Source organism: Muscardinus avellanarius (assembly GCF_963383645.1).
Source record: "Muscardinus avellanarius genome assembly, chromosome: 2".
NCBI lineage: Eukaryota > Metazoa > Chordata > Mammalia > Rodentia > Gliridae > Muscardinus > Muscardinus avellanarius.
In genome coordinates, this window is record NC_137787.1 from 56407966 (window position 1) to 56552144 (window position 144179).

The 144179-nt window shown below is 37.1% G+C and overlaps 1 protein-coding gene across 7 annotated transcripts; it reads left to right on the plus strand.

Annotated features, from left to right (window-relative positions):
- Positions 1–68579: 68579 nt before the first annotated feature.
- On the plus strand, positions 68580–115314 carry CWC22 (CWC22 spliceosome associated protein homolog; the record flags this gene model as incomplete). 7 transcript variants are annotated; one of them, XM_080690103.1, is made up of 19 exons in its annotated part: positions 68580–68606; positions 73101–73168; positions 74248–74358; positions 75760–76008; positions 78197–78325; positions 81985–82153; positions 82869–82922; positions 88227–88362; positions 88461–88667; positions 88754–88816; positions 93480–93592; positions 94942–95018; positions 100552–100612; positions 104728–104805; positions 105679–105831; positions 107539–107666; positions 109698–109799; positions 109893–110131; positions 114746–115314. In XM_080690103.1, 19 exons carry the CDS (start codon positions 68580–68582, stop codon positions 115312–115314), a joined length of 2733 nt encoding a protein of 910 aa, XP_080546229.1. The 7 variants fall into 7 exon arrangements, with proteins under 7 accessions (XP_080546229.1, XP_080546233.1, XP_080546234.1 ...); XM_080690107.1 differs by having other exon boundaries at positions 109893–110113; XM_080690108.1 differs by having other exon boundaries at positions 93480–93584; positions 94937–95018; positions 109893–110113.
- Between the last annotated feature and the right edge of the window lie 28865 nt (positions 115315–144179).

Consider the following 144179-nt stretch of genomic DNA (forward strand, 5'->3'; position numbering starts at 1 on the left):
GATCATCTCTAGAACTAATTAAAGAGAGAGCAATGGGAGTCAGCATGCCATCAGATCCCACTTTGGGAAGGCACAGGAATTGATCTTAATTGCTATAATCATGAGCAATGTGCTGTGTTAGCCCCTCAGACCAGAATCAGCTCCCAATTGCCATTCTACCCTACTCTCTAAGCAAGCAAAACTTTCACTCATCCAAATAAAGATTCCAAAAATGTAAAAGTCACTCTCTCCTTTCTTAGGAATTAAGTTTTCACTAAAGCCTTAAACTCTTGTCTGAACCAATTTTATTTCCAGTAATGGTCATCTCCACATAGTAATAAGTAAACCCAAACAAGCACATGAAAAGCTTCCGTGAATGAATACCAAAGTATTGACTTTTTTATTGCATCGCCTAACCTCTTCATCACATCCTGTGCTCCAAGCAATATTGTTCTCTTTGCTGTCTTTTATCATAATAGACAATCTCCTGCCAGGGGGGCTCGGCACGGCTCAGTCCTCCTTAGCAACAGGTCTTTCTCCAGTTCCCCACTCGCCCCTTCATACCTCTGCTCACGTATCACCTCGTCCAAGAAGCCTTTTTTCACAAACTACTGAAAATTACCACCTACTTCTCACTGCTTCTCCACCTGGCACAGGCCATCTGCCTTACTTTGCTTTAGTTTCCCATGGTATTTACCCTGTTACGTTAAACTATAATATTGAATTATTATTGTGCAGAAAAGAGTTAACATAACTTTAGAAGTTACTACCTGAGTGTGGGGGGAGGCTGACCCTCAGCTCAGCCTGGCAACTTGAACGTTGGAATCGTCCCTACTTTACTGACTGACTAGTTTGTTTTGCCTGCCTGGAGCACTGAGCTCTGCCTGCCTAGGCTATTTGTGAAAACAAAGTGATTTATGGTGGCGAACACCTGCTTTGCTTTGAGGAATCTGGAATCTCGTAATTGCGTTTGGTTGCACAGGCTGAGTACCTCCATGACCAGCTGTTAATAAAAGATCTGCACTCCGAGTCTCCAGTGGGGTTTCTTGGGAAATAACAAAGCTATTGGGCAAGTATGGCTGCCTTTTATTGCTACAGGAAACTCAAGTTCTATGTGACACCTTATGCCTCCCACCTACACTCTACCCCTCACACCAGGCAACCCCTGGGAGAGAGAACATCAAAGTGCGTGGATGCAATGTCTTTCCTTTTTGCTAATCCTGATATGACTCCACAGCGGTGAGTACAGCCATCTCTAAGTCCTGCCATCCTTCCTGCTAATCACTGAACATAGGGATGATCATGGGACCCTCAAAACACTATCTCATTGCTTAGCATGTTTATTTCTCATTAGAATGTAAGCTCCCAGGGCAGGGATTTAAAAATCTCTTTAGTTCATTAATATGCAATATGGCAATAAAATAAATCAATATAAAAATCTCTTTAGCTCATTGATATATCTCAGGTGCCTGGAACAGTGAAGAAATATTTGTTGAATAAATGAAGGAGGAATAAAGCAAATATTCCACAAAACATATTTTTTGTACTAGGAATGAAACCAAGGATTATTTTCCCTTTGAGCTACACACAGTCCTTTTTTTAATTTTTTCTTTTGAAACAAGGTCTAGGTATTTCTCTGAGGATGATCATAAACCTATAGTCCCTATGTTCAGAGATTAGCAGGTGCAGGCTATCACACCTGACTCTATGAAATAGATTTTTAAATTTAATGTGATGTATCTATTTTTTAGTGCTTTAGCATTTTTCTTGGCACATTCTAATTACATGTAAAAGTGGGTTTTACTGTGATATGATCATACATGCGCATAACATCCAAGGAGCAGAAATTCCGTTATTTACACTACACACGGTAAGCTCACAGTAATTAATTATTGAATAAATTGAATAAAATAAGAAAAATCAGATTGGCATCAATATATCCTCATCAATTAAAAAAAGCATTGAAATATTTTAGGAGAAAAGAGAATGACACAAGAATTCAATAGCCAAGATAAAGATATGTAAGGACCACCAAGAGATATTTCCAGATATTCAGTAATGCAAAATGTATAACAATCAGGAATTCTTCAAAGAAACTATTTAAATAAGAAGTTCAAGTGGTGAAATAACCAGCATCAAAATAAAACTGTGAAATAATAAAAGCCTTTTTTTTTTTTTTTGCAGTTCTGGGGATGGGACCCAGGTATTCTAACTTTGAGCTACACCCTCAGCCCTATTTCTTATTCTTTATTTTGAAACAGTGTCTCACTGAGTTGCAAAGGACCTCACTAAGTAGCTGAGGCTGTTTGAGAAGCACGATTCTCCTGTCTCAGCCTCCCAAATGCTGGGATTACAAGTGTGTGCGACCACACCCGAATTTAATAAAAGCCTTTCTATTAAGCTAAAGATCAGGACAGAGATTTGACTATCACACTTTATTTAATTTGATTCTGTTCAAGCTTTCTTCTAACCTTTGGGGGTTCTGGGACAAGAGAGCATCATGAGACCCAAATATCATATGACTAAATAATTAAAAGTTACAAATTAAGCTTAAGAGATGGTAATTAAAATATTTTATCCCATAGCTTGACAGATAATTCCCCTCCAAGTAAGCAAAATCACTGTTTGTTAATACAGTCTTACAGGCCATCTACTAAAAGTGACTCACAGCTGCAGCCATAGTCTAGAACCTGTTTATTGATTCTACCTACTTACCAGGTCTGATGGCCAAAAAATAAAAAACTGAAAATTGATGAGTTTATGACTTAAAGGCCATCCAAATATCAAAGATGGTTAGATTTAATTATTAATGCAACTGTCATAGTATTATGTTTATGGCATTGAGATACATAAATAAGTGATAAAATAAAGATGTACACTATTATAGATTTATTTCATAAATTTATTTTAATTAATTTCAATGAAATCACTAACTAGATTGCTACAGTCAAGACGTTTGAATAATTTGTATTTTATTGATAGTAGCACCAAATTGGACAACCTTCCCTGAGCCATTGTAAATCTTAGATTTACAGTTTTTGAAAATTCCATTTGGAGAAACTTCATTGTACTAAGACAATAGGAAAAGGAAGTGTCAAAAAAATCATAAAGCAATGTTTATATTCAGAAATGTTCATCAATTCTTTGTGTTATGTTCAAAGATTGGTAGTGAATCACATGTTTCAAATCATCATTACAGAAAATACCACAAAATATTTATTTTCATATGACAACTTATGACACATTGAAATTTTTACCATCTTTAAACTATCAGCTGCAAAGAATCATGTTTGTTTTCAATTGTCATATCTAGAGCTACATATGTACAAAATTTAGAATAATATGAATTGTTTCACGCTGTAAAATATTCCTTAACTGCTATGTTCAGTTTTGGCAAACATTATGCTAATTCATAGGCTCTTTCAAAATTATGAATTAGAACATAAAAAGAAGCAAGAAAATGGAGGCTCGGCAAGAGAAGCAAAACTTCTTTCCCCAGATTCTATGTCATCTATCTTATAATGTCAAAAGAGACTTTTGTTGATTAATTGATACATCTCTTCTATGACCAAGAGCCCACACTGTTCACATCCTCTTTTCATTCCAAAGCACTGTTCATCACCAGTGTTGGCAGTGGCACAATCCCCAAATCTTCATAGTGGCACAGGCCCAAAATATTTCATTGACTTTTGCTCCAAGGACATCAGGCAGGAGTTGAAGGAAAGCATTTTCTCATTGATAAACTTTGAGGTCTGAACAACATTAGTCAAAAAATGGGCATTTAAATATACAGATCATACTACATTGAGTACAAACTATCAAGTAGCAATGGCACTCATAAGCTCTTTAATAAATTAAGTTTCGTGTTCCTAACAGAAACTGGATCCTATAAAGGATGCATCTCAAATAAAGGGCTGCTCTGGCAGTGCTAACCACTGTGTCCAAACTTGGGAAAAATCTGAGTTCTAAATTGTGGGGAAAAGCTGGGCGTGGTGGCGCACGCTTGTAATCCCAGCATTCGGGAGGCTGAGACCGGAGGATCGCGGTTCGCGGGCAGCCTCAGCTACTTAGTGAGGCCCTCTGCAATTCAGTGAGACCCGGTTTCAAAATAAAGAATAAAAAATAGGGCAGGGGGTGTAGCTCGGAGGTCGAGTGCCCCTGGGTTCCATCTCCAAAACCCACACAAAAACAAAATAAATAAATAAATAAATAAATAAATAAATAAATAAATAAATTGTGGAGAAAAGAAAGTGAAACTCTCAATGTCCGGACACAATTGTCTGCCAATATAATTATATTGATGGAAAGGATATGAGCACTATTTTAATACCTTCCCAGTTATAAATACTTGTTTTGGAAAATATTACATAATATATAACAAAGAACAAAAATAGGAAAAAAATATATCATTCACAAAAGCAATGAAAAGAGCAAAGCCACATACATATCTGTGAGTAAAATAGAGTTATGTGAACTAACTTATAAAACAACACTAAGTTATATTAATGGAAATATGAATGAATGAAGTAATAAGCCATATTCTCAAATAGTGTGCTGAACCATTCTAATTTTGGGGTGGGATATTGGGGATTGAACCCAAGAGCATTCTACCTCTGAGCTACACCCTAGCCCTATTTTATTTTTTATTTGGAAACCGGGTCTCTCTAAGTTGCTGAGAGCCTTGCTAAGTTGCTGAGACTGGCTTCAAACCTGCAATCCTTCTGTCTCAGTCTCCAAAGTACTGGGATCACAAGTATGTAACACCATGCCCAGCTTGGATCATTCTATTTTCAACTTGGTTAAACTAGAGCATTTTCCCCAGATTCCTCTTCTCTGTATGGCTATGAATTAGAATTGGCCAAAGAGGTATTTGCATAGGACTTGAGGGGATGTAGGTGAACCAGCAGCTATTGGTCTTTGAAGCGATTAATAGTCATTTGCAGTGATAGACACAGGGATTGGATGAGTTCTAGCCTATCCTCTTTCTCTTCTGCTCCAGGTCTAGCTCTTGTTCCTAGTTGTTGACCATGCTGGCCGACATTAGTCTCAGCCCATCACCAGACACTTGGATGATCTCTCTGATTATTAGCACATAAACTTTACTTCCATTTTTGGGAGGAAGACCCCTTCTTTGGAGCAAATATAAGATCTCTGTGTCCTAAGTTAAAGCTGAAAAGAACTTTGAAATCAAAGAGCAATAATTTATTTCACAGATTAAGAAACCCATGAACAAGGTGAGCGATGTCCAGCGAGTGATATAACTTATCCAGGGTCATAAACTGGGGACAGATGTCTTCCCAGCACCCCAAATCCCACTCTAGCTCAATTGATTCCTTCCCTGCCTTTCTACAACAAACTCAAGTAAGAATCTGCCTCTCTAGCTCCTGAAATTTCAGTTTTATGAGCTTACATTAACTTAATGAAGGAAGAAGGCAAAACCAGGTTCTTGTTCACATTGTCTCATAGCAACTTGCACTGTTCCTCTCCAAAGAACACATAAAAGGAGCACTGATCAGGCTGGGCACTATGGTGCACACCTGCAACCCCTGTAATTTAGGAGACTGAGACAGAAGAATCACAAGTTCGAGGCCAACCTCAGCAACTTAGTGATAATCTGTTTCAAAAGAAAAAAAATAAAACAGAGATGGGGACTGAGGAGGAGCTTGGAGGTAGAATGCTTCTGAGTTCATTCCTCAGTCCACAAAATGAAGAGAAGGAATAGGAGGAGAAAGGGCAGGAGGAAGAGGAGAAGCGTTTATTCAGGAGGCAAATATTCTATAAAACTGATGTTGGTGAATGTGTTAATCTGTTAATACACGTGTATTGATTTCTATCTGCTAATAATTGGTAATACAAGATAATATTATCTTTTCAAATTAAAGATTTGTTTTTCCACTATAAGCAGGGTTCTTTTTCCCTTCCATAATTAACATAGTGATCAAATGTGAAGAATTTCTTTTTTTCCTTTGTCATCAAGAGGCCATGGTGTTTACTTAAAATTTGATTCACATGCTCTGGGGAGGGCAGCCAGCACTCTGATTGAAGTGCTATTTTATCTGCAGGAATATTACTGTCAGGTCATGAAGGCACATTAAAACCATATGTTTCTTTATTTAAAGACACCTGTTTACGAAAGGCATGCCAACATAAAATTAAAATTTAAAAGAGATCATCATGTATGACTCACAAAAAGATACTTCAAGGTCATGATTATTTTTGCAACATCCTGGACAAAGAAAATTCTTTTTGAAGCCTTCAAACTGGTCAAAATATGCACTGTGTCATATTTTCTTTCCTAAATATGCATGCTCCTCAGTCTTTTAGGGATTGTTCTATCCTCAGTGTCATAGTGTCATTGAAGTACAGTCTCAGGCATTCCTTAACCTTCCTTGGGATTCTCAGCAGAAAGCATCTGTCAGTGTTTCTCATCAGTGGGACTTGCATCATTTCACCAGGAAAATTATAATGCAGATTGTACCATGAAAGCTATCTACTACAGATATACAGCATCTCGGGTCATAGAGGCAACCAAAAGTATCCTCATTTCTCAACTTGGTGAGTCTGCCAGGACATATACGGGGTTCCCCTCGCAGGGTACCATTTATAGCCTGGACACCCTCTCAACACGGTAAATTGGAATAACTGTAGGACTCACCTTACTTGTCTCATTATTCTTGGGGATTACTGTCTTTAATCACCCACTGTCTTAAAAATCATTCTTTTATTTATTTTGTTCATTTGTTGCTGCTGTTGTTGTTGTTGTTGTTGTTGTTGTTGTTGTTGTTGTTGTTGTTGTATTTTCAGGCAAAATAGAAATTCTAGCCTCTCTTACTTCACTTTGGCTAGAAGCAAAAGTTAGCACTTTTTTTAAACTTACTACGAATAGGATCCTGACTTTAAAAAGATACAGATTTTGATCTGCAGGAATATTACTACCAGGTCATGAAGCCTGAAGAGTGCCATGAAGCAGGAAGAGGAGACCTGAGGCTCAGGGCCCTGTGAAGGAGGAGACATGGAGACATGGCCCTCAGCTCCCACAAGAAAATAAATGTAGAGGCATCCTGTGTTCCTAATCTTGACACCCATCATCTCCTCCCACCACCCTCATCAGCCTCCCTCGGTGTGGGTCATGTAACCTGACTGATCCAGATCAATTCCTGAACGATGAGTGGCACAGTAGCCTCTACAGTTTGATACTCCATCTCCTTAAAGAATGAAGTAGGTGTGGAGATGAGTTTGAACATAGAGGTTCCAAAACGGCAGTGAGCAGAGGGGACACTTAATAAAGTTTTTAATTAGTTGAGTGCAATCTCCCAATAATAAGACACATGGAGCTGGGCCCGTTGGCCTGTGCCTGTAATCCTAGAACTTGGGAGGCTGAGACAGGAGTATAAATGTGGGAGGTCAGCCTCAGCGAGCAGTGAGACTCTCAGCCATTTAGCATGACTCTGTTTCAAAATAAAAAGGGGCTGGGGGTGTAGCTCTGAGGTAGAACACCCCTGGATTTAATCCAATCCCAAGTATCACATGAAATAAAGAAGGGAGGGAAGAAACATTATATTATTTACCAGTCCCATGATGTTTTCTATAAAAATACCGGAACCTTGACCTAAATGTATTGGTAGGCTAGTGGAAAGCATTTGGTAAAATAACAGACCCCAATTTAATTCAGTGAGGAGATGTGACTCTTCTCTACTGCCTGCCCCTGGTTAAATGAACCAGTCCTTATCTTTTTATCTAAATAAAAAGTAGATTTCTGTCTTCTTAATGTTAATCCATGCAAATCTCACAGATGTTGTTTGAATGAACAGGAAACTGTCGGCATGGTTCCATTTAAACAGCATGTTGCTTGGACTTTTGTACATTAGAGAGCAGGGCTGAAACATGGCAGATGTGCATACACCAGATGACACACTGAGTCAGTCTGATGATGCAAGCCATTAAGAGAGAGGAAAGAATACCAAATAGTAAATATGTCCTCCTTAAAGCACAGCCTCAATCATTGACTTACAAGAGAAAAATAAGCCCTGCCTAAGAACTGGGCTGATAGAGTGTGCTGGAAACAGCTTAACATAAAGAGCTATATTCTGCCCTTCCCTCAATAGCACCAGTGCATAAAATGCCATCTATGTACAAAGTGGCATCATGCATGGTCTTCTCTATAAGGAGTAAACGCTACACACATAGCTTCTATATAACTGAGTACAAGCTCCAATCTAGAAATAAAATATACAAGCACCATTAACTCTTCCTCACATATTTACTATATTCTACTACAATCCCTGAAACATTTTACCTAGTAGTTTAAACTTAGAAATTACTAAAACAATTATAACCAGAGCATGAAATACAAAAAGAATCTCCTTGGTGTTTGGAACTCTAGTCTGCTGCTAGAAGTATGGTATTTGGTAAGCATAAACCCTTAGCTACACAGGGCCCTCCAAAAGGACATAGTTTCCAAATACCTAGTGGGTTGGCCTGGGCTAGAAGATTTGCTTCAATTTCTTGCTTAGTATTCGAGTCTGCTGTTAAGGTTACCCTATTTAATAAGGAGTCTAAGCCTAGTTAAGTATTTGAACCTGTCAGTTTATGGAGAGATGCAGCCTGGTCTCCTCTGCTCTCCGCTTGAAACTGGAGTCAGCTTCAGAATAATGAGATGCTCTTGGGAATTTGCTATGACACCTGTGTGGCTATGTGTGTCAGTGCTGTCTGCATCCTCCTGCTGCTGTCTACCATTTTCCAGCCAAGACCATCATTGAGCCAAAGTATAATACTGAGCATTGGATTACTGATTACCCAGCTTGGTGGTAAATCTGTAAATTCATAGAACTTAGAATAGCTCATGGATGAGTTACACCCAATCTATGAACCCCTAATCTTAATTTTATGCTTGAATAATTTTGAGTATATGCATATTCATTTTCATCAAAGTCTCTAAAGATCCACAGCCTCAAAGAAGATCCACTGGTCAAAAAAAGAGCTCCATTTTTGCCTGCTTTGCTTCCTCCTAGTCTTACTTTCTTTCTCCTCCCTTCTAAGAAGGCCACTGAAATCCCTAAAAGTACTATATTATATAGGAGCTGTACAGAATTATAGCAACTTCAAAGCAGACTTTATAGGTCAACTACATCATTCAGACATGTCCCATTTATTCCAATTTCTTCTTCACATTTACCACTGTGGTTAAGAAAATTCAGCGACAGCTATTAATGATACAACATTCTGAAACAGCTCCTAAATGGATGTTTAATTGATCTTCACCCAATTAAAACATTTGCTTTCAAATTGCACAGGATGCCAGTGGAGGGTACCAATTTCCAAGAATATTCTCTGCCACAGGTTTTATGTTTCTTCTTTGCTTTGCTTTTCCTGCTGTTTAAAATCATCATAGTTTAAAGAAGGTGGGTAGATGTCCAAACTTAACAGCAATTGACATGAAAGAATGTAAACAACTGCTAATTAGCTTCTTTGTTTGAACAGCCACCCTCAGACTAAGCTTGTAATCTTCAGAAACGGAAGTTCTCCTAACCCAAAACACAAGACTGGTCTCAGTTATTACTGATTTCTAGTTAATATCATTCACAGGTACAACAAAATCACACCTCAAGTAATAAATTGGTTGGTTTCCCCCTAGCTTTATGGAGGTATAATTGATAAATAAAATTTTTAGGTATTTAAGGTGTTCAATGCAATGTCTTAACATATGCATACAAGTAACATGACCACCACCATAGTCAAGCAAATTAGCATGTCACTCACCTCACAGATTTACCTTTTGTGTGTGCATGTGTGGTGCTGGGTATTGAACTCAGGCAGGGGTATTCTATCTCTGAGCTATACCCCTAGCCCTTTTTAATTATTTTTTTTATCTTAAACAGGATCTACCTAAGTTGTTAATAGCCTTGCTAAATTGCTGAAGCTGTCTTCAAACCTATGAGCCTCCTGTATCAACCTCCCAAGAACTGGGATTATAGGCATGTACCACCACACCCGGTGATTTATCACTTTTTAATGTGATGAAAACACTTAAGATGCACTCTTTCAGCAAATTTCAAGTATATATACATTACTGTTAACTATAGGCTCATGCTATATATTGGTTCCAGTACTTACTTATAACTGAAAGTTTATATCCTTTGATGAAAATCCCATTCTACCACCCCCAGCCCTTAGCAACTACCATTGTACTCTTTTTCTGTATGTTCAAATTTTTATATTTCATATAAATGAGATCACAAAGCACTTTTCTGTGTATAGCTTTTTTTTAACTTAGTATAACATCCTCCAGGTTCATCCATGTTGTTGCAAATGTCAGAATTTCTTTCTTTATTAAGGATGAATAATACACCATTGTGTATAAAGAGATAATTAGGAAGCAGTAAAGAAAAATAGATTGTACTGTCAATTGCAATAAGAATGAGGTTAAGGTTTAAAATTCCTTATAGAAATACTTTTTATTATGTTAAAATTGTTGATAATATATTTTGAAAAATGGTACGTATTTAAACCTTAACTGACAAATACTATTTTTCTTTTACTAATACATGAATACAAAATTAAATTACAACTTTCAACACAATGTTTTTAGTTTTTATTTTCTTAAAGAAAAATCAGAAAGGTCAGGGATATATGAATAGTATGTCAGAATTTATAGTTTATTTTATTGCTAAATGTATATATACATAAGTATGTATATATATTCATATATATGTATATATATATATATATATATATATATATATATGTATGAATGACTGCATTCAGCCATTTCAGTACAAAATTGTTATCACAGAGCAAAATGTGGGCTTGTGTGTGAAAGGAGTTATGTAGACTATGATGGGGAATATAGTCTATGAAGTTAGCTTTAAAAGTAAAGTTTAAACAACAGCATGGTGGCACACACCTGTAATCCCCCCAGTACTTGGGAGGGTCGGCCCAGTAGTCTGAACCAGGAGGATCACAGGTCTGAGGACTGCCTCAGCAATTTAGTAAGATTCAGCAACCTAGAAAAGACCCTTTTACAAAACAAAATTTTTTATTGGCTGGGAATGTAGCCCAGAGCTAGAATGCCTCTGGGTTCAATCCTAGTACACTAAAAAAAGTAAAGTTTAAAAAACAAACACTTAGCTGGGCATGGTGGCGCACACTTGTAATCCCAGCATTTGGGAAGCTGAGGCAGGAGGATTGTGGTTTGCCGGCAGCTTCCGCTACTTAGTGAGACCCTTTGCAACTCAGTGAGACCCTTTTTCAAATTAAAGAAAAAAATAGGGTTGGGGGTATAGCTCAGCAGTAGAATACCCCTGGGTTCCACCCCCAGTACCACAGTAAAAAAAAAAAAAAAAAAAAAAAAAACCCAAAACCATTTATGGATTATCAAAGCAACTCTTTTCTCTTTCCCCCCAAGATATAGCCATAAAAGGCCGCACCTACAGAAACCTAGGGAGGAAGAACACACCTTACCATCCTTCATATCCAGCTATGGAGCTTTAATCAGGACCATAAATATCTTCAAGATTAGGCAGCCAACATAAATACTGAAACTGCTGAGTATCCCATGACAGGAGTCGGGCCAGGGATAAAGTGGAAGTGTACACTCCACACTAAAATCCTCGCTCTGTTTTGAGTACTGGGATTGAACCCACGGGCATTCCACCAACAATCTCTACTCCCAGCCCCTTTTATTTTTTATTCCTTATTTTTTATTTTAAAACAGTCTAAGTTACCTCACACTGGCCTCAAATTTGAGATTCTCCTGTCTCAGCCTCCCAAATACTGGGATTACAGGCATGCGCCACGAAGCCCAGCTTAAAATTCTTCACATTTAAAGAAAACAAGGAAACACCTTCTTGGTTGAATGAAATGCATCAGCAGAATAAACTCAGCTGTGGTTCATCAGCTTGCTCCCTACAACCTTCTCCCTCTCCCAGATCCAAGTTTACCCACAGTTCTCACAAAAGGGCTACAGCAGAATGTAGCTCAATGGAGGTGACGAGAACATGCATCAGGGACTCTTGGGAGTCATGATAAAGCCACTGGCCAATGGCCTGTCACCTCCTTTCTTATCTGAGAGTCTCAAGAATTGGCCAAGTTACTTCTACATTTAGTCCCACAACCTTTGCATCTGTCTAAAGATTATTTATTTATTTATTTACGACAAAAGAGAAACTTAATCTCTCAGTCTTTACCCTATTCCCCTGGTCTTAAACCAAGCACAGAACTAATATTGTGATTTTCCCCACAGTTTTACTTTTAGTACTTAAAGATAATATGTTATAAAAGGTTGCTTGCTATATACCTGCCCCTCCAGCTCCATGCCATTCTTCTGTTCCAGCAACAAAGATAATGATGACATGGTTGATGATGAAAGGCTTGTGTAGGAAAATCTGTCTCAATTCAGAAGAATCCCCAAGCATTTCCTTAGAACATACAAGGCCTAGTCTCTAGGCAGGAAGCTGAATAGGGGGGGAGTTATAGAGAGGTCATGGGAAATACTCCAATAATATGAGACATCACCTAGGCCAGGAGAGGACAAGGTGCAGAAAGAAAACAATTGTCTGCTGGGCGTGGTGGTGCAAGCTTGTAATCCCTGCACTTGGGAGGCTGAGACAGGAGGATCGCACAGGTTCAAAGCCAGCCTCAGCTACTTAGTGAGGCTCTGAGCAACTTAGTGAGACCCTGTTTCCAAATAAAGTATAAAATAGGTCTGGGAGTGTAGCCTGGAAGTAGAAAGCCTCTGGGTTCCACCCCCAGTACCACCAAAAAAAAAAAAAGAAAGAAAAAAAGAGAGCAGTTGTCTCGGCATTTATGGGCTTACTCTTCCCTCATATCTCTTCAACCTTTTCCCTCCTGTTTCCATAGAACCTCCATTAAAAGATGGATAGACCATTATGTGGTGGTGCAAGCCTGTTATCCCAGTACTTAGGAGGCTGAGACAAGCCAACCTCAGCAACTTAGAGAGACTCTCAACAACCTAGAGACCTCCTGTTTCAAAATAAAAAAAAAAGAAATGGAGGTGTAGCTTGAGGTAGAATGCACCTGGTTCAATCCTCAGTACTCCCCCTCCCCAAAATAAATCATGGTTGGAAGATGAGTGATTAATCAGATAATTTTGAAAAAAACAAGAGAAGAAGAATAACTCAGGGAAGAGGATACATCCCCTGGCCTGAAGTAGGTAGAAGAAAAGTGGAAGGCTGAGCCCAGGAGACTACCTCCATGTGGCTCTCTGATGAATGGGAGATCCATCAACTGTTTAGGCCAAAGTCCAGTGTTGCCAGTGTCAGCAAAAGAAGTATTTCATTGTCTCTCACCCATTCACAATGGACACAATATACATCATTGCAACAAGATTAGCTAAGTATTTTCAAAGTAACGTTCATTATTACATACCACTTTAGCAATGGTTTCTTCCTATTTTTTACCTTTAAGGCATAGATGTGTAGTCATACAATTCTAGACTCAAGCAACTAAGAACATTTGAAATTTTCATTTGCCTCCAAACACGAGGCTGTGCATGTGTGTATTTATTCTGGCTGTTTTACATTACTGAAGTGAAGCAGAAAGTGTTTTTTTTTTTTTTTTTACTCCTTTAAAAAAAATAGAAAATAATTGGAAGGCAAAAGAATTTGTTAACCACTGAAGAAATAAATCCAAGGAGTGAGAATAAAAAGAGGGCAGGGAGTGGTCCATAGCATTTGTTTCTATAAAACAAACCAGATCATATTAACAGGAACCAATGACCTTTACTATGTCAACAGGAAGGAGGAAGTCAGCATCTCAGACTGATAATTTTGCTTGGAAGCCTCTCCTAGTAATTTTTAACTTGGTTGGTACAAATGTTTTCTGCCAGTTAAAATTATGCAATATTCTTAAAATATTCTCAGCAAATACATCTTGGAAAAATAAAATTATGTTTTTAAGCATTTAAGAATATTTTAAGTAGGCTTACCTACTAAATATTCATTTTTAAAATCTCATAAACATCATCTAAATTGTTATTAAGCAACATTTAGAAAGAAGACCAAGTTTCTCCATTATCAAATAACATATAAAAAAGTTCCTAATAGTTTACTACATAATAATATTACAAGCCTGAGCATTTCTAAAAATTATTAAAGTCATTTCATGATGCTACAATACAAGTTGGTCTTTTGATCTGCCACAGGTCCAAAATAAATTGGAAACACAATAGAAAACCATTACTTTGACTTGGATAACAGGATTTCACCAAGTTGCTATAAAGAAGGAGGAAGACAAAATGGAAGCCAAAAGGACAAGATACATGAAATAAGGTGGCACAACTCATAGTTAAGAGCGTGGAGTGTCAGGCTCAGACTAGCTAAATTCAAACCCCAGCTGTCACATCCTAGCAGAACTGCACAAGTCACTGCTTTCTCTATACCTTAGTTTCATCTATAAAGTGATGATTATTAGATAGAACAAATCACAAGCTGGTATAGTGGCACATTCTTGTAATCCCAGCATTCGGGAGACTGAGACCGGAGGATTGCAATTTGTGGGCAGCCTCAGCTACTAAGTGAGGCCCTTTGCAACTGAGTGAGACCCTGTTTCAATATTAGAAAGAATAAAAAAAAATAGGACTGGGGGTGTCGCTTGGAGGCAGAATGCCCCTGGGTTTCATCCCTATCAGAGTGCAGGAGACAATCCATGAAAGAGGATTTAGCAAATAACTATTATGATATATGCATTCAGTAAATGCCATCAGTCCTTAGTATGATAAGAAAACAGGCTCGACCTCGTTATGAATTAGGAAACTTCAAATTAAAATGAGATTTTATTTTGTGAAATTAGAAAGGCAAAATTAGATAAACAGTACCAAGTGTTGGCAAGAAAGTGAAGAAACTAGTACACATATACACAATCAGTGGGAATGCGTAGAGGTTCTGCCTCTCTGACAAACAGTTCATGTTAAGTAGAGACAGCAAGTCATAGGGATAAAAAGGGAAAATATACACCTGAAGCTTTCCCAAACTCTCTTTACTAAAGAATATTTTTTTCATCACCATCATTTTTTTATACTCTACTCTTTGAAAGCCATTTACTGGAAGTTTTTCATTTAGGTAGCATATTTGCAAAACCAAGTACATTCAAAGCAAACTGACTAAGACACCCTATCTTTGTCTAAATGTTCTTTGTTAATCCAACAACAATTGCCACTTTTCTTTCAGGAAGACCCTTAGACCTTTAAATTAAATCTATATTTAATAAAACATGACATGTGGTATCTATTAAAAATAAATCCTTGATACACAACTTGTTTTTTCTTCTCTCTCTCTCTCTCTCTCTCTCTCTCTCTCTCTTCTTTTTACATTAGGAAATTTTTTCAAGACTTCATTCATACATGATGGTGTGGAAATTCTTTTGGCCACAGGCTTTTTTAAAAAATAAATAAAATACAAAAATAATAAATTGTTAAGTAGTAGTTAAGAAAACTATAGTTCAGTAAGGCATAGCAGGAAAAAAAAAAAAAAAAAGCTATAATCCAGTCTAGGAGTCTGAGCTGTGTCATCTTGAGATCTCAGGAAAACCTTTTAATTTTGTTAGAAATCAATTTTCTCATCTTTAAATCCCAGAAAAATGATTTACTGGGCAAAAATATATCACCCCCAAATTGCTGTTTTAATTTTCAAAATAACTTTCTATTCCAACAGTTTCTTTGGCAATTGTGATACTGACCTTGGCAAAACCTCCACCTATCACACTCCAAATCTAAAAAGAAAAGATTCTCAATGGATCCATGTTGGAATGCGGGTCATTCAGTGTCATCATTTAGGAGGAGGCGAAGAGGGAAGAAAGAGTTAAAAGAGAAAAAGAGGTAGAGCCGGGCGTGGTGGCGCATGTTTGTAATCCCCGCACTTGGGAGGCTGAGACAGGAGGATCACACGGGTTTGAAGCCAGCCTCAGCTACTTAGTGAGGCTCTCAGCAACTTAGTGAGACCCTGTTTCCAAATAAAATATAAGAAAAGGTCTGGGAGTATAGCCCGGAGGTAGAAAGCCTCTGGGTTCCACCCCCAGTACCACAAAAGAAAAAAAAAGAAAGAAAAAAAAGAGGTAGAATTTTTTTTTTCTTTTCTTTGGGAAGAAGATACATTTACATTTAGCTTGCCATTTTCTTTTGCTTTTACTTTTATTTTATGCACTGTGCTTTGTTTTGTCATTCTTAGTTTTAATATACTTTTTGGGTGCATTATAGTATCACATAATAATGTAGCCCAGAGTGATAGCGACATACATCCACACAGCACTTGGATTTTTAAGAGACAAAAGTTCTTCCCTCCATTTGACCTTCACAAGAAAAAAACAAGGAGATTATAAATCAGGCTAGGGGACCAGGTCTGAGCTTGTTTTTTGTTTTTTGTTTGTTTGTTTGTTTGTGTGTTTGTTTGTTTACTATACTGGAAAAAATAAAATCAAGAGGAGTAAATGAGAAAGAATGGGGTAAAAATTAGCCTGGGAGTGGGAAGCATGCTCAGGCCTAAATCTATCCCAGACCTAGATCCAGTGTATAAATGATCCTTGAGGTTCCTTTTCTTTCTTGTTCATTCATTTATTTATTTTAATTGGCACTGGAGATTAAACCCAGGGCTCATTATATCTCCGTGCTACACCCCAAGCCTTCTTTATTTTGAAACAGGATCTTGTTAAGTTGCTGAGACTGGCCTCAAACCTGCAGTCTTCCATCTCAGCCTCCCAAGTACAGGAATTACAGGCATGCACCATCCCACCCAGGTTTCCTTGAAGTTTTTGACATGGGGAACATGGATGGAGTTGCAGTGGACAGAAATTCCCTGTTCTTCTTCTTGGTACTCCAAGTATTAATGCAAGTGACTCAAAGCACATTTGATGTTTTGCAATCAAAGATTTGGCTCTGACTTGCTCTATCAAAAGGTTCAAGCACTGAAGTCAGACAAGATCTAGAATTGACCTGTCCTTCTCTTTTCTTTTCCAACACAAATGTACAATACTATATTTCCATATATACTTTCTGTGGTAACCAAAACCTCATCAATCCTGATGTAGATTAAAAGTCTGAGGGCAATACTCAGAAGACTGTTCTTCAATTCTTTGGTCCTTGAGATGTGAGACGACCAATTCTAAGAGAATATAGGACTACAGAAACAGAGGTCTGGGTATTATTTTTACTTTCTGTGACCAATATCACCCCTCCTGTGATTCTAAGTGAAATTAGAGTCACCAAATTTTACTTTCTCTTATAATTATTACTACAGTAAAGATATTAAAATTATCTCTACTGGGCCATGGTGGCACATGCCTGTGGTCCCAGTACTCGGGAGAATGAGAAAGATCACAGGTTTGAGTCTCAGCAATGTAGCAAGATTCTCAGCAACCTAGAACGGCCCTATTTCAAAATAAAAATAAAAGGGCTCTGATGTGGGGGGAAGAGATACAATGCCTCTGGGTTCGATCCCTACTACCAAAAAAGCACTCAAAGAAAGTGACTGCTCCATAGAATCCCTGTACTCCCAAGGACTTGTTCTGAGTAGCCCCGAGAGGCAGCAGGAGGATTACATGGAGTACATTTGGATCATTAAAAGTGATAAATGTCCACCATTACTTGTTTTTATGGATGATGCAATCTGAGAAAGTGTCCCAAAATAATAAATGGTGTTATTTAAAAATTAATTAGATAATAGAACATTTTGACTTTTATATGTTTTAAGATTCAGGAATTGGTAATGCCCAGTTTGATGTCACACAGGGCAGAGTTAGCTGTAGGCAAATTTATGAATAAACAAAATTTTTCTTTGGCCTCTCCAAACATTATTTACTGTATGCTTTGTTTCTCTGGAAAGACTCATCAACATTCAAATCTTTCTTAACATCTCCTGGGCTGGGGACTCCTGTGAAATGTCCTTCCAAATGGCCTGCCCTAAACAGAGCTTCATTATTTCAGTCTATACTTCACAATGACTTCAAATCAAAAGCTAAACTTGTCACATATTCTACTCTTATTAGAATTTTTAGCTTAAAATAGTTTATCATCATCATTATTATTATTATTATTATTACTATTATTATTATTATTATTATTACTTTGGTGCTGGAGATTGAACCCAGGTGCATTCTACCTATGGGATACACTCTCAGCTCTATTTTATTATTATTTTTATTTTGAAACAGGGTCTCACTAAGTTACAGAGGGTCTCACTAAGTAACTGAGTCTGGCTGTGACCTGTGATCCTCCTGTCTCAGTCCCCCAAGCACTGGAATTACAAACATGCACCACCAAACCCAGAGAAAAATGGTTGTCATTAAGTTAAAGTTTATTAAACATTATTCTTCAGTGATTTTATTGTTAAATGATAATATATTAAGAACAACTGTATAAGAGCCACAGTGTTTTTTTTTCATATTTATTTTTAATTGGTGCACTGTATTCATACATCATAGTGGGATACAAACTTTTGTAGACATACATGCACACATTGCCCAGTCAGCCCCCACCCGATCCCCACCCCGTTCTCTCCCTATCCCCCCCTCCTATGCTTGGCTTAGTAGTTGACATCTAGTATTATGGCAATTTATCCAAAATTAAAAATGATAATCTCTCATAACAGTTTCATTTGTCTGATACCAAGCTTTTCATGACTTAAAGATAACATTTCAATATTTCTTTTTGCTTTCTTTCTTACCAGAGAATCTATTTTTTTCTATTTTTTAGGTGAAACTATCATATATTTATATATTTATTTTTCAGAAAAAAAAATCTATCCTAATATGGAATATGGACTTTAGGTACCCACATCGATCTTGAAAAAGAACAAAGCTAGAAGATATATTTTTTCTGATTTCAAACCATATAAAGCTACAATAATTGAAACAGTGTAGTACTATTCTAAAGGCAGATATATAAACCATTGGAGTTAAATAAAAGCCTAGAGCTAAATTCTTCCCTATATTGTCAAGTTATTTTTGACAAGGTTTCCACGAACATTTGGTGGTGGAAATATTAATCTTTTAACTAAATATTGTTGAAACATAATAATTACATGGAAAAGAATAAAATTGGACCCTTACCTAATCCCATATACAAATATTAACTCAAAATAGATAAAAGACCTAAATATAAATCTTAAGACTATAAACTTTTAGGAGAAAATCTGGGTCATAAAACCTCACAACATTGAAATTGGCAGTGATTTCTTGGTTATGATTTCAATGGCACAGGCAACAGAAGAGTATACAAACTCCCTAAAAAATAAAAAACATATTGTATATCCAAAGACAATGTAACCAGAGTTAAGAGTTACTAATAGAATGGGATAAAATATTTCCAAATGCTATATCTGAAGGTATATTAATATTACAACTAGAAATCCTAAAAATTAACAACAATAAAGGCAAACAATACCCTTTAGAGATAGGTAACAGACTAACATAAATAATGAATCTCCACAGATAACCAATCTTAGTTGTCTGTTGGATGGAAAATCTTGTTTCTCTAGTTCTGATGTGTGTTACCTATTTCTTCTTTGTAGTTAATCTCTTTGAGTATTTTCTCTAGTGCTGGTTTTGAAGACATAAATTCCTTCAGTTTCTGTTTGTCATGGAAGCTTCTTATTTCTCCATCTAATTTGATAGAGAGTTTTGCTGGGTAGGAAATTTTTGGCTGGAAGTTGTTTTCTTTCAAAATTGGGAATATGTTACTCCAAGCCCTTCTGGCTCTCATAACTTGGTTTGGGAAGTCTGGAGTGATTCTAATTGGTTTGCCTCTGAATGTCACTTGGCCCTTTGCTTTTGTTGCCTTTAAGATTCTCTGCTTGGCTTCCACATTGGTCATTTTGACAATTATGTGGCGTGGGGATCCTCTTCTCCGATCCTGTCTAAAGGGAGTTCTATACGTTTCCTGGACCTGCGTATCGACCTCTTGCTCTATGTCTGGAAAATTTTCTGCTATTACTTCCTTGAAGAGATTGTTGATCCCTTTGGTTTCACTTTCTTTTCCCTCCTCGATTCCAATTATTCTTAGGTTAGCTCTCTTAAGATGGGCCCATATTTCTTCAATATCAGATTCCTGCTGTCGGATATTTTTTCTGAGATTAGAAACTATGCGTTCATTTTTGGAATGATCATCTTCTAAGAGCGAGATTCTGTTCTCCATGTGTTCTAATTGGTTGTTTGTGCTTTGAATTGAGGACTTTACTTCATTAATTGCATCCTTTATCTCTTTTTGGCTCTCTCTGAGTTCTTTTCGAAGCACCTCTATTATTTCTACAGTTATTTTCCTGATTTGATCTTCTAGAAATCTCTGATTTTCTGTTTTATCGGGTTCTGATGTTGTGGGGTTGTGAGCATTCATTGCTCCAGTGTTATTCCTCTTTCCCATGATTTCGGAAGTTTGTGCCTTCTCTGGGTTCTTCCCTTGGGTCACTATGACTTCACTTAAGGTGCTCTGGATCTCGAGTCAGTAGTATCTCAGACCCCACTACTCCTTTACTGGGTTTTATCACAGAGTCTCCGACCCAGAGAGTCGATAGAGGCTGCTTTAGACCGTGGGGGGTGCCAGGTTGCACGTTCTCCTATGGTGTGATATCACTGCCACCACCCCTCTCCCACTGGGTCAAGTCCCAGTGAGTACAGTACTGGGATTTCTCCGCTGTGGCCCGCAATTTGACTCACTGTTCTTGAGTACGCAGATGTAGCTGTAGTGAGTTCCGTGCTGCTGCCGCCGGTGGCAATATGGCGCCGCTGCTACGCCCTCGGCTGTTGGGCTGGCTTTTTTTTTTTTTTTTTTTTTTTCTTGGTTTTGATTTCCACTCTGAATCCCTGCAGCGTGTGCTGAGCTCAGACACTGGGAGCTTTAGATGTCCTCTGCGCCGAGAAATCCCGCCTGGCTGTTCCGCAGCGGCTCCCCTCGGCTTGCTATGGCCGTCCTGTGAATTCGCCAGCAGTATGGCGCTGCTGCCGCGTCTGCCGCGTCCTCGGGCGTTAGGATATCCTCTGTGGCTCTGTTCTCAGTCCGCTTTCTCTTTGGAGCCTGGTGATTTTTTTTTGTTTTCTCTGGTGATGTTGTTTTCTGGCTTTGAAAGGCGCTGATTTTGTGGTAATGGATATTTGTTGTTAGCGGGGCTCTTAAGCCCCGCTTTTCTCGGTCGCCATCTTCCCGGAAGTCTCCGTGTTTTTTTTTTTTTAATGAGGCTCTTTGCCATGTGGCCAAGCAGTCTTCACAGTAGCCCCACTTCAAATGTCCAAAGCAAAGATTCTGTCATTTGTTCAGGCATAATGCCATCTTAAGAGTACCAGTGACGTCACCATGGATGAATACCCTGAAATCACTCTTCTCCTAGATCCAAGCAGATGGAGTATTTCATGGGTGGGACTAGAGGATTATAGGAGGCTGATGTTACATCCTATGATTTTTTTTCTTTTTTGGTAAACTTTTGGTGATTTTGCTTTAGAGTACCTCTGACTTTGGTTAGCTCAAGAGGCCATGGTAGTAGGAGACTTACCCCTAACTCTTGAATAAATTTCAAGGGATCTTTATAAAAGAGGTATTTATGTCTAACTCATCTGCAAAGAAAAGAGAAAAAAAATATTCAGGATTTTCTGTTGAAAAATAAGAGTGCATTTGCACAGGGGTGGTGGGAGTCCTTCTTCTTCTTCTTCTTCTTCTTCTTCTTCTTCTTCTTCTTCTTCTTCTTCTTCTTCTTCTTCTTCTTCTCCTTCTTATCCTCCTTCTCCTCCTCCTCCTCCTCCTCCTCCTCCTCCTCTTCCTCCTTCTCCTTCTCCTCCTTCTCCTTCTCCTCCTTCTCCTTCTCCTTCTCCTCCTTCTCCTTCTCCTTCTCCTTCTCCTTCTCCTTCTCCTTCTCCTTCTCCTTCTCCTTCTCCTCCTTCTCCTTCTCCTTTTTAACTTTTGAGAATTCAAGTATAGATGATTAGCTAAAGGGAATATATGTTTGATAGAAAAAATAAAAAGGGTTTTTAGTGATTTACCCAGTTCTTCTCCCTAACAATAAATTAACACTGGTGTAAAATTGTTTCTTGTTCTTTTCTTATTTTGTTGCTTCAGTACACCATACCTAAGCAGTATGGCTCTTTTTTTAAACCCCTTTTTACAAATGAAATTTATTCTTGTTTTTAGCTTCTGGTAACCTAGAAGAACTTTCTCTTTCTTGTCTAGCCAAAATTCTGGACTACCTTTTTAATCATTGCAAATTAGATTGCTGGAAGTCCAGAGGTTTCAGAAATGATACACTTTACTAAATGAGTTCCCTTCCATTGTCATTCACAGACTATATCAGTGGGGACCTTGCAGCTTGTGTCATTTTCCTGTTAGACAGCACAGACACAGTGACCATGCCCCATCATATGAGAGGTTCTAAGAAAAGTGAAACTTTAAAAGAGTTTTTAACTCACAGGTAAAAGGAAACATAGACAATTCAATAATAATAGATGAAAATATATACCTTCAAGCTTTTATATTAAAAAGAAGTTTTTTGGTTTGGGGGGGCAAAGGGATTGAACTCAGGAGAATTCTACCTCTGAGCTACAAACACAATACTTTTTATTTTTTTTATTTTGAAACACAAATGGAAATTCCTTTTGTGTTTAGCTTCTGGTAGACTAAAAAGGTCTCACTACGTTGCTAAGGGTCTTGCTAAATTGCTGAGGCTGGCCTTGAATTTGTGATTCTCCTGTCTCTGTCTCTCATATATTGGGATTACATATATATACCACCACGCCCAGTGAAAAAGAAATTTTAAAAAGAAATAAGTAAGATCTCAAATAAAAACCCTATAACTTTACCTTAAGACCTTGAAAAAAGCAGTAAAAATTAAAATTGAGAAAAGCAGAGAAAGGGAATGATAATGACTAGAACAGAAATTAATAAAATAGAGAACACAGAAACAATAAAAAATTGGGCAGATTGGTACACACCTGTATTCAGAGTGCTTGGGAGGCTCAGACAGGCAGGATTGCAGATTTGAGGCCAGTTTGTGGTAATTTAGTGAGACCCTGTTCCAAAATTTTAAAAAGCGGGGGAGGATATAGCTCAATGATATAATGCTTCTGGATTTAATCCCTTATGCTAAAAGATAAACTAATTAAATTAAAATAGACTGGAGTATAGCTCAGTGATAGAACACCCCTAGTTGTGCTACACTATCTTGGCAAAACGGGGCTTGGATATGACAACATATGTTTCTGTGCATTATAAAAGGTATTAAAAAGAATATATACGAAGAGCCAAATGTAAAGATATTTAGGAAGAGGGGTTGGGTGGTGGAGGAATGTGCCGTTTTCATGGCCTCATGAGTGGTCAACCTCTTAGCACCTTCACTTACTCAGCAATCCCGATGCTTTCTAAGTCCCGTCCTTTTAGGGTTTTATGGAGGCTTCACTACATTTGGAGGACACTTAACCTTTATCCAAACCCTGGCAGCTCCCTCCCCCAGACCTAACTGCATCTACAAGACTTACATGAGGGGACTTCGGCCTTAGTTCCCCGATTTCACACAGCCTCTACTAACGTGGCTGAGATTCCACTTCCTGCTAAGTCGTTGGCGATTCTTTCTTTGCAGAAACCACGCCCACACCCTGACATCATGTCTCTGATAAAAACACTGTTTTTACTGTGATTCCCATGAGTACTAGCATTCACCTACTCTCACAAATGCTTCCACAAGAGGTTGTTGTAGACACGCTGAATATACAACCCTTTAACCCTTCTTTCTTGACAGAAATACATCTCTTAGTGAAGACATTGCATGAAAATGAGCCAAGTTCTCAGTGGCTCATCCATTCATTTTTTAAAATTTTATCTTATTTTACTTTATTTTTGGTATTGGGGATTGAACCCAGGGGATTCTACCTCTGAGCTATACCCCTGGCCTTTATAAAAACAAAAAAAAAAAAAAAAACAGGATTTCACTAGGTTGATGAGAGTTTCACTACCTGCTGAGGCTATCCTCAAGCCTGCACTCGTCCAGTCTCAGCCTCCCAAGTACTGGGATTACAAGCATGCACCACCATGCCCAACTTTCTTTATTTTTTTATATGAAAGCACAAACCTCAATGTATGACTGATTCCAGATAAAGATTTACTGATCCAAAGCTGGAGGAGAAATATGGATCTAAGAGTCCCTGGAAACCAAACTGTAAGTCAAGAGGCATGACATTGAAATCAGGAAGGCTCCTTTACTGTCAAACAGAGCATCTGAGCATGTGCTGGCGGGGAAAGGTAGAGTAAAAGTGGAGATGTTTTCAGACTTTGTTAGCCTCTAACACTTACTTTCAGAAATCTTGCATCACATTATATCAAACTCACTTAAATGTACCCACATGCCACATTAAATGCGATGTCTTTGCAGTGAACAGAATGAAAATGCTTTTTTATAGTTTTGTTTTTGAAATTGTTGAATTTATGGCTAGCTTCAATTTCTAAAGAATTATTATACTTACTACTGAATTATCTTAAAATGAGACAATCTAACCTATGAATTTCTCTTCAGGGTAATGAAATTCTTACTATTATTAAATTTAATGATCAATGAAACAAAAATGACATTCCTTTGGTAGATAATATTTTCTTTGGGGTTTAGAGCAAATAACTTTTGGTTTTTAAACAGAACAGTGTTTTTCAAAAGGCATCTTCATTAAGATATCGTTTGCATACCATACAACTCACTCATTTTAAGTGTACAATTCAATAATTTTAGTACATTTATGGATAATGTGACCATCATAACAGACAATTTTAGAAAATGTTCAACTCATAAAGAAACCCTCCAGCCTCTCCCCAGCCTTATATGACCATCAATTTATTTTATTTCACTACAGATTTTCTAATCTCAGATTTTCACATGAATACAATAGCGTGGTTTTTTTGTGACTGACTTCTTTCACTTAACATAATGTGTTCAAGATTCATTCATGTTATAGTATATATAAGTGGTTTATTACTTATTATGGTTGAGTAATGTTTCATTATATGGACATATCACATTTTATTTGTCCACTGATCAATTGACAAACACTTGGTTTATCTCTGCCTTTGGGTTATTGTGAATTGTGCTGCTCTACATGTCTGTGAATAACTATTTGAATACCTGTTTTTAATTCTTTAGTGCACATACAAAGAGTGGGACTGCTCCATCATATGATAACTCTATGTTTAAGTGTTTGAGGAAATGCTAGACTCTTTCTAAAGTAGCTGCACAATTTTACATTATTATGAGCAGCAATTGATGGTATGATTGTTCCACATCCTTGACAATTCTTGTTATATTTGGCTTTTGATTCTAATCTCCTAGTGGATGTAAACTGAGATCTCATTGTGGTTTTGTTTTATATTTCCCTGATGAATAATGTTGGTGAGCAGTTTTGCAAGTGCTTATTGACCATTTGTACATCTTCCTTGAAGAAATGTCTGCTCAGATCTTTGTCTATTTTTAAACTGGGTTATATGGGGTTTTTATTATTGAGTTGTAAAAGTTGTTTGTATATTTGGCATGCAAGTCCTCTTTAGATATATGACTTCCCATACTGTGGGCTGTCTTTTCACTTCCTCTTTGAAGCACAAAAGTTTCTAATTTTGATGAAAACCACTTTGACTTTTGTTGCTTTTGTATTTTATGTCATAGCCAAGAATATTTTGCCAAATTCTAGGTCATGAGATATACCCTTTGGTTTCTTCTAATTGTTGAATATATAGTTTTAACTTTTGTATTTAGGTCTTTGATCCATTTTGAGTTGCCTTCTGTATCTGATTTAAGAGGAAGATCTAGCTTTATTTGTTCACATGTAGCTAACCACTACATCCAGAACCATTCATTGTAAAGTCTCTATTAAATGGTCTTAAAACCCTTGTTGAAAATCATTAGAGAAAATAGAATGGGATTAGTAACCTTAGAAAGTCATTGAGGTTGAAAGGAATGCTCTTTTGCCATTTTACCTTGTGCCATGTGATACTACATCAAGAAAGTCCTTGGGCTGGGGATGTGGCTCAGTAATAGTGTTTGTGCTTAGCATACATGAAGTCTTGAGTTCCATCCTCAGCAATACACACACACACAATACACACACACATACACACACACACCTCACTAAAAATCATATGCTGGTGTCTTGATCATAGATTTCCTAGTCTTCAGAACTGTAAGAAATAGGTTTATGTCCTCTATATTTTACCTAGTCTGTGGTATTCTGTTATGATAGCACAAATGGGCTGAGGCAAAATATGTGCTATAGAGCTCTTAAATCTCTTAGAATTCCCTAGGTTATGGGAGCATTTTTTTGTTCCCCAAGTCTTCATGTGTTGAATGTTCTTACCAATTCGTAGATATGAGGATGGTAACTCTGACAATGGTGTTTATAGACGGAGCCTTTGGGAGGTAATTAGGTTTAGATATGGTCAGGAGAGTGGAGCTGCCATCATTAGAGGCTAGGAAGTGGCTTCAAAAGAAATGGAAATGAAAAGAAACCAGGTATGCTAGCACACGCCTATAATTCCAGTACTTGCAAAATAGAAGCATTGCAAGTTCAAGACCAGCTTCAGAAACTTAGTGAGCCCCCCAGAAACTTAGTGAAACCCTGTTTCAAGATAAAAAATAAAATATGGCTGGGGTATAGCTCAGAGATAAATGCCTCTGGGTTTAATTTCCAGTAACCCCCACACACAAAAAAAAAAAGTGAGAAAGAGATCAGAGAGACACATACACGCATGAATGCTCCATGTCTCTTACCATACAATGATCTCCACCATCATAGGACCATCACCAGAAGGAGGCCATCACCAGATTAAGTCCCTAGACTTTGCTCCTCCAGAACTATGAGGCATAACAAACCTTTCTTCCTTATAAAGTAGCCCTTCTTCATTTTAGTAGTAAAACCCCAACTATGGGATTAAAAATTCCAAAACTCAAAACTAAGGCTCACCTCAGACACAGCAGAACTACAGCAGAAAATTCAGATGGCAGGAGGAATGTTCAAAATATTTAATAACTAGCATATAATGAGCCTCATCCATTAAAACAGATGTGGGAATAGACACTAGCTATTGATACCCATAAGTATTCACTGAATAGTAGCCCTGCAAGGTAAAATCCCTTCAGCCCCTCCAAAACTAAAAATTCCAATTTTAAAACTAAAACTTGGAATCCATGTCTAAAAACTCAAATAATTTCTCAATGAATAGGCGTGCTATTGACATATTGGTTGGAACATTCCTTACTATTCACATTATTCCTTACATTAAAAATGCTGTCAGGCACGGTGGCACCTGCCTGTAGTCCTGGAATTTGGGAAGCTAAGACAGGAAGATCACAGATCTGAAGCCATCCTTAGCAACTTAGCAAGGCCCTCAGCAACTTAGTAGTGAGACTTTATTTTAAAATAAAATATAAAATAGGGATGGAGGTGTAGGTTAGACGTAGAATGTCCATCCCTGGGTATAATACCCAGTACCAAAAAGAAAATTATATATATTTACCATTCTTGGCCTTAGAAACTAAATGCTGCTGGCAGTAGCTCATCATTCCTCACAACCTAAGATACTACCACATGTTTTTCTCTTATTGTGAAAATACAAACCTAGCTTTAGAACTTTTTCCTCAACATTTCAACAGTATGCTTCAGGTCAGGGTTAACCTAGACATTGTAAGAAATCAACATATCCCGTCTCTTCAGTTTGTTCAACAATTTTCTCCTTCATTGACCTGTGTTCTCAAGAATGGCTGCAAGAAATTCCAGGCTTCACACTCCTAACACAGTATTCAAAAGGAAACAACATCTTTGTCTTCATGTTCCCATCCAAAGACCCAAGGTTCCTTATTACTGGACTTCCTGGGTCACATACCATGCCTGAAACAAGTATCTAGAGATATGAAATGCTTTTATTGTCCTATCCCTGATCCTCTGCTAGAATATGGCATGAAATTGGCTTATTCAGATAGAGATGCATTCTCTAAATGAAAGGGACAGGTTGGGAAATAGATACTAGGAATGGAACTAATAAATGCATACTACAAGTGCTATTCAAAATGCCAGCCCATTCATTCTTCTGAGGGTCCTCCATACTGTTTTCCAAAGTGGTTACACTAATTTGCAATCCCTCCAACAGTGTAGTAGAGTTTCTATTTTTTCACATCCAATCACTTACAATTTCTTTCTGCCTTAGAAGTCCTTCTTTTATTTTCAGCAATGATTCCTACTTACTGTAATCTTGAAAGCCAGAGGGTGAGTAACTTTGATTAGATGATCCACTCACAACCAATTTTTTTAATAGAGGCCACTTGGATCTGGGAATCTGCTGAGACATGAGGTGAAGCAGCAGCAGGTTCAAGTGCTTCCTGATGGCATGGTTGCAGGGACCTGCTGGCCCTTTGCCGTGAAGCAGCTTCAGTCCTGGCCTCGCTGTGGAGCAGGGAAGGAGGGTGGAGGAAGGGAGTGGGTTGGGAATTGGGTAAGGGCTAAATGAGTGATGTGTGCATGTATGCCTCTACTATTTTGTTCTTCATTAAGATGTATAACTATAATGCACCAATAAAAATTATAAAAAAAAACAAAAACAAAAAATGCCAGTCTATGAGCTATTTGTTATGAACCAATAAGATTAAAATGAGTTGCACTAGAATGTAAGTCAACTATGTCAGTGGCTTAGTTTAGCTGTTACTTAAGGCTACCTCAACCAAATTAACACTGTCCCTTCTGATTTGATGCACTAAGTAAAAGCACATCACATTCCTAATGTGGCATTTCTGATGAAAATGCATGTATAATCTATATCTAATAATGACAAAACATCAAACAAATTCAAAATAAAGGGCATCCTAAAAACAACTGGTCCATACTCTTCAATAATGTCAATGATGTGAAAAAAAGAAGCTGAGGAACAATTTCAAATTAAAAGAGACTAAGAGAGATATGGAAGCAATCTGTGATCTAATATTTCCTTTTGTTACAAGTAACATTACTGAGAAATTTGGGAAATTTACAAAAGGTCTGTAGATTAAATGATAGTGTTTTGCCAAAGTTAATTTCCTGATTTTGTTAACTGTATTATGGGTCTTTTGTAAGATAATATTTTGTTTTAGAAAATATAGTCTAAAATACTTATAGATATATTTCACTTTTGCATCTTCCTCTCAAATGATTCAGGAGTTTGGGGAGGTGGGAAATGGTAGAGAGGAAAAGGGAAAGGGAAAAGGAGAGGCAGAGGAAATGATAAAACAAGCGTGGCAAAATGCTAAATTTGAAAAATCTTTATTAGGGATATGCAAAAACTTGTACTAGTTTTATATCTTTTCTGTAAGCTTGAAAGTAATGCTTATTTAAAATTAAAGTAAAATAATTTTAGAATCCATAAAAAGCGGCTATGATCTATGTATGATGAGAATAAGTTCCTATTTGAATATGCACTCAATTTGCCTAAATTTCATATGCTATTTTTCAGCCATTGCCTTATGGTCTTATTTTTGGATTATATAATTTGATAAATTATAAAAGTGTGCATGCATAAAGAAAATCAACTATTTGAAATAAAAGTGCTCTTGTTGTTTTTACAGGAAGACAGAAAAACAGATACATAGGCACAGACAGTCAAGAGTATGAAAAGTGAAAAATTTGCACCCATTCATGAAATCTTGGACTTTCAAAATCTTGTCCATACTTCCAGAAAACCTGAAGTCATTTTAAAGAGTATGTTGACACCTCTAAGTAATCAATAAAAAAACACAAATTTACTAGCGCTCAAGGCCCTGCAAGTGTCCAGGCTTCCCACGCTGAGCAATATTTCCAGGGAGACCCCACTCAATCTGCAATCCACACTGATCACTGCAGAGATGCCCACTGGTACTTAATTTATGCTGACTAACACTCTGAGCTAGGCCTATAGACAAAGAAATTTTTGCAAACCTCAAAAATCCAGTGTTTGGCACTGGGGATGTACTTCACTGATAGAGCCTAGCATTAATCTGACATATTTATACCAAAATGTTTTAATTATTTATATGAAATCAAAAGTTACTGGGTGTCCTATGATTTGTGTATGTTTGTGTGGTACTGGGGATTGAACTTAGTGGTATGCTCTATCCAAGGTATATCCCAAGCCCTTTTACTTTTTATTTTGACAGGGTCTAAGTTTCTAAGGCTGGCCTTAAACCTATAATCCTCCTGTCTCAGTTTACCAAATACAGAGATTATAGGCATGCCTCACCATGCTTGGCTAGGTATCCTATGCTATTATTTGTCAAATATGGCAACACAATTCTATAGTTTCTCTTTCTCTCTCCCTTCCTTTCTCTCTCTCTCTCTCTCTCTCTCGCTCTCTCTCTCTCTCTCTCTCTCTCTCGCTCTCGCTCTCGCTCTCACTGTCTCTCTCACACTCTCTTGCTCTCTCTTGCTCTCTTGCTCTCTCTTGCTCTCTCTCTCTACTCTGTCATAGATGCTGAGCTTCCTCTTCCACCTAGCTCTTTATTATTTTTTATTGGTGCTTTGTAGTCATACATCTTAATGGGGTAAAAATAGTTGTGTAGACGTACATTCATACATCACCCAGTTAGCCCCTACCCAATCCCCACCTTATTCTCTCCCCACCCCTCCTTCCCGTGCTTAGCTTAGTGATTGACTTTGATATGTTTAAGTACATCATGTGCCTTAGAGAGTTTCCCTCTTCCCCCTCCCATCCCCTCAGTTATATCGCCTTATTTGCTCCTCTATAGGATCTCTTTCATCATCTAGAATTTCTCCTGTTACCCATTTCTCTCTAGCTTTTGCATATTAAGGAAAGCATCTGATTTCTTCTTTTTTGTGACTGATTAATCTCACTTAGCTAATGTCCTCCAGTTCCATCCATTTCCCTGTAAATGATGTAATTGTGTTTTTCTTTATGGCTGAGTTAAATTCCATTGTGTACATATCCCACAGTTTTGTAATCCATTCATCTGTTGATGGACATTTTGGCTGGTTCCATAGTTTTGCAATGGTGAATTGAGCAGCTATGAATATAGATACACATGCATTAGTTTGGTAGTTTGGTTTCCTTTCTTTTGGGTAGATACCCAGAAGTGGTATTGCTGGATTAAATGGTAAATTAGTTCCCATTCTTCTGAGGATCCTCCATACTGTTTTCCAAAGTAGTTACACTAATCTGCATTCCCACCAACAATGTTTTAGAGTTCCCACTTCTCCACATCCTCACCAGCATTTGTTGTTGTTTGTGTTTTGAACGATTGCCATTCTAGTTGGAGTTAGGTGAAATCTCAGAGACCTTGAAGCTCCTTGAAGAGGGTATAGGTCCAACATTGCAACACACAGGCACAGATAAAAACTTTCTCAACAAGACTCCAAAGGCACAAGAAACTAAAAGGTGAATCAATATGTGGGATTGCATGAAACTGAAGAGCTTCTATGCAGCAAAGAAAATGGTCAAGAACCTCAATTGAGAGTCCACAGAATGGGAGATTTTTGCCACCTACTCCTCCAATAGAAGACTATATTACTAGAATATACAGAGAACTCAATCAAGAAACTCAGCACTGAGCCGGGCGTGGTGGCGCACGCTTGTAATCCCAGCATTCGGGAGGCTGAGACCTGGAGGATCGCGGTTCGCGGACAGCCTCAGCTACTTAGTGAGGCCCTCTGCAACTCAGTGAGACCCAGTTTCAAAATAAAGAATAAAAAATAGGGCAGGGGGTGTAGCCCGGAGGTCAAATGCCCCTGGGTTCCATCCCCAGACCCACAAAAAATAAATAAATAAATAAATAAGAAACTCAGCACTAAGAAAACAAATAACCCAATAAAAAAATAGGCAAGTGAATTAAATAGACACTTCATGACTTCATGAAAGAAGAAATTCAAATCACCTTGCTCTTTAGAATAACTATTCTCATCTTATTCTTGGAAACCTGGATTTCAGAGACTTAAATGTTGCCCCCTCTCGAAGAAAGTTATAGAAGGAAGGCTGTCTCCTCCTTATGCTGAGATGCAACCATCAAACTTCTTCCACCTGGGGATGAGATTCCAATCCAGCAGACCAGAGAGGTCAGTTCAGATGCCTTTCCATTTGGACAGGGCCGCTTAGCTCAGCTCCTTTCCACTGAGCTTAACTGCACTGATGGAAGGCCTTTGGTTTAATTCATTGGTATTATGACTTTAACACAGCTGGGCACTGCACCACAATTCAATTGTCCCTAATAGAAACTCCCAAATGTAACTCATATTTCTCTAAATTGGAAGTACCATTATAACAAAATAAATGGAAACTCCAAGAAAACATTCAACCAATTATTTACTTTAGCTCAAACAATAAATTCTTAACTAACCTAGATTTCACAGGCTGGAGGAATTAAGAGTTTTTCTTAGTCTATTAAGTTTATTCAAGAAAGTGAATATGTTTAATTAGGAGCACAGGCTAGTATACAAAGCCATGGTAACTGATAAGCTTCAGATATCAGATGAGCTACACCTTAGGAAAAGAGACTTGGACGTGATATAGACTACATGTTAGTGGAATAGGAATTTTGATTAACTTTCTTCCCTACCTTCTTCTGCCTTGGAAACATTAATTCAGGAATTATGATGGAGAATTTGCAAAGCATTTTTTGGATGGGGTTTGGTATAGGAAAACTCAGAGTGAAATCTGTACCTATGTTCTAGGGGAGAAGAAGACAACTATTTAGTAAAATGCATTTTTATTTGCCATTAGGTTACCAAAGCAAAAGACAAACTAGAAATGAAGATTTTTGAGAAAGGAGAAAGGAATCTATTGTATCTCCTAGTGAACAAGTGTTATATTTGAAGAGATTATGACTTTGAGTCATTTTTGGAGATCCTGGATCCTGAGATTACAAGGTTGAGGGGGAAATGAACCAAACTCAGAGTCACAGCTGTGAAGCAGTGGAAAAGAGATTGCCTGCTGGAGAGTCTCTGCAAAAGGCTCAAGAAATGGACTCTAAGAAAATGGCACCAAATCATTTGGAAGTTTTCTTTTTCTGAATTTTGGTCTCATACATATTTATCCATGCATATACTTTCTCCTATATGCCTCAGAAAGTGCTACAAAATCCTACCACTATGCTGTGGGCAATTGAGGGTTAGAGATGATCTTTGGGGTATAAATCAAATAGGAAGAAAACAGCAATCACATGAAGGGTTTATAAGATGGCAATAAGTGACAAACATAAAAGCCTGAGCATTCATTTTTTACAGTAAAGTGAGCAACAAGTGAGTAAAAACAATGTACTCATGTTTATTGGGCTGGTCACTTTTGACCTAACACATCTTTGGAATTTTTACAAATGATCTTGTTTGATTCTCACAATAACCATATAATCCTATAACCTAAGCAATATTTTTATTTCTGCTTTATAAGTAGGAAAAGCAAGGCACAGAGTTGTTAAGGAATTTAGCTCAAGAACAAACAGTAAGTGGCAGAGCCAGAGTACAAATTCTGACAGCTGTGCCTCAGGCCAGTAACCTCAACCACTCTGATATTCTGTCTCTCAGGACTGGTTTGTGGGAAAAGTTTCTATTCCATGTGGATTTTCAGAAATCAAGAAGGAAAGCTGATAGTGTAAGACCCCCGCCGAGGGGAGACCCTCAATCAACCTCGGGATAAGCGACGTCAAGTACCACGAGAGACTTTATTTTCCTTGATGCAAAAGCAAAAGGTAAAAGTTTATTAAGGAGCCAGTGCACTGGGGCCGACTCGTAGAGGAGTTCGGCCCCGAGCAACTGAAAGTGTGGATATTTATAGGGAAAAGACCACCAGTTGGGGGGGGGGTAGGGGTTTGGGCCAGATTGCATGCGTTTACAGAAAATTACAGAATCATTTGAAAAGTACATTCTGTAGTCAAGTGTTTGATAAAATACCAGGTGTAGTCAGCAAGCTCCCAGGTCAAGGCGCTCTGACCCAGACAGTATAGATAAGATGGGGTGGGCTTATCGCATATTTTACATTCCTAAGCTGTGAGCTGCAGTAAAATATACTTTTCTTTTTAACTATTAGCTGGCTGCTAGGGGCTTATGATTTTTTCTTCTAAATGGAGCCTTTCAATAGGAAATGTTATATGTCAACTCAGGCCCTTCACATCACAAAATCTCTGAACTAGGCAGAAAATTTGCAAGGAGAGAATAATTTATTATATTTCATACTCAGTGTGGTGCCTCTGTACCCTGTGGATGGTAATAACTTGCAGGCCAAAAATATGAAAAATATTTTATCATAAAATGGCCTAATACTTGAATATATTTGACATTTTGGGATTAAAAAGGTGCTTCTAGGACAACATTTTTTCTAGAGCAGCTTTGATTTTCTAATATGCCATATTCTAATGCAGTATTACTAATTTGCTGAATATAGATACATGACTTTCAAAATACTACCAAGTGATATTAAATTTTAATTCAGTATAAATCTAAGACAGGTAGCCAAATCCCCCTTATTGCTTTTTCAGGGCACTTTCATTCTACCTTAATCTAAGGATTACCAAACACATGCTGCTGCAGGCTCAGATGAGATTGTAGAGACTTCCCCTAAGATATGGTCTGGCCATTTTCCTTCACAGCATTGCTAACTGAAGTGTCCATAATTTTCAACAACAAATTGCTCATTCAAAACAAATAGAAAAAAACTTTTTATTTCTTTCTGGGTTTTTTGTTTTTTTTTGGTATGTTATATCTAATTTGAGCAACCAAATACTCTTTCTTCCTGGGACATGCTCTTACCCTGCCATTTTCCTCTAATATTTACTTACCATCCCCAAACTTTCTGTTTCTATAGAATCTAAGATTTTATGTTTCTTTTTCATGAATCTGACTACAGAAGATAAGACCAATAGGCCTTCAGCTTCTTCTTCTGCCATTCTTTTCTGAGGAATGAGCAGAAATGACCAACTGCATGAGAGAAGGGACAAAGAAATCCCTAGGAGGAAAAATGTTAAATGTTTTTAAAATGTTCTATGTAAAGACTACACTCATCACTTTATTTATTTTTATTTTTGTGGTATTGGGGATGGAACCCAGGGACCTTCTACCTCCAGCCTACACCCCCAGACCTGTTTTATATTTTATTTGGAAACAGGGCCTCACTAGGTTGCTGAAAGCCTCACTAAGCTTCTGAGACTGGCTTCAAACCCGCAATCCTCCTGTCTCAGCCTGCCAAGTACTGGGATTACAAGTGTGTACCACCATGCCCAGGCTGCTCACCACTTTATATAATTATCTTATCTCTAATATTGTTTAATGTAAAAGCTGTAACTGCTATTATTTCAGAGTTAAAGCTTGGAAGGTTGTGTTACCTGGCTATTGTGATAAAGTAGACTCTAAGGTAACCCCCTGGTATTCATGACCTGCGATGAGTCATTCCTTCTCCATGACATGGGCAGACCCTAGTAACTCGATCCTGTCGAGACAAAATTATAACAACTTTAAGAATTTTAATTGGTTTTATTAGCAATTGTAGAGTGGTACAACACTTCATTCTATCAAATACAATGAGCTAGCCAATGAGCTAAACAGAAGAGGTGGGCTTCATTGTTGAGAAAGGCTAAAGAAAATAGAATCAAAGAACAAAAAACAGATTGGTCATTTCAAAGTTACTTTCTCTGTAAGACAAAGACAAAACAGTACAAAAATAACTTGATTGGTTACTTCAGGTTACCTTAAAACTGACCTGTTTGGGAAATTTGGGTATCTATTTCTCCTGAAGGCCAATTAACTCAGTTCTGCCTTGGTGACACAGAACCTTAGCATGCATGACTCCATTTTGATTTTTCTTTTTTCTTTCAGTGCTACAGACTGAAGCAAGGGCCTTCAGCATGCTGGCCAGATGTTTCCCCTGCCTTCCATTCTGATTCTTTCACTGGGTCTATTGAGGTCTAGTAAAGGAGCTCAGACCAAAACGATAGTATCCTTTTGTTTGTATTTAATATTGCCTCAAAGACTAACACCTGGACATGCTGAGAGGCCTGAGGAGTGGCCTTAGAATCAAGGCTCATCTACCTTTATCACATTTTTTTCCTAAAGCACAGGAAGAGTGTCTGTCTCCCTTTCTCTCCTTTCCTCCCTCCTCCTCTTCCTCTTCCTCCTGCTCTTCCTCTGAAATTCTCTTTGTGGGGAGCCATTAAGGCTTTCCCCTAAAAGAATATTTCTGACTCAGCTGACTATCTTTCACCCAGAGTCAACAAGGTTTGAGGTCATGGAAAGTTCAGAGTAAAAGGTCTGGGAGAAGATCAGATGGTGATGGCACGAGGGTACTGATTAACCTATCTGTAATATATGTGCTTTGGATTGGTCTTTATTATATTCTGGTGGTGGTAGCACGAGGATATTGATTGACCTGTAACTGTATAAATACCTCTGGAAAAACAAACCCAGCGTCGGCGCAATAGAGAATACTGACCCAGGAGTAGTAGTCGACCAGTAGAGATACTGACCCAGGAGCAGGGGTTGGCCAGTAAAGATAGTGGGCTGGCGCCCCCCCCCCATGTTAGAATAAATTAGATATTCTGAGAATCAAATTCTTAGAGTTGAATTCTTCATCCTCACGCCTCTCTTCAGAACCCGTACTTTTGCTGGTTGGCTCTGGCATCTCTTATATAATGGAGGAAAGATTTTCTTAAAAGAAAAACAACCAAAATAATAAAAATAAAAATTTTTTAAAGCAAATGAAAGGAAACTGCCTAAAACCTCCCAGGAATCTTATCAAATAAGCAGAAAAGTCTAACCACCAGAGAAAGAAGAGACTAAAAGTTTCCATGGCCAGGACCCTGTCTGGACAGACGTGGCATTCATTTTTCTCAAGGCAGTTCTCAGAGTTTCTCCAGGAGATTTAATCTATGTAATAGGACAACCTGTCCTAATCTATACTCCTGTCACTCCTCCCACGGCTTGTCAGTACCCCTCTCCAGGATACTCCAAGCCCTGCCCTAGCCAAGCTTCTATTCATTTCTATACTTTGGAAAGTTATGTGAACCCCACCCACCTGACCCTTGGATTCATAGCTTGCATCTGATTCCCATACAGTGATTTTCTCCTATGCATGGTAAAAAAAAAAAAAAAAAACTAATATACATTTTTCTCCTACTCATCTGCCTACTGTCAGTTCATTTCACTGAACCTTAAGAGGATGAAAGGAAGCCTTTTCTTTTACCCCTATGTTAATAATTCTAACAAGTAAAATATTTTTTTTAAAAAGATGGGGCACCACTTTTGAGTTTAGTATATGCCCTCTCTCATCCTTTCTTACTAGATCACTCTGATGAAAGCCAGCTGCTATGTTTTCAGCTGTCCTGGGGAGAGGGCCAAGGTCAGTAGCAAGGAGCTCATGTCTCTGGGCAACAGCCAGTAGAGACCTGCCAAAGGCCACAAGAGTGAGCAGCTTTTGGAAGTTGTCTTAGTTTGGTCTGCCAAAACAAAAATGCCATAACGTGGGTGGCTTATAAATGATAAAAAGAGTGAAAAAAACACAACTAAAAAACAACAAGTATTTGTTTCCCAGTTATGAAGACCGGGCAGTTCAACATCAAAGTGCCAGCTAATTGGATGTCTAATGAGGGCCTGTTCCTCATACATGACACCCCCTAGCTGTGTCTCCACATGATGATGTAAGACCCCCGCCGAGGGGAGACCCTCAATCAGCCTCGGGATAAGCGACGACAGCAAGAACACACGAGAAACTTTAATTTCCTTGATGCAAAAGCAAAAGGTAAAAGGTTTATTAAGGAGCCAGTGCACTGGGGCCGACTCGTATAGGAGTTCGGCCCCGAGCCACTGAAACTGAGGGTATTTATAGGGAAAAGACCATTAGTTAGGGGGTTTGGGGCTAAATTGCATGCGTTTACAGAAAATTACAGAATCATTTGAAAAGTACATTCTGTAGTCAAGTGTTAGATAAAATACCAGGTGCAGTCAGTAAGCTCCTGGGTCAAGGCGCTCTGGCCCAGACAGTATAGATAAGATGGGGTGGGCTTATCGCATATCTTACATTCCTAAGCTGTAAGCTGCAGTAAAATATACTTTTTCTTTTTAACTATTAGCTGGCTGTTTTAACTATTAGCTAGCTGCTAGGGGCTTATGATTTTTCTTCTAAATGGAGCCTTTCAATGAGAGGTGCATGCAAGCTGCCTTGGGCCTCTTGTTTCACTAACTCCATTCCTTAGGGCTCTGCCCTCATGACCTAATCACCTCCCAAAAGGCCCCACTTCCTAATACCATCATCATTTGAGGGGATAGGATTTCATCCTATGAGTTTTGGGAACACATAAGCATTCAGACCACAACAGACACAATCTTCTGCCTGTCAAGCTCCAGCTGATCCTCTCAGGCTTGCGAGGGATCCAGAGCCAGAGGACCCAGCTAAGACACACCTGCATTCCTGACCTACTGAATATGCAGGGAGGAACAATTGACTAATATAGCTGGTGAGTTTAAATTTGGATAGTCTGGCTCCGGATGTGGCCTTTTAAATACCACGCTGTACCTGGGATTGATTCTCTCCACTTCCTTCCCAGAGTCCACAGTTTAGCACACTTCTACCGGCTTCCCAATGGCCCAGGCAAATGCCGTGTCTAGCTTATAGCATACATCATTATTGGTTCTTTCTTATGGGCTAAAGAATATTCCTGTTCTCTTGCCTGTGTTGCAGGGTCATAACTGCCATTCCTATTGGATTATGACTCACAGATATCAATTCCTGGATCATTCCACCGATTTGTTTCTTTTACTTTCTCTTTTTCACTTCTTTAGGCTGGTTTTGTTTTTCTCTGCTCTTAGACTCCATTTCCCCTTTCATCTGTACTTTCTCTCTCTTGTAAGCTGTTTTCTCCTGCCTCTCCTTTCACTCACAGAAGGCAACACTGTTTACTTTCTGGAAACATTAACATTTGTCTGTAAAGAACAGCTTTTTGGAAACAGCTTCAAAAAGAAAAACACAGGATGGGGGTGGGCTTGGAGAGGCACAAGAGAAGACTCTTTAGTGGGTTTTTTGTTTTTGTTTCCACCTACCTCCCATAGAAAAACATCCCCTGTGGCAGTTAAAAGCTGTTGGCTACCCCAATTAAAGTGTTTTTGTAGAATCTGTCAGAAATAGTTCCAAGAGCACTTTTAAGTTATTACATGTGGGTTACATAAGCACTGGGGACTTGTTAAAACATTTAACACGTGCTATTAATTGAGTCACACACAGTGAGTCAACGCTTTAGCTTTTCAGTGTGACTAAGATGATCACCTGATGTTTGGGCACACAGAAAAAAAATATATAAAGAAAATCAATGAAATAATATTTAAATTTACTCCTTCCAGGAGTATGTACTCCTAGCTTTAAAAACATGGCTACAATTATTTTTGCATTTGGATTAACTGTGCTTTTAAGTATGTCTGTAATAGGATCAGTCACATTACAAATTGGATATAGAGGCAAATATAAATATTCTTTAAGCTAATGTTATCTTCCTTAACAGCTCCCACTTGCCCACTGGGTTGTATAGAGGAAAAAAAGAAAATGTATTAATACATTTCCTTAAACCCAAATGGTTGATATGATGTAAAATATACCTTCCCATTTTTTTCCAGATAATTCAAGGGCTTTCCAAGTGAGTCAGTTCTATGGCCCCCTCCTTTTTCCTACTTTATTTCCCTACAAAATGTCAGAAGCAGCCTTCTGGCATGGGGACAACCTTAACCACCCTTATACATTTTCACATGCTCATTTCTGAGTCAGTACTGCCCTCACTATTGAGCAAAAAAACCCAAGTTCTGTCCAGGCATTTAAGTAAACATTCTAGTGTGTCCAGTTTATCTTTCTACCCACTTCACACTGGTATCTGGGGTTTATAGGAAAAAGGTATTAGTGAGGACTTTGCGTCAGCTTAGTGTTTCTAGGACCTCTGGTCATTACTCAGCTAGCGGGCCTTCACAGCTAATCAACAGCTAGTGTCATTCATGAGCTGGTCTCTATATAAATACTCAGCCCTTGTTGGTAGATATTTCAATGAGAAATATTTTCAAATGTGAGACTTTACATAAAACTTTATTACCTAATTTATTTGTCCAATTACATCCTGTTAAAAAGGATAAAACATTTCTATTGATCTTTTGCACAAAATATATTGCTATGAAAGTAAGAAATAGTTATTTCTCAATTCTTAGGGTTAAATGAGAATTAGATTGCAAAGATAATCTATTAAATTAAAGATTTGAAATAACTTCAGAAGAAAAAGAAAGGAAGCTCTTATGTATCTACAAATAAAACTAGAGCATTAAGATAATATAAATTTTTAAGCAAATTATAACATTAAAATATTCCTCATTAATTTATTAAGTACAATGTAATTAATTCTTTTACTGGAAGTTGGATCGGGCAGTTGGATTTGATAAAATATATCTTCTTTTAGACAAAGAGTCCTGGAAATTCTGACTTGGTCTATTGGTACAGATTAAAATTTCCTAAGCAAACTTACCATAGAAGATTGTGCCCATAATCTATTCTTAGTTCAGAGTAACTAGCACAGTATTTTCTACAGGGCTCTGAAACTGTCTTATGGAAACACTAGGACTAGCTTGTTGCCTATCATAGGGTTTTCATTCAAGCTTCAGAGGGAAGCAGAAACCTATTTGGTCATGAGGATGGATGGTTGTGGTCAATTTATTATAGTACTGATAATATTAGAATGAAGTAGAGTAAAATTTTCTATTAGCTATTTCATAAGAGTTTCATGGGTGTTTTCTATGAAGTGAGAACTTATTAAGAAAGTGAGGGCATTGACAAATCTCCAGGGCCTTTCCTTAAAATCTAAATTCTCTAAAATTTTTATATTGACATAACATAGAAAAAACTAAACGCCTCTTTTAATTTGACAATTCTTCCCATGTAACTCTTTTTTTTTTTAATTTATTTTTTATTGGTGCAATGTATTCATACATCATAGTGGTATAAAGAAAATACTTTTGTGGACATACATGCACATCTCGCCCAGTTAGCCCCTACCCGATCCCCACCCCATTCCCTCCCCATCCCTCCTTCCCACGCTTGGCTTACTGGTTGACATCTAGTATTATAGCAATTTATACAATATTAACATTGATAATCTCACATAACAGTTTCATTTGTCTGGTACCAAACTTTTGATGACTTAAAGATAACATTTCAATATTTCTTTTTGCTTTCTTTCTTACCAGAGAATATTTTTTTCTTTTTTTTTTTTTTTAGGTGAAACTATCATACATTTATTTATTTTTCAGAAAAAAATCTATCCTGATATGGAATATGGACTCTAGATACCCAAAACAGTCTCAAAGAAGAACAAAGCTAGAAGATGTATATTTTCTGATTTCAAACCATATAAAGCTACAATAATTGAAACAGTGTAGTACTGTTATAAAGGCAGATATATAAACCATTGGAGCTAATTAAAAGCCTAGAGATAAATTCTTCCATACATTGTCAAGTTATTTTTGACAAGGTTTCCATGAACTTTTGGTGGAGGAAATACTAGTCTTTTAACTAAATATTGTTGAAAAATAATAATAAATGAAAAAGAATAAAATTGGACCCTTACCTAACACATATACAAATATTAACTCAAAATAGATAAAAGACCTAAATATAAATCTTAATACTATAAGCTTTTAGAAGAAAATCTGGGTCATAAAACCTCACAACATTGAAATTGGAAGTGATTTCTTGGATATGATTTCAATGGCACAGGCAACAAAAGAGTAAATAAACTCCCTAAAAAATAAAAAAAATATTGTATATCCAAAGACAATGTAAACAGAGTTAAAAGTTACTGATCCTCTTCCAAGAGTTCCTCCTATGACCCATTTCTCCCTAACTCTCACATATTAGGGAAAGCATCTGATTTCTTATTTTTTGTGCCTGACTGATCTCACTTAGCATAATGTCCTCCAGTTCCATCCATTTCCCTGAAAATGGTGTAATTGAGTTTTTTTTGATGGCTGAGTAAAATTCCATTGTGTACATATCCCACAGTTTTGTAATCCATTCATCTGTTGATGGACATCTTGGCTGCTTCCATAGTTTGGCTATGGTGAATTGTGCAGCTATGAACATAGATACACATGCATTAGTTTGGTAGTTTGGTTTCTTTTCTTTTGGGTAGATACCCAACAGTGGTATTGCTGGATCAAATGGAAGATTTGTTCCCATTCTTCTGAGGATTCTCCATACTGTTTTCCAAAGTGGTTGCACTAATTTGCAATCCCACCAACAATGTCTTAGAGTTCCCACTTCTCCACATCCTCGCCAGCATCTGTTGTTGTTTGTGTTTTGAATGATGGCCATTCTAGTTGGAGTTAGGTGAAATCTCAGGGTAGTTTTGATTTGCATCTCTCTGATTGCCAGTGATGTGGAGCATTTTTTCATGCATTTATTGGCCATTTGAATTTCTTCTTTTGTGAAGTGTCTATTTAGTTCATTTGCCCATTTTGTTATTGGATGCTTTGTTTTCTTAGTGTTGAGTTTCTTGAGTTCTCTGTATATTCTAGATATTAGTCCTCTATCGGTGGTGTAGGTGGAAAAAATCTTCTCCCATTCTGTTGGCTCTCGATTGAGATTCTTGATAGTTTCCTTTGCTGAACAGAAGCTCTTCAGTTTCATGCAATCCCATGTATTGATTCTCCTTTTAATTTGTTGTGCCTTTGGGGTCTTGTTGAGGAAATGTTTGTCTGTACCTATGTGTTGTAGTGTTGGACCTATGCCCTCTTCAAGGAGCTTCAAGGTCTCTGGTTTAATTTCCAAGTCTTTGATCCATCGTGAGTTGACTTTTGTACAGGGTGAAAAAGTGGGATTAACATCCAATTTTCTGCATATGGTTAACCAATTTTGCCAACACCATTTGTTGAAGAGGCTATCTTTTTTCCAGTGTATGTTTTTGGCCCCTTTGTCAAAAATCAGTTGGCTGAAAGTGTGTGGACTTGTTTCTGGGTCTTCTATTCTGCTCCATTGGTCTATATATCTGTTCTTTTGCCAGTACCATGCTGTTTTTATTACAATGGCTTTGTAGTATAGTTTAAAGTCAGGTATTGTGATTCCTCCTGCGTGGTTTTTGTTGCTGAGAACTACCTTAGCTATTCTGGGCTTTTTGTTATTCCAGATAAATTTAAGGACTGATTTTTCTATGTCTGTGAGGAATGATCTTGGTAGTTTAATGGGCATTGCATTAAATCTGTAGATCACTTTTGGGAGGATGGCCATTTTAATGATATTAATTCTGCCAATCCATGAACATGGAAGGTCTTTCCATCTTCTAAGATCTTCTTCGATTTCTTTTTTCAGTGTTTTATAATTTTCTTTGTAGAGATCTTTTACTTCCTTGGTCAAGTTTATTCCTAGGTATTTTATTTTTTTGTGGGAGATCCTGAGTGGAAGTGTTTTCTGAATTTCTTTTTCAGTGGATTTATGGTTGGTGTACAGGAAAGCTTCTGATTTTTTAAGATTGATTTTGTATCCAGATACCTTGCTGAATTTGTTGATCAGTTCTATAAGCCTTTTGGTTGAGTTTGTTGGGTTTTCTAAGTATAGTATCATGTCATCTGCAAATAGTGAAAGCTTAAGTTCTTCTTTTCCTATTTGTACTCCTTTGATTTCCTTTTCTTGCCTTATTGCTCTGGCTAGAGTCTCTAGTACTATATTGAAGAGAAGTGGTGATAGTGGACATCCTTGTCTCGTTCCAGTTTTTAGGGGAAATTCTTGAAGTTTTTCCCCATTTAATATGATGTTGGCAGTGGGATTATTGTAGATTGCCTTAATAATGTTGAGATATGTTCCTTCTATTCCAATTCTCTGCAGTGTTTTTATCATAAATGGATGTTGAATTTTATCAAATGCTTTTTCAGCATCTATTGAGATGATCATGTGGTTTTTGTCTTTGATTCTGTTTATATGATGAATTACATGGATTGTTTTTCGTATATTGAACCAGCCTTGCATCCCTGGGATGAACCCTACCTGGTCATGGTGAATGATTTTCTTGATGTGGTTTTGAATGCGTGTTGCTAGTATTTTGTTTAATAGTTTTGCATCCAAGTTCATCAGAGATATAGGCCTGTAGTTTTCCTTCCTTGAACTGTCTTTATTCGGTTTGGGTATTAGTGTGATGTTGGCTTCATAGAATGTATTTGGGAGAGTCCCGGTTTTTTCTATTTCCCGAAATAGTTTGAGTAGTATTGGGATTAGTTCTCCTATAAAGGTTTTATAGAATTCACTTGGGAAACCATCTGGTCCTGGGCTTTTCTTTGATGGTAAGCTCTTTATTGCTATTTCAATCTCTTTGATTGTTATTGGTTGGTTTAAGTGTTCTGTATCTTCTTGACTCAGTTTAGGAAGGTTGTATTTATCTAGGAAGTTGTCGATTTCCTCCAGATTTTCCATTTTGTTGGAGTATAGTTTTTCAAAGTAGTTTCTGATAATCCTCTGGATTTCTACGCTGTCAGTAGTAATGTCTCCTTTTTCATCCCTTATCTTCATAATTTGGGTTGATTCTCTCTTTTTTTTAGTTAGGTTGGCTAGTGGTTTATCAATCTTGTTAATTTTTTCAAGAAACCAGCTTTTGGTTTTGTTGATTTTCTGTATTGTTTTTTTATTCTCTATTTCGTTAATTTCTGCTCTAATTTTAATAATTTCCCGTCTTCTGCTGGCTTTGGGGTCCAATTGTTCCTGCTTTTCAAGGGCTTTGAGGTGTGTCATAAGGCTATTTATTTGAAGATTTTCTGTTTTTCTTATGTGAGCACTCAGTGCTATAAATTTTCCTCTTAATACTGCCTTCAAAGTGTCCCAGAGGTTTTGATATGTTGTTTCTTTATTTTCATTTGTTTCTAGAAATTTCTTGATTTCACCTCTTACATCTTCTATGACCCATTGTTCATTCAGAAGTGTGGTGTTCAGTCTCCACATGTTTATGTTGTTTCTCTGGGTCTTCTTATAGTTGATTTCTAGTTTCATTCCATTATGGTCTGAAATGACACAGGGAAGTATGTAACATTTTTTAAATTTGCTAGTGCTCATTTTGTGTCCCAGGATGTGATCTATTTTGGAGAAGGTTCCATGAGCAGCTGAGAAAAATGTAAACTCTGCTGTAGTTGGGTGAAATATTCTATATGTGTCCAAAAGGTCCATTTGGTTAATGGTGTTCTTTAGTTCTGAGACATCTTTACTGACCCTTTGTCTGGAAGATCGGTCTAGTATTGTGAGAGGTATGTTGAAGTCTCCCAGTATTATTGTGTTGGGATTTATGTGTGGCTTCATGTCACAAAGAGTTTGATTTATGAAAGTAGCTGCCCCTACGTTTGGGGCATAGATGTTGATTATTGTTATTTCCTCTTGCTGGACTATTCCTTTTACCAGTAAAATGTGACCTTCTTTGTCTCTTCTAATAAGTTTGGGTTTGAAGTCTAACTTGTCTGATATCATAGTTGCTACTCCTGCTTGTCTTCGAGTACCATTAGCATGGATTACCTTGCTCCAGCCCTTTACCTTGAGTTTGTTCCTATCTTTACTTGTGAGGTGTGTTTCTTGTAAGCAGCAGATGGATGGATTCTGGCTTTTAATCCATTTTGCCACTTTATGTCTTTTTATTGGGGAGTTGAGGCCGTTTACATTTAGTGTGATTATAGAGAGATAATTTTTAATTCCCAACATGTTAAGATCTTATTTCTGTTTGAGATACTGTTTATTCTTCTTTGCTTAGTTGTCCGCTGGATGGGAATTCTTGTTTCTTTGGTTCTGGCGTGAATTACCCATTTCCTCTTTGCAGTTAATCTCCTTGAGTATTTTCTCTAGCGCTGGTTTTGAAGACATAAATTCCTTCAGTTGCTGTTTGTCATGGAAGCTTCTTATTTCCCCATCTAATTTGATGGATAGTTTTGCTGGGTAGTAAATTTTTGGCTGGAAGTTGTTTTCTTTCAGAGTTTGGAATATGTTACTCCAAGCCCTTCTGGCTTTCATAACTTGGTTTGGGAAGTCTGGAGTGATTCTAATTGGTTTGCCTCTGTATGTCACATGGCCTTTTGTTTTTGTTGCCTTTAAGATTCTCTCCTTGGCTTCCACATTAGTCATTTTGACAATTATGTGGCGTGGGGATCCTCTTCTCTGATCCTGTCTAAAGGGAGTTCTATAAGTTTCCTGGACCTGTGTATCGACCTCTTGCTCTATGTTTGGAAAATTTTCCGCTATTACTTCCTTGAAGAGATTGTTGATCCCTTTGGTTTCACCTTCTTTTCCCTCCTCTATTCCAATTATTCTTAGGTTAGCTCTCTTGAAATGGGCCCATATTTCTTCAATGTCAGATTCCTGCTGTCGGGTTTTTTTTTCTAAATTAGAAACTATGCGTTCATTTTTAGCATGATCATCTTCAAGAAGCGAGATTCTATTCTCCATGTGGTCTAATCTGTTGTTTATACTTTGAATTGAGGCCTTTACTTCATTAATTGCATCCTTTATCTCTTTTTGACTCTCTCTAAATTCTTTTTGAAACACCTCTATTATTTCTAAAGTTATTTTCCTAATTTGATCTTCTAGAGATCTTTGGGTTTCTGTGTTATCAGATTCTGATGTTGTGGTGTTGTTGGCATTCACTGCTCCATTGTTATTTCTCTTTCCCATGATTTTGGAAGTTTGTGCCTTCTCTGGGTTCTTCCCTGAGTCACTACGAGTTCACTTAAGATGCTCTGGATCTCTAGTCTATGGTATCTCAGTCACCACTACTCCTTTACTGTGTTGTATCACAAAGTCTCAGACCCAGGGAGTCAATCAAGGCTGCTTAGACCGTGGGGGGTGGCAAGTTGGGCGTTCTCCAGTGGGGAGTTGTGACTATGGTATGATATCTCTGCCACTGCCACTCCCCCACTGGGCTGCACTGCTAAAATCTCCGACCCAGGGAGACTATCTGCGCAAGTCCCTGGGAGTGCAGTACTGGGATTTCTCCCCTAGGGGCCGCAATTTGACTCACGGTTGTTGAGTGCGCTGATGGAGCTGTAGTGAACTCGGTGGATTCGCTGCTGCCGCCACTGGCAATATGGCACCACTGCCACGCCTTCGGCCGTGATGCGGCGTATTTCTTCTCTGGTTTTGAACTCTGCTCTGAATCCTTGCCAGTTGTGCTGCGCCCAGCCCTTGGGAGCTTTAGATGTTCCCTGCACCAACAAAACTGCTGACTGCCGCCCAGCTGTTCAGCACCTGCTCACCTCGGCTCGCTGTCCACCCCTCCTCTCAGGCGCCTGGTGGCTGGTTGAGTGGGTTGGTCTAGGGCCGTCCGGTGAACTCGCCGCTGCCGCCAGCAGTAAGACGCTGCTTCTGCATCCTAGGCCGCGAGGCCAGAGTACCTCCTCTCTGGATTTGAGCTCTGTTTTGAGTCTCCCTCCTCTCTGGAGCTGGTGTTGCTAGGGGAGATGTAGGCCGCGCCGCTCCGGCCGTTCTGCGCCGCGGCTCTGGCTGCTCCGCACCACGGTTCTGGCCGCTCCGGCTGCTCCGGCCGCTCTGCACCGCGGCTCTGGCTGCTCTGCACCGTGGGTCTGGCCACTCCAGCCGCTCCGGCCGTTCCGCGACGTGGCTCTGGCTGCTCCGGCTGTTCTGGCCGCTCCGCTCCGGCTGCTCTGGCCGCTCCGCTCAGCTGTTCTGGCCACTCTGCTCCAGCTGCTCAGGCCGCTCCACTCCGCGGCTCCGGCCACTCCGCGCCGCCGCTCCAGCCAATCCGCGCTGCAGCTCTGACTGCTCCGGCTGTTCTGGCCGCTCCGCTCGGCTGCACTGGCCGCTCTGCTCAGCTGCTCGGAACCGCGACTCCAGCTGCTCTGTACCGCGGGTCTGGCCACTCTGGCCGCTCCGGCCGTTCCGCGCCGCGGCTCTGGCTGCTCCAGCTGCTCAGGCCACTCCGCTCCGCGGCTCCCCCCAATCCGTGCTGCGGCTCTGGCCGCTCCGGCTGCTCAGGCCGCTCTGCGCCGCGCGGGCGCAGCACTTCGGGCTGGTTTTTTTCCGGTGTCTTGTTTTTCCAGCCCTTTTTTCTCTGTCCCTTGTATTTACCGTTTTTATTTCTTTGCTGTGGTGTTTTCTGGCTCTGAAAGGCGCTGGTTTTGAGGTAGTAGAGTTGGATTGTTAGCGGGACTTGTAAGTGCCGCTTTCCTCCGTCGCCATCTTCCGAGATTTCCCATGTAACTCTTATAAACATGTTAAAGGAAGAAATATTAAACAAACCTAATTATTTCTAGCATCTTTATATTGCTAGTACCAATTGTGTCATACATAGAAATGTACCTTTCAAATGTTCAAACTTTGACCTCCAACCATTTACTCCTTCAGTTTGCCTCAGGGCCTAGTCTTTGGATGACACCATCAATAACCAAGCAAGACTGTAATAACTGCCTATGCTTTCTCCCAGTGCAAGACTCTTTTAAAAGGTAATCCTTGCTCTTGACCTCTGTGTTTCACTTTCAGAGACTTTGCCAGATTTTTTTTTTTTTTGCATCATGGGCTATTAATTTTCCTGCACAAGCTGGCTTCTTGCCTTTCCATTCATAAGTGCTTGTTCCTAATCAACCTTTTTCATCCCTAACTCTGTGTTAGTGCCTGCTTCTCAGAGAACCCAACTGACATCATAGTACCAGGAATGATCCACAAAAGCAAGTAGTAATTTAGGATTTTGAGACTGGATTCCTCATTGCCTGAATAGCAAAGAAAAGCCTATTCTGGGTAATTTAAGGAACACGACTAGTTTCTGGAATGCAAAGTAGCTCAATTACTAATACTTCACTGACAGAGAGCCTTAATACTAGATAAGGAAGAGGTTTTGATTGTGGGGCACTCTTTTGGGATACAAGATTAAGCACCCTGGAAAGAATCAAGTGGGGTGCAAAAATTTTCTGCAGGGGTCTATAGATACCTGAAGAAAATGATGACCTATGAAGGAAATTGAAATTTATACACTGCCGTAGTTGATCATGAAGAAAAAAAAGGAAAAACCCAGGAAAGTGGACATGTTGGAGTAGACCTGAGGACAGAAAACTATTTTCCATAGCTAGGCAAAGGGTATATCATTCTCCAAGATCATGGCAAGCAGGCCATCAATATCAACAAGATGTATGGTGATATCATCATGTGGTGGCCAAATCCTATAATCCCAGTACTTGGGAGACTGAGACAAGAGTATCTCAGGTTCCAAGAAAGCCTCAGGACCTTAGTGAGGTCCTTAGAAACTTAGTGAGACCCTGTTTCAAATTTTAAAAAAAGTAAAATTAAAAAAGGCTAGGGGTGTAGCTTAAAGGTAGAACACCTCTGGATCAATCCTCAGTACTGAAAGAAAAATATATTTATATTTATATTCAGTGCTAGCTCTTCTCTATAGGTCAAGGATTGGTTGTCATAGAACTTAGCTCATTAGTAACAATAAGAATGATAAGGCCCTAACAAAAGAAAGGTGAAGGCAACTTAACTCCCAAAGCTTGAAGGGGCACAATTTATCATAGTGACTAGCAAAATCAAAGCAGCAGCAGAGTAGGAGTTGTGAAGATGGTTAATAGAACATGGTGTCACTAGAAGTAAAATGTATGAACATCAGATGAGGTAATGCTTAATATGCATAATTAAAAGAAAGCATAGATGAGCAGAGGGTGGTCCCCCAATGAAAGCTACAATCTCTTTTTGTTTCTGGACCTGTGCCAGTTTTAAAACCATTGACTGATAGCCAGGCGTGGTGGCACATGCTTGTAATTCCAGCATCTGGGAAGCTGAGACAAGAGGATCGCAGTTCTCAGACAGCCTCAGCTACTTAGTGAGGGTCTCTGCAAATTAGTGAGATCCTGTTTCAAAATAAAGAATAAGAAATATGGTTGGGGGTGTAATTTGGAGGTAGACTGACCCTGTGTTCCATTTCCAGTACCACAAAAATAAATAAATAAATAAATAATAAAACTATTGACTGAGACTTAGTTGGACCTCAAGAAGAAACATCCACAACACTCCATCAACTATATACTATATACTGTATATATATCATACTATATACTATATATCTGATGGGGTGTGTCTATACAGCGCCTAAGGAGATTCGGCCTGAGCGGCCTACGGCCTAAGGCAAAACTTTAAAGTGATTCAGCAAAAAAGGGGCAAAGATGGCGCCTGGAGGAAGCTAGGAAGGCGTGGTTTCCCCATTCATTATGGGTGGGGAGACTGAGCGGTTTTTCCCTTTCTACCTTTAAAGGAGCTTTCCGCACACATGAATGGCTCATGTACTGGCCTGGGATTAGCTGTAAACTACGTGCTAGTGATCTTTATCCCGGATAGGCTAGGCTATTTCTCATGGGAATTCCCCTCGTGGCTTGGTGCTATATATAGGACTGCTTGGAGAGAAATAAATGAGATCTTGCTTGACTTGACTCCCGGCTCGTGGGTTTGTGTTCGAGTCGTCGGTACTCATCATCTCGCCAAGCCCCGTCAGCTGTCGGGCTGGATTCCTGACATAAATCAACTATATACTATAATGATTACCCTTTTCCCACAAAGTGACCCACATCAACTTACTTTAGTGACTGTATACTGGGGAAGAAAGAGTACTCAAACATCTTGGGAATTATTAGCTACAGGTTGAGTAGAGAGTGACACCTGAAAATCTGAAGGAATACCATGGCTTTCCAGTTGGAAAAAGGCATATGGAGTCATAGCCAGAGGTTGGTTCCAAAGGTCCACTGGGTTCAAAGACCAGTGGTTATTTACCCAGTACCCAAGTGTATGACATACTTCACAGTTGGAGTAACTTCCATGCATTATCTTTGGTCTTTGGAATAAGCTATCATCATCAGGTCCTGATCTGTCTCAGCCTCCCAAGTAATGGGATTATAAGCATATGCCATCATGCCTGGCCTAAATATCTTAAAGATAAAAAATAACAAGTAGTTCTATCATATACAAGTGATTATCTTAAGTGCATAATGTACATTAACTAGTTCAATTCTTAAAACTAGAGTATAGGTGGCCACTTTCATTATTCCCATTTAAAACATAAGGAAATAGGCAAAGAATGTTAAGTAACGTGCAAAAGTGAACAGTCTATGAACAAATCAAAGATCTCATGATTCAAACACAAGTAGTCTAGCTCCAGTGATTTTATTCTTAACGATTATACTTTGTCCATAGGAAAGGGCTGAAAACACAGCACCTTAAAGTTGCAAGAGAAAGGGTTAAAGAAGTCAATCCTGGTTTATAAAAGTCTGGGGAACATGAGTAACTTTGTTCTAGAAAGACAGTTCCCACAACAGTAACAAGTAATTTAACTTTTAGGGTTTGTTACTATTGAAAAATAAAGTTTAAGGAAATCACTTGATTGATGCTGTAGCTCTGAATTCTTTATAGACTATTTCAACTCTGCCAGATAATCACCTTCTTATCCTCTCAATGTCTTACAGTTGGCACTGCCACTTAAAATAGAAGCATCAGAGTCTCTACAGAATTAGCTTCTCATTATTTTATTCGATTTCTAATCTAATAGTCTCCCACTCCCTTGGTCTCAAAATCTGGAACTTAATAGGTATTCAACCTTTAGTAAAATTTTTGCTTAATAGGCTTTTGGTCAGAAGATTGCAAGAAGTCTGGAAGAGGTCTTTATTCTTGGTCAGATAGTTACAGAAGAGGCTGGGGTGCAGCTCAGTGGGAGCTTGCTTCCTAGCATGTGTGAGGTACTGGGTTTGAACCTCAATACACGGGGCGGGGGGTATTTATACAGAAAAATGACTACTCTAAGTACTACTTTTCAGCAACCGAATAGAAATAGATTTAGATTTATTTTTATTTATTTATTTATTTATTTATTTATTTATTTATTTATTTATTTTTTGGTGGTACTGGGGTTCCTGGAAGCCCTTCTTCCTCCGGGCTACACTCCCAGTCCTATTTTATATTTTTGAAACAGGGTCTCTTACGCCAGAACGGCTGGCTTCGAACCTGCGCGATCCTCCTGTCTCCGCCTCCCAAGCGCGGGGATTACAAGCATGCGCCACCACACCCGGCTGATAAGATTTAGATTTAAAGTAGATTCCTCTAAACTGGTCGTGGTAGTGCAGGCTTGTAATCCCAGCATTCTGGAGGCCTCAGCTACTACTTGGTGAGGCCCTTTGCAACTCAGTGAGACCTGTTTCAAAATAAAGAATAAAAAATAGAGTTGGGGGTGTAGCTCGAAGGTAGAATGACCCTGAGTTCAATACCCAGTACTGCAAAACGAAAAGAAAAGAAAAGGAAAAGAAAAGGAAAAGGAAAGGAAAGGAAAGGAAAGGAAAGGAAAGGAAAGGAAAGGAAAGGAAAGGAAAGGAAAGGAAAGGTAGATTCCTCTAAATGTAATCACTATCAAGTGCTGGTTTGCCTCCCAGATGTACTCTCAGCCCCTTGTCTGTAAGAACTTCAATTCCCATCATACATTGCGCCTCACCACGCTAAAACTACAATTGCCCTTCGTCACTTCCGTCCGCGCAGCCGGTGCATGCTGGGTCTTGTAGTCCATATCGAGTTTGTCGCCGTCTTAGCAAGGAGAGAGGGTGGCCCGATCTTTTGCTTGGCGTCAGGTATTACGATAGGTTACTAGAATTAATTGAATAGGATAATAGATGGAAGTCGATTTAGCGTAAGCTCTGTATTTGACGCCCCGCCTTCCTCCCTTTGCTGGTTCTGGGGAAGGGGAAGTGACGTACTTCCGGTGTGATGGCGGCGCGGTGGAGCTTTAGGTAACTATCGGGTTCTGTAGACTCTCCGCAGGCCGCGGGCCGGGGTGGGGTGGTGGGCAGCCGGGTCGTGGGTCAGTGCGCTGACCCACAGGCCCGGGTGTGGCGCGGCGCGCTGGTGCGGCCGTAGGCGGCCGCGCGCCGGGTAGTCGGCCGCCACTTGCGGGCCCGCGAAGTTGGCGTGAGAGCTGGTTGGGCCGAGGAGTCGGAGGGTGGGGAATGGACGGCTGAGCGGGCTCTTCGCCTGCGCGGACCGACCCAGCTTCCTAGAGAAGCTTCCGGGCGGTCTCTTTGCGGCGAGTTGGTTGCTGAAGCCCAGCTCCAGCGCGGGGTCTCTTTTCATTCCTGTGCTGTGTGGTTCAGGCGCGGGTCGATTAGACCTTTAGAGGGATGGAGTCGCCCAGCCCTCTCCTAGTGCTTGGTCCCAGCACTAGGGGCAGGAGTAATGAACTGTAGTTAAGATAGTGCAAGTGTACCTCTTGTCTCCTTCCCACGTAATATCCTTGTAAGCGGTCCTTTAATTTTTTTCATTAGTCGTTTGCTTCTCATTTTTTTGCTCAGTAAATACTGATTCTCTTTAGTGTTTAATCCTGGGGGCGCTTTGTGTCCCATTAGGTGTGTTCTTCGTCTGTTATCCTTCACTCTTCCATAACTTGAACTACTTACAATGTGGTACCACTTTTCCACGGTGGTAACACCTAATCTTGGGTTTCTCAGTCTCCCTCTCTGTACCCAGAAGTTCCTACAATACACTTCAGTGGTAGTTATTTTTACTGAGACTAACTTCAGTAATCCCTTTACTTATCATCACTTAATCTTCACAGTTTCAGGGGGTAAGTGGAAAGGAGAAGATTTGGAAAAGGGCTATTTTAGATGCAAGACTGAGGTGTTTAACATTGTGGTAGGAAGAGGGGGGGGGGTTGTAGCTTATTATGTGTAGGAGACTTGCTGAACAGGAAAGGCCCAGGGTGCGCCATATGGGGATGGGGATGGGGAGAGCAGGGGGAGAGATGCAGTAAGACTTTTTATTTTTTGCATATTTTTCTTTTGCATATTTAGATGTTCACAGACTAGAGATAGCAGATTAAAATAAAAAACTTCGTCTTCAGAAGATCAGTTAATTTGCCTCTTCCTTAATCTGCCTTAATTATTTAAATTTACCCTTCTTTAGGATTGCCTATGAATGTAGGAGTTTATGTCAGCTATCATCCTACTATTGGAAAGGCACTTTTAGGATTGTGCTAAAAGTATGGTCTTGACAAGAGAAGCGGTAGCTTCAGGCAATATCTTTAGGTGGAGGAAACCCATTTGTGATGGGCAAGCATGCAAAAAATTTCAATTTTGGTTCAGAGCTTTTTGGGGTCTATCACTTGGAGGATGTTACTTAACATCTCTAGTTTCAGCGTCTTCATCTGAAAAAAATGGATTGGCCTATATCAGTGGGTTAAGTGTGAAGAAAAATTATACTTACAAGCCACCCTGCACCATGCCTGGTGCATACATTGTTAGCTGTTAATATTGTTGTTTTTACTGTTACAATGCATGTGCTGAGTTCTCTCTCTACCCCGGTTTTTACTCTTTGGTTCCATATGTTGCCCTTCTACTTTTAAGAGCTTGTGCTACTTTTTTTTTGTTGTTGTTCTTTCCAATTCATTTGGGGCTCTAAGATGCTTCTTGCTCATACTTTAAAGGCCAAGAAACTTGACCTAATGGTTCCAAAGATGTGGTCTACTCATTCAGCATCAGTATCTCTTTGGAATTCATTAGCAATGTAAATTATTGGGCTTTACCTCAATTCTGTGGAATCCCAAACTGGGAGATGAAACCCATCCCTGTTTCTTACCAAACTGTCGAAATGGTCCTCATGCCAGTTAGAGAACTACTGTGCTATCTTATTCCCTAGGGATAAGCTGTAGTCCTCTCCTCTCCTGGTCTGGCCTGCTGCCCTCTTCACTTCAAGGTATTTGACCCATGGCTTGCCTGTTTTCCACTTTTATTTGCCACCACATCTTTCCCTACTTTGAGTAGTTGAGCTGCACTCACCTTTTTGGTTCTGAACTTTCTAGACTAATCTTTTTCTATGTCAGCTTTCTTACCTCTGACATTTTTGTCAATTGCTGAAATTGTTAGAGGTTTCCTCGTCTCCCTAATGATTGTGTGTTTCTGAGTGACCTATAATTGTTTATATCTGAGACTACACAAAGGAGAACACAGTGTCATATTTGTAGTGCCAGTATCCTAACTTGAACCATAATTTCTCTTTATTGTGCACTTGTATATAGACAGAATTTTGTACTCCATGGCGTATCCCTAACTTGATAAAGCCTGACTAGAGCTATTCTAAAGAAGAAATGATTATTAGTAATACAACTGATTCCACCTATGCAGTGTTCCTGCCTTTCTATTTAAGTCTGAGACTCCTAGCCTGAAAGAGAGATGGAACAATAAGGCCTCTGGCATATGAATTTCAGTGACTGCTTAAACTTACTGTACTTCTTTCCATATACATTTTGCATTTGGGCATTGGAAGAGACATTTAAATGCTAAAAACAGTGCATACTTTTGAAATGATTTCTTCAAAAGTAGTATATGAGGAGAGGAGTGGATTAAAGCAGGGCTTTGGTATTTGTAGCCAAACTGACAGTCTTTCCCAGTAAACACATATAAAAAAGAAGGTGTGAGCTCCCTTGGCCTGGGGACAGATTAAAGGCCTCTTTGACTAAAGAAGGAGTTAACCTAAGTTGAGTCCAGAGATGCATGCCTGGAATCCATGTGTTTCCAGGGGTTCTCTGAAACCAGATGAGGGTCAAAAAGGTCCAAGCCCAGCCAAAGGATATGGAACCCCGGGGTCATGGTCATTTTTTGCCCAGGATGCCAAGCAGACCCACTAATGGGACTGATACTTGGGAGGCTGAGACAGGAGGATTGCAGGTTCAAGGCCAGCATGTGATAGGACTCTGTTTCAAAATAAATAAAAGGCGCTTAGAGTATAGAATGTTCCTGGGTTCCATCCCCGGTTTCACACATACACAAAAGGAATTAACTAATGAGAGAGACTCAGTGTCAATTCAGTATTAACCTATCTTTGGACCTAACTCATGAATGGATCAAGTAAGACAGAATATAGCACTTCAGCCTGAAAAGTTAACCTATGAGATCTTTTCTCAATTTATTAGGACAGCTTCATTCTAAGACAGGAGACTGGTGAGATGTAGTGCTATATATATAGGAGCTATTTTATAAACTTTTCTACAGGAGTCAGCACCTCTAAGTCTTTAACCCAGAATGTGGTTCACTAAATAGCTCTTCAATAATCAGAAAGGCCACTTTCAAAGCTGTGCTGTTAAGAGTTGGCAGAATGTATTCAGCTTAATTATGTAAGCTGAGGAACAGATTTGGTGGAGAGGGAGGAGATAGTGTTATAAAGGTAGAATAAAGGCATATGGCATACTCAATAATTAGACATATATTTTAAGGTTGAAAGAACTTTAACTTCATGGTCAGATTTCTTCTTGCATGCCTGGAAAGGAACTGGTATTTTTTTTCATCTCACTCCAGAGGGAAGTTTATTTGGGCTGTTCAAGGTTAACATGGAATGCAGAAAAATAGGGGATGTGCCTGATGGTGCTGCCTTGATGCAGTTAGCACAAATAGCTTGGTGGTTCTAATAAAGAGATAATAGGTGGGACAAGGCTCTTATGGTATTCCTTGATAAGAAAGTTGCCAAAATAGCATTATAGAGAGTGCAGTGTAAAAGAAATAGGAATAAACGTCAATAACCTATATCCCTTTTTTGGGGGGCGTACTGAGGATTGAACCCAGGGGCATGCTACCTTTGAGCTATACCCCCAGCCCTTTCTACTTTTTTATTTTATTTTATTTTATTTTGTGGTACTGGGAATGGAACTAGGGGCATTGTACCTCTCATCTACACCTCTGGCCCTAATTTTTAGTATTTTTATTTTTTTCAGAGTCTCACTGAGTTGTGAAGGGCCTCGCTTAGTAGCTGAGCCTGTCCGGGAACTGTGATCCTCCAGTCTTCACCTTCCAAAGATGGGATTACAGGCGTGTGCCGCCACGCCCGGCCTCTACCTAGGCTGGCCTCTAACTTGCTTTTCTGTCTCAGCCTCCCAAGTACTGGAATTACAGACATACACCACTGTACCTGGTCCATTTTTTAATTTAATTAGGAACATATTAAATGTCAGGTACTCTCCTAGCTTCTGGAGGTATGGCAGTGCCTAGTAACTTCAAGGATCTCGTGTACTCATATGAGGCCTTTCAAATTTCAGTTTCTTGAGTCCCATGTTCCTTCTCATTTATGTTCAGATTTTTATATTCATCCTGTGCTATACTCAAACAACTTGGAATCATTTAAATTTTATTATGTATGAGTCATTATACATGTTCATCTTATTTCCTGGATGACCTTTTCCCCTTTTCATGTGGATCATTCCTATTTGTCCAAGACCACCTCAGACCTTATTTTATAGCACTGTCTGTGGCACATAGGACTTTACCTGAGGATAGGAATGTTCCCCACATGCACTGTTTACTGTTCCTATTATACATAGATACTGCCTTTACCTAAAAGACCATGCATAACCTTATTTCTCTTCTTATTAGCTTCATACTTTCTCATTTATTCAGGAAGTGCTTTTCTGAACCATTGCTTAATAAATTTCAACTGTGGCTCCGACTTCATTTTTTGGTCCTCTTGTACAGAAGTTTTCACTTGTTCTACTCTCTTGGAGACTCAAAGATGGAGAAGGAAGCATTCTGTGGGTGATTAGAAGCACTAGAGCTATTTCTTTACACAGGGCATGTATTAAATAGAGTGATAAGGGTCATGAGATAGGTTTAAAATTAAAGCTTTTGCTTTATTTTTGTTATGAAAATGGGTATAAATTTAGCTTAATCACTAGACCAGGAAAGTCTATACTGATGCCATCTGCTCAGTGAATAAGATGCTGGGGTTACTGAATAAAGTTAAATTGTGTGTCCAGATTGCCGAGCTGGAAGCCAAAGGCTGTGTGGGGAACATACAGCAAGAAGAGATAGACTTAGTAACATATAAGTGATTGAGGGTGTAGTAGTAAGAAAGATGGTCCTTAGGATTTGTCTTATTCAGTAGCAGAAGGACTGCTGCTGAAAACTATTCTATTAAAAAGTAATATACAGAGAAACACCATGAACAGTAGGTATAGAGCCAAAATTTCCATTTTAAAAAGGGCATTTGAAAAGTATGGAATAGTATAGAATACAGTATAGTGGAATAATACACTTTTAATTTGAAAGCCCAGGCTTTCCAGATCAGCTGTATAGATATTTGAATGATATTTTTGACCTGTCTGAAAGGAATACCAGTTAGTAGGATACATGGGGAATTTATATATTTATACATAAGTTGCAAAAGCTTGTAACCTATAGATAAAGACGTCATGAGAAAAAATTGTTAGGTAAAAATGTGCTTTCTAACCTAAAGCCCCTGGTAGTCTCGTGGAATCTTCCTTGGATGGACCGTTCCCCCAAGCTCCTATATTCAGTGGCAGAAAGAAGTAGGTGAAATTAGGGCAAAATTGTTTGTAGGGTTTCTAGGATGTGGGGTTTGGAACTCTGTAGAGAGGATTGAACTGAAGTGTGAGTTGAAGCTGTGTTTGTGGAGATGATCTTCCAGAGAATATGGAGAAAGGAAGGGCCAAGACTTCATTTGTTCAATTAACAAAAATGTATTAGCCGGCATGGTAGCGCACGCTTGTAATCCCAGCATTCAGGGACTGACACCCGAGGATCATGGTTCACAGACAGCCTCAGCTACTTAGTGAGGCCCTCTGCGACTTAGCGAGACTGTTTAGAATAAAAAATAGGGCAAGGCAGGGCAAGCTCAGAGGTTGAATGCCCTTGGGTTCCATCCCCAGACGCCAAAAAAAAAAAAAAAAAAAAAAATTATTGAGAGCAGCCAGTGTTGAGAATATAGCAGTGAACAAAACTGACAAAAATCCTTGAGCAAAAATGAAACTCCAAGGGATAGTAGACAATAAAAGGGTGGACAAGAAAAAGAAAAACAAGATGAAAGTGGCATGTAGAAGGAAGTTGCCCCTGGATTTAGCACCCCAGAGGTCATTGTGTAACTTTAGGTGCTGTGGCATAGTGGGAAGAGAAAGCCAAAGCCCAGTGGGCAAGAGGAGTCTTGTGAGAGGTTAAGAATTAGAGACCTCCAGTGTGGACTCACCAGAGGCATCTCAGTGGTTTAAGAAAATAGAGTAGAATTAGGGGATAGGATAAAGGGGATTTACCTCACAAATGTCCTAATTTAATTTTAAATGAATCATTAAAGAGGTCAGTATGTAGACTTTTTCTTTAAACCAATTCAAGTGGAAATCACTAAGTCAAGAAATTATTGAATTTTTTTTTTTTTTTTTTTTTTTTTAGTGGTACTGGGGTTCCTGGAAGCCCTTCTACCTCCAGGCTACACTCCCAGAACTATTTTTACATTTTTATTTGGAAACAGGGTCTCCTAAGCCAGCGCGCGCGGCTGGCTTCGAACCTGCGCGATCCTCCTGTCTCTGCCTCCCAAGCGCGGGGATTACAAGCGTGCGCCACCATGCCCGGCCTGATTATTGAGATTTTTAAACAAAAATAGACAAAATATCTGCTGTCATAGATTTTATATTCTGGTAAAAAGGAGGGAATTTGAGAATATTCCTATGTATGAAAAAATAATTTTTAGGCCGGGCGTGATGGCGCACGCTTGTAATCCCAGCATTTGGGAGGCTGAGACTAGAGGGTTACGGTTCACAGACAGCCTCAGCTATTTAGTGAGGCCCTCTGCAACTTGGTGAGACCCTGTTTAAAAATAAAGAATAAAAAAATAGGACAGGGGGTGTAGCTCGGAGGTTGAATGCCCCTGGGTTCCATCCCCAGAGCCACAAAAAAAAAAAAAATTTAAATCAAAAGTATACCTGAATGATTGTATTGGTTACTTCTTAATTTCTTCAGTTACTTAAATATAGACCCATAAAGTCTAGTTTCATGATACCTGAAATGAATGGAGGATAAAACTCCCAATTTTTATGATTTTTTTTTATAGATATTGGTGTCACCAGTCTTGTTAAAGTGTCTTTTTTTTTTTTTTTTGGCCGGGCGTGGTGATGCACACTTGTAATCCCCACTCTTGGGAAGCTGTGACAGGATCACACAGGTTCGAAGCCAGCCTCAGCTACTTAGTGAGTTTTTCGGCAACTTAGTGAGACCCTGTTTCCAAATAAAATATAAAATAGGTCTGGGAGTATAGCTTGGAAGTAGAAAGTCTCTGGGTTCCACCTAGTACCACCAAAAAAAAAGTTTTTTTTAACTTAATATGAGTATTACTGTCCTAAGGTATTGCAAAATTAAGGTTCTCTCCCCTCCACAAAGAATGGGAGACAACTCACCAAGTGCTGTGTATATTGTAGGTCACTGAACTATATTATGATGTGAGACTATAATGGACCAATAAAAACAAAGAATCAGAGACTGATTAAGTGCTTTTGTATTCTGTTTATTCCTTATCACTTAACAGAATTAAAACAGTATCCACAACTATTTGTACAAGTTCCAGCCTTGTATTTGAACATAACAATTTTTAGTTATTCAAATAGTCATGAGTTAAAGAGTATATATATGAGCCATATATGGCTGAGACAGGATTGCAGGTTCACAGCCAGCCTCAGCAACGTATGAACGTATGGAGGCTCTCAACAACTTAGCGACACCCTGTTTCCAAATAAAAAATAAAAAAGGGGAGAGGATATAGCCTGGATAGAAGGCCCCTGAGTTTCATCTCCTCTACTCCCTCCCCACAGACACACACACACACACCATGCACAATTTGTTTATACAATGAATAGGGAGTGAACAAGGAGTATAGTTCTGCAGTTCTTTATTATTATTGGTGATTGTTGGAGACTAAACTTTTTTTTTTTTTTTTTTTTTTTGGTGGTACTGGGGTTCCTGGAAGCCCTTCTCCCTCCGGGCTACACTCTCAGACCTTTTTTTAAATTATTTGGAAACAGGGTCTCTTAATAAGCCAGCGCGGCTGACACGAACCTGCGCGATCCTCCTGTCTCCGCCTCCCAAGCGCAGGGATTACAAGCGTGTGTCATCACGCCCAGCCAAGACTGAACTGTTTTGACATTCTGAATTTTTTAGATTTTATAAATGTAAATTCAGCCGAGACTGGTGGCACACACTTGTAATCCCAATATTAGGGAGGCTGACACAGGAGAATTGCAGGTTTGCAGCCAGCCTCAGCAATTTGTGAAGCCCTCTGCAACTTAGTGAGACCCTCTTTCAAAATAATAAGCCAGGCGTGGTGGCCCATGCTTGTAATCCCTGCACTTAGGAGGCTGAGACAGGAGAATCGCACAGGTTCAAAACCAGCCTAAACTACTTAGTGAGGCTTTCAGCAACTTAGTGAGACCCTGATTCCAAATAAAATATAAAGGTCTGGGTGAGTACCACTAAAAAAATAAAAGAATAAAAAATTGAACTGGGAGTGGAGCTCAGAGGTAAAACGCCCCTGGTTTCAATCCCCAATATCACACACAAGAAAGAAATAGAATACACGTAATATTAAATAATCCCCTTTGGGGATCAGGTCAGTATCCTCTAAAGCATATTAGTATTTGTGCATTATTTTAAGAGTCACATTAAATTTCAAGTTGGTGCATGTCAGGTTTTGCTACTATAAGAGTTGCCACAACTTAAGAAAAATTTTTGTATTTTTAAATTTCAGAGTTACAAATAAAGAATTGTCAACCCTATACCTGATGACTTCCAGAAAGCAACAGGAATGTCTTGATCCTTCCCCCACTCCTTGAAATTGTAAATTTGTGTTATATGTACATATAAAAACATAGAAACATTTTTCTGGACAAGGGAGTTTTCTTGCCTTACAAGTATAGAAAGTACATAGCAGTCTCGTCATATATTGTATTAAAATTGTGGCCAATGTGTTACTTCTGTTTGTTCCCTGAGAAGGAAAATTAGTATTTGGAAGGGACAGGAGCTTGGGTTCTGTTGGGATTTTCTTGAGAATTCCATCATCCCTCCAGCCCCCATTATATTTTGGCACTTAAAAACCAATTTAAGATGGTTTTTATTTTGAATATTATTAAATACTACCATTTCCCCCATTGGGCTACTATGTTTTATAAGGTTTAAACTTTACCAAGCCTGCTGTTAGGTTAGTCCTAGAATGCGTGGGTGTTAACTAAAGGGAATTTGCTTTGTTGGTTCCCCTTTTCTTTTCCTTTAGCAGTTTTAGGATATTTTGTTTCAGTGAGTTCTTCTAACATGGATTGTGGACACTTAAGTAACAGTGGTTGGTAGAAGTGTTCTGCTTTTGGAATAATCTAGAAAGCAGTGTATTTTCTCTTGTTCTGAAGTTTTTTTTAGGTAACAGAATGTATAATTTCATAGCTTCTAGTTAACAGTCTTAAGTACTTCTTAGAAATGTTAATAAATATTTTACTCACTGAAACAGAGAGAAAAATCTTTATTATTTTTAAACTATTGCTCCCAGGAGTACTATCTCTTAATATAAAACATCCTCCTTTTTCAGGAAAGCAAGTGTGATTTTGCTGACTTGCTCACTTATGACAAGGGGAGAAATTTAATAACTCATCATAAAATCTACACAGTGATGCTGCAGCACGGAGGACTATAAACCCTAGACTAATTGTTCCCATTGCAAGAATTTCCAGTCGGTCTAAAAATCAAGCGTGTGCATGTTGAACTCTCAGAATTTCCCTATAAGCATATTCTTTATAAGTTTGGACTATGATAGTTTTATACATTTTTTGTTAGAACAATTGTAGCAATCTACTTTTACAATATTGTTTTAGTAGTACATCTTGAGACAGAAATGTAGCAAGTTATATTTGATTGTCAAATTATTTGTTGGGGAGGGTTGAAATGTAGAAGGGGTAAAGAAAACACCTATTGGGAAAAAAAACCCACTAATTAAATTTTAATAAGGCAAGTTGAATTAAAATACACAGATACTTTTTTTTGGGGGGGTACTGGGCATGGAACCCAGGGGCCTTCTACCTTCATGCTACACTTCCAGACCTATTTTATATTTCATTTGGAAATAGGGCCTCACTAAGTTGCTGAGAGCCTCACTAAACTGCTAAGGCTGGCTTTGAACCTGTGATCCTCCTGTCTCAGCCTCCCAAGTATAGGGATTACAAGCGTGCACCACCACACCCGGCCAGAAAATTACTTTAAAAAGAAATATGTGAATAGGTTGGGAAGAAATGGATTTAATAACCCAGAGGAAAGGCAAAGGAAAAGTGCTCTATCTTGTACAATAAAGCCAAATGATGTATTTCCTCATACTGTACCTGGCATAGTGAATTCTAGATTGCTAATTGAAGAAAGAAACCTGTAAAATTATTTTGCATGTTTGAAAAGTAATGCTTTTTATATTAGTATCACAGCCTTTGCAATCTAAAAGAAATACATTTGTTTATAAAATTTTCTGAATAATAGAGACTACCTTTACATTTTATAATTTGCCAAATTTGCATCAATTTATTAATATTGATATTTTCATTGGCTTGCAATATTGGTTGATTTTTAGCATCAGATAAACCCAGAATTGAATCTATGTTTGTATAGATGGATGGATGGATGGATGGATGGATGGATGGATGGATTTTGTATACCTGGGGATTAAGCCTAAGCATTGTACTCTGAGCTACACCCTAGCCCCATCTTATTTATTTAACTTTATAACAGGGTCTCACTAAGTTACTGCACACTAGCCTCAAACCTGGGATCCTCCTTTCTTAGCTTCTCAAGTATTGTGATAACAGGCATGTAACACCACACTCAAGACTAGCTTTGAATTTTAACTCAAATTAGCAGTTTACTAGCTATAATTACTTGGATATATTCTTTTAACTTTCCGTACTTTAGTTCTCCCATTGAAAAACAAGGCTAAAAAATGAAGATTGATGCCGGGCGTGGTGTGGCACACTTGTAATGCTTGGGAGGCAGAAACAGGAGATATCGCAGGTTCAGCTGGCTTAAGAGACCCTGTTTCCAAATAAAATATAAAACAAGTCTGGGAGTGTAGCCTGCAGGTGGAAAGCCCCTGGGTTCCATCTCCAGTACCACCAAAAAAAAGAAGATTGAATAATATTATATAAATGATTACTAACCATGTTTGACAACTTTAAAAATCACTGATACAGCCAGGCGTGTTGGCGCACGCTTGTAATCCCCACGCTTGGGAGGCAGAGACTGGAGGATTGCGCAGGTTCGAAGCTAGCCGCGCACGCTGGCTTAGGAGACCCTGTTTCCAAATAAAAATGTAAAAATAGGTCTGGGAGTGTAGCCTGGAGGTAGAAGGGCTTCCAGGAATCCCAGTACCACCAAAAAAAAAAAAAAAAAAATCATTGATACAGATATTTTACATACATCTACAAACTTATCAGTGAATTAATAAGGTTTAGTGCATTTGGAAATTACATGGCCCTTGCCAGTTGACTTAAGTTCTTCACTATGCAATTAGTGGACTTGGAGGTCCCTACATTCTACCTAAGTGGCTCATTGTTTAAAAAAAAAAAAAAATGAGAACCAGAGTTTCATTCAGAATTAGAAAGCTAAGGAAACTTGGGTTAGAGTTGGATATTGAACTATCTTGTTAATATTTTCATAAAACAAATATGCCCAGACTTTCCTCTTTCTCTTCTCTTCTGCTTTAGTAACTTAGGTGGACTCCAGTATATGTACAAATAATATCCATATTTTGCAAGTTTCATCATTTAAATTGGTTTAAACAAGCTGGGCATGGTGGTGCATGCTGGTAATCCCAGTACTTCGTGAGTTAAGACAGAAGGATTGCAGGTTCACCGCTAGCATCAGCTACTTAGGCCCTCCACAACTTAGTGAGACCCTGTTTCAAAAATAAAATATAGGGCTGGGGGTGTAGCTTGGAGGTAGAAGGCCCCTGGGTTCAATCCCCAGTACCGGGAAGGGGGGGGGGTTGCGGGGGTGGATTGGTTTAAACATAGTGGCAGCAAATCAGTTTTACAATATGGAGCAGTTACCTTAAACTAACAAGCAAAGGTCTCAAACCGAAAAAAAAGTGCAGCCAGTGACTTTGCTGGGCATTGGTGTTTTGCTTATTGTGGATTTGCTTCTTAAACTTAGATATAAACATCATGTGGGCAGGCGATTTTGTTAGAGTTATTTATTGTTTTTCATCAAACAAATGTTTATATTAATATAGGGTGGTGAGGGTATGAGGAATCTTACCGTGATTGTGCTGGGATGAAAAAATACTTTTGCCTTTTAGTTGAATGAAGCTTTGAGCTTTGTGGATCTCTCTCTACCTTGATGGCTGTAAATACAGGACCTTTGAGAATTGTGCAACTTGTTTAGGACACAAAGTTATAATGTCATGGCAAGAAGGGCCAAAAATCCACCTGAGATAAACATTGTCCCTGCAGGATTGAGGGAAGGGCTAGCTTCTGTCAGTTGGAGAGGTTTGTTCTTCATTTTATATAATGAAGTTAGTTTTAGTCTGCCATCTTGTTTTCTATTGGTCTCTGGGTTTTGTTCTTTGTTCCCCCTTTTTTTTGCCTTTGAAAAAGTATTATTTAAATGCTTTTTGAAGTTCTATTTTAATTTATACCTTTTTAAGATCAATCTTTTTACATTTATTTTTAGTCATAGCTGTAGAGATATAATCTTTTCACAGGCTCCTTAAGATTTGATACTGTTTCACCTTATTTAAAAAAATGTAGAAACCTTACATAATGAAGGTTCATTTTACATTCAGTATACTATACATGTATAGATCCTATGTACAAACATTAACCTCTCAAGACATAACAGCTTCTTCAAAGAGTCCTATGCATATGATATAAATTAAAACAAAAAGGAAATTTTGTATTTCTTGAGAAAGTTACCATGTCCAGTGTTCATTCCTTTCTGAAAATCTGAATTTCCATCTATTATCATTTCTTTTTAGGTTTAAGAACTTCCAGCATTTCTTGTACAGTCCTGCTGGTGATAAATTCTTAGTTTCTCTTAGTTGTTTTTTGTTTGTTTAATCAGTAATGGCCTTATTTTGTCTTCATTTTTAAAAGATTAATTTTGCTGGAATAGGTCAACAGTATTTTTTTAATCTTTAAGTACTTTAATTGTTCCACTGTCCTATGAGAAGTCAACAGTATAGTCATCTCTCAGCAGCCCCAGGGGTTTGGTTCTAGGACCTCTTAATGATACCAAAATTTGCAGATGCTCAAATTCTTTATATAAAATGGTAAAGTATTTGCATGTAACCTGTGCAAAACCTCCCATGTACTTTAAATTATGTCTAGATTCCTTATGCCATGTACAGTGTAAATGCTACGTAAATAGCTAATTGTACCCTGTTGTTTGTGGAATAATGACAAAAAGTCTTGTGGACTATTAATACAGATGAGTTTTTTTCTAATGTTTTAGATCCATAGTTGAATCTGCCGATGTGGATCCCATAAATACAGAAGGCTGTGATTATCGATAATGTTTTGTTATTTTCATTTACTACTTTTAGGATCTTTTCTTTGGCCTTCATTAACTACAGGTTGAGTATCTCTTATCTGAAATTCTGGAGACAAGAAATGTTTCAGATTTGGGGATTTATGTTTTGAAATTGGAATAATTTTATAGACTATCATATTAGCATATCTAATCTGAAGCCTACAAAGCTCAAGTATCTGAAACTTTTTTAGAATGCTTTAGAACATTTTAGATTTTGGTTTTCAGATTAGGGATACTTAATTGTTATTGATTTATGTCCAAGACTTTGTATATGAGTATAATTTTCTATATATTTATCCTACATCTTTGCACCAAATTTGGGGAAATTTTGTCTGCTATTTCTTGAAATTTTTTTCTATCTCTTTTTGCTTGTTGGACTTTAATTGCACATATATTGGTCCTTTTGATATTGGCCAACATGGCTCACTGTTCATTAAAATTTTTGTCTTTAGATTTCCTTTAGATTTAGCTTTTTCTATGTATTTATCTTCAATCCCACAGACTTTTACATTATCTTACTGTTAAGCATATCAAGAGAATTTTATATAATATTTTTTTATTCTAGAATCTCTGGTTCTGATTGTTTTTCTTTGCTAAAATTTTCCAGGCATTTTTTAAAGCCATTTTTTAAAAACCATTATACTACTAAACCCAATATTTGGGTCACCTCAGCACTGGATTCCTATAATTGTCCTTTAAGAAAGGGCCCATTTTTTTAGTTTGTTTTGATTTTTGTACTGAAGACTATTGTTTTTGTGTTATAGAGACTTTGGATTTTGTTACATTCTGAATGGTGGTTTTTGGGCAATTAGTTCAACTAAAATGGCAAATCTGGTCTTTTGAGCCTGCAGTTCAAACCTTAGTTCAGCAGGAATCTATCTTGGTTCAGGAATAGTTCAAGATTAGGGGAGAGTTTATGCCTAGCATGTGGAGTTTCCACTGTTCTCTGTTCTCTCTCCTCACTTTCTAACAGCTGTCTCAACTCTGTCCTTTTGTCGTGCGCCCCCCCCACCCCGTGGTACTGGGGATTGAACCCAGGGGCATTCTACCTCTGTATTATTACACTCCTAGCCCTATTTTTCATTTTTTATTTTTTGAAACGGTCTCACTAAGTTGCAGAGGGCCTCACTAAAGTAGTTGAGGCTGGCCGAGAACCTGGGACCCTCCTGTCTCAGCCTCCTAAGTACTGGAATTACAAGCCTGAGCCACCTTTTGTTCTTCAAATCAGAATGTAGTTTTTCTATCAGAATTTTAGCTGCCATGCATGGTGTGACCTGTAACTTGCCCTCAGGCATAAAGCCATAAAGGGAGTAATTCACTCCTTTCTTCTGGACATCTACTTCTCTCTAGAATCAGGGTCTTGTTTATTCTCTGATGCCTCCAGATTGGGTATGCAATTCCAATAAAGTGCTTGAATGGCAGTTCTATGTGAATATAATTATTAATTCAGGATTTTTCAGGAATTGCTAAAATATATTTAAAAGACATTTTAGCATTTGACAATGATGAGTACGTTTTTTTCTTAGCTTATTTTTTTTTAAAGGGGTTCTTTTCTTTGTCTTTTTTGGAACCGGGTATCGAGCCCAGAGCTCCACACCTGCAGAGGTCACTGAGCTATATCCCGGCTCCATGAGTAAGTTTTTTTCAGAGCCAAATATTTAATTTTCAAATGTGCATATTTATATGAAGTCTTATGCCTTTAATAGATCACACAAGGCATAAGTATTTAGTTCAGGACCTTATATTTCCATGTGGAGTATATTTATTTCTAAATGATTGTTACTGCGTAAGCATTGGCTATTTCATTCTTAGTTTATATAGAAACACTGGAAATTTTACACTCAAGTTTAAATTGAGTACCTTTTATATGATTGTTTTCTTAGCTCATTTTTCATAATGCTGTAGTTCTTTCATGGTTTATGTATAGGTCTTTCTCACTAAGCACATTTTCAACACATAAGACATCTATTTTTAAATTAACTTGTTCCTCTTAGTCATTAGACTAAAGCCTTTGCTTTCTTGCTTGTGGTGTCTTTATTAAAATGTGTTTGGCATACATTGTTTTGTGGAGCTATTTTAGGATTTTTAATTTTTAATTTAATTATTTGACTAAGAAGAATAAGGTGGTCAAAAATCCATTAAGTGAAAAAATGCATTATTATTTCACACATCTTATGAGTGTTAACAAAGTTTTCTTTGTTGTATTTTATAGGTGATGTTTGTGGACAGAAAAAGTAAATCGTCGAGAAATTCAAGCCATTGTATATTTGTTAACTTGGATCAACCTAAGGAAGGAGTCTTTGATTTATCAGATCAGCTGGCAATATAAAATGAAAAGTAGCGTGGCACATATAAAAGTAAGTGTTTGAGACTTAAGGTAGAAGATATGAACTTATATTCAATTACCTATCTTTAAACAACAATGCATTTTTATATTTATGACTGTAGAGTAAGATTGTAGTGTGACATTACATAAATCTCTAATGCCTTACAATTTCAAAGGTAATATTCAGTTGAATAGGACTAATAGTGTGTGAAAGGGAAGTTGAGAGATGCTACAGAATGTGCGTTCTCATTCTGTCTCCCTCCTTCTCTCTCTCCCTCTCACACTCTCTCATTCTCTCTGAAATAACAAATGATGCAATAAATTTTACTGTCATTCTCCAGGAACATTTTTTCTGACTGAGTGACATTAAAGGCAAGTATCTCCTTCCTCCTTTCCACTGGTCTAGGTCCCTACACATCTGTCATCAATGTGAGATTCTTGCTACACATTTTATATACATAAATGGGCTCTTTATGCTGTACTTTAGCTATTTATTCAGCAAATACATACTGAATTCTCATTGTTGCCAGTGATTGTTCCAAGTACTCTGAGCAAAATGGTGAACAAAACAAATCCTTTTTCTTACTGAAGATAAATTATAAACTGGATACACATGTAAGTTAAGTAGGATGTTAGAGTGTTAAATGCTAGACTTGTGGGAGCAGATAAGTAGGGTAGGATAAGCACTGAGAGACTGCAGCTTATAGGGAGGTGCATGGTGCATGTAGACCCATTGAAAAGGACCCATTTGATCAGAGAATTATTGGAGTCAAGAGTTAACTATGCAGATATTTGGGGGATACGTTTGCCAGGAAGTTAAACAGCAAGTACAAAGGCATTCAGGTGTCGCTAGAAAGGTCAGAGCAGTAACAGGGATAGTAACTCCCATTTGCTTTTAAAACTGTTCTGCTTGTAAGTAATTTTGGCAGGAGAGCAAACTATTCAATTTCCTTTTCAGAGGCATGAATTTATAAGCCACTTGCCACACTTCTTAGGCATTGGTGTCAGTAAAGGGGAAGGTGTATTTTGTATTTAATTGTGATTAAATGTAGATACTTCTCTCATTGCCACTACTAGCTATGTACCCCTAAACTTCCTTCTTTAAAGAGAATCAGTAGACTGAGCTTGACAACAGGCAGTAGGGACGAGGGCTGGTATATGGAAAGTGTTTCTGCTCACCGTTGGGATTGTCAAGCACTATGGAAAGCAGAATGGAGGTTCCTCAAAAGACTTGGAATGAAACCACCACATGACCCAGCTGTATCACTCCGTGGTATCTTTCCAAACGAATTATTAAGTCACAGTATTATAATGATACCTGTGTTTATAGTAGCACAATTCACAATAGACATATTATGGAACCAATGTAGGTATCCATCAACAAATGAAAGGATAGCAAGATAATAGCAGATACACATAATGGGATTTTACTCAGCCATAAAGAACAAAATTATTTCATTTGCAGGAAAATGAATGAAACTGTAGAATATTGTGCTAAGTGAGATCAGTCAGTCTCAGGAAGTCAAGGGCCATATGTTTTCTCTCATGTAGAAGCTAGGGAGAAACAAAAAGGACTCAGTCAAATGTAAAGAGAGAACAATAGAAGGTTTGAATGGAGGTAGAGAAGGGAAAAAATGGCTGAGGAAGGGAAAATTCAAATAATGTTATGTTTGTCTAAAGGGTATCACTAAGGACCTTACCAGTGAGTACTGGGAGGAAGGAGGGGGGAAGGGTGGGATATGCAGGGATACACCAAGTGATGTGTGCATGTAAGAGTGGATCACTTCGAATCTCACTATGATACATAATTACAGTGCACCAAAAAAAGTGTATATAACAAAGTGCTTTCTGCTGCCATTTTTTCCATCCTCTTGGGTATGAGGAGACGCTCTCCAGCCTCCATTCTAGGTAGACATCAAGTCTCTACTTGCACATCTCCACTGGCATGGGGCTTACTGACTTCTAAGCTAACTCCACCTGTCAGTAGGTCCCTTCATATACTGTCCTGAAATAAGCCTCTTTGGAACTTACTGGTCTATTGTTCCCAAACAGTGAGTTTTTGAGGGCCCAGTAGGTGGCAGACTCTCTTAGGACCCAGAATAACAAGAAAAGGGAGACCTTGTGCAGAAATGCCTTTTGACTGAGTGTTTTTAGAGGAGAGCATTCTGACTTTTAGATGGATACGTTTTACACAAAGAGAAGCATTTAATCTTTTTCAGAAGCAACTTGTTGCTACCTCTTCAGTTGTTCCTCTTGTCATCCTGATGGATCTTCTACATCATCTCCCCCAGCCCAGGAGTGGGTGACTTTAGTCAGCATGACATTCACTCTTTGTGGCTTGTTCCCCCACTCCCGCACCCCCCTCCCCAGCAACTTCTGCTTAGTTACCTCCATCCTTTCTTTCCTTTAGCTACAACTGGTTCACTAGGTGGCGGAGGCCCCTTCTCACTTCAGGTCCAGCTCAGATCTTTTCCAGATTTTCTTGGGACTCACCTGTTAAGTTCATAAGGCTTTAGCTGAGGATCCTTTCTTTTTCTTTGAACCTCACTATAGCTTTCACAGCCAGCTAGAAACAAGCACTTCTCTTTCATTCCTTCTCTCTCTTTTGAAAACTTCTTCCCGAGCCTACTGGTCCTCATGGAGTCAGGCTCCTGTCCACTTGTCTCCTCACACTGCTCTCTCTACATTGTTAGAGACTGACTCCACAGTGTCACCATATTTGTTTTGTCTAATGAAAGATTTGGAGAATTTTAAAAGGTAATTTTGACTGTCATTTTTAACTATTGCACTGACTTGTAATCTAACTGATGTGCAGATTCTATAAGGAAGATAGGGAAATTCAGATTCTTAATATTTGAGTCACACCTCAAAATGATTTTTAACTTGGTGAAATCCTACTCATTTACCAAGGCTGAATTCAAGTCCCAATATCATTACTCCACCCTGAGTGCTATGTGCTCATGACTTATTCGACTATACCCTACCCCAGAGTTCCTGTTAACACACACACAGTGTATGTCAGTCACTCTGTACTTGATCATGTTAACAAATTCTTCTGATTCATGACTTCAGTCTCTTTAGTTTCTCCCTTTTGTTCACAACAGATATTGCAGAGATATGTTAAACATTATTAGCACAGAGTTGAGGCCTTCTCCCTTATGTAGTCAAAATAATTGCCTTGCCTTGTAAAAGAAAAAGTAGATATGAAGCTTCATTGTTCTCTCCCCCTTCCCCCGAACATATAATCTCTTTTACTGTGAAAATCTTTATAACCCTCTCCTACGAGATCATGTTTCTTGAGGGTCTTTCCTATCTTCTTTATCCTTTAGAATGTCTACATAGGAAAGACTGTGTTATAATAAATGATCAGTAAAAACTCTATTTTATGTTACAGTTGAGTTGAATGGGTTTCATGCTCTTTATTTGGCTTAGAGTTTTGGGTTTTGTCTTGTTTTGTGCTGCAGGTTGTATTCAGGGCCTCATGCAAGCTACACTTTCAGCTCCTGACTTGGGATCCTGATATAAAGTTTTATAGAAACCCCTATCATATATATTGTACAATTTACTTTACTTTGTCACTAGGGGAAATTTTAAATTTTTTTCTTATATATATTAGAAACCAAATGGTGGCATTTAGTATAAAATAAAAGCTAAACTATGGGTGCTTCAGATTATAAAGTTTAAATATATGCATATTGACCTATATATATTGGTTTAGTTAGTGTGCACTATTCAAAAATGCAATAGTTAATGAGATTGTTTGGGAGTTTGTTAAACTCAAACTACTGTTAAATTAGGTCGTCATAAAGTCATAAGAAATTGGAGCCTGTTTACATTTCTATTTAGAATATCAAACACTCAACATTTTTTAAAGCAAACATGAATTTTTGACATGAGCATAACCACAGATAGGAGTTTCATGGTGGAAAACTCCTAGCCTTGGTCTTTTTTTCACCAAGAGGAACTCTTTATAAAAATGCTATTTTACTATCCTGGCGTGGTGGCGCATGCTTGTAATCCTGGTATGTGGAAGGCTGAGACAGGAAGATTCAGGTTGACAGCAGGCCTCAGCTACTTAGGCCCTCTGCAACTTAGTGAGACTCTGTTTCAAAATAAAGAATGAAAAATCGGGTCAGGGTTGTAGCTCAAAGGTAGAATGCCCCTGGGTTCAATCCAATAAATAAATAAATAAATAAATAAATAAATAAATCAAATAAATAAATGCTGTTCTACAGATTTAAAACTTACCATATGGGAATAAAATACACACTAAATGTCATCCAAAATTTGAGAATCCTCTCCTACCTTGATTTTTTTTTAATTTAAAAATGTATTTAGTTCATAGTCAAATCTGCCACATATTTAACCAGAATGGATAAATTCTATAAATTTTTAAGTATCATGAATTATATGATTGAAAAAATGTTTTGAAATGATTTCTAAAGTACTTTCTGAGACATACTTCATTGCATATTTCTTGACATAAATACTTTTTAAAAAGTTCTCTCTTTTTTTCCTTTGAAAGCATTCTTCTGGTCATGACCGAAGGGAAAACTACAATTCGTATCAGAGGAGCTCTTCTCCAGAGGACAGGTAAATAGTTTATATGTTCTGAGTGTAGTTTATGTAATAATTTAGTGCTTGGATTTCTAACGATAAAGTGAACTTTGAAGTACTATTTTTGCTGTTACTATTTTCCTTTACATTTAATTAGTTTACAGAATATGTACATTATAGTATCTTTTAATTATGTTAGATCAATAATCTAAAAACATTAACATTAATATGCATCACGCCTTCATATTAGGACTACAGGTTTTTCAAATAATAAACTGTAACTATTAAAAATAGTTTCTGAAAGGAAAAGCACCCTTATTTCCTATGTACTTGATTCTTAATCAACTTGGCTAAATATTTCCCCAAACGTTGGCTTTGTAAACATCAAGATAATTGCCCTGGTTTATGACCACTAACTACCTTCCAGTTTCCTATACTTTAAAAATCAATACCTCTTTCTCTTTCTTTCCTTTTTTTCTCTTTTTCTCTGTCTTTTCTCCCTCTCTACAGACATACATAGTACATATCTTAATTATAGATGCATAGATGAAATATGGGTTATATTTATGCATTAACTTCTCTTAAAGTTCTAATTTTATTGACTTTTAAGATCCATGTAACAAGTCGAATTCATTCCATCCTTGGTTTGTTAATAATTTCAGTCTATTTTCACTGTTATCCAACAATTGCAGTTTCAAGAATAACAAACCTGCCAAATATAGTCCTTTGGAATATAGTTACTCCTTATGGAGACCAAACCAATGACATTGGTCTCATTTGTTCAATACTTTGATAAATGAGCCAGGTAAGCAAAAGGAATTGTTTATAGGATAGCCTTTTATATACCAGTTATATATGATTTCCACATACATTTCTCCCACTAAGGACAACATAAATCAGAATGAATATGGTTAAGTGAATTCTAGCTGTTTTGTTATGCACAAGGTGAAAGCTTTTGTATTCCTGATGAATGAATGGGTGTTAGTAAAATAAACTGTTCGTTAAAGCAGTTTGACAGGATGTACAATCATAGAGTTGCCTTAGCAACTCCAATAAGTATCTATAACACAGTTGTTTTCAACTTACAACTTTGGTTTTCTTGTTTTATGTATTAGATATGCAGAACATGAAAGGTCCCCCCGAGATAGAGATTATTTTGATTACAGCAGGTCAGACCACGAGCGTTCACGAAGAGGACATTCTTACAATGGCAGCACAGAATCACGGTTAGTATTGGGGATTTTTTTTTTGGGGGGTGGTACTGGGATTCTTGGGAGCCCTTCTACTTCCGGGCTACACTCCCAGACCTATTTTTACTTTTTTTTTTTTTAATTTGGAAACAGGGTCTCCTAAGCCAGCGCATGTGGCTGGCTTCAAACCTGCGCGATCCTCCTGTCTCTGCCTCCCAAGCGTGGGGATTACAAGCGTGCGCCACCACGCCCAGCTAGGTGATTACTTTTCTTGCTTAATGTAAATTGACTTATTTTGAAAACAAATTATCTCAAATGTACCCTTTAGTTGTCACAAAAATCTGTGCAGTTTTCTGGTAATACAGTGATAGAAAACTTTTTTACTGTATTAATGTAACTCATTGTAAAAAGCAGGAACAGAATGATCTGAATTTCTAAGACCATGTGTATATGTGTGTGTACTCCGGTCTTGATACACTGTAAATATATATTCTCTCTCTCTCTCTCTCTCTCTCTCTCTCTCTCTATATATATATATATATATATATATATATTTTAGTATAAGTCTTAGACCAGTATTATTTAGACTATTTTTCTGAGACCATATATACATATATATATGGACAGACTCTTCTCTGGGGAAAGCTATCAGTAAGTCAGATCTCTCTTGTTCTTGATGGTTTCAGAGAATAGTAGTCTAGTTTTTAAAAATGTTAGCTTAAGAAAGGATTATCACCTATATAAAGGGAAGAGCAGTTGTGACTGGAAACATTCTTTTTCACATTGTCTCAACTAGGAACTTCTGAGATTTCTAATAAAAACATTAATTTTATTTAGAAATCATTTCAGATATATTATTTTCTAATAGTCTTAAACCTAAATATGCCAATACTGGAAATAAAGCCTGGTTTCTCCTTGATTGCAATTTATCATATATACCACAGGCCAGTTTGTCTTCAAAAACACTATTTTCAAGTCACTTTCCCACCCAGAAACTTTTAATGATTCCTCATCATCTCTAAGATAAAAATGTAAAAGTCCTGGTTATTTTTAAGATTTCAAAATCTGACTCAAATTCATCCTTTCAACTACTGTCATATATGATTATTTATTGTTTCATAATTGTTCGAGTCGCTCTGGTCTTGATACCTCTGCTCAGTTTTTCAGTTGTTATTTCTTCTTCTATTAGTTGCAGATTACCATACTCCCTCTCCCCTCCTCCTTCCCTGCTTGTTCCCAGTCTAAATCCTCTAAAGTCTTCAAGCCCTAGTTGAAGTCCATTTTTCTCTGTGAAGTACTACCTCATCATCCTAAAACTTTTCCTGTTCTGAATTTGTGGAGCCCACTTACAGTCTCATTCATTTACTATGTAGTTCATTGTAAGAATATATTCTCTAGTGTCTTCTTTTAAAAAAAATAATAATAATAATTTTATAGAAGCAGAGACCGAGAAAAACGCCGAGAAAGAGAAAAAGATAGAGATATGGATCGGAAAAGGTCCCGGAAGTCCCCATCTCCTGGGAGAAGAAGCCCAGAACCTTCAGTAACCCACAGTTCTGCTCAGGATGAACCTACTGCGAAGAAAAAGAAAGATGAGCTGGATCCTCTCCTTACTCGCACTGGGGGAGCATATATTCCTCCTGCAAAACTCAGGATGATGCAAGAACAGATTACAGATAAAAACAGGCATGTTGATATATGAAATCTAAATCTATAAGGGTAATATCCTCATTGAAAAATTAATCGATTATGGATTAATTAACAATGGCTGTTGAAACTATATATTAGTTTGCAATGATACAGACCTCAAATTAGAGTCCCCTTTTCTTTACTCTGTAAATTCCACCAGGGTGCTATATACTACTTGCCCCGACATTTGTTAAAGTTTGAGGAAAAGAGTACTTATCTTTTACGTATTTTTAAACTATCGGTAGTGTGTGTTTTGTAGATATTCAAGAGTACTAATTGCATTTTAGATCTAGAATGGATCTTTCCAGTGGTAGTAAAGCTGGAGTCAGCAAACTTTCTGTAAAAGGCTAGATAGTAAATATTTTAGGCTGTGGGTCATTCTGTCTCTGTTGCAGCTACTTAACTTACAGTATGAAAACAGTCATATGTAACATGGTAAATAAATGAGCATGGCTGTGTTCTGGGTAAGCTTTATTTACCAAAAGAGGTGGCGGACTGCCTTTGGCTTATGAGTATGGGTTGCCAAACCCTGTATTAATCTATAAAGATGGCAGTTTTCTCTTTCCTCCTTTTATTTAGACTGTAATACTTTAGATTATGTTTTTGCTACTATAAGGCAAAAAATAGAATTGATATGTGAACATTGTACTGAAAAAAAACACTTTCCTTTTTCAAAGTAATTGGGATGATGAGAAGCTATTTAGGAAAGTACAGCTAAATTTTCAGTCTTTTCTCTCCAATGGAAAGAAATAACTAGAAAAGTATAGGCCCAGATTGAAATGGTGACTCAATTGCTATGTAGTTAGTCAAAAGATTAGGATAGAAGATAACTGCATTTTAAGAAAAACAGATTCAGGGTGAGCCAGGGACTATTCTTCATCTTTTCATAAGAAGTTTTTTTTTTCCTTCCTTGTGGTACTGGAGATGGAACCCAGGGGCATTCTATCTCCAAACTATACCCTCAGCCCTATTTCTTATTTTTTATTCTTTATTTTGAAACAGGGTCTCACTGAATTGCAAAGGACCTCACTAAAGTAGCTGAAGCTAACAGTAAACCAAGATCCTCCAGTCTCAGCCTCCGGAATGCTGGGATTCCATGTGTGCCCTACCATGCCTGGCTTCATATGAATTTTAATGGCAACTTATAAAACACTTAGAGCTGCATATAAATGATATCTAAATTGTTTTAAGAATTAGTGTAAAATAGAAATGTCATAAAAAATAGATCATGATGATTTGAAATAAATTAAACCCCTTAAGAACTAGAAAGGAGTATTGGGTGACATTAAATTCAAACTAATAAGTAAGTTTTTCTTTATGTGTCATATTGTAGGCTTGGTAGTAACATTTGGAGTGTTGTATGAAGAAGGCATTTGGAGATGGCTTCTGATAGTGGGAACTTAATGGCCCTCTAGACATTCTGTTCTTGAGAAGGCAGAAGTTGCAGCTTTAGTGAGAAGTATTCAATTTCCTCAAATCCAGCGCAAAACACTAATTGTAAAAGACTAAAAATATTGCTCTTATTACAAGTTTGCTTTCTTATAAGTAGGCAGGGAAGAATCAGCAATCTATGCAACTTTAACAAGATTCCTGGGAGATAATTTTATATATAGTTGAAGTCTACTTATAGGCTAAAAAAGGGTAGAAGGAAAAATAGATACTGTAAGAGGAATCTGTAGACTTTGAGTAGATACTTTATTTTTTACTTTTTATTTTTATTTTTTGTGGTACTAGGGATTGAACTTAGGGGCATTCTACCTCCAAGCTATACCCTCAGCCCTCTTTCTTTTGAAAGTCTTCCTAGGTTGTTGAAAAGTCTCACTATGTTGCTGAGACTGTCCTTGAACCTGCAGTCCTCCTTTCTCACCCTACCACTAGAATTACAGGCATGGGCCGCTGTATCGGCTTTGAGTAGATACTTAATTTGGTGAAATGAAAGCTTCCTAGTTAGAAAGTATAATTACACTTGATGTAGTCTTCTGATCAATAGAAGAGGTGATGATTATATCAGCAATATCTTATTGATTGTGCTAGTTTTCTAGCCCCCATGTCTTATTCTCTAGAGATAGTCACTTCATGAAAATAATGTTAAAATAAAGGAATGCTAAGTAGTTTGTATGTTCTTATGTAGCTTCTTGTTACATGATTGTTAACAGTGTTTAATTTTTATTAAAATCCTTTTTAGTTTAGCATACCAGAGGATGAGCTGGGAGGCCCTAAAGAAGTCAATCAATGGTCTTATCAACAAAGTCAATATTTCCAATATAAGCATCATAATTCAAGAGCTTCTTCAAGAAAATATAGTTAGAGGAAGGTAAGGATTAGCTCTTTAATTTGTAATGTAGTAAATTTTCAAAGGAACATAGTGTCTACATGAACAATAATTGTTGATTTAATATGCTACCTCATTTTAAAGTTAATTGAAAATATGTATGTAAAAGGCAGTTCTTATAAAAATTTAGGATACTAAGAAATAACTTCACAGTAAGTACAAGTTATTTCTGGAGTTTTTATGGAGTTTTTGTGTTTTAAGAAGTCTTGATAACACATAATGATTTTTACACAAATATTTGTACTGAACACCTCCAGAAATTTAAATCCATGAAAAATAATAAATACTTAATATACTACCCCAAACCAATTTAATTAAATTTATTTTTCATTAATTGGCAGCTAAAATTTTTTTATCTTTTGTCATGAACAACATGGTGTATACATTTATGAACTGGTTAAATCAGCTTATTTAACATGTATTACTTCACATAGTTACCTTTTTTGGGTTGAGAACACTTAAAACTACTCTTAGAAATTTCAAGTTAAAATATTTTGCTATTAACTATAGTCACCAAAATATGCAATAGATATCATGAACTTCTTACTAGCTAAGGAAATTTTATGTTCATTGACTAACATCTCTTTAATCCTCCTGTCTTCAGTCTCTGGTAACCACTGTTTTGTTCTTTTTTTTCTATAAATTCGGCTTTTTTAGATTCCACATGTAATACAGATTATATTTGTCTCTTTCTGTTTTCTCTTAGCATAATGTCCTCCATATTGTCAGAAAACAGAATTTCCTTCTTTCTTAAAGCCAAATAGCAAAGTGTGTGTGTGTGTGTGTGTGTGTGTGTGTGTGTGTGTATGTGTAACAGAATTTCCTTCTTTCTTAAAGCCAAATAGCAAAGTGTGTGTGTGTGTGTGTGTGTGTGTGTGTGGTGTGTGTGTGTGTGTGGTGTGTGTGTGTGTGTGGTGTGTGTGTGTGTGTGTGTGTGTGTGTTCTGTTCTGTCTTGGCTATTTTGAATAATGCTGCAATAAATGTGAGAGTACAGATACATCTTCAACATCATGTTTTCATATCCTTTGAATATGTATACCCCAATGGGATCACTAAATCATTTGGTAGTTCTGTTTTTAACTTTTGGGGAGAACCTCCATTCTGTTTTCCATACTGGCTATACTAATTTACATTTGTATTAACAATATACAAGTGTTCCCTCTTCTCCACGTTCTTGGCAGCACTTTTTGTCTGTGTGTGTGTGTGTGTGTGTGTGTGTGTGTGTGTGTGTGTGTGTTGTTCTGGGAATGGAACCCAGGGGCATTCGACCTCCGAAATACACCCCCTGCCCTATTTTTTTACTCTTTATTTTTGGAAACAGGGTCTCACTAAGTTGCGGAGGGTTTCACTAAGTAGCTGAGGCTGTCCAAGAACTGTGGTTCTCCAGTCTCAGCCTCCCAGCCTCTCGAATGCTGGGATTGCAAGCGTGTGCTACCACGCCCAACTACTTTTTGTCTTCTTTATAATAACCATTCTAACAAGTCTGATATCTCATTGTGTCCTTAATTTGTATTTTCTTGATAGTTGATCCTGAACATTTTTCATATAACTATTGGCTATTTGTATGTCTTCTCTTGAGTATCTTTTCGGGTCTTTTGCCTATTTTTTAAGTGAGTTATGTTTTCTTAGTATTGACTTGATTTTCATATATATTTTGGATATAAGCCACTTATCAGATATATTGCTTGCAGATATTTTCTCCCATTCCGTAGGTTGTTTCTTGACTCTGTTGTTTCCTTGGTTGTGCAGGAGCTTGTTAGATTGAGACAGTTTTATTTGAATATTTTTGCTTTTGTTGCCTGTGCACTGGGGATTATGTTAAAAAATCTTCTAAGCCAACATCCTAAAGTTTTCACCCTGGGAATATTAGTTTCTGGGCATATATTTAAGTCTTTACTCCATTTCAAGTAAATTTTTTTATATGGCTTGAGATTTAGGTCTGGTTTTCCTGTTCCACATTTGAAAATCTGGTTTTGTGGACATCATTTATTGAAGAGACTCTCATTTCCCTGTTGTGTGATTTTGCACCTTTGTCAAAAATCTGTTGATTATAAATCTATGGTTTAATCTGGGCGCAGTATTTGTTTTTTTTGTCTGTCTCTGTGTCTGTTTGTATGCCAGTGTTGTGCTCTTTTGATTATCATAGCTCTGTAGCAGATTTTAAAATCAGGCAATGATGCCTCTGGCCTTGTTCTTTTGCTACAGATCCCTTTATTTGGTTTTTATCCCACTTGAACGTTACTGAATTCATTTTTCAGCTCTAAAAGGTTTTTGGGTGAGGTCTTAGAGTTTTCTATATATAAGATCATATTATCTCTATAACCAGAGACACTGTAACTTCTTACTCTCAGATCTGGATGCCTTTTATTTGTTTCTCTTGCCTAATTACTCTAAGACTTGTAGTACTATATTGAATAAAAGTCAGTATGTATCCTTGTCTTGTTCCTGATTTTAGAAGAAATGCTTTCAGGTTTTCACCATTGACTATAATGTTATAGACTTGTCATTAGGCCCTTTATTCTAATAAATTTAATTTCTAATGAAAGCAAGGTGTGAATGAGAGAGTAATAGGAAAGATGAGCAATAAATTTTAGGAGAGCAGAAGGGAATCACTTACCATTTTTTATTTAGTTTTAATTAGTTGGTGATTTTTAAGTTCCAGGAAATGGAAATAAATGCCTTATCTCTGTTTATTATTTTAAAATCTGAGGGCTCTTTTCTCATGTCATTTCACATTATTTTCATTCACATAAAAATGATATAAATTAAGTGCCGCATTATGTGGGGTACAGGAATTGTCCTCAAAGATAGGCAGAGCTTTTTCCATCTTAGAATGTAAACAGTCTTGAAGAAATTATGTAGATTGCTTAAGGTTTTATAGTTTATAATCTGGTTTTTATTTTCTAGTTTAATGATTCAGTTGTGATATCAAAGCCTGAAAACTATTAAGATATTTCTTGCCTAACTTTTGCCAATCCCATAATTACTTGTCATTGTATTAGTAAAAATAACTTTGATTAGCCCACTTTGCATCTTTTCTTCCCCATCAAATACACATAAAATAAGGTCTTTTCAAAGTGAGTAAAAGTATATACCTTACCTTTTCCTGTCACTGTTTTAGAATTAACCTTGCAATGCTTTTATTGTGTATTTATGTTTCTTAGCAGTATTCTAAATCTTCATTTTTATTCCACTAAAACTAGAATTAAAGAACCCAAATTTGTTTTTATCACAGAACTTATATATATATATATAAATTATATATATATTATATATATGATGGACTCAGTGAAAATGTATAAATTATCTTCATATTTTTTAAATTGATAAGCATTTTTATGCATTTTAAAATCCTTAGATTCAAGATTATATATAACAAGTTCAGGAAAAGAAGAATTAGAGAAAGTTTTGAAAATAATTGCTGTAGATATCTCATTTTGTTTTACAAAAATGCAAATTCAAGTTTTGATTTCTCAAAAGCATTTTTTACTTACAATAAGACAAACTTCCTAGGTAAAGTGGTGAAAAATTAGTTCTGATTTAGCTTTTATGATTCTTTACAAAGGAATAACATTACTGGATTTTAAATATTTACTCTTTTAATTATTTTTTACCTCACTTTTAATTCTCTTTTAAACAGAGGGCTGCTGTCCAGATCTGTGTTACAAGCGCAGAGTGCTTCCCCAATCTTCACCCATGTTTATGCAGCGTTGGTGGCCATCATCAACTCAAAATTTCCACAAATTGGAGAATTAATCCTCAAAAGGTTAATTCTTAATTTTCGAAAAGGTTATCGAAGAAATGATAAGGTATGTGAATGAACTGTCATGTAGAGATAGACAGACCAATAAACCAATATCAATAAAAGTGAGCACTGCTGATTTCTATATAACAGTACTTTTTTTTTTTTTTTTTTTCCGGGTCTGGGGATGGAACCCCGGGGCATTTGACCTCCAAGCTACACTCCCTGCCCTAGTTTTTTTTTTTTTTTTTTTTAATTTGAAACAGGGTCTCACTAAGTTGCGGAGGGCCACACTAAGTAGCTAAGGCTGTCGGCGAACCACGATCCTCTCCGCCTCCCGAATGCTGGGCTTACAAGCGTGCGCCACCACGCCTGGCTTTATAGCAGCACTTTTTAAAAACTGTACTTCATAGCCCGGCGTGGTGGCGCACGCTTGTAAGCCCAGCATTCGGGAGGCGATGACCAACGGATCGGTGTGCTTAGAGGTACGATGCCTCTGGGTTCCATCCCCAGTACTACAAAACAAAAAACAAAAAAACTAATTAAAGAGATTTGTTTTTGTTTGGTTAAATATCCCCTGTCCAATAATGATGAGTCACAAAAATGATGACTATAACTGGACGCTTATAATTATCCAGTACTTGCAAAATTTCATCACATTATTTTGATATAAAACTTATATGTTACATATTTTAGGAGTGTTGGTAGGCTGTAGATTCTATACTTAAATAAAAATTGATTTTACTTTTTAGATTAACTTTGTTTCTACTTTCACTTCTCAGCAACTTTGTCTGACTGCTTCAAAATTTGTGGCCCATCTTATTAACCAAAATGTGGTAAGTAACTATCTTTAACACTTAGCTGTGTTAAGTAACATTACACCATGTGCTTGGTGGAAATTCTGTAATGCATCACTATTTTTGGTTTGATTTATAATAACAGAAAATATCTTGGATATTTTAGTTTTAAAGTTATAATAAATGTATCTGATATTCCTTAATCTATAGAGAAATCAATACTTTTAGCTATTTTGTCAAATAGATCTAAATACTGTATAGTTACTTGACTACAAATTATTTCTTCAAAGAATGTAATTTAATCTTTTTTAAAACAGTTGGTAACAACTACACTCCTTTCTTTTACCTGGTGTTCATGGGAACCTAATAAAAATTATTCCCTGCAAAATATAGATATTTATAAAATATGGTTAGTATAGCAGATTAAATAATTCTAAATGGAAATTGTTTTATCACTTTGTCGTTTAATTTTTAGTATTTTATTTTAATTTCATCCATTATTTGATGGTTTTGACTTAGCTTCTGTTAAACCCGGACACTAGTAAAATTGTTCTTGTTCATATGCAAAGGTTTCCCTCAGGTATAATCATTTTTAATATAGCATCTGCATATCAGAGGAAGAATTTTGAAGTGACACTATTTTCTTTTTCCTTTTTCATTCTTATTTAAAAATTGTTCTATTAAAAGATATTAATTGTGCAAATTAGTGAGTTCCACTAAGACATTTCCTTATATGAGTAGCATGTATTGATCATGTCCATCCTTCTTTCTTCTGCCCTTTCCTCCTCTTCTTCCTCCCTTCCCCCTTCCCCATCACAAATAGTCCCTCTTCTACTTTCAGGTCATCTTTTTTTTATTTCTTATTTTATTTGGTTATTTTTTGGTTTCCACTAGGAGAAAAAGCATGCAGTATTTGTTTTTATGTGTCTAGCTTATTTCCCTTAACACGATGTTCTCCATTTCCAATTATTTTTTTATAAGTGATTTCAGTCTTCTTTATGGCTAAATAATACTCCTCTGTGTATATATACCATATCTTTTTTATCCAGTCATCTGTTTATGGCACCTAGACTGATTCCATATGTTGGCTATTGTGAATCATGCCCATGCTTAATTTTATTTCTTTAACATATTTTAATTCTGGTGTGTGTGTGTGTGTGTGTGTGTGTGTGTGTGTGTGTTACTGGGAATGGAATCCAGGGGCATTCTACCTCCATGCTACACCCCCCAGCCCTATATTTTATTCTTTATTTTGAAACAGGGTCTCACTGAGTTGCAAAGGGCCTCACTAAGTATTAGCTGAGGCTGTCTTCTTACCAGAGAATATTTTTTTTCTATTTTTTTAGGTGAAACTATCATATATTTATATTTATTTTTCAGAAAAAAATCTATCCTAATATGGAATATGGATTCTAGATATCCAAAACGATCTTGAAAAAGAACAAAGCTAGAAGATATTTTCTGATTTCAAACCATATAAAGCTACAATAATTGAAACAGTGTAGTACTGTTCTAAAGGCAGATATATAAACCATTGGAGTTAAATACAAGCCTAGAGCTAAATTCTTCCCTATATTATCAAGTTATTTTTGACAAGGTTTCCACGAACATTTAGTGGTGGAAATAATAATCTTTTAGCTAAATATTGTTGAAAAATAATAATTACATGGAAAAGAATAAAATTGGACCCTTACCTAATCCCATATACAAGTATTAACTCAAAATAGATAAAAGACCTAAATATAAATCTTAAGACTATAAACTTTTAGAAGAAAATCTGGGTCATAAAACCTCACAACATTAAAATTGGCAGTGATTTCTTGGATATGATTTTAATGGCACAGGCAACAGAAGAGTATACAAACTCCCTAAATAATAAAAAAAATATTGTATATCCAAAGACAATGTAAACAGAGTTAAAAGTTACTAATAGAATTGGATAAAATATTTCCAAATGCTATATCTGAAGGTATATTAATATTCCAACTAGACATCCTAAAAATTAACATCAATAAAGGCAAACAATACCATTTAGAGATAGGTAAAAGACTAACATAAATAATGAATCTCCACAGATAACCAATCTTAGTTGTTTGTTGGATGGAAAATCTTGTTTCTCTGGTTCTGGTGTGTGTTACCTATTTCTTCTTTGTAGTTAATCTCTTTGAGTATTTTCTCTAGCGCTGGTTTTGAAGACATAAATTCCTTCAGTTTCTGTTTGTCATGGAAGCTTCTTATTTCTCCATCTAATTTGATAGAAAGTTTTGCTGGGTAGAAAATTTTTGGCTGGAAGTTGTTTTCTTTCAGAGTTTGGAATATGTTACTCCAAGCCCTTCTGGCTCTCATGACTTGCTTTGGGAAGTCTGGAGTGATTCTAATTGGTTTGCCTCTGAATGTCACTTGGCCCTTTGTTTTTGTTGCCTTTAAGATTCTCTGCTTGGCTTCCACATTGGTCATTTTGACAATTATGTGGTGTGGGGATCCTCTTCTCCGATCCTGTCTAAAGGGAGTTCTATACGTTTCCTGGACCTGTGTATCGACCTCTTGCTCTATGTCTGGAAAATTTTCTGCTATTACTTCCTTGAAGAGATTGTTGATCCCTTTGGTTTCACTTTCTTTTCCCTCCTCGATTCCAATTATTCTTAGGTTAGCTCTCTTAAAATGGGCCCATATTTCTTCAATATCAGATTCCTGCTGTCGGATATTTTTTCCTAGATTAGAAACTATGTGTTCATTTTTGGAATGATCATCTTCTAAGAGCGAGATTCTGTTCTCCATGTGGTCTAATCGGTTGTTTGTGCTTTGAATTGAGGCCTTTACTTCATGAATTGCATCCTTTATCTCTTTTTGGCTCTCTCTGAGTTCTTTTCGAAGCACCTCTATTATTTCTACAGTTATTTTCCTGATTTGCTCTTCTAGAAATCTCTGAATTTCTGTTTTATCGGGTTCTGATGTTGTGGGGTTGTGGGCAGTCATTGCTCCAGTGTTATTCCTCTTTCCCATGATTTCGGAAGTTTGTGCCTTCTCTGGGTTCTTTCCTTGGGTCACTATGACTTCACTTAAGGTGCTCTGGATCTCGAGTCTGTAGTATCTCAGACCCCACTACTCCTTTACTGGGTTGTAGCACAGAGTCTCCGACCCAGGGAGTCGATAGAGGCTGCTTTAAACTCTGGGGGGTGCCAGGTTGCAAGTTCTCCTATGGTGTGATATCTCTGCCACCGCCCCTCCCCCACTGGGTCAAGTCCCAGGGAGTACAGTACTGGGATTTCTCCTCTGTGGCCCGCAATTTGACTCACTGTTCTTGAGTTCGCAGATGTAGCTGTACTGGACTCGGTGAATTTGCTGCTGCTGCCGCCGGTGGCGATATGGCGCCGATGCTACGCCCTCGGCCATGAGGCTGGCTTATTTCTTCTTGGTTTTGAATTCTACTCTGAGTCCCTGCAGCGTGTGCTGAGCTCAGCCACTGGGAGCTTTAGATGTTCCCTGCGCTGAAAAATCCCACCTGGCTGTTCCACAGCAGTTTCTCCTTGGCTTGCTGTAGCCGTCCGGTGAACTCGTCGCTGCCGCCAGCAATATGGCGCTGCTGCCGCGTCCTCGGGCGTGAGGCCGGTGTATCTCCTCTGTGGCTCTGAGCTCAGTTCTTAGTCCATTTTCTCTCTGGAGCCTGGTGATTTTTTGTTTCACTGGTGATGGTGTTTTCTGGCTATGAAAGGCGCTGATTTTGTGGTAATGGAGATTGGTTGTTAACAGGGCTCTTAAGCCCCGCTTTTCTCGGTCCGTAAAATGTTTTCTTGTTAATGATGTCAGACTGTTTGACACTCCATCTAATATCCAAATATAACAGGATGTATTTTGTTGTACAATGTGAAGAGTATATATTCTCCCAGGTTGAGATTTGGATCTTCCCTCCCCATATCAAACAAGTGTGACTTATGAAGGCATATGAATGATATTTTGGTCATTGTTCCTAGTTCATTTTCTTCTCATGGCAAAGCTTTCTCAGTAGAACTTTTTTCTACCCTACTAGGTGTTATTTACAAATATGGATTTTTTAATATATGCCAAGTTAGTAGTTTCGTTTAACTTGAAAAAAAGAAGCCGGGCATGGTGGTGCATGGATCGTGGTTCACGCACAGCCTCAGCTATTTAGTGAGGCCCTTTGCAACTCAGTGAGACCCTGTTTTAAAATAAAGAATAAAAAATAGGGCTGGGCGTGTAGCTTGGAGGTAGAATGCCCCTGGACTTCATCCACAGTTACCGCAACAACAACAAAAAAAAGGACTATTTGCTTTTAACAGAGTTGCTTATGGAATGAATTGAGAAATGGGTATAAAGAGTTGTGGTCCTTCAGAAAGGTATTATAAAAAGTATTATAGGCATGTGTAATGGCACATGCCTGTAATGCCAGTACTGGAGAGGCTAAGGCAGGAGAATCTTAGGTTAGCCTTAGCAATATAGCAAGGGCCTTGCCAACTTAGCTGCACCTTAATAAAAGTAAATAAAATAGAGCTGAAAGTGTGACTCAGAGGTAGGATGTTCCTGAGTTCAATCCCCAATAACTAACACACACACACACACACACACACACACACACACACACACACACAATGTATTATGTCACTATTCTGTATATAGTGATTGTGAAAATATCTCATTAAAAAGTACTACATGCCGGGTATAGTGCCATACACCTGTAAACCCAATACTTGGGAGGCCGAAATAGGAGGATTGCAGGTTTGAAGCTAGCTTAATTAATGTAGCAAGGCGTAAGTTCCTGTTTCAAAATAAAAAGTCAGAAAGGCTGGGGTTGTAGCTCAGAGGTAGAACATCCTTTTGTTCAATCCCTAGTACAACAAACTAGTACATGGTTTTTAAATGATAATTTGAGCTTATCGATGGCATTTTCTGTACTGGATTTTTTTTTTTTTTTTAATGTGGTACTGGAACTGGAACCCAGGGGCTTTCAACCTCTGGGCTATACTCCCAGACCTTGACCCATTTTTATTTGGAAACAGGGTCTCACTAAGTTGCTGAGAGCCTCACTAAATAGCTGAGGCTGGCTTTGAACCTGTGCGATCTTCCTGTCTCAACCTCCTAAGCGCTGGGATTACAAGTGTGCCCCACCACGCCCAGCTTGTACTGGAATTGTTTTAAGAAGAATATTTCTTCTAGATTTAATTCAAATAGCTGTATTCACTATAGTAAGTTAACATTTTGGACCATCTGAAAATTTTTAATATACTCATAATGAAAGTGATAGAAAATTTTTAAAATTATTGTTAACAATAGACTAACATATATAAAAGAACTTTATTTCTTTTCTCCATCTTCCTTTTGTTTAAGGCCCATGAAGTTTTGTGCTTAGAGATGCTTACTTTGCTTCTGGAAAGACCAACAGATGATAGTGTTGAAGTAGCTATTGGTTTTCTCAAAGAATGCGGCCTCAAATTAACACAGGTGTCACCAAGAGGGATCAATGGTAAGTGTGTGTTATTGGTTAGTATATTCTTGTATATTTTTATTTGAATATTATAATAATTATTGATTACTTCATCACTTTTTTCTGTATATTTTTAGCTATCTTTGAACGCCTTCGAAACATTCTGCATGAGTCTGAAATTGACAAAAGAGTTCAGTATATGATTGAAGTGATGTTTGCTGTAAGGAAGGATGGATTCAAGGACCATCCTGTTATCCTGGAAGGACTTGACTTAGTTGAAGAAGATGATCAGTTCACCCATATGCTTCCTTTGGAGGATGACTATAATCCAGAAGATGTTCTTAGTAAGACTGGGGGTTTAGGGATGGTAAGTGGAGCATTTACAAATATAAATATAGGAATTAAACACCTAATTTTTATTTTTTTAAAGATGTTTTCAAGATGGATCCTAATTTTATGGAGAATGAAGAGAAGTACAAAGCAATCAAGAAAGGTATGTAAAATTTTATAAACTAATTTGTTTTGGATGCATAGAAGTAATTTATGAGGTTATATAATACTGGTAGAAAAAATATTTATAGATCACTGATCCTCACCCAATGAAATGTTTCTCTTATGAATCTGTCCACTGGATTACTTTGTCGTATTTGCCTATGTGATCACCTCATTCTGAATTATTTTTTTGTCCCCTTTCTTTCCCTCTAAGACATGTAACCCTTAATCTCAGCTCTCTTAATGTCTTAGATTACCACTGGTCTTTATTTAACATCTTTACTGCTTACGGTCTATGTCATCTGTTTGATAGTCAGTTAAGTGATATGCTTTATTGTGTTAATCGTCATCATTTCTTTAGGATAGCTTGGTAGCCTTCTGTTAACATTAGTCACATATTGGTGCCTAACAAATTGGTAAATTGATTATTATCATTTGTGCATCATTAGAAGATGGTAAGCGGTAACTGAACATATTTTTGCTTGTTTTTTTGTTTGACATGACTAGGTAAATGGCCTGAAACAAGTTATTTGTTTTATATAAGTAAATGTCACTTGTTTGTGAAAAGATAAGTAAAATGCTTTTGTGTGCTTTGTATTGCCACAGAATAAATATCCAGATGATAGCTGTTACTGCTATTATTTACATTACTATTGTTCTCCTAAAACTAATATCCAGACCTGCTAATCTAGTAGTTTTATGGGTTTATTTCCTTTCAGTTGTGCTTTTACCTGAGGAGTGTTTACTGCTCCTGGAAGCTCCTGAAAAGGAGGAGTGGAGACATAAAACTCGGTCTTTGCCCATGCTCTGTACTGAGGGCATGCTTAGGAAGCAGACGGTAAAAGTGTAGGCAGCCTTCCACTGCTATACCAGAGCCTGAAAATGTGCTGCAATAAACAGGCTTCTCTTCTTAGATGCTAATTTTTTGAGAGCTTTTCACTGCCATTGGCCATATTTCCTTTTTCTGTTATGATTTGGTTTCCAAACACAGAGAACTCCTAAATCCATTTTGCCCTTCTTTCTTGTGAACAAAGTTTTCCTAAAGCTTACAGTCTTCCTAAAAGGGGCCAAATAGTTATTCTAGTACTATTATATCTGGTATAATTTCTTTCTCTTTTAAACTTGGAAGTTTCCTGTCCATTTTGTTAAGATCTAGACGGTAGGCGATACCTGTAATATGGTGATTATTTTTATTATAGCAGTTCTCAAATTCTTTGATTTAAGATCCCTTAACACTTTTGAAAAATATCATGGACTCCAAAGAGTTTCTTTATATGTGTCATATCTATCAATATTTACTAAATTAGAAATCAAACATGAAAATATTAAAAAAATTAATTCATTTCAAAATAATAGCAAAACTAGTACATGTTAGCATAAGTTACCTTTTTTTTTTTTTTTTTTTTTGGTGGTACTGAGGTTCCTGGAAACCCTTCTACCTCCGGGCTACACTCCCAGACCTATTTTATACTTTTTTATTTGGAAATAGGGTCTCTTAAGCCAGCACAGCTGGCTTTGAACCTGCATGATCCTCCTGTCTCTGTCTCCCAAGAATGGGGATTACAAGCGTGCACCACCACGCCTGGCGAGTTACATCTTTTTATGATGTGAGATTATAATGTATGAATAGAAGTATAAAAAATGCCAGGTGTGGTGGCATACACTTGCAATCCCCGCACTTGGGAGGCAGAAACAGGAGGATCGCGCAGGTTTGAAGCCAGCTGCGCTGGCTTAAGAGACCATTTCCAAATAAAAATATATATATAAAATAGGTCTGGGAGTGTAACCCGGAGGTAGAAGGGTTTCCAGAAACCCCAGTACCACCAAAAAAAAAAAAAGTACAAAAAATAATTATAAAACAGACTTAGTGAGAGAACGTGTTTTATATATTTTACATTTTATATATGGCCTAATAGATAATACCTAGATTCTCATATCTGCTTCTACAGTCTGTTATAGCTGAGTAGTCTGAAGTAGATATATAATTTTAAAAATGGAGTATTTCAATAAAGTTTTACCTCTTAAGATAATATGTACATTCTTCCTCGATAAAATGCTAATATTTAACAACTAGTAGTCTTCCAAAGGTTATTTTCAATTTGAAATCTTAGGTAGTGAATTTTCATACTCTGTTACATTAAAGTCCATTGGTATGTCACTTTTTGATGGATCTCTAAGCCATACATGATTTTAAAGAAGATTGTATTAGTCATTTGAAAAATACTGATTGTGTTATGTCCATCTTTTAAATATTAACACATTAACATTGTAAAAAAATTAAATTAACATTAATATAGAACCAAGAAATCATATTTGTTAAGTATCACCACCTACCTTGTCCAAAATGACCAATATTGAGAAATGGTCAAGTTTAGATGAATGCATATGTGTTTATATTTGTGAAAATGATTGCCACATACCTAACAACTATACTATAGATTCTTGGCCATTTCTTTGAAGTAAAAATGAAAAAAAAAAAAAAGGGAAAAAAATAGCTAATTCATCTTACAGCTCAGGCAGTCTTAACCATTGCACTGCTGTGCATCAGTCTTTAACAGAAGTGTTATATGTGAACTTAATATTTTGTCATTTATATTATGATAAGGGCCTATATTCAAGAACTGAGATTTAATAAAGTTAATGTTTTACTTGCTAAAGACTTTTGTAGTAGTAGTAGTAGTAGTAGTAGTAGTAGTAGTACTGGGGATGGAACCCAGGGGCATTGTACCTTCAAGTTATATACCCAGCTGTATTTTTTATTCTTTATTTTGAAGCAGAGTCTCACTAAGTTGCAGAAGGCAGGCTGTCCTTGAACCAGGATCCTCCTGTCTCGGCCTCTCAAATGCTGATATTACAAGCATGCACCACCATGCCTGGCTCATTAAAGACATTTTTAAGTGAAGCAGGCTTGTATAAAAGTAATAAATAGTAATGCGTTGACTATTAGTACATTTGTGCATTGATTCATGCTTGGGTTACAGCAGTTTAAACCCAGTTGCTTTTGAACCATCATTGCCAATATCAGCACAGTAAAAGGGCAGATAATGTCTTGGTATTCTTATGAAGATAGTTTTGACCTCATAGACTACCTAACAGATCTTAGAGATTCCCCAGAGGCTCATAGACCATTTTTTGCAACCACTGCTTAATGAAATCCAATTGCCATCGCCTAAGTTATTTCAGTAAGTGCATTCTAAAGTGGAGAGATGAGAAGAGAATGATGTAAAAATTAGACAATTCATTTGACCTTCATTTGTTGTTTAAATGTTCTAGATCTGGCATTTAAAAATGGCCGCAGCAGGAAGTGAGCACAGCTTTAGTAATTAGCACCTTAGAGTGACCCAGGTGTACTTGTGTTTTTGATTTTACAGCATTTGGGAAAACAGCAGGAGTGCCTGTCTTGCTACTATTGAATACTAAATAGTCTCTTCTTTTAAAAAGTCTGTCTGAACCATGTTGCATAATAAACTAGACACTTCAAATTATTTCTTGAAGTCACATTTATTAGAAACATTCTTAAGAAAGATCAAACTGACAACTCTCCATTTTTGTAAAATGATGGTATGAAATTCTCAGTTAATATTAAATATGTGGTTTCTGTTTTATACTGCTTAGATAAATATGAAGAAATTAGAATTTTCCTAAAAATGAGTTGGCTCTAGAACTATTAGAAACTTACTGCCTATAATAGAAATGCAAAGCCGGGCGTGGTGGCGCAGGCTTGTAATCCCCTTGTTTGGGAGGCGGAGACAGAAGGATCGCGCTGGTTCGGAGCCAGCCTCGCTGGCTTAAGAGATCCTGTTTCCAAATAAAAAGTTATAAAATAGGTCTGGGATTGTAGCCTGGAGGTAGAAGGGCTTCCAGGAACCCCAGTACCACCAAAAAAAGAAAGAAAGAAATGCAAAAGTGTTGGCAGGGTCTGCAAAATTTTTTATGAGGCTAGCAGCACTCTTGGGCAAAATATAAATTTTAGTTTTTGTCATTTGTCTACTATTAACATAATGACTGACCTATGTGGTGTTATGTATCTATCTCTATTTTCATTTGGTTTGAAATATGATTGGTACTGTATAAAGCAATAATCTAATGAAGTGATCATCTTACTAATTTTTAACGGCTTTTAAAGTTCAGTTTTAGTTTTAGACATGAAGAAATCTTTTGCATTGTTCAATTTAATAAATATACATTTAGTAAAGAACTCATTACTCCTTACATAAATGAACACTAAATTATGTGATTATTTCCTCTTTTTTCAAGTACTTTTTTATTGTACATTCTTGTTTTATATACTTAGCCTTAGTTTTGCATAACAGACTGCCCTCTTATCAATGATAATATTTTTACTTCCATATGCAAATTTTCACTCCTAATTTTTTTCTTTTTCATTGCTCCTGCTCATTTGGTAAACCTTCATCTACTTTTTCTTAGCTCTTTTCAACCAATATTTATCTGGCAGAAGATATGACACTCTCTAGTCAAATCAGTTATAATGCTTTCTGAACACTGAATTGGTGATATCAATCCTGTGTGGTCATCTTTGTTGGCTGTGAAACTTGTTATAACACTATAGGATTCAATGAACGTAGACTTATATTCTCAGAGTGAGATACATGTATATTGATTGCTCATTAATTTTATTTTTTTAAACTTACTTTGTCTTATAGAAATTCTTGATGAAGGAGACAGTGATTCAAACACAGACCAAGATGCTGGAAGTAGTGAAGAGGAAGAGGAAGAAGAGGAAGAGGAAGGCGAAGAAGATGAAGAAGGTAAAGGTGTAGCTTATTCAAATAATAGCATAGAATAAATTTAAAATAATTCTAATATAATACTCTAAAACAGTGTCTCTCAGTTGTTAAGGACGTTGGGGAGAAATCTAGTAGGTGAAGACCAGGGACACTGTTATACAAACCTACCAGTCAGAAGACTGCTCCCCACAACACATATTAATACATCTTCAAATACTAGTATTGCCAAGGTTAAGAAATCATGCTCTGAAAGTTATTAAACAAGAAATCCATAATTTTAAGTTGGTATTTTATGCCTTTGATTATATTGTAAAACAGAAAAAGGTATATTCATGTTGAGTGTGATTTATGTAACCCTGGCAAGAATGTGATAGATGTGAATGACTAGATATTTGCTGTTCATTTTGGCAAAATGGAGTGGGGAGGCCAAAAGCTATATTTGTACAGAAGCAAGCATGATGTTCTTCGTCTCTGATTGCATCAATTCACATAAAAAGAAGCTACAACTTTACTTTGGTTAAATCTCAGTTAGTTCACCAGGGCATATATGACCTGGTCATTATTTATATGCATTATCTATTTGGAAATATTATTAACAGAATATCTTTCTTTTTTAAAGTATAATATATTTTAGTTTATCTTACAGCATAGTTGTTGTTATATAGCATATTTCATAAAACTGCCCAATTTTTTCAGTGTTCTCTTTATTTAAATCATCTAGCTACCCTTGAACTACATTTTACTTTTTCTTGTTCTATATGGACGTACTGTTCAAATAGAAACAAATTTTTATAGAGAAAGTTTTTATTTGATAAGAGAAATTTTTGAACACATACACAAATTTGTATTGGACCCATCAAATCTGCCACAGTTCCAAACCAGTTTTCTTAAGCTGAATTTCTGTTTAATTATAGTTCTGTCAAATTATCAAACATGGTTTACAACTCTAGAAATAGTATTTTACCAAATAGAAACAAAAAAATGTTTGCCTGGTGTGGCTGTGAACTTCAGCTTCCAGAATTATATGGCAAAAGACTTAAAGTCATTAGTAAATACTGATTTATACAGTAGAAAAGATGGTTTGCTATTTTAAAGCCTGAGGGTGTTTTGTTTGTTTGTTTGTTTGTTTGTTTTTTGTCGTACTGAAGATTGAACCCAGAGGTATTCTACCTCTCAGCTGCACTCTCAGCCCTGAGGCTGGCCTTGAACCTGTGATCCTCCTGTCTCAGCATCTCAAGTACTGTGATTACAGGTGTTTTGTCACCATACCCAGCTAAGTCTGAGAAATCCTAAGTAGATATAAGGGGGGAAAAAATGCAGAGACAGTTTTTTATTTCTTGACATTTACTTTTGTAATTGTTATGTTTTCTCAGGACAGAAAGTGACTATTCATGACAAAACAGAAATTAATCTAGTCTCATTTCGTCGTACAATATATCTTGCTATTCAGTCAAGGTAAGACAGAACTTGCTCAGTTCACTCTCTTTTATTTATTTTTATAAGGGATATGTAAGGAGGTCAGGAATAGTTTAGAATTTGATAACAGAAAGTAGAAAACATCTCTGCATTCTCAGACTACTTTCTTCTACCCCTATCCAAGGCCCACACTCCTGGGTCCATGCCTGTTGGCCCTAGTACCAAAAAATAAAATAAAAGTGTATGACTAATCTCACTAAGCCAAACATGAGAAGGAGGGAGGGACAGGAATGGGGTTGGAATTGAGTAAGGGCTAATTGAGTGATGTGTGTTTCTACCGTCTTGTTTGTACTTCATTAAGATAAATTAATACAGTGCACCAATAAAAAGAAAAATAAACAGATAAAAGTGATTTGTCTTTACTTAGAAAATCTATGTTACATAATTTAAAACTTTTTTGGGGAGGGTTGTATGCTTGTTTTAGCTTTTCTTATAGCAAGAATAATTATTATGATATTAAAGTCATTAGTAGATAGAACACACTTATAATTTTAGTACTTGGGAGGCTTAGACAGGAGGATAGTAGTTTTGAGGACATGCTTAGCAACTTATTTAGACTCTCAGCATCCTAGTGAGACCTTGTTTCAAAACAAAATATAAAACAGGGTTAAGGGCCGGGCGTGGTGGTTCACACTTGTAATTCCAGCATTCAAGAGGCGGGGATAGATGGTGCTTCACAGACAGCCTCAGCCACTTGGAGAGAACCTTTGCAATTCAGTGAGACCCTTTTTCAAAAATAGACTAAAATATAGGGCTGGGGTATAGTTCAGAGGTACAGTGCCCCTGAGTTCTGAAAAAATAAAATAAAATAAAAATAAAAACAGGGTTAGTGTGTAGCTTAGAGGTAAAATGCTCCCGGGTTCAATGCTTAGTGCCAAAATTAATAAAAATCACTAATAAAAACTTGAAAACAATTCTATATTAAAAGCTAACACAATATTTGATTGTATAATGGAAACTCAATCCGCCTCCCCCCATTTGGAGAAGCAGTATAGGGATGACTTGGAGACACTTGTTATGCAGATGGAAATGAATATAAGTAAAAATAGGAATCAGACCTAGGAACTGTATTGAGGACCCTTTAAAGTAATATTAAGTGAAAATTACAATGATGTCATGAAAATTAAATATATTTCTTTTGAAGTCTGAGTTTGAAGAGAAATGAGAATGTGAAATGCTTAGTGCATCTGTTATTTTGTATGTGAATCAACCTATTGATTGAGTGGACACAGTGTTTACATTTTCACTGAAGGAGGAATGTTTTCTCAGTTTTGTTTTGTTGCTAAGTTTTGTATATTTCCATTTAGTATGATGTAATAGCAAAAATGATTCATAAGTAGGAGTCATCTTGTTTGCAGTCTGTCTGAAAACTTTTTGGCTAAATTCATCTTCAAATAGAAGAATGTTAAATAGCTAAGCATCGATTAGAAATTTTTTTTTGTTTATCCTTACCTATTTTGCTTTACACATGAAAAGCTGTTAATTATTCATATAAAATAAGTGTAAGGTAAGGAATTTTTTTGTTATAGGTAAATATTCTTAGAGTTTGACCTCTTATTTGTCCTTTAAAAATCCAACAGTAATCAGGTATAAGCAGCAGATTCACTTTTTTAATATTGATGTTAATATTAACCTTGAGTTACAGGAGAGCTCTTTGAATAGTCCTTATTTTTTTTAAGTTGACCTTAACCATGGAAATTCTGAATTAACAAAAAAGACTAAAACAATGAAAGCATTAGGAAAAAAGTGATACACTTTATTACATAATGGTACCAATCCTAGTTTTAGCAATGACTGCCTTATATGTCAGTATTAGTTAAGAATCCCAGCCCCTAAATGCTGAGTTTAAAAATTACATATATGATAAAATTACTATACTTTTAAAAAGCTCATACAAATGTTAGGAAAGAAACAAAAAAGACTTCAGTAAACAGGTATTTAAAGGACTTGAATGAAAGATTCCTCAAATGAAGATAGCAACACTTGACAAATATGTTAGTTGTCAGATATCTGAACAAAGAACTATTGTTCTTTGAAAATAGCCAAGGTAGGTTAATTTTTTAAAGTAATGGCACTCATTCTTGATGATTTTTGCGAAATGGGTATAAACACTGTAAATGAGTACACCATGGAAAGCCTTTTGGAAAGAGGAGTCAAGAACATACTGTTCGTGTCGTTTGGCCTTCTTCGTTATTCTACTTCCTAAGGAAATAAATACTGAAAGAGAACTATACACAGAATTGTTAACTGCAAGAGAAAGAAATACCAAAGAATCATGGTCTTAGATCAATAGTCAAAATGTCCAGTTTGTGCCACCAATTGAGAATTAATAAATATGGACAAATAGTCTGATATTAGGTGGTGAAAATATAAGCTATATAGTACTGTGCTGGGACTATCATAACTAAAAAATAGGCAAGTTGATTCTAGAAATAATATATTAACATTGACAGCAATTATCTTTAGAACTTATATCCCAGATTGTCTAGTGTCTAGTTTTTCTAGTTTTTCATATTTTCTTAAACTTTATGTTTATAGTATACCCAGCTAGAAGTCAAGAATGCCATGTAATCATAAGTCAGATGGCTATGGGGACATTTTATGAAAACAGTTCACTTTTGGAAATCTTATAAACAGAACTAAGTTCTGACAACCAAACTATGTGGTGGACATTTTAGTTTTTAAATTGCTTTTTGTTGGCTGATCACTCCAGTACTCTTATCTTTCTGTTATGACTCTTAAATTACTCTTTATTTACACAACACATAAAAGTACACAATTGACTTTGCTGTTGAAAACAGCAAAGCAGCACATTCCTGTTTTATTCTTGCTTTTTCTTTTTTTGTTCTTGCATTTAAATGATGTTCTAGTTTGATTTTATATTATTAAAGTTGCAGCATCAGAGGGAGATATGAACTACTGTGTCCCTGCCAACTTAAAGTTTCTTAAATTGGTCACATCAACAAAAGCATTTAAAACAGAACTTAAAATACTGGCGTCATGTCAAGAGAACAGTAATTTAGTAATGTGTGTTTTTTTTTTTTTTACCTTCTCTCAATCACTAATAATTTGTATTAAACCTGGAAATCACTTGATTTGGCAATTTGCAATCTAAAATATCAAGCAAATTTAATATATTTAATAATTATAATTAATGTAGCTGCTAAACCATCTTGAATATAAGAGTCAGCAAATACTTATAAGATAAAACAAGTACAAGGTTATTAGATGATAATAGCTTTTTCCCTAATGTGTCAGTTACTTATTTTTGTTTTTAAGAAATTTGGGGTTTTTTTTTTTTAACTTGAGCATATTGTTTTCCTAAAAAGCTTAGAAGGAAAAAAACACATCTTTTCAAATATTTTTTAACATTGAAGTTTTATTGTTGAAGCTTTTAATGCTAGATATTTTTTCATTATTACCTGTTATAAAATTTCTTTCCTGGAAGAGTTCTTTTTTATTTAAGTTTTTTTTTTTTTTTTATTGTGCTGTCTTGTACTGACCAAGTTGTATTTATGGAGCCCAATAGTAATAATAATAGTAATAAAAGCTGAGAAATACAGTTGAACTGCACAACTAGATTCATAATCATATTTCAGTGGGCAAGGACTTTATACCACTGATCTCAAAAGAATGAGAGTTTGAACATTCTAAAAAAATGGGTAGATATATTAGCATTATTCACAAGTTATTTTGATTATTTACTATTTTTATACTTTATGTTTGGGTATGAACTAAGATAACTTGTAAAAATGGTGACTAAGCACTAGATGTCAAGCTGGGCTCCTGGAGCATCTTTTACCTCTTCCTGACTTGGATCAGGGAGAAGTAGAACTATTTAGCAGTGTAGAGAAATAAAGTTTGCAATAACTAATAGGTGGGGTTTCATTATGGTAGAATATTATTTATACCTCCATTCTGAGCTTTTAATGTAAGCATAAGAAATTTGACCTATGTTTTCTCCCAACTTAATTAGCACCTTTTCTGATTTCTCTAAAACATACTGCTTTTTTCAAATTAAATATTAGTTATGGCCTTTCATTCCAGTCTTAAATCTAGGAACATATATTCAGGAGCAAGTCTTACAAATGCCTCTGCATTTTGTTTTTCTCCTCTATAAAATGAGAGGATTGAGTCAGTGTCTTTAAAGCTTCTGAAATGCTGATCATGTATGAACCTGAATCATGTAGTATCCTATAGGTATTTTTACCTGTAATTATTCTTACTAACTTAGGTGCATTTTGTCACTGGTGAATGAAAATATATTTCTTAGCTGGGCGTGGTGGTGCTTGCTTGTAATCCCAGCATTTGGGAGGCTGAGACCTGGAGGATCACGGTTCGCGGACAGCCTCAACTACTTAGTGAGGCCCTCTGCAACTCAGTGAGACCTGGTTTCAAAATAAAGAATAAAAAATAGGGCAGGAGGTGTAGTTTGGAGGTCAAATGCTCCTGGGTTCCATCCCCAGGCCCACAAAAAAAAAAAAAAAAGAAAATATATTTCTTAAAATTTAAAAAAGGACATTAAAATTTCAAAGCTTGTATTTGTTCTGTCGGGCACCCTACTTATTGAAACTTTTGAATATAACCTATTGGTATTTTTTCCTTGGACTTATTTAATAAATAAATATACTTATTATATTTATTTATGATAAATAAATGGCTTTTGGGAAAACCTTAAGTATTAGAAAGTACTAAAGATCTAGGACTTGGTTCACTAGACTTACTTAGATTTGCCCTTTAATACTATTATCACATAAGAACCGTTAATAAATCCTTTACCTATTGTTTTTAATCCTCCAAAATATAAAAGTAAAGACTACTGCCACTTAAGAATTTACTACCATTTTATCTCAGTGATCAATTTGGAGTTGAAGAACTTTTGAAAAGCTTAGTATGCTTAAATATACACTATGTATTTTATTACTTTTTCATTTTAAATTGAAGAAAATCATATATAACAAGTGATTTTATCAGACTATTTGTAGCTTGAGGTTGATTGATTTGAGAGTATAATAAAAATCAAAGCAATATGCTTTTTCTCTTGCCTTTTTAAGATATCTTATTCACATAAGATTAACCATTTTCAAATGAAGTTTGTTTTACTTTATTCAAAAAGTTATATGCCTCCACCATTAATTCTAGAGCATTTTCATCATTCTAAAACCAATCTTGTACCCATTTGTAGTCACTCTCTATCCCTTTTTCTGTGTCTGTGGATTTGTCTATTTAGAACATTTTATGTGAGTAAAATCATATTACATGTGGCCTTTTGCATCTAGCCTTCTACTTAGTATAATTCAAGGTTAATCCATTTTATGGTGTATATTGGTATTTTATTCTTTGTAGAGTTAAGAGCTGTGTTTGCAGTTTTGCAATTAGTTTAATTGCAAATTAAAATAGTTTGCAATTGCAGTTAAGAGATTATTTCAGATAGAAAAATATTTTATATGGAAGATCACTGCAATTTATTGCTGTAAGATTTTAACATGTTGTAACCACCATATCTCCACAGTTTAGATTTTGAAGAGTGTGCTCACAAATTGCTGAAAATGGAGTTTCCTGAAAGTCAAACAGTATGTCAATACTTTTTTTTTTCTCCTAGGAAGTAGATATTTTTTATAAAAAGATCTAATGCAGTTAATAATAGGTTTTATGAAGTGAAACAATAATTCAGTACTAAATACTCATTCTTAATGTAATTTTTCTATAATTTTAAGATAAATCTTAGGAGTCATGGGGTGAATTAAATTGACTGTTTGAATGATGTGTTAGAAAAAGAAATTCTCTGAAATACTGTCTTGACATTAGAATTTTTGAATGGTTGCCTATAAATCAAATTTGACACAATAAGAAATGTGTTCTTTACTGAATTACCTGGTCCATCTTTATAAACTAAAGCATTTCTTTGTGGTAGAAATTACTACAGAAGAGTCTATATTATTTTTAATTAATTAATTCATTGAACAAAAATGTATTCAGCATACTTTGTGTCATCAGACACTGCAAGGTATCAGGGATTCTGTGCTCCATAAAGTACCTAAGACTTTCTCTTAGCCCAATGGGACTCTTGTCTTATAGTTCATGATATTTCACTATGCAAAGTATCTGAACCCTCATGCCAAGGATAATAAAGATCCAAGTGAATAGATTACCTCATACTTTTATTCTAGTTGTCTTCTTGACAACTAGATCTGGACTTCAGGGCTTTGGGATCTTAACCAAGGATTTGGTTTTATTTTTCATAGCTTGCTTTACATGCAGTAGACTCAGCACAGATGCTGTAGTGAATGTAACAGCTGTAATAGGATGTTCAGTTTCTAGCTCTTATCTGAGCTAAGTCACTATTACATATAAGTTCTTTGTCTTGAGGTTTTAAATATGACCTGTTATAGGAATCGCTAGACTGTGGCCCAAGCCCACTGCCTGTTTTTATAAATAAAGTTTTATTGGAATCAAGCCATCTTTATCCTTTTTTTTTTTTCTTGGCGATATCAGAGGTTGAACCTAGGGGTAGTCTACCTCTGAGTTATACCCTCAGCCCTAATTTTTGTTCTCTATTTTGAAACAGGGGCTCACTAATTTGTGGAGGCCTCACTAAGTAGCTGAAGCTGGCCACATATCTGTGATCCTCTTACCTCAGCCTCCCAAATACTGGGATTACAAGCATGCACCACCACGCTCAGCTCATTGATTTTTCTATAGCTGATTTCACAATGGAAATTCTGCTGAGAAGTTTCAGCAGAGACCATGTTGGCTCTAGTTCCTAAGGTATTTAATTTCTAGCCCTTTGCAGAAAAGAATTTGCTCAGAAAAGAATTTGCTCATCTTTGTTCCATAATACGGATTCATTCTTGAAATGCCATGGTATGGGATTTTGAGAAAAATTCCGATTTTTTAAATTTATAAAGGTCTTTTTTCTTTTTCAGAGTTTGTTTAGTGGATTTTTTGTGTGGATCTAGGGATGGAACCCAGGGGCATTCTACCTCCGAGGTACACCCCCTGCCATATTTTATATTCTTTCTTTTGAAACAGGGTCTCACTAAGTTGTGGAGGGCCTCACTAAGTAGCTGAGGCTGTCTTCGAACCACAGTCCTCCTGTCTCAGTCTCCCGAATGCTGTGATTACAAACGTGCGCCACCACGCCCAGCTGTTTAGTGGTATGTTAATAACAGTGTTACTGCTGTTAACTGTCTGCATGTGATGTGTCATCCTTAGGAGGAAGTAAATTTGTAAATTAACCTTCAAAATTATAATTGACACTGAAATTACTATACAATCTTTGACGTTGTTTGAGGAATATGATTTAAATCATTATTAATTTTATTAATATTAATCCATAGGGTAGTCATTCTAGAACCTCAATGTATTTTTATAATAATTGCATGCATTCAGAAGACTCCTAAAATTGCTATAATATTTAATTGGAATGTTATTATATTTAATTATTATAAGCCATAAAGAATAACTTATAATTGCATTTAATCTAGGAACAAAAGCAGTGCTGTCATCATATTATCATGTTATATTGTTTAAAACCCAATTATTGCTATATTGCAAAACAGTATTGATAGGAAAAGTTGAAAATGAATTTTAATATATCAAGCTAGTAGAATTATAGCAGAATTTAGGAAAGCTTCATTTTAAGTTTTTAGTACTATATGAAATTTTGACAAAGTATACTTTTTACAGCCTGTATACTTATTTTATTTATATTAACTTGTGGCTGATTTGTTGTTGTTTTAATCTAACAACTTAAGAGCACCTGAAAATAACTCTTGTGTTTTGAAAGCCAGGCCTTTGAGTAGATTGTTTCATGATAGATTGTCAGCCCCTAGAACAGCACTGCCCAATAGAATATTCTGTAGTGATGGAAATATTCATTTTCTGCATTATTCAGTACAGCAGCTATTAGTCATATGTAGCTAGTAACTACTTGAAATATAGATAATGTGACTAAGGAACTAAAATTTTAATTTTATGTAATTTTTAAGTAATTTAAATAGCTATATATGGCTGATGGCTACCATGTTAGGTAGCAGAATTCTAGAGTGTATGGTGCTACTCCAGAGTTTTCCTCCTATCTTGTACCCTGAGGTAGAGTCTCTGGCACAAATGTTTGCATGAATGTTTGTAGTAAATGTTCACTGACCTAATTTTTTTTAATACTTAGAATTTTTATTTAGGTTATACCTATTTTATTAACTGTGACAACAAATATTCAAGATTGAAAATGTAGAAGTTAAAATTAACTGAAAGTTTATAAAATTTATTTGTATAGCTTGCTTTCTACTTAAAGCAAATATATTCCAACTGGAATATATTTCAGTTAGAAAAATTATTTTAAACTTTCTAACAAATGTTTTCTAGAAAAAGATATTTAGTTCTGCAGTGATGGTCAAAGAATGAATTCACTGTTTTACCTGGGTTTTTTCATCTATGAAATTGCTTTAATCAATACAAATTACTTTAGAATCATTTCAGAAATTAATAATATTTAATTTAAAAATCTCAAGCCAGGCTTGGTGACACACCCTTGTAATCACAGTACTTGGAAGGCTGAGACAGGAAGATCACAGGTGCACAGCCAACCTCAGCTACTTAGGCCCTTTGCAACTTAGTGAGATCCTTTTTCAAAATAAAGATAAAAAAATAGAGCTGGGAGTATAACTAGGAGGTAGAATATCTCTGGGTTCAACCCCAGTTCAATAAATAAATAAATGTAAAAATCTCTAGTTAAATTATAAATCATGTGTGATGATGGTATTTTTCTGATCAGGTGACTTATAGCTCAGAATTTTAAGAGAGGTTTTCTGGGTCTCCAAATATTTGATTGGACAGTGAGTGTATTCCAGCAGTTGTGGAATGATTCCATCTATTTATAGATGCCCATCTATAGATAGATCTATATACATAACATTTTTTTGAGTCTAAGAAATTCATCCACAGACAAGATTTTTCTTTGTTCCTTGAAATCCACTTTTCCTCTTATCATCCACAGGGTCATTTGAGTTAAAATTGAACTTGTACTCATTTGTGCTTCTGTAAAGACTCATACTGCCTTTCCCATACTAGCTAAATATATTCTTTAACAATTGGGTTCATATGTTTGAGAGATATATAACTGAATTGTGTTGTGAATCTATATTTAAAAGACTTCTACATATAATCATTTTAGGATATAGTATATTCAGTCTCATTCAAACATATACTAGGTTTTCTAGAAGTGGTTTATACTTAAAGAAATTTAGAATTTTAGAATTAATCTAATTAACATAAATGGCAATAGTTGCAATCACCCAGACTAAAGGCTTAAAAAAATTATAAGCTTAGCATAGATTAAGGGTTTTTTTTAATAAGTTCACAAAGTTGTAAAAAAAATTTTTTTAAACTCTTATTTAACGTGCAGGCAGTTGCTGGGCGTGGTGGCGCACGCTTGTAATCCCCACACTTGGGAGGCGGAGACAGGAAGATCACGCTGGTTCAAAGCCAGCCTCACTGGCTTAAGAGACCCTGTTTCCAAATAAAAAATATATAAAATAGGTCTGGGAGTGTAGCCCAGAGGGAGAAGGGTTTCCAGGAACCCCAGTACCACCCAAAAAAAAAAAAAAATGCAGGCAGTCACTTTCATATTGGAAAATTATCATATATATCCATTGTATTTCAATTATTATTTGTTTTTCCTAAATAGAAAGAACTCTGCAACATGATTCTTGATTGCTGCGCGCAACAAAGGACATATGAGAAATTTTTTGGCTTACTAGCTGGGGTGAGTTTCAGCACCTTTTTATTTTAGAATTTAATAGAAGTACTAAGAGAATTCTTCACAGGAATATAGTGAATTAATGATTAGACTTTGTAGTTTGGTCTAATTTAACAATGTTCTGTTGCTATAAGCAAATTATTCTTTCCATTCTTAGATGCCCCACTCTCTTCCCCTTCCTTTTTTCCCACTTCATTTTTGTATTGCCTTAATTTTGCATATTGTTCTTCTAGAACTTTTTAAAATTCTACAGTTTTTATAACAATTTCTAACAAAGAACAATTAAATAATGTCTTTTCAAAATCTCAAAGCAGATACTAAAGTCAGTAACATACCCGAGCAGCACAAGAGACACATGATCTAAAATAGTTGTTAGGTCCAAACTTTACCCACTGGGTAGGAAAAAATACATACATACACACACACACACACATCTTAGACATATATAGCTAGGTGTGATAGTGCACACCTGTCATCCCAGTACTTAGAGGATGAGGTAGGAGAATTGTGGTTTTGAAGCCAACCTCAGCATATTAGGAAGACTCAAAAACCTAGTGAGACCTTGTTTCAAAAAATAAGGGCCAGGAATGTAGCTCAGAGATAAAGCACCCCTGGGTTCAATTCCAAGTACCACCCCCACCTAAAAAAAAAAAGTATATGTCTAGATTACCTACATGTATACTTTTGTTTTAACTTATAAACCCAGGTAGATAGAAACCATATATAGAAATTCATATAGTATTGGAAGATTTACTGATATATTTTTGAAGATATACAAAATATTTAATTTTGATTAAGTAAATATTTTAGAATTTATGTTTACAATTGTATAGGCATTCAATTTTAACTGGTATTGATATTCAGTCTTTTGTTTATTAGCGGTTTTGCATGCTGAAAAAGGAATACATGGAATCTTTTGAAAGTATATTCAAAGAACAGTATGATACCATCCATCGCTTGGAGACAAACAAATTGAGAAATGTTGCTAAGATGTTTGCTCACCTTTTGTACACTGATTCACTGCCATGGAGTGTAAGTAGTTGGGCTAATATTTATACTTCCTTCCTAATCCTGTTATTCTTACATATGTATTAATTATAAACTTACCATATTCTATTAGGAACTATGTATGAAGGTAAAATATGTAGTATACTTTTACTGTAATTGGTGGTTTTGTTCATGTATCATGGGATCAAAAAAGCATAGTTTAATAATAAGTAGATGTAGTACTAGCCTAGATTATCTAATAGTTCAAAATAGTATTTTTTAATATTGATGTGCCTAGATTATCTAATATTTCAAAATAGTATTTTTAATAATGATGTTTGAGAGTATTTTAGGGAAAATATTACATATTTTAATCTAATTTATGTATACAAACTTTTGTGCACACTCATAAAAGAAACACATATCCCCTATTTGGGTGGTATATATAGCTCTGAATTACTGCCCCTGTTTCCTGAGAGAGTAATTTTCCATGGTATTTCTTGTTAGGACTCAACAAACATGATTCTAGCAGGATGTATTCTTTTTAGCAAACATTGGTGTTGAGTAAGCAATAAGGAGGTGATGCCATAGTCATAGTGAAATCAAGGAAAGATATCTGTGATGGGAAAATATATACTGGATTGGAATTTTAAATGTCTTTATTAAGTTGGTATTTGTTGTACAGTTACTGTCCACTTAGCACCCTTATTTAGCTACTGTTTATGTTCAAGTTAGCCGAGGTGCTGTTCAGTTAAGTGAATTATATTTGTTTCTATTTTCTGGGAAATTTCTGTATAAGAGAAGAGGTAGCTATATCCATGGCAGAAATACAGAATAAAAAGTTATAAATTATAAGAAAGGAAAGTTGCTAAAGGAATTTTAGAAAGAAATTGTATCCTGGTGGAAAGAAGAGCACATTGTAGAAGACCATAACTAATGGTAGAATGAGGTAACGCCACTAATCTTATGAATACTGGATAATTTTTGTAGTACCTTAAGTTTTACATGTATCCAGCTATACTAACAGGCATTTGTGAGCTAACCCAGTAGCCCAATCATAATAACTTTTCACTTATTTCTCCTATTTGAAAAGATGAAATTGCTTTAAATAATTGACCAACAAATGGAATCCTAGGGTTATTTTTATGTTTATTTGTTCTAAGATATCTCTCCATGAGCTTCAATTAGGCTGCAGAGGGCCTCACTAAGTAGCTGAGGCTGGCCATGAGCCTGCAAACCTCCTGACTTGGCTTCTCAAATGCTGTGATTACAAGCCTGTGCCATCACACCTGGCTACCGTTTCTCGTTTTGTACTTTCACTGTGTATTCTATGTGCTATACAAAGCTATGGCTTCATGCTCTGAGTGGTATTTTGCCCCTCTTAATGTGCCACATCTGGGTGAGTGAAGCTTAGGAGGTGGTAACATTTGCTTCACCATTATACACTCAAGCAGGATATCTTACCTGCTATAAAAGCACAATGCCCAAGAAAGAAGGAAAGTCTATTTTTGTAATGTCTTAACATTTGAAAATTAGTATAGAGAAGTAAACTTAAATTTTGCCAGAAAATAATACATGTCAACATAAGGAAAGATATTCAGAGAATTATGGTTGAAAATTAATTCAAATTATAATTTGTAGAGATACTTAAACTTAGTGGTCACTTTATCTTATCTGAAAACCCAATTAAATTGGTTTAAAACCCAGTAAAGGTAATATATTTTTTTGTTTTGTTTTTACTTTTATTCTTAGGTTCTTGAATGTATAAAACTGAGTGAAGAAACCACCACATCCTCTAGTAGGATTTTTGTGAAAATATTTTTCCAAGAACTATGTGAATACATGGGTCTTCCTAAACTTAATGGAAGATTAAAGGATGAGTAAGTTAATCATTAAACATGTTTTAGTCTTATTATTCTTGGGGGTTTTCCTACTTGAGCAGATGTAAGTCCACCTTTATAAATGAAGTAAGCCCCTTAGGACTGACTTTATTCATTCATCTGTTCTCAGTCTCATGTTATCTGTCATAGTTTCAGTGTTGCATACATTGTAAAATTTACTGGTGTTTTTTATTCAGTAGAGCACAGAATTTATACTTTTTTAAAATTTAGTCAGAATATAAAAAAGCATTTTTATTGCTTACGAGAATATTCCAGGTATGAGTATTTACAGTCTTTATTTTTACCCTAGTTATAAGCCTTGGCATGCAAATTAGTGTTTTGATATGAGTAGATAATTGTATATATATACAAATTTGCATACTAATATATACAAATTAATATTGGTTATATAATTGTTCGGATTATTACATGGAATTAATGTCTTCTTCCAGGACTCTCATATACTGTCTATTTCCGCTTTCTTATTTTCTGTTTATTCAGATGGTTCACCACACTGACATTGACTTCTACTCCATTTAAGCTGTTGACATCATCTATTCACATTCCTCAGAGACCACTGCCAGATCCCGTAGTCTTTCTCATTCCTCCTCCTTCTTCACTTCTCTCTGTTAAACTGTTAATCGCTTGCTCATTGTGGCTCCTCATTTTCTTATTTCTACTATTCATATTGTTCATATTAGTATTGCTTTTGTCTTCCTTAGCCTGCTTCTCCAGGGTTAAGTTCATCACAGATCTCTACTGTATTCCACATGCTGTTTCTGGGCTCCCCTTCTTCTGGCTTCTAGTACATACTTACTTCAGGCCTGTTCTTCAGGCACATCTCTTCCCTCTTCAGCAAGTTGCACTACCCCACTGATATTGCCGAGCTCCCTAAGGATGTTTGACTCTTCTATGCTCCTTTGCCTCTGTTTCTTCTGCTGGCAGTCTCCCTCTTTTTTTTTTTTTTTTTTTTTTTTTTTGGTGGTACTGAGGTTCCTGGAAATCCTTCTACCTCCAGGCTACACTCGCACACCTTTTTTAAACAGGGTCTCTTAAAGCCAGCAAGGCTGGCTTCAAAACAGCGCGATCCTCCTGTCTCTGCCTTCCAAGCACGGGGATTACAGGCATGCGCCACCATGCCCAGCCTCCCTCTTCTTGATATAGCTAGCAAATACATAATCATTCTTGTTGTCTGTGTGTCTGTCTGTCTGTCTTGTGTGTATGTGTTACTGGGGATGGAACCCAAGAGCCTTTTACCTCTAGGCTACACTCCCAGTCCAGTTTTTCTTTTATTTGGAAACAGGGTCTTACTAAGTTGCCATGGCTAGCTCACTAAGATCCTCACTAAGAAGTTGCTGAGGCTGGCCACAAACCTGCAATCCTCTTATTTCAACCTCCCAAGTACTGGGATTCCAAGCTTGGGCCACCACGCCTCGCTATTTTGCCCTTTTCTATAGCATACATTTCCCTTTACCCCACTAAGTCATCATTCAGTGTGACACTCAAAAACATAACCAAAACTGTGTTGTATTTTTGTTTCCTCTTTGTTCCCCTCTACATATAAACTATATGCAGTTTTCATCCTTGATCTCTCCCTTTGGTTAACTACTACTTTCTGAGTGCTTTGTACAAAGCTTTGTATACATACATGTGCATATAGAAAAACAAAGGAGGTTTTAAGTTTTCCTGTACTTAGACTCTTATAGAACATATACATATATGTGTGTGTGTTCATATGTACATCGATATACATATGTGAATATCTGTGTATATACATTCATTCTCTGTTAGTATGTATATAAAAAGTATTTTAGAAACCACCTCTATTGAGCAGTTATAGAATTCAAACTTAATAAATTATTACTAGACCCTGCTCATTTTACTTAGTATGAAATCTAATAAATGCATAAGCCACTTCCTTGATTACCTATTACCTAATTTAATATAGAGGTTGAAAAATGACTGTATAGGGATTTTGTATTTTTTACTATCTGTTCCCTTTTATTAATGCTTTTTTTTTTTTTTTTTAAGAACCCTCCAGCCATTTTTTGAAGGATTATTGCCACGGGATAATCCAAGAAACACTCGGTTTGCCATCAACTTTTTTACTTCCATAGGCCTTGGAGGATTAACGTAAGGATTATTTTCAGAATTTTATTTTCAGCTTACAAAATTATCTCAAAATCACCTCTGAGGCATAATTAAACATTATATTTCTATAATTAGGGATGAATTGCGTGAGCACCTCAAAAATACACCAAAGGTCATCGTGGCACAGAAACCAGATGTTGAGCAAAATAAATCTTCGCTGGCCTCCTCTTCTTCAGGGTCTTCCTCGTCAGAGTCCGATTCTTCTGACTCTGATTCTGACAGCAGCGAGAGCAGCTCAGAGTCTTCTAGTGATGAGAGTGATTCCTCATCTGCGAGTAGTCAGAGCTCGGCCTCAGGTATTGCAGCTCATTCATAATTCATCTTGTTTTTTTCTAACACGCGTTTTGCTGGTAGTATTATAAGGGAAGAACATCATTTGCTTATTTATTTTAGAGTCCTTTCGTTTAAAAGCCACAATTAATAATACAAGTGGCCATATTTCACTGTGCAGTCTATAGTGCATTGGAATTCTAAAATCGTATTTTGTGATCCTCTTCACAGAAGTGAAGATACTTCATTGGCAAGTATTTATTTGAGTGATGACCAAAATATTACTCATAATGTCTACAACCTGATTTGTAGAAGCGATCCTGATGTTTAATTTTAAAGGAATCTTTGATTTTTACTTGTAATACTAAAGCTTTATGTTAGTAATTGACATATATCCTGCATTCACTGTACTCCTCATATGCTATATAAATTTTCATAGAGAGCACCCCATATCATCAGTGCCCAGAGTTAGAATTGTCATCATCTAGAAGTTCTCCTCGTTTGCTCTCCCAGTTACTGCTCTCCTTCCAACCTCATAGCACCTACTGTTCTGATCTGTAGCTCCATAAAGTTTTGTCTGTTTTAACTTATTATGAACTCCTTTTTGTCTGTTTTTTTTTTATCATTATGTTTGTGAGATTTATTCATATTCTTGTATTTATAGTTCCATCATTTCCATTGCTGAGTAGTTTCCTACCATATGAATATGCTCTTATATATTTATCCTTTTATTTGATTAACATTTAGATTTACAAATGATGTTCCCATGAATACTCCTATACCTATCTGTCGATAGGTGTATAAATTTAATGACTGTATATATATTTGCAGAGAGTCCCTGATTTCTGGTAGTTCGACTTAAGATTTCTCAACTTTAGAGCTGTATGAATTCAATAGAAACTATACTTTGAATTTTGAAATTTGATCTTTCCCAGCCTGGCAACATGTGGCAACATCCTCTTTTGCAGTGCCACCTGACCTGTAGGCTAGTGTGTGTTCTGAGCACACTTAAGGCAGGCTAGGCTAGGCTAGGCTGTGATGTTTGGTAGGTAAGTTATATTAAATTTTATGCTATTTTCAATTTGCAATGAGTTTATCAGGACACAACCTCATTGTAAATAGAGGAGCATTCATGTGTGCTTGTGCGCACATGTGCACATTTTAGGGGGTGTGTACCTGCAGATGGAATCATTATTGTAGGGTATCCGTATATTTGGTTTTAGTACAAGTTTTCTAAGTGGTTATTCCAGTTATATTCCCACCATATTTTCATTTTAAACACTCTGGTAGGTATCTAATTGGTATTATGTTATACTTTTAGTTGATTTGCTTTTCCCTGATTATTATTGAAGTTGAACATTGCTTATTATTTGCCATTGGATAATTTCTTTTTAAAATGGTTGCTCAAGTAGCCGGGCGTGGCAGCACACATTTGTAATCACAGTACTTGGGAGACTGAGACAAGAGGATCAGAGGTTCACAGCCAGCCTCAGCTACAGGTTCACAGCCAGCCTCAGCTACAGGTTCATAGCCAGCCTCAGCTACTTAGTGAGGCCCTGCATATCTTAGTGACGCCTTGTTTCAAAATAAAGAATAAAAAATAAGGCTGGGGGTGTAGCTCAGAGGTAGAATGCCCCTGGGTTCTATCTCCATTACTGCCAAAGGGGGAAAAAAAAGATTGTTCAAATAAATTGCTATTTTAAAATTGTATTTTCTATTGACTGGAGGCATTCCTTTTCTTTTTTATTTTTATTTTTTTTTTTTTTGCCACATATATCTCTTGCAAGTACCTAGTTCCATTCTTGTATGTCTAGCCCTTCGAGCCATGCTGTCTGTCTTTTTCCTTAGTAACAGCTCTGAATTAGCAGATGTTCCCAAGCTGACAGCGACTATAAAATGGCAGCATACTTCTCTATGCTAATATCTTTTCCTGAAGTTTGGGCCCCTCTAGTCTCCATTTCTTAACAAGTTCCCCAATGCCTTTATTTTTTAATGTTTCAACTTTTTGTTTTGAACTAATGTTAAACTTACAGGAAAATTACAAAACCAGTACAGAGAAGCTGCATATACTCCTCACCTAGTTCCCCCTAATATTGGCTTTTTGCGTAACCATAGTTAATTATCAACTAAAATATGTGAATTAACATTGAAACATTACTAATAATAAACTTCATATCCACAGGTAAAGGAGACAAAATGACCATAAACCAATAAAGTAATGTCCTTTTCCTTTTTTCGGGCCTTTGCTTGGTATTTTGTTACCTTTTCCTCAGTCTTCTACAGATGCCCAGATGTTTTCTGCTTTACAGCTTTGGTGCTTTTGAAGTTCTCTGTTCACTTATTTGGTAGCTCCTCAGTACAGACGATTTTCTGATGTTCTGATTAGGGTGAATTTGGACATTCTTTGGCAAGACTCCCATAGAAATGAATGGTTCCTTGGTGCATCTTATCAAGGAACTCTTAATATTGGTATGTTTTATTTGGGGGAACATTAACCTTGATCACTGAAATGAGATAATATCTATTATAGATATCTTCACAGAAAAACTATTTCCCCTATTAGGTTAATATCTTATAGGGAAGTAATTTAATACTATGCAAATCTCTTTCTCCCCCAGCTTTCACTCAACTTGGCAACCATTTTTGAATTTTATTTTTCTGCAAAGCGTATTGCTGTCATGTTTGCCTAATGGTTTATCTATTTTCTTCTACATTTAGTAATTAAATTTTTTCTGTAAGAAAGAATTGTCTCTTCCTCTACTTACTTCTTTACTCAACCATATATTTATATCAGTGTGGATTTATACATGTTTATCTTATTTTATGGGTTAAAGTCCAGTGCTGTTATTTAATTTTGCTCAAGTTGTATCTGATAATTAAGAATTCCTCTTGTCTGACTCCTGGGTTCTTTGGATATATTCCCAAAATCTATAGATATGCTCTAGTAAAAATGCAGAAGTGCTCTAGTAAAATATGGAAGTGCTCTAGTAAAGTGTTTTTTCAAAGTTTAATTCTCTAGTGCACATTTCTTAAAAGGTCCGTATTGTTTTACCCAAAGATCAGCTCTACTTTGCTGCATTAGTATGTTGGTCTGAGTAAGGGGTTGTATGCTTACCTAAAATGCGTGTTATTTCTTAGGGAGGGGCAGTATGTGTGTTGTTTTGTTTTGATGCCTTATTTTAGAGAGGTTGCATTTTTCATTTCAGCCTTAGGCTGGAATACTAATCTTTACATTCTTGATTCCTAGCTTGTTACATTTCAAAATGTTTTACATACTATATGGCACCCAAAATTGTGGGGCAGTCAGTGTTTTATGTTATTAGAGCAAGGTTCCATTTGCTCACTGGAACTTTTATTCCTGAATTGAAATACATAAACACTGTTTAACATTTCCTTTTCTTAATTCTACAGAATTTATTTCATAGTCTCATTTTGAGGACAGATGATAACACAGCATGAATTGCTGCAGTAAGGAAGCTTGCTGATTCAATGTTAATTTGCCTTATCATATAATTTTAGTAGAAAATGCAGCTTTATTAATAAAATACTAAATTGCATTAAAACAGTATGAACAGCCCTCACATTAGAAAATTGTAAAGCAAATAGCAGAGGGAAATGGGATCTCATATTGTCACCTGGCTGGGTTTTAGTGTCAACAGAGCCCTTAGAGTGTTGTAGAGGAGGGTCGGTGAGATGTTGATTTAGCACAGAGCCAGATGGTTTCTGCTTGGGTAGCTGCGGCTCAGCTGAGCTGTTTGATAGAAACCAGAGAAATAGTCCTTAGTGGCAAATCAACCAATCGTACCGTGTGCCAAGGGTAGGTATTTGGCAGAAAACATAGAGTTGATAGAGTGAAATTTGGGTAGAGTTTAAGCAAGAATAGGCAGTTTTCTGCCATGTTTTCTTCTTTCTATATAAGAATCTTTTAAAGAAATTTTAGTCATCTCAGTACCTTTCTTTGACTTAGATGCCCAAATTAACACAGATAAACTGATTAGTTAAATGTGTTTTGTAGCTTAAAATGCTGTTATTTCATTGTATTTTATCAGTAAGATTAAATTATTCAAGAGATTTTAGAAAATTGTTTTGATAAACCAAGTCTTTGTATCTCTCATAAAGTTTATGACTATATTTTCTCACATAGCTTCTTTTACTGGTACAGCCAGACAGCTTAGCAGAACTATTGCTTTCATAGAAAAAGGTTTTTATTTGAAAAACATATATTCATACCATTAAACACACCCAGTCCTCCACTCCTTCCACCTGTAGGAAGTGATGTTGCTGGTATATATGATCATATTTTGATTATGTTCCAGGTCTTATCTGTGTCGTATGATATAATGCACAGGCTGGAATTTTCATTTTGGGATAAGTGGAAATGTACTCACTTAATAAAAATTTTGTAAAATTTCCTGTAGTTTATTTAAAGTTCCTGTTCATTATCTTGGGTTTGAAACAATGCTTTGGTAACACTTGTTGAGATATTGTATAGTTCTAAAAATTATGTGTCTTGTAAAATATTGTCATCAGATATTTTATTCGGGCTTTGCATCCAGTTTATACGAGTGAGAAACCTATAATTATCAAGTAAATGTTACTGTTAAGTTATAAATTAAGATTAAAATGAAAGCTAACTTTATTTCATTTTACATGTACAGCTAAAGATATAAGAAAGAAGGAACGAGGGAAGACTAGGAGTAAAGAAGCAGATAAATCTATTAGGAACCAACAAATAAATGACAAGAGACAAGAAGAAAGACGAGCAGATCAAAGGCACCAGGAAACAAGGACTGAGAGAGAACGAAGGTCAGAGAAACACAGAGGTCAAGATCCAAGAGATCCCATAACAAAACACACGTCAGACAGAAGCTTTTCTTCCCAAGGAAATAGTTACAGTAGATTTGGGAATAACCGAGACCAGGAAATGCACATAGATTTGGAAAATAAGCATGGTGATTCAAAAAAGAGAAGAGAGAGAAGAAATTCTTTTTCTGAAAATGAGAAGCACAGATTTCAAAATCAGAACAGTGAAAATTTTAGAAGAAAAGATAGATCAAAATCAAGGGAAAAGAATAGGAAACATTCAGGCTCTAAAAGTGATGAAGATAGATATCAGAACGGTGCCGAGAGGCGATGGGAAAAATCCAGCAGATACTCTGAACATTCCAGAGAGTCAAGGAAAAGTCACGACCGACGAAGAGAAAAATCTCCAGCAAAGCAAAAATAATTCTACAGAATAACATAAACTGAAAATGCCTTATATTCAGTCAAATGGAGTATTTTTTACATTGATGACAAACTTTATAGAGAACTCTTGTATAAAGTGCTGGTTTGTATTTGTAAATTTTAAGAATGTTTCATTTCAACATGTTTTGTAATTGATATATCTCAAGGCCCTTCACATAAAATTATTGGGGGAAAAAGTCTCAGCAGAAAAGGGGATGTAAGACTTAAATTTTGTGAATAAAATGAACAAAATGCTCATGGAGTCAGTGATTCTTTTTAATTATAATTTTTCTTTTTTTTTTTTTTTTTCTGGTGGTACTGGGGTTCCTGGAAGCCCTTCTACCTCCAGGCTACACTCCCAGACCCATTTTTTAATGTTTTTATTTGGAAACAGGGTCTCTTAAGCCAGAGCAAGCGGCTGGCTTCGAACCTGCGCGATCCTCCTGTCTCCGCCTCCCAAACGCGGGGATTACAAGCGTGCGCCACCACGCCCGGCTAATTATAATTTTTCTAATTGTTACAAATGTAATTAGTAGTGGCTTTTAATACTTAACTGAAGACCAAAATAGATAACCACTTTAATCAGTATTTGGTAATGAAATATGAATATTATGAACCTTTTTTCAAGTGATTAGTTATTTTTCAAAGTAGAGGACTTATGACAAGGTTCATATTATACCCTGAAAAAATTAGATAATATGTAATTTTTTTTTAAGTGTTTTGGTCAAGGGAGTTACATATTAGTCTTTAAGCTGATGCGCAGCTAAATTATGTATAATTAAGACTCATTGATAACATTTCTTAAGTGCTAGATATATTAAAATTATGATTGATGCTTTTTCTATATCCAGATCATTGTTGGTGAATTAATTTGTATTTAATTTTTAATTAGGATTAATATGTTATTGAAAAGCATTTAACTATGAGATATGCAAGTATTCTGTGAAATGAGTCCAATTTCTTGTAAGAATTTTCAGGGTTGCCATCATTGTAGCTTTTACCAATTGATATGTGACCATATTATTTATTACCCTTGAAATAAAATATCAGTTCTGAGTTAGGTTTGCAAATAGGCATTTGACCCTACTTAATAAATGAACTTCTTGTACTTGCTTACTTTAAAGTATATACAGTCCATTTTAGCCAATGTCTGGGACCACTGTCTTAATGTTTAGCTTTTAGATATACTCTGATTCAAAATGTCTTCTAATTTTGTTATTTAAAAGCCAGAACATAGATATAACAATAAATGCCATATAAATTATCTCCCTCCAAATAGTAAATGGATATATTACCTTCAAAAAATATCTGTTCAATGCTTTGCACACCATGGTCATTACAACGTGATGAGTATCCTTACAAGGGCCCCATGGGCACAGTGTTTCACAGAACTGTGAATGGGGCAGTTGGATTTAAGGAGCTTATAGGCTGAGTCCTAAGGAAATAAATCAGTTTATTTTTTTTACTTGAACACTTATCTTTAGGGGTAGTGCAAAGGAAAAAAAAATCAGTAAATTAGAAAACTTAGTTTCTTCATTGTAACCTTAGTTAATAACTTTTTGTTTGTTTTTGTGGTACTGGGGTTCCTGGAAGCCCTTCTACCTCCGGGCTACACTCTCAGACCTATTTTTTATATTTTTATTTGGAAACAGGGTCTCTTAAGCCAGCGTGGCTGGCTTCGAACCTGCGCGATCCTCCTGTCTCCGCCTCCCAAACACGGGGATTACAAGTATGCGCCACCACGCCCAGCTCGTTAATAACTTTTAAATGTGAAAATGAACAACCATTATTTTCAATGCGTGCTTTAAACCTTAAAGAGCTACAAAAGTAGGTTATTTTTAAATTTTAACTAAAAATATATTGAACTTTACTGTGTCCTTATGTCTGTTCTAAGTGCTAGAGATAAAACAATGAACAACGCAGTTTCCACTTTTAATAGGAGGTATAGTTGGGAGGAAGGAGACTTAGAGATGAGAAGTAAATGTATAATGTATGCAAGGGTGAAAAATACTGTGAAGAAAAGCAAAGAAACCAGAGAGTGAGTGATTAAGGGTAGGGGAGATTGCCTAGAAAGTCCAAGAACTTCTCTTATATGGTGTTGTTTGCCCAGAAATCTGGAGGAAGTGAGTGAGGTCTTACACTATGTGGATTCTTATAGGAGGAACTTCTAGGCAGGTGTACCCAAAATACAGATGTTTATCAGTGGTAAATAGTACCTGGAAATCTTTAATGTTTTCTGTTTAATTTGGATTTTTTTTCCCCTCTCTATTTTCTTTACTCTTACAAAAATGAGTAGCAGAATACCTCATTACCTCCATTGGAAGTGTTTGAGTATAATTGAGTCTTATCAGGATAGGGAGCTAGATTGAGGAACGACTGTTTTCCATTCAAAATGCACTTCTGCAGCATCAACTAAGGTGTATTTACATGGACCAATCAGGCGGGTTATTCACCTGCATCCTTTTAAAATATACACAAGAAACATGTTCCTGTGTTTGCTTTTTCTGAGTTTTTACATTATTTTTAGAATTGCATCTTGTAAGGGTTGAGTTTCTACATATTTTGCATGCATTATTTTTGTTTCTCCACTTCTTTGCCTTCAAGATTTTATTCTTCCACCCCTACTACATCTCCTATTGTCATCCTCTATGTCGACTTGAAAACCCATGCCGTGCCTGAAACCTTTTCTCAAAGTACCACACTAGACCCTTCCCATCCAGCTCACCAGCTTTAGTACTGCTCTTCTAGGAATTCTTTAAGCCATAAAAGCTCTGCTCCATTGACTTTGTTAACAACTCGCCCCACTGCTATTTCTTCACTTCCCTTGTTCCATAGTGGATCATTTAAATGAATGAATAAGTGAAAGTGAAGCAACTAATTTAATTCTTTCAAACCTAATCTATGAGTATTGTCTCCCAGAAAAGGAGCCTATAACCCAGAGGGGTGATTACACTCAGGCCTCAGAGTTGTAAGACTCAGGTTAGCTTCATTTCAAAGCAGCTCCGGAGGGTGGGTGAAAGCTCTACCAACTAGCAGCTCTGTGAGCCTAAGCAAATTAATCCCCTTCTCTCACCTTCATATTCCTCTAAAATTCTTACCTTATATAGATATAGTGATTAAATGAAATAATGAAGTCACAGGGCCTAGAGGAGCATGTAACATAAAGTAGACTGAAATCAGCAATTAGTTTTCTTTTTTACCCAGCATGCCGCAAAGACTTAGAAGAAACTTCAGGCTCATTGACTAGCTCATGATCGCTTTCAGCCCACCTACGGTAGCACTTGTAATTTTAAAAAAATCTGTGTTAAGGTAGAAAACCTGACTCAGAAGATGAGTCTGGCTTTCTGGAGTCAGGATATGATACTAATTCTCCATGGCTTTTATTACAGTACTTTACTAGATATATACATCCTTTTAGTTCCAACAGCCAGCTTCTTAATCCACTTGTTTCACAATTTGCAAGTGTTTTGTCAGGGAAAAAGTGATAGTAATGAGTGAATTTTTTATTCTGATTCTTGACTTTAAAACTTAGTTTATGTGACCAGATTGACATATCCCTTTCCCCTTCATTTCATAGCTGCTTTTATTCCTCTTGATTTTTTAGAACTCTGGTACTTCTTTTTTTTAATCCAATTCTCCCTTTTCCAATGTAGTCAAATGGCCTTTCTATCTGATCTTCCAATTTTTTCATTCTGTCCTACATATATTCTACAGAATGTTTCTTCAGAGAAGTAAGATTTCTTTTAACATTGTTAAATTTGAATTTAACATTTTAAATTTCAGCCCACCTACAATAGCACTTGTAATTAATGCTTCAGGAGACAGCTCAGAATGCCCTGTGTGACTTCTGGGAAACCTGTTCCTATAATGTAGACTTCACACTACACACTCTGGACCCTAATGAGCCACCTAATGGTGTTCCTGGCTCTTCTTGATCTTGTGTCCCGTGAGCTACAACTTCCATTCATAGCCATCATCATTCCTAGCTGGGCATGCTTGTAATCCCAGTACTTGGGAGGCTGAAACAAGAGGATGACAGGTTCCTAGCCAGCCTCAGCAATTTGTGAAGCCCTCTGCAACTTAGACCCTGTTTTTTTAAAAAAAAAAAGTACATTTCCTAAAGTTAGCTATGTCTATGTATTTTGTTACTAGAGATAAAAGGACAGGTCTCCACCAGTACCACCTGCTCTCCCCAGCACTGCTCGCCCATACTTTGTGATGAGGAATTACACTGGAGATCACCTTGGGTCAGTAGTGCCCAGGCAGGAAAAAAAGAGATGCTCCGCTATTCAGAGTCACAGAGGATGCACGTGTCTTAGCACACAGAGTTTGTGACAGGAGTGGAGCTGCTTGCTTTTAGAAAAAGACAAGTTCATATTAGAGTAACTTACTACTGCTTTGGTTAATTGAATACTGTCTGGCAACTGCGCATTTAAGTCTAGGTTTTTATGTCACCTTTACCAGTTTCTGGTTGTGGACCTTTAGACATGCCGTTTAACATCTTTCATAAGTTTTCTTGTCTGTGCAAAAGGGTACAATAGTAGTATGTCCCTTTAGTAGAAAGTCTTTGTGGCATACTTAACAATGCTTGGAATTAAGAGCTCTGTGCTACTATTACTTACTCCATTTTTATTGTTGTCATCATTAAACTTACCTAGTACCACCATACCCAGTATTGCAAGCTCTCAAATACCTACGGAGGCAAGGACAAATGAGTCAAATTGAATTGATTAGTAAGTTGGAAGTCATCTCAAGGTAGTAACACTTGCTCAGCTCCATCCAATCCTGCCTGTAAAAACAGGCCTAAAGAGCTGGGCGTGGTGGCGCACGCTTATAATCTCCACGCTTAGGAGGCTGAGACAAGAGGATCGCACAGGTTCGAAGCTAGCCTCAGCTACTTAGTGAGATGCTCAGCAACTTAGTGAGACCCTGTTTCCAAATAAAATATAAAATAGAGCTGGGAATATAGCCCGGAGGTAGAAAGCCTCTGGGTTCCACTCACAATACCACCAAAATAAAAAAATAAAATACAGGCCTAAAGTTTACCATCTGGTGGTAGAGTGTTGATCTATCAGGATTTTCATATAACTTCTGACTCTTAAATGTTAGCAATGATCTGTAAGTTTAAAATGGGCCTGAATAATGGGGTCTAGACAAAATGATCTATAGGGGTAAATTGGGACTTGGACTCTATACTCCTGAAAATTATTTATTGCTTAATTTTGAAGTGACACTTTGTTGTACAAAAGGTCATTTTTAGTATCTTTCATTTGTTGGGAGGCTAAGGCAAGATCACCTTTACTGAAAAACTTCATGTACTTTGCTAACCTCAATAGCCCTTCTAGCTACATTCCTCTAAAACTTCTATCAAGTTTAATTCACTGGCCAATTGCATGTAATTCCTGGCACCCACAAAACAATCCTGTTTCCCTCAAATCTGCACTTTTTCTACTCTGCAGTTTGTTCTGCTGATCTCCCCTCACTTTTAAGTTTTTACTGCTACTTCCTATTTTCAAATCAGCAAATTTACTAATATTTGCGTTTGAAAACTTCCTACCTCTGTCCCTCTTTTTCCACCCACTTGCTACCACCTTGGTTCTGACCCTTTTTACTTTTTACTTAGTAGCTGGATTGTTTGGCAATAGTTTACTGGTAGCTACTGTGTGCCAGGTACCTTTCTAGTTGCTGAAGATGCAGCAATGAGCAGACAGATCCCTGTCCTCAAATGAACCTAAATTCTTACAGGAGAAAAAAGTGATCAGGTTAAAAAATAAGAGACTAATGACCATCTTTGTATCACCTACCTAGATTTAGATTAAAGCTTTATTTCCATTTTGTCACTCCCTTATACACTGAAGTCCAGTGACCCAGACTATAGGATTAAAGTAAATTTCCAGCCTGTTAACTTTAGTTTCTTCAAAGTTCAGGTTCAACTCATCTTTCCTTGATGTTTGCTCTAGGAAGTGCCATCCTTTGAGTATGACTGTGACAGGCATTTTAGTGTCTGGTTTCTACAGGAATAACTACAAGGTAAGAGATATCCCAGTTTTTCAGCTCACACTGGTGTCTGTTCATCTAATACATGTCAGTCAAGATGGCAGCCACATTATCCCATTTGATAGGTGAAAGTTTTTTCCTTAGACTGCCTTGCCACACAACTTTGCAAGTTGGGTTGGTCATCTGTTGGCCTAAAAAGGCACTGCTCTTTTTAACCACTGGATGTCTGCTTCCCTCATACCACCTAAACCTTTTTCAGTTTGCCTATCCAAATCTTTCTAGATAGAACACCTTTCCTTCACTCTTTATATAAAGATTTCTCTGACATAACACACAGCAATGGCTTTGCCTTCTACGGCAATTGAAGCATGCATGGGAGAGACCTTATTTAAACTTGGCACTTACACACTGATCATTTTTATGCCTCCCCTAACTAGATTGTACATTCACTGGGGCCAACCATTGGCTTTGCCTTTGCCTTTGCTCTTTACCTTGTGACAGACAAGATTCTTTACCTCAGTACTGCTTACATCTTGGGCCAGCTGGATCTTTGTTGTACAGGACTGTCCTGTACTTCCTTGGCCTTACTCACCAGATGCCAAGAGCACAGATCTCCCAGTTCTAATAATCAGCCTGTCTCCGGACTTTGCCAAATATGCTATGAGGTGGGATGGGGTATAGAGTCATTTCTAGTAGACTACCACTGTCATGGCCATTTTGGAAATACCTTTTTGTAGATAGCCAGGATGGTTGTTGTATGCAACATCACAGTTATTTATCTAAAGCTGTGTTGATGTATATTGCCTTCTTGTTTTTGTGAGGGCAAGATATGTTTCAAGTAGGGACCTCATTACTTAATAGAGCAATGTATAGCAATATTCCAAGTGTTTTTGTTTACTAAGATATTCTAGCACCTCTCTAGGGAAGACAGTCTGATTGACATTTCTATTCTGCAAATGGAAACATGATTAGCCGATTAACATAATTGTCCCATACAGGGACAATTGTCTGGTTTATCTCCATAGCTGTTTCTCATAACCAACACTTAACTCAAAAATGGAAAACAGGACTTCCAGGAAGATGGCAACTGAGGGAAGCAGCACATATCAGTCCTGCTGACATACTCCTTTGTTTCTTTTCAGACCACAATGGAATTAAACTAGAAATCAACTATAAGAAAACCCAGAGTAAACACATAAACACATGAAGACTGAATACCACACTGATGAATGAAGAATGAGTCACAAAAGAAATAAGGGCTGGAATAGATAAGCAAATAAGCTGACCTAACTGAGGGGGATGGGGGGGAGAGAAAAATTCCCTAATGTACATGATGTACATTCACAAACATATCAAAGTCAATCACTAAGCCAAACATGAGGAGGAAGGAAGAGGGAATGGAGAGGGAATTAGGGAAGGGCTAAATGAGTGATGTGTGCATGTATGCCTCTACCATCTTGTACTCCATTAAGATGTATAACTACAATGCACCAATAAATTTATTTTTTTAATTTTATTTATATGTGGAACATATTGAAAATGGTATACATTTAGACTGTGCTTGGTGCACTCTCCCCCATCTTGGATTCTCCATTCCCCCTCCCAACAATGAGTGTCCAGGTTAACCATATTCAGATGTAGCTCCTCCATTAATCAACCTCAGCCTTCTTCCTCTCCTATCCTGCCATTCTAGCTTTGCTAAGATTTCCCCTCCATTATCTGGAGTTCCTCTGGTAACCCCAATATTCCCTAGTTTGGGCATATTAGAGAAAACATATGTCCCTTCTCTTTCTGTGCTTGGCTGATCTCACTTAATATTATGTTCTCCAGATCTTTCCATCTTCTTGTGAATGGCATGATTTTGTTCTTTATAGCTGAGTAGAATTCCATTGTGTGTATTTCCAATATTTTTGTGCAATCCACTCATCTGTTGATGGAGACTTAGATTGGTTCCATATTTTTGCTATTATGAATTGTGCTGCTATGAACATAGGTATGCATATGTTATTGTAGTTCTCTGATTTCAACCCCTTTGGAAAAATACACAGGAATGATAGAGCTGGATCATACGGTGTATATATTCCCAGTTTTCTAAGGAATCTCCACACTGATCTCCATAGCGGCTGAACTAGTTTGCACTCCCACCAACAGTGTAAAAGAGTTCCTCTTTCCCCACATCCTCACCAGCATTTGTTGTTATTTGATTCCTTTATGCTTGCCACTCTGATTGGGGTTAGATGAAATCTCAGCATAGTTTTGATTTGCATCCCCCTGATGGCTAATTATGTAGAACATCTTTTCATGTATCTACTAGCCATTTGTATCTCTTCTTTTGTGAAGTATCTATTCAGTTCAGTTGCCCATTTCTTGATTGGGTTATTTGTTTTGCTAGTGTAGATGATTAGGTTGAGGAAGAATTTAAGTATAATAAGGTAGTATCTGGTTTAGAATTGGAGAAAGTTAGATAGTAGGACTTTTGCAGTTAATAGAATATTTAAGTATGGAGATATGAAATACCTTAAGTATTAAACAAGGAAATACAGTAAAGGAAAAAAAAAGTTTTGAAAGAACAGAGTAGATAGGCTAGAGTGAAGAAGTTTGTAAAAGGAGTGGGGGGAGACCAAACAAACACAAAGTAACAAAACAAGATACAAAAGCTAACTATTATACATCAAAGACAAAAAAAAAAACAAAAGAGAAAAAAAGAATAAGAAAGATAAAAAGGACAAAAATAAAATAAAAAGAACTAGCAATTGTGTGAGACAATAAAGTAAAACAAACAAGCAAAAAAACAATTAAAAGGAAATCCCCCCCAAAAAAGTCCTACTAATTTCAAATATGGGGCGGGCCTATATAATATCTGAATATCTGATCACTGTGGTAGCTTCTGGAGTATTTTCCAATGATTCTTATTTGCTCTGTTCCCTATTGTCAGCTTCCTAACCCTCTCTCAGAGTGTTTGTGCCCCTCTCTCACCCCTGAAAGCTTTGCCTTTAGATATCAGGGTATCAGGAGTCACTGTTAATGAGTTCTATGCAAGTCCCAGGTTCTGTGTATTTCCAGCCTATAGTCCCTGTCTTTGAACTTTCCTCCTAATGCTCAGACCCATGCTTCTTCTCTACCTGCAATGGCGGAGGGCATCCAGTGTAATCTTGTAGTGGCCCCCTGTGGCCCTGTGCAGGTATTGTGCTTTGAGCACCTTTCCTGTGTCTCTAGGGGTTCTAACTGGACTAGCCTGCCAGGTCCCATGGTGCACAAAGGGTGCACACGGTGACCACCATGTCCCGGGGCACACACTGGGTGCACACCAGGTCCTGTGGCTCATCTAGTCACACACTGTTACCTGGCTGCCCTGGTCTGTGGCTCTGGAGAGCTCGCTGTGCTGCTGGGCCCACTGCTTTACTGGGCACACACGGTTACCTGGTCCCATTCCAGGTCTCTAGAGGTCTCGCTGTGCTACTGCAGATGCCACCACTGGTGAGCAAATGGAGCTGCTCAGGTGCAGCTCTCCACTTAAGATGTTGGAGCTCTATGGTCACTTTCAAACTCTTGGTTTTTTTTGTTTTGTTTTTTGTCTGAATTTCTTGGCACTGCCATCCTGGGACTTGTTGTTTGGGCCCATGGCTCATGATGGTGCCTGTGGCTGGCCGCTGGCTGTATCCACAGCAGGTCTGTCACATGCTCAGGCTTTTTTTGCAGTGGATCTTGCAGTTCAGAGTTACTGGATTCCTTCCACCATGATTCTTGGATCTGTTTTGGGTAATGAGCTATACTTATTTTGTTTAAGATTCTGCCTTCTCAGTAGTTGAACTTTATTTGTTTCACCTACTGAGAAGTACTGCCTCCCGCTGTCCCAATAAATGTGTTTTAAAAATAAGCTGGGTGTGGTGACACATGCTCGTAATCCCAGAATTTGGAAGACTGAGACAGGAGGATTGCAGTTCCCAGACAGCCTCAGCTACTACTTAGTGAGGCCCTTTGCAACTCAGTGAGACCCTGTTTCAAAAAAAGAATAAAAATAGGGATGGGGTGTAGCTCAGAGTTAGAATGCATCTGGGTTCCATCTCCAGTACCAGAAAAAAAAAATTAATACAGAAAACAACCAGCTGTGACTACTGGATTATTATTACTACATTACAGAAACAGGTTTTGAAAAACCCAAGCACCTTATTTTTATAGATTTTTATAGTATTTTAATAGACTTTGTATTTTAGAGCAATTTAAGGTTTATAGCAAAAATTAAGCAGAAGGTATAGAGATTTCCCATGTACTCTGTGCCCCACTCATGCACAGCCTCCACCATTATCAACATCCTCCACCAGAGTTGTTCATTTGTTACAATTAATGAAACTACACCGATAACATCATCACCCATCTACAATAGGGTTCATTCTGAAAACACCATAATTTTTGATGAAGTGCTTCAGTGGCAGTCAAATAGTTAAACGAATTAACTGATTATTTATTTAGCACTTTCATGTATAATAAGACCTAAAAGTTTGAATTAATCTGGTGTAAGTCAGTTTTCCTCCCAGAAATAAGAAATCCTGAAATAAGCATCTTTGTTATGAATTAGTCCTTGTGTGTTGCATTCTTTTTTATAGCACCCTATTTTGCTCAGTTGAAGATATCCCTCCCTAAAACTATTTTTGTGGCCAATACATGCAAAGCCCCTGTAAAGCTGTCCTCAACATTTGCTGTTTTGTTTGAAGCTTATTCCTCTCTCTGGGCAGATGATTTGGAAGAACAGCCTGGCACTGACACTGATCACTGTAATTGCTTGTGGAGTGAGCAAGCAACCTAAGCTGGCCACTCAGATCCTTCCCTAGTAGTTTTCAATTTGGGGCATGAAACACAGGGTTATGTCTAGAGGTATTCAGAGCAGGAAAGGAGTTTAGTGGATATTTACTATCCACTTCCCCGTGGAAACAGCTAGTTTACAGGAGAGGATCTGTGAGACTCGGAAGGAAGCAGGGCCAGATGGAGGAGAGAGCTCCAATAATGTTTGAGTCTCTGAATTGAATTGTGTCTAAAGCTAAACTCCCCAATTATATGAGCCAATTAATTCTTTTTCCTACTTCAGTTAGTTTCATTTGGATTTATACCACTCAGCACTAAAATCACCCATGTTAATTCATTGATTCTTACTGACAAACAGCTAGGAATCCCTTGGGTGTCAAGAATAGCCATTCTAACTATACTTTTGCTGACAGCCCTTCCTTTTGACTGTATATGGAAAGAAATATATACTCAATAAAGATGACTATTAAAAAAAAAGCCAGGCATGGTGGTACACACCTGTAGTCCTAGTAATTGGAAGCCTGAGTCAGAAGGATTGCAAGTTTGAGGATAGCCTCAGCAATGTAGCAAGACTCAGCAACCTAGCAAGACTGTTTCAAAACAAAACAAAAAGGGCTAGGGGATAAAGAGCTTCTACTTCATTCTTCAGAAGTAGAATGCCTCTGATTTAATCCCCAGTTCCAAAAGAATAAATATATTATGAGTCATCTAAATGATTTTAGGTGAGATAAATTATATTACCAAAATCAGTGCTCTGTTTTTATAAAATATAATTTCTCTTGTACAGTACTCTTCTTAGACTTTGAAATATATCACACAGATGCAGGAATTTAACCCATAAACAAAACCTGGTTTAATATTGCCTGAGAGAAGAACTAACTGTAGCTATATTGGAAGCTTTCATGCCTCCTTTAAGCCATAAAGATACTTAAGCACATTTCCTTAAAAACTAATGTATTCTCCCAGTTATATTACAATATGAAATACGGAACAGGAGAACACTGTGAATATTTTCAATCTTCTTCCACAATATAAATGAAGTCTGAAAATCCCATTATACACAAATGCATGAAGAAATTCTTCCTGGAAAGAAATACAAGAGAAAATGTGAAAAGTAAGGCCATCATTCTTCTCAAGTTTTGAGAATAATTTTGCTTCTGTCCTTAATATAATTTTTTTGTCCAAAAAAGTGAAGAACAAGATTCTCATGGATAGTTATCCACAGAGGTAAAAATAAAGAAGAAAATTGTGTTTTTAGTTTATGAAAGATGCCGTACTACAAATAAATCCCATTCATGGCTGCCATCCTGTTACACACTGCACACCTCGGCTGCAGGCAAGTGTTGGCAGAGTGAAGGGGAAGAGCAGGACAGATGGGGAGGAAAAGTCACAGCTACTGTGTCTGGAACAGTCAGCTACTGTAGATTAGAAGTTCAACTTTACATGTCTGTGCATCCCCAGGTTGAATATGGTCACTTGTAGATCTCCAAAAAGCCTTTGGTGACTGAATAGGGAAACAGTCCAATTATGTTCACTTATTCCTAGGCAGAATGATTTGATACACTTTAGGATTCCTGAGAGTTTATTGAATTTTAAGTGCAGGGTCAACTAGTATTAACCCAATTGGAGTTTAAATGTTAAGTATTTTATGATAGAAGAGAAAAAAGTAGAAAGCAGAATGCATTAGCTTAAAACTTAGGACACCAAAATGGAGATAAAATGCAAAAAAGTGTGATTAAAATTGGCAGTATAATCTAAATTTAAACACTCATTTCCTATGTTTCAACAATTCCAAACTTAGGTATATTTTTAACAAAAATTTGTACACATCAGCATTAAAAGACATGTACTAGAATGTTCAGAGTAGCATTATTCATAATAGTTTCAAATTGGAATCAGCTTGAAGATCCAAATTTGTGTTATATACATGCAGTGGAATACTATACAGAAGTTAAAATGGTAAAACCATAGCTATGTTCAACAACATGGAGCAATCTAATAATCATAAATGTTAATAAGGAAGCTGGATTAAAGGAATGCACATTATATGACCTCCAAATATATAGAACTCTAAAAAACAAAACTAGTCAAGTCAGAAGAGTGATTTCCTTTGGGGAGGATAATGTGGTAAAAAGGAATAAGTGGAATACTGGACCATTGGTAATGTTCAATTTTCATATGTAGGCATTAGTTATACAAATGGTTTCATTTGTGCTAATCTTTAAATTGTAAATTTTTATGATTTATACACTTGTGGTCCAGAAGCAAAATCAAGCAAAAGGGGCAAAGTATATAATATAATATCCTATAGTAAATTGTGCTTTTGACATTCTTTTCAATTCAAACACTGCTGGAACTATTGCCTCTTGTTAACCATAAACAAAAAAGATATGGTGTGGGAAATTCCAACATGCCCATAATTTTCTCTAATATCTCTATCATGTCCCTTATCATCAAGAGGTATGTATACACTATGACATCACCCTTGGTACCAAAGGAGACACCCAATACTGAATCTGAGTTGTTATCTGAACCATAAATAGAATTCCAGCTGTACCAGTATTGGAAGTGGCCTAGGAAGATTTGAGAAAGCTCTGATTATTAATAAATATATTTCAAAAATCATTGTGTAAAAAGGGCAGACCTGGGGAGGGACTTGGTTTTGGACAGGAAGCAGGCAACTATTCTAATGTAAATTAACCCAGCTAAAGGTAATTAGCAAGTCAATAGGAGAGGGGAACTAGGACTTCCTCATTCTAAAGACAGGTTTATAAGATAAGTGATTTGAGGTAGGATGATGGGAGGAGGGCTTCAACCCACCTTCGTGAAAGGAGAAATCTGGGTGTAGACCAGGAGTTTGGTGGAAAAGAGAGGGGAGGGACTTTACAAGGACTTTATCTACCTACGTTATAGTGACATAGGAAAAAGCAAGATGGAGGATGTCGTGTCTATATAAAGGCTGTTCTGGGTTTTAGATTTTGATGAATTTGTTCGAACCACACCCCCCCCATGCCACTCCTGAATGGCATGGGGCTGTAACTGTCTTCTGTATTTTATCTTTTTAATAAACTCCTTTAAATCTTCAGCAAGAGTCTGGGCTATTGCATATCTATCCTTAGCTCAGGACAAGAACCCACGGTTTTTGTGTTTGAGGGGAAATAGTTTCTGGGAGTCTAACAAAGGTCCCTGGGGACTGGTCTCCTAAATGATAACCCTCACCCCCAAACAGTAACATTCATCTTTCACTGCAACATCTCTTTAACTGCAACACCAGCCTGTGTTTGTTTTATGGTACAAGGGATAGAACCCAGGGGTACTTACCACTGAGGTACATCCCTAGCCTGTTTTATCTTTTACTTAGAGACAGAGTCTCCCTGAGTTTCCCAGGTTGGCTTTGAACTTGCAATCCTCTTGACTCAATCTCTCAAGTAGCCTGGATTATGGAAATGTGCTACCATCCTGGCTTCAGCCTTTTTACAATAGGAATGCATTGCCACACATCTCTGAGTAGTTTCAATCTGGACATGTGAATTGCTTAGGCCACTGGAAACTTATTCACCTTGATCCTCACAGAAGCTTGAGTTCTTATCCACTGGGGCTTGGTCTCTCCTTAATACCACCAAAGAATGTGCCCAGGCTAGGTGGATGATAAGATTGTGCTATCTTCATAACCAACACTGAACCAATAGCCACACAGCTGAGTCTCCACTAGACCAGCCAGCCTGATTAAGTAGGCCAGACATGTGAGTGAGACCGGACCTGTCAAGTACCACCTGGAAGACTACCCAGCCAGCCTCAGAATTTTAGAACCAACGGTGTTTGCACCTCCAAGCCACAAGTTTTGGAGTGTTTTGGTGTGCACTAAAAGCTAACTTAAACAAATAATGATCCCCGAACAATTTGCATAACAACTGTTTTTAATAGTGATGGAGATTTCTTTTTGTTCTTCCCATCTTTTTTCCTAAGTAGTCAGTTTTACAACCCCAAGGTTAAAATATTTTTAAATGGCTATTTCATTATTTTTGTCATTGTCAGTTTTTGTTGTTGTTGTTGTTTGTTTGTTTGCATACCAACCTCTTTGGAAGCTCCAGAAATGACCTTCAGATATGGCAAGGTTTCCCCACAACCCAGTGCTCACTGTTTCTGTTTATAAAGTAATCACCAAAATGTTCTTCAGCAGCTACATAATTTCCTTTAAAGGAATGCATTTCTTGCCAAAAAAACATGAACGAGTTTACCATGAAGGGTTGTGAAACCTCCACTAAGCCTTTAAAAGACATCTTTCCTATTTGGGCAATGAGCACATCTCCTCTCTGATTTCTTGAGCTTTACTGATGCTATGATTTTACCTTGTGCCACAAGGCAATATAAAGAAGAAAGCCCAGGAAAATCTCAACATAAATAAAAGCTTGGCATGCATCTCTTTATGGTGTAGGAAAGTTACCACCATTTTTATAATGCTCTTAACTCTAAGAGACTTGCATTTTATAATCTTTGCTTTTAGGAGACTCCTACCTAATCAATTCTTTTGGCTGTACCACTGGAGACCAAACCCCTATCTACTGGCCACTGTTCTTCAAATATGTATTACTAATTAGAGGTGCAGGGTAGAGGAGACCGATGAGTGATTACCACAACTCTGTGGCCCCAACAGGAAAACCAACTCAAAGGTATGCTCAATACAATAGCATCATCTTTAAACAATAGCTATCAACACTGCATGGAATGCTATCTCTGTTCTTGCCTTTTCTACTTGTTTCATATACTTTAATTTGAAAAGTATAAAATCAATGTGGTGGACATTTTGAAATGTTTCAGAGCATGTTTCTCTTTCACCACCTCTCATCATTTTCTATTACCCAATGTATTACTTCTGATATTAAGTTGTTAGAGGCCCCGTTGTCCTCTCTGGGAGCTGACCCAGTAGAACTCAAATGATGTCAAGTCTTGGCTTTTGAGTTTCAAAAGTTATAGGTCAAGAGTAAGACAGAGATACTTGGAACAATATGTGATGGGGCAGAATCAGGTTTTAATCACTCTAAGATAAAAATTTCTCTGAATTGTAATGGAGAACAAAATTCTCCAGAATCAGGGAATCTTATACCCTGCCATCCTTTGTCTGGGAAAGTGACAAGCCCTGTAGAATTCTTTATATTCTTATAGCATAGAAGGTACATAATGCAATGAAGAGATAAAAAAAAAAAATCAAAGAAAGCTTCACAGATTTCTTGCAAAATTCAGCCAGGAAATGGAAGTAACCAAGAGAGTTTTCTTTGCATATAATACTGTTGGGGCCCACTCTGCTAGACCGGGATGGGGCGGTGGCTCAAGATGGCGCCTAGGCATGTTGCCAAGTCACGAGGCTCACGAGGCTGGCGGTGCCCTGAGCCTGCGCAGTGAGCCCTATCAGGCACCCTACAGATGATCAGTGACGCAGCGCCTCGTGCTACCACCAGCCCGCCTATGAGAGGGTTAGAAATGTGCATGCCCTAGCTGTGGGAAGCTTGGGGTTGGTGGAGTGATGAGGGAGGGGTTGTGAGACTGATATATATTTGCCTGCTGTGCGCATTGAGGGGGAAGCATTAAAGAGAGGAAGCATTAAAGAGGAAGCATCATCAGCAGACTCGGCGTTTGTGTCTTCTTTCCTGGGGTTCTGCAGGCCGGAGCCTTAGGGACGCAACGAGCCATAGGGACGGGACAAGTGGTGGCCCGTACGGGGAACGCCGGGGAACGCCGTGGAAAAGGTTCGCAGGTAAGCGACGTAGGGACAGCACTGTGTAGGTTCGCAGGATTTAGCGACGAAGCATAAGGTTCGCGGATTGCGACGAAGCAAGAATTATCATGGGGTCTAAGGTTAAGCGATGAAGGGACAGCGCTGTATAGGTTCGCAGGATTTAGCGACAAAGTAGAAAGCTCATGGATTGCGACGAAGCAAGCCGTGGGGTAAGTTCACAGGTACAGCGCTGTGTAGGTTCGCAGGATTTAGTGATGAAGTAGAAAGCTCACGGATTGTGACGAAGCAAGACTTATCATGGGGTCTAAGGTTACTACTATGAAAGTCAAAGAGGCTCTCTGTAAGATTCTTTTTAAGGGAGGGGTGAAAGAAATGGGCAGCTTAAAGCAGGCATAATGATGGTAAATCAAAGAATGGACCTATTACAAGAACAGGTCGACATCTTGGGACAGATGGCCATGGTACCATGTATTCAAAAATTGTCTGGATTATGCATAACCTCTGTGCAGTATCAGAATTTTTCCCGTGCAGGCAATCTATCCCAAGAGATAGGCAGAATGCTTCTGGGAAATTGGAGCCATAAATTTGATCAGACTATGACAGAACCTCGAGCGTCCATTGTCGCGATCAAATCTACCCACGTGGAGATTGCCTCAGTACAACAATGGATGGACCTGATACAGGGGACAGTGGGCTTCTTAAGAGATTGGGGTGGCGTGGCATTCTGGGCATTTTTTGCTGGTGGTAGTATGCTGTTTCCTGGTTGGATATATCAGGCGTATTCAACAACAAACTGTGCAACAACAGCACATGCTGGTGCAAGCTCTGGCTGCCCTTGAAGCTGGCTCATCTCCTCACGTATGGCTCAATATGCTGGATCGGTAGTCAAAGATGGGTACGATTGTCCCTGGGATCATATCAACCTAAGACAGGGGAGTAATCATGCTATTGCTTTCCTGATGACGGGTAAGAATGATCCTTGAGGTTCGACAACCTAAGACAGGCACGGTCCCGAGCCTTAATTTTAATAAAACAATAAGGGGGAGATGTCAGGGCCCACTCTGCTAGACCGGGATGGGGCGGTGGCTCAAGATGGCACCTAGGCATGTTGCCAAGTCACGAGGCTCACGAGGCTGGCGGTGCCCTGAGCCTGCGCAGTGAGCCCTATTAGGCGCCCTACGGATGATCAGTGACGCAGCGCCTCGTGCTACCACCAGCCCGCCTATGAGAGGGTTAGAAATGTGCATGCCCTAGCTGTGGGAAGCTTGGGATTGGTGGAGTGATGAGGGAGGGGTTATGAGACTGATATATATTTGCCTGCTGTGCGCATTGAGGGGGAAGCATTAAAGAGGAAGCATCCTCAACAGACTCAGCATTTGTGTCTTCTTTCCTGGGGCTCTGCAGGCCGGAGCCTTAGGGACGCGACATAATACTAGAAGTCTATGGATATAACACTGAGAACCCATGGAGAAGGAAGAGAAATCAGTGCAGCAAATCCAGCATGAAACTCACAACTAAAGGCAAGAGAAGGAGTCAGATATCACAGGAATTTTCAGCGTTGAAGAGTGGTGATAACTGAAATGTTCCAAGATGGACTCCTGACAATCAGGGATGAGATACTCAATTTAGTGGAAAAAGTGGGAAGCAAGAACCATAACTTCACTGGATTTACTCAAAGTGGACTGAATTGGCTTCTCTGCTACTAAACAGAATAGAGTTCAAAGTACGGAATTTGGGATAAAAACAAAATTGCACATCTTGTCATCTAGAGTAGGGTTGTAGAAATAATGTAGACCATGAAGATCACTTTAAATTGCTGTGGGGAGTTATTGAAGGGCTAGAAAGCTAGTGAGTTTAAGGAATTATTTCAGCTCTGTGTTTTTGGAATTATTTCTCAGGAGAGTGCAGAGAGGATTGGAGAACAGGCAAGATCAGAGGAGCCTAGGCAGCAAAAGTGTGTTATGGAGAGGCACTGGGAGAGAGAGGAGTCACAGCTGAGAGTCTTGTGTAGAGTAGTTTTACTTGCACTGGACACAATCTCCGTGAGAGTCACGAAACTTCTATTATATTGAAAGTAGGTTCATCAAGCAAAGACTGAGGGACTCCTGGGATCAAGTCCAAGTTAATTCAATCACAATCCTGCCTGGAGACAGGAGTAGCATAAACTCATCTGAAAAACTTAATATGTAGGAGAATTTAAAAGAGATTTATTTTATTTATTTATTTATTTATTTATTTATTTATTTATTTATTTATTTATTTTTGGTGGTACTGGGGGTGGAACCCAGAGGCTTTCTACCTCCGGGCTATACTCCCAGACCTTTTTTTTAAAATTTTATTTGGAAACAAGTTCTCACTAAGTTGCTGAGAGCCTCACTAAGTAGCTGAGGCTGGCTTCGAACCTGCGCGATCCTCCTGTCTCAGCCTCCCAAGCACGGGGATTACAAGCATGCGCCACCACGCCCAGCTCATTTGTTTATTATTATTATTATTTTTTTTTTTTTTTTTTTTGGTGGTACTGGGGGTGGAACCCAGAGACTTTCTACCTCCGGGCTATACTCCCAGACCTTTTTTTTTTTACATTTTATTTGGAAACAGGGTCTCACTAAGTAGCTAAGGATGGCTTCGAACCCATGTGATCCTCCTGTCTCAGCCTCCCAAGCGCGGGGATTACAAGTGTGCACCACCATGCCCGGCGAGACAGTTTTATTTAAATATGTATACTAGTTCTTTTGCATCTACTTAAGGTATAGGATACAGAAAATCACAGGAAAACAATGCTCGTACCCTAACAAGAACAAAATGGACCACTCCCAAATTCACAGTTTGGGTTCAACAGGTGAAAATTGAGGATGCAAAAAAATAAATAAATAAAAACAAAAATAAATAAATCCCAATGAACTAACATCCAAAAAATGAGATAAGAGATTCTCATCTGTCTCATCCTTATAGAACAGCTTGAGGAGGAGGTATCTGCCACAAGAGCAAGTAAGAATAAAATGGCTGCGCTTTTAGCACATTTGTGAAGTCTGAGCAAAGGCTGGCATGATGATTAAAAACCCTAAGAGCCACACACACAGTTTGTTCTTTGCAAATCTATGCCACAGGCCTTCAGTGGAAGGCCAGGTAGAAGGCAGGAACAGGGAAAACTCTATCCACCAGAATCACAGGCTAAAGTATGAAGGCTAGCTAGAGACTAAAGAGAATTCCACAAAGGACTATGAGCCTGAGAATGAGGGATTTTCGAAGGCTGGATGAGGGGGAAGGAGGAGCTGAGGGACACAGCCACTCCCTGGGCATACAGTTGTTCTGGGCCTACGAAGGCTGATGGTGAAGCCGGAGAACTACAAGAACCTTTCTAGGCATTGAAGGCTTCACAGGTCCAAGGTGGAACTCCTACTCCCCAGACTGTGGGAGGACTATATAATATCCTTTAAAACAGATGCATCAGACACACTGGAGGCTAAAGACAGAGAAGGAAAGCAGACCAACCTTCCAGTTTCTCAGACTTCAAGCAACACTATAGGGAATGCTCTAATCCCACCCTCAAGTCTATAGTACATTAAATCTGACTAAAGCTTCAGAAAGTCTACTCATTTCAACTGCAGGCACTTTGACTCAGTCCTTCCCATTAAGAGCCCAATGGAAAAAAAGAGTAGCCTTTTTCTGGAGGAAAATTGTATTTACTTCTCTTTCTCTGTTCTTTTATAACAATGTTAGCATTTAATAAAAATTATAATTTGTACAAAGAAGCAAATCAATGTGTCTCATCATCAAGGAAGAAATAATCACTTGAACAAGAGTTGAAGGTGCTGAAAATGTTAGACAAGGCAAACAGGGAATTTAAAACACCTATGATAAACACATTAAAGGTACTGATAGAAAAATATCCAAAAATCTCTAAAACACACAACGTACTTAAACATATCGAAGTCAACCACTAAGCCAAGCAAGGGAGGGAGGGATGGGGAGGGAATGGGGTGGGAATCGGGTAGGGGTTAAATCAATGATGTGTACATGTATGTACACACAAGTTTTTTACCCCAATATGATGCATGAATATAATGCACCAATAAAAAAATTTTTAAAAAAAATGTATGATGACAATACACCATTAAAAATTAAAAATAAATAAAAAGGGCATAGCTTGAAAATAAAATGCCCCTGGGTTCAATCTACTACCACAAAAATTTTTTAAAAAAAACCTTACTGGTCTATAATTATAAAAACAAAGAAAAAAGTAAAAAATATATGTGGAAAAGAGGGAATACCAGAAAATCTATTTTAAAATGTATATTAAATTACTTAAGCTTTCACCTTAAAAAACTAGAATAGAATAGGGATAGCTCAGTGGCAGAGTGCTTGCTTAGCATGCCACAAGGTCTGGGTTTGATTCCCAGTACCAGAGAAAGACAAGAATCAGAGAAAATTAACTCCTCAAAAAGTAAAATAAGTAATATTAAAATCAGTAAAATGGAAAATTGATAAAATGAATTTTTTATGGTGCTGGGGATTGATCCCAGGGACAGTCTACCTCTGAACTACCTCCACAGCCCTATTTTATTTTTTATTTGGAAACAGGTCTTGCTAAGTTGATGAGGCTGGCTATGAAACTATACTTGTCATGTCTCAACTTCCCAAGTACAGGGATTACAGGAATGTGCCACCCACCTGGCTTAAAATGAATAATCTTAAAAATGGATTCTTTTAAAAGATTAATAAAATTGATAGGTATCTAGCAGTTGTGATCAAGAAAACAGAGTCCAAATTGCCAATATTAGGAAATGATAGGCTATCACCACAATTTGTACAGGTATTAAAAGACAAAAAGGGATATCACAAGCAAATTTATGCCAATAAGTTAAATAACATAAGTTACATAAACTAAGAACAATATAGGGAAAAACTCAATAGATTTACTACTTGTTAAAGTAATCAAACCTTCATTTAAAACAGAATATAAAAGTTCTTATAGTTTCAGAAAATATGAGAAGAAACACTTCCTAACTTATTTATTTTGTGGTACTAGGGATGGGGATGGAACCCAGGGGCATTCTATGTGCAAGCCACACCCCCAGCCTTATTTTTTTATTCTTTATTTTGAAACAGCGTCTCACTAGCTGCAAAGGGCCTCACTAAGTAGCCGAGGCTGTCCACGAACTGCGATCCTCCTTGTCTCAGCCTCTCAAATGCTGCCTAACTTGTTTTATGAAGCCAGGTTGCTCTGATATGCTCATGAATATTTTGCTAGTTTCTAGCCGTATTTATTGAGGCATAATTCATATACAATGAAGTGTGAAAATATTAATCATGAAGTTTGATTCATTTGGACAAATGCATACACCTGTGTAACCATGGTTTGTTTTCTAGAACATTCTAGAAAAAAATATTACATCCAAGTACACACTTTCTAGAATGACCAAACTGAAAGAGAAATTCTGGCAAAGAAAGATCAACTGAAGCTTCTAGTTATCCATGGTAAGAGTATCAATTGGTATCACTGCTTTGGAAAGGTCTTTTCAGTCTTTTAAAGCAGCTAAATATATATTGCTTTATGACTTAGCAATTCCACACCCAGATATTTGCTCCAAAAGAAATAAAGCATATTGCTCACCAAAGCATTATACAGAACTATTCATAGCAGATTTATTTGTAATAGCCAAACACTGGAATCAGCACAGGTGGCCATCAAAGAAATAAAAATTAATAAACAAACCACGGCTTACAACCAAATATTTTAAAAACAGTATGTTTAATGAAAAAAACCTAATTGGATGATGCATGCATGTATGTCTTCACAAGTCTTTTATCCCATTAAGATGTATGACTATAATGCACCAATAAAAAAATTACAAAAAGAAAAGAAAAAAGCTAAACACAGGAATATTATGATTCTATAAAAATCAAACCCAATAAATGATTACAGAAATCAGGACAGTTTTTCCAGGGGAGTAAGAGCTGGTAGGCAGACACAAGCAAAGATTTCAAGGTGATAGAAATGATCTGTTATCTTCATAGGTTTTTGGGCTACACAGGTATATGCATTTGTCTAAATGGATCAAACTTCATGATTAATATTTGTACACTTCATTGTGTATAAATTATGCCTCAATAAATACAACTAGAAACCAAAAAGTACTCATGACAACATATTTTTACACTTCAAGTACAACTTCCTACTTAAACTATATATTTCGAATAGAAAACAATAGTCGACCCTAAGCATAATACAAAACAGCTTACTTTTTAATTAGGAAAATTGACACAACTTTCAATGAGATTATTCTTTAAGTTTTATCTCTTCTTCCCTTAAGTGATTTTGCAAACTGCAATTGTGTAACAGGTCAAATTTAGGACATAAAAAGGCTTTTTTTCTCTTTAGGATTTCATTAGCTACTGGTTGTTAAACATGCTTTGAAGCCTAAGTAAATTATCTTAAAACCTCCTGTGTCACTGCTTCTCTTACCAGTGGGCCTTTGTCTAGCCTCCTCTTTCTACAGACACATTAAGTAAAAATTAAATCAATGTTATCTTTGCCACAGACCTTCTCTGAAACAAATTTAAATCTCAGAAGTGTATTATAATTTTATTAGTCCTACATCTCTAATTAATTTGTCATTAAATATAATTAAGAAACTGAAGTAATTCAGTTTAAGAACTTGCATAGGTTCCAAAAAGTAATTAAAAGGCTTTCTTAATTGATTGGAAACTAGAGAAAAGGTAGAACCCAAAGGAGCCCTCCCACTATGGTGTACAACATTTAAGAAATTGTGTATTGATCTGTAAAATAAAAGAGAAGAGCCTAGATAACAGGGTCATCTGAGTTTTCTCTTTTATGAAAAGATGTTTATTATATTGAGAAAAGATGTGCATCTTTCTTTTAAAAAGGTGTTTATCATTATATTTTTGTTATAAATTTAATAGTCTCATAAAGGAATATTTAAAAGTATCAGAGAAGATAGAAGAAATAAAAATAGCCATCATCTTACATCTCAAATATAATAACAGTTAACATTGCAAAGTATTTCCTTTGAGGCTACTTTTAAAATATTTTATTAAATATTGACAACATTCCAAATAATATTTACATTTTAACTTTTCTTTTTTGGGGGGTGGTACTGGGGGTGGAACCCAGAGGCTTTCTACCTCCGGGCTATACTCCCAGACCTATTTTATATTTTATTTGGAAACAGGGTCTCACTAAGTTGCTGAGAACCTCACTAAGTAGCTGAGGCTGGCTTCGAACCTGTGCGATCCTCCTGTCTCAGCCTCCCAAGCTCGGGAATTACAAGCGTACGCCACCACGCCCGGCTAATATTTACATTTTAAGCCATAAAAAATTAAATTAAACAATGATGTGTTCTCCATCTATTTGGAAAAATATTGTTAGTATCGCTGAAGCCCTGTACATTCCATGTGATACAATGCCTCACTCATCCCATATGTAACCATCATTTTAAATTTAATGTTCACATTTCCATGCTTTTATTTTACTTATGGGTTTGTCACATATTTGATCCACACTTGCACACCCTCATCATTCTGCTTTAATTCTTCGCTTTATATATTTGCCATCTCTTTCTTTTTCTGCAACATTCAGAATACTTTCTTTATATCTGCTTTCTGAATTTTCTAAGTCTCTTTTTAGCTAATATTTTGTTTATTCCATCTACTAAGTTATTCTCATTACTTTATTTCTAAAATCTCCATGATCTGTTTCTTTGTTATTTATTTATTTATTTATTTATTTATTTATTTATTTATTTATTTACTAGTGCTTGGAATGGAACCCAGGGGCATTCCACCTTTGAGCTAAAACCCCAGCCCGATTTTTTATTCTTTATTTTTGAAACAGGATCTCACTAGGTTTCCAGGGCCTTACTAAGTAGCTGAGGCTGGCCACAAACCCAGATCTTCCTGTCTCAGCCTCCCAAGTACTGGAATTACAAGTGTGCCCCACACCCTGCTCTTTGTTATTTTAAAAGACTCACTTTACAGTGGTGGCTCACGCTTGTAATCCCAGCTTTTGGGAGGCTGAGACCAAAGGATCGTAGTTCCGGACAGCCTCAGCTACTTAATGAGGCCCTCTGAAACTCAGTGAGACCCTGTTTCAAAATAAAGAATAAAAAATTGGGCAGGGGGTGTATGTAGCTCGGAGGTCGAATGCCCCTGGGTTCCATCCACAGACCTGCAAAAAAAGAAAAAAAAGACTCCCACTTCATTCTCACATTTATAATCCTCTCTTTCATTCCTTAAAAGTATTAAACTTATTTTCTATTTTGTTTCTAGATTAAGTATTTAAAACTTTTACAGGTCTGATTTTTCCCTCTGCCTTTTCTTAAGCTGCTATTTTCATTGTACTTTTAAATATATATATATATATATATATATATATATATATATATATATATATATTTATGATTTGTGATAATTTTTTTTTTGTGGTACTGGGGTTCCTGGAAGCCCTTCTACCTCTGGGCTACACTCCCAGACCTATTTTTACATTTTTATTTGGAAACAGGGTCTCCTAAGCCAGCGCTCGCGGCTGGCTTCGAACCTGCGTGATCCTCCTGTCTCTGCCTCCCAGGCGCGGGGATTACAAGCATGCGCCACCACGCCCGGCTGATTTGTGCTAATATTTAGGACTAAATTTTAAGTTTATTTTGATAAAAATATATTTTTTTAACCAGCTAGCAGCCTAGTAATACTATCAACTTGGACCATTTTCAAATTTTGGCTTAATGCCGGTCATGGTGGCGTAGGCTTGTAATCCCTGCGCTTGGGAGGCAGAGACAGGAGGATCACGCAGGTTTGAAGCCAGCCTTGCTGGCTTAAGAGACCCTGTTTCCAAATAAAAATATAAAATACGTCTGGGATTGTAGCCCGGAGGTAGAAGGGTTTCCAAGAACCCCAGTACCACCAAAACAAAAACAAAAGCAAAAACAAAAAAACAAACAAACAAAAAATTGGCTTAAAACTTTGTGGGCCACATAGAGGGTTCAGGAGTATACATTCCTAAAATTTCCACAAGGGTCAGCTGGGGTTAAAATTTCCAGAATATTTTGCTTTTCACCCAGCATGGAGTTTGTTTTCTTCATGATCCCTTCTGTGGAGTGGGCCTATTCCTCTGCTCTCTGGTTCTTAGTATGCAGAGGCATAGGGTCCTAGTTTTTTTTTTTTTTTTTTTTTAACATGGTACATACTTTTAAAAAAAATTTTTTATTGGTATATTGTAGTCATACACCTTAATGGAGTATAAGATGGTAGAGGCACACATGCACACATCATTCATTTAGCCCTTCCCCAGTCCCCACTCCAGTCTACCCCTTCCCTCCTTTCCATGTTTGGCTGAGGGATTAACTTTGATATGTTTGTGAATGTGCATCATGTACATTATTTTAAGTGGGATTTATAACTATGTGTTCTATGGGACTTTAGATTTGTTTCTTAAGCTTTGTCCTTCGTAAATACTCAGGAACTGGCTGAAAAAACCTTGATCTGTAGCTATTGCCAATTTCTGTGATATAAATATTCTCATGATCAATTTCAAGTTACCAATGTGAAGTCACCGAATGTGAAATTAGGGAAAGATGTATATACCGAGCTCTCTGCGCTGGGAGCAGGCGCCTCCGTCACACCACCATTTGTACTTACATGGCTGCGAGAAATGAGACTTCATTTGCTAGAGGCTGGCACCGCTCAGGGTGAGAGCAAGGCATTCCAGTCATTGCTGAGCCACCTGGATTTCCACTTGGACACTGTTTATCTTTCTGTGTTTCTCACCCCTTGGCAACATGTTTTAAGAGGGGCTGTTCTTTATTTGTTTTATTTTAGTCTTTCACTTATTTCACTGGTTTGTTTCCAAACATAAAAGTTCTCTACGTTGTCTTTTCTTTTAGAAATACAAATTATTGAGCCGGGCATGGTGGCGCATGCTTGTAATCTCAGTACTTGGGGGGCTGAAACAGGAGGATCGCAGGTTCGAAGCCAGCCTCAGCAGCTTAGTGAGACCCTGTTTCCAAATAAAATATAAAATAGGTCTGGAGGTGTAGCATGGAGATAGAAAGTCCCTGGGTTCCATCCCCAGTACCCCCCCACACACAAAAAAGTACCTAAAAGAAGTTATTGAAATCATTCACAGGCTCAAAACCTGGAGCTAAGTATTGGTTTGCCATCTTCGTTATTATGAGCATCTTTTGTGGTATTAATGATTGAATTCAGGGGCATTCTACCTTGGAGCCACACCCCCAGCTGCATTTTTGTTTTTATTTTGTAGTAGGGTTTCGATAAGTTGCTGAGGATCTTGCTAAATGGCTGAGGCTGTCCTCCAACCTGTCATCCTCCTGTCTCAGTCTCCCAAGTACTGGGATTACAGGCATGCACCACCAGGCTCAACTCTGCCATCTTTATAGTACATGTATGCATGCAAATATCTTTGTATTTTCACTTGATTTCTATCATGCTATATCATTTTGTAACCTGGTTTTTATTTCTTTATAATGTTTCATAAATTTTCTCTATGTCATTAGATATTCCTCAACAGCTAACTCACTTTTATAGCCTCATTGTGTTCTCACATGAGTGAACCAGAATGCCTAATCATTTATATCGTTCCTAAGTTCCCATCATTATAAATAGTACTAAAATGAACATAACAGGGATGCTTCTGGTTGGTTCCCTGGGGCCTTGAATTTTTTCCTCCCACCTTGGAATCTAGACGATTGTCCTCTACGGTTTTAGAACATTTTTTTTTCTTTCTTATTTCTGCCTTGCTCAGCTATATCTCATTCTGCAGCGACTTACTTTTCTCTTACTGTATCTCCAATTCTTCAGCATTAATAATCCTATTTATAGGACTATATTTTGCTTTGTCATAAAAATATATTAACTATTTAAGAAATGGTACAATTGAGAAATATATAGTTAAATACAGTTTTTTTTTATTTTTTATTTTTAATTGGTGCACTGTATTCATACATCATAGTGGGATACAAACTTTTGTAGACATACATGCACACATTGCCCAGTCAGCCCCCACCCGATCCCCACCCCATTCTCTACCTATCCCTCCCTCCCATGCTTGGCTTAGTGATTGACATCTAGTATTATAGCAATTTATCAAAAATTAAAAATGATAATCTCACATAACAGTTTCATTTGTCTGATACCAAGCTTTTGATGACTTAAAGATAACATTTCAATATTTCTTTTTGCTTTCTTTCTTACCAGAGAATATTAATTTTCTATTTTTTTAGGTGAAACTATCATATATTTATATATTTATTTTTCAGAAAAAAAATCTATCCTAATATGGAATATGGACTCTAGGTACCCACAATGATCTTGAAAAAGAACAAAGCTAGAAGATGTATATTTTCTGATTTCAAACCATATAAAGCTACAATAATTGAAACAGTGTAGTACTATTCTAAAGGCAGATATATAAACCATTGGAGTTAAATAAAAGCCTAGAGCTAAATTCTTCCCTATATTGTCAAGTTATTTTTGACAAGGTTTCCACGAACATTTGGTGGTGGGAATAATAATCTTTTAACTAAATATTGTTGAAAAATAATAATTACATGGAAAAGAATAAAATTGGACCCTTACCTAACACATATACAAATAATAACTCAAAATAGATAAAATACCTAAATATAAATCTTAAGACTATAAACTTTTAGGAGAAAATCTGGATCATAAAACCTCACAACATTGAAATTGGCAGTGATTTCTTGGTTATGATTTCAATGGCACAGGCAACAGAAGAGTATACAAACTCCCTAAAAAATAAAAAAACATATTGTATATCCAAAGACAATGTAAACAGAGTTAACAGTTACTAATAGAATGGGATAAAATATTTCCAAATGCTATATCTGAAGCTATATTAATATTCCAACTAGAAATCCTAAAAATTAACAACAATAAAGGCAAACAATACCCTTTACAGATAGGTAAAAGACTAACATAAATAATGAATCTCCACAGATAACCAATCTTAGTTGTCTGTTGGGTGGAAAATCTTGTTTCTCTAGTTCTGATGTGTGTTACCTATTTCTTCTTTGTAGTTAATCTCTTTGAGTATTTTCGTTAGTGCTGGTTTTGAAGACATAAATTCCTTCAGTTTCTGTTTGTCATGGAAGCTTCTTATTTCTCCATCTAATTTGATAGAAAGTTTTGCTGGGTAGGAAATTTTTGGCTGGAAGTTGTTTTCTTTCAAAATTGGGAATATGTTACTCCAAGCCCTTCTGGCTCTCATAACTTGGTTTGGGAAGTCTGGAGTGATTCTAATTGGTTTGCCTCTGAATGTCACTTGGCCCTTTGCTTTTGTT